General features: G+C 38.5%; 1 protein-coding gene across 3 annotated transcripts; it reads left to right on the forward strand.

The window, feature by feature from the left end:
* The first annotated feature begins 6531 nt into the window (after positions 1-6531).
* Positions 6532-117763, forward strand: olfm2a (olfactomedin 2a). Of its 3 annotated transcripts, none has more exons than XM_026945958.3 (6): positions 6532-7062; positions 94845-94994; positions 100922-101077; positions 107982-108201; positions 112808-112914; positions 116743-117763. In XM_026945958.3, exons 1-6 carry the CDS (start codon positions 7006-7008, stop codon positions 117415-117417), a joined length of 1365 nt encoding a protein of 454 aa, XP_026801759.1. In that variant the 5' UTR covers positions 6532-7005; the 3' UTR covers positions 117418-117763. The 3 variants fall into 3 exon arrangements, with proteins under 3 accessions (XP_026801759.1, XP_026801758.1, XP_026801760.1); XM_026945957.3 differs by lacking the exon at positions 6532-7062 and adding an exon at positions 69410-69924; XM_026945959.3 differs by lacking the exon at positions 6532-7062 and adding an exon at positions 74728-74791.
* Positions 117764-144179: the final 26416 nt, after the last annotated feature.

Raw genomic sequence — 144179 nt, forward strand, 5'->3', positions numbered from 1 at the left:
AAACAGTGAAAATTAATATCAATACTAGAAATAATTATAGCAAGTATAGCAGACCAGTAGCCTATAACTAATACCAACAGAAATAATGATGATAATCACAATTGCCAATGCAGGAACATTTTAATAAAATATAGGTAATGAGGTTTATTGTCCATTTGTTAAATGTGACTCAGAGGCGTAGACATGAATCTTTATCAGCTTATTAGACCTTCATTTGAGTAATAGGCACATTTGCGTACATAAAGCGCTGACCTGGATAGGGAGTGTTGAGCAGATGGGCTGGACATCTTGGAGATCATTGCCTGTCTTTTTTCACATTTTTCCTACTTTCAATGATTAAAACACACCAGCAGTTTGTTTATTTATTTTGGTTGTTTGCCTTTCAGTGTTTGATTAATTTCTTTCAGCATTTTATTTATATGAACTATTTGCTCACAATGGAAACTTGGCTTGCCCAAATTTATAAATGAGTCTTTAATTAAATCTGGATTTGGATAAGTCTGACCTTTTCATTTCCTAAAATAAATAAAAAAACACATAACTACATGCTTTATTAAAAAACAGACCGCACTTCCATAACTGTCAATATTACATCTATATGATGCCAAAAATTTCAGTAAAAACAAAAGATTGCAAAAGAGAAACTATTGCACCATTCTTTTCTTCTGCTGAAACGTGATTTATTTATTTATTTGTTTATTTATTTATTTTTACAGTGGTCTCAGACACGCGCTCCTCTAACTCAACTTCCTTCTCTATTTTTACTTCTTTCCTCCGATCTTGAATAACGATAGTCTGCTGGGTTCCTGCCTTTTATTAGCTTATTATCTCAACACCTGCATACATTATGATGTGCTTTATGTACTAGACGTATATGTGAGTAAACTGTGGCCGTGTCATACGCGTGTAATGCAAATAATTAATGGGAGGAGCTTGTTGCCATGCAGCTGAAGCTGATTCACCGTTTCGATGATGTTTTGAGTGCGACGGTGTTGACGGTGAAAGTTGGAGCTTTGGAAGCTGATGTTTTTTTTCGAAGAGCGTACAGATGAGGAGGTGAGAGAGCTAGGCAAACTAAAGGACTAAAGCGCCGCTGCATCACTCTCTGTATGTAGAGATGATTCGAAGGCTAAAGCCCACTGCATCATTATCAGCAGGTAGTCCAAAAGCATTGTGGGTAATGTAGGAAACTGTTACTCAAAGTGGAAATTGACCAACATGTTGTTGTTTAAAATAAAAAAGCAAACCATGGACACCACAAGATCAAAAGTTGTTCAGTCACACTTGTATTGTATTACACCTCACTAGTGAGTGGATAAAAGCATCTGCATATCGAATGACTATAAATATAAATGTAAATGTAAGTATGTATTGTATTGTGCTGCAATTGTCTGCAATTTATCTTGTCCTAAGCTTGTCACACTATTTGCACAATTCTGTGCCTCTGTATTGTCTTGCAGGCCTGATATTCAATGCCACTGTATAGAGGTACATGAATTGAATCACAATGAATTAGACTTGAATCATCTCAAAAGCACACACACACACACACACACACACACAGAACAAGACCAAGTGAGCAGTGGCGTCTTGCAGCACTGACTGTATAAAAGGAGAACAGACTCCACCTTTAGGGAGCTGGAGAAGAAAGAACTGATACTTCAGCTCCATGTCCTCTTCAGAGGGTGCAACCAAGTGTGCAAAAACAGAGACAGAGACAGAGACAGAGGGAGACAGGAGGGGGGGGGAGAGAGAGAGAGAGAGAGAGAGAGAGAGTAGAGCCATGCTGTTTGGCTCTGTGCCCAGAAGAATACACAATACTTTTTCTCCAGTCTTTTTTGTTCAGCGAGACTGTGCGATGAAGCAGCAGATCTAAAATATGCAGAATGAGTGAATTCAGTGTGTGTTCTCTTGTAGGCCTTGACCACTGTGCAAACGCATTTCAGAGGGTGTGGTAGATTTTGTTCCTCCTCACAGTGCAGTTTTGTAAAACACTGCAGCTAATCTTAAGGACTGAATATTTCTGAAGGCTTTCTTGTAGGTTAAATCTCTTCAGTCCACAGGTTTCCAACCCTGGTCCTGAATTACACCATGCCCTACTCATTTTTTCCTGCTCTAACACACATGATCCAATTAATCAGCTATTTACCAGCCCTTGCAGAGTTGAAGTGGGTGTGTTAGAGCAGGAAAAGAGTAAAATATGCAAGACAAGGGGTTCTCCAGGATCAGGGTTGGGAACCTTTAATCTAGTCTAATAGTAGTTCATAATTTCCTTCAGCAAGCACCTTATCTTACTCCAGGTTGGGGTGGAACCAGAGGCTATTCCAGGAATACTGGATGTAAGGCAGAAATACACACTGGATGAGGAAACAGTCCATCACAGGGCATCACAAACATCAATTTAGAGTGGCCAATCCACCTAACTGAATGTTTTTGGAAGGTGGGAGCATATTGGAGAACCTGGATGAATCCCATGAATCCCACACAGGAAGAATGTAGAGAACTCAGGACAGACAGTAATCCGAGTTCAGGCTCAAACCCTGGAGATCCAGAAATCACATCTCTGAAAGGTTTATAACCTTTTATAAGAGTTATAAACTCTTTTCAACACTTCATGTAGTTTGTGTTGGGGGTGTGGTTGCTCAGTGGTTAAGGCTTTCGGTTACCAATCAGAAGTTGTGAATTCAAATCCCAGCATCTTAACCCTCAACTGCTCAATAGTGTCCTGTCTGAAATGTAAATTGCTTTGGTGTCAGCCAGTTGTAAATCATTGTCACAATTGCATCTGTGGAATTCCATATAACAAAGGGTACTGTCAGCTGAATGCTAATTGTTTGTCACATTCTATTTCCATTCTTGATTAATTGTGGTATATAAATGTATGGGTATGTAAGGGCAGCGGCAACTCAGTGGTTAAGGCTTTTGACTACTGATCAAAAGGTTGTGATTTCAAATCCCAGAACCACCAAGCTGCCACTCTTATAATTTACATTTAGCATTTGAAAGATGCCCTTATCCAGAGTGACTTACAGAACTGCTTTGTAGTCACCGTTCAACACATATCATCATGCTAGTACAAATAAGCTATGGTCTGAGAACACCATCAAGCCAAAACCTAGCTAGAGAAGAGTCAGGACAATTCAATTCAATTTTATTTGTATAGCGCTTTTAACAATGGACATTGTCACAGAGCAGCTTTTAAAAGTATAAATTTATCCCTAATGAACAAACCAGAGGCAACAGTGGCAAAGAAAAACTCCCTGAGACTATATGAGAAAGAAATCTTGAGAGGAACCAGACTCAAAAGGGAACCCATCCTCATCTGGGTGACAACGGATAGTGCGATTATAAATAAATCCCTTCTATACCTGTGTACTACATGGACAAATAGTGCAACTGTGCAACCAGGAAATTCATTACTTTGTTCACATGAGGTTACAACAGCAAGTTGGTACATCAAGAAAAACACACAATTCAAGGTTTGTGAGCTTGGTGAGATCACAGTGCTTGAGGAAGGCGTGGGTCAGGTGACGCAGCTGTTCGGACAGCCCCGGGAAGTTCATTCCACCACCTGGGGACAGAGAGGAGTCTTGACACAGGTCTTCCTTGTACCTTGAAGGATGGTGGATCAAGTCGAGCCCTACTAGAAGCTTGAAGGGAGCGTACCTTCTGGTTGATGGGGGTTTGAAGGCAAGCATCATGGTGTGAAATGGACTTCGTTGGAGGGAAGGCAGCAACAGGATGATGCTGGAGAACTTGGGCATATTTAAAACAAGTTGTGCTGCTGCATTCTGGATCGGTTGCAGGGGCAGATCTGACAGAGGGGAGCTGCAGGCGTCCAATCTTGAGATGACAAGGGATTGAACAGTGTTAGGTCTTTTAGCTAGATCCATAATCCTCAGCTAAGTCACTTTGGATAAAAGTATTTTTTTAATGCTGTTAATGGTCATTGCTGTCTTTTTTATGCAAATCGTATGAAACAAATTACAGAAAGTGCAGTAAATTTTTCCCCCTTGTAGTGCAGTTTTGTAAAATGAATACAAAGTGAGTACTAATATCTGAACACGGCAGCTCATCTGCATACCTGAAAAAATTTTCAAAGGCTTGTAAAACTCTTCTCTTATCCAGTCCACTAATAGTAGTTCATAATTTCCTCCAGTAACCACTTTATAACTGGTTAGAGTTGGGATGGATGTGGAGCCTATACTGGGAATCCCAGGCATGAGGCAGGAATACACCCTGGATGGGATGCCAGTCCACTGCAGGAATTTTGTCGAGCTGTACTCTCATGTTTTTGATCTTGGCTCATGGTTTTCACAGTTTGGTTTTCTGGCTGTTTACTTTTGAACACTTGAAATAAAACCGGCTGTTGGATCTGATACTCCTTTTTGTCTTTATCACAGTTATTACTGTAGTGTTTTAGGTATTTTAACCACGTCCATTACGTACACCATTACAGATCAAATAAAGTAATGTCATTATCTGGCCATTCATTTTAATTAGGATTCATTAGCTGGTGCCTCACCTTAGAGTCCCTTTGCCCCATCCTTTGGCACCCCCATGTCTAAAACCCTGCACACACCACTCAGTGTATGAAATTGTCATATCTGTACACATTTTTCATGGAAGTCAGGTTCTAATCACTACAGTTTTGTTAAAAGGATGACATATTGAGCCAATAGCATGATTCCTACTTATCACATCCCTGCTTACAACTGCACTAAGGTTAAAATGGTAAGGAATGGTACTTACTACATGAGATGATATTGCCTGCTGAACGTAATTCAGCAAAACGTGCTGGGTGGACATGGGCAGCTGTTATTTTATTCAGAATGCCTACAGGTAAAAAAATATATATTCCAGACTGTAAAAAACAGGATGATCAGAGACCTACCACACACATACTCACTCTTGGTCTGCTTCTTTCTTTCTCACTCACTCTATTGCTTGCACACTCAATATTTCTCTCTTCAATATTTCTCTCTTCAGCTCTCCCTGCCTGGATTTTTTTTTTGGTGTTGGCTGAACAAATGAATGTAACAGTGCCGCAATAAAGGAGTGAGAGGAAAGTAGGGTAGCCGACGTGCAGCCATTACCAGAAGGACAGATGTCATCTTGGAATGAAAATGAATTCTCAATTACAAATAAAAAAAAAATGGTGCACTTTATTTCTTTGAAATACGACATTAGTGATGAAATTGAAAAGGGAATCAACACATCTCACAATTTGTACAACTCATCATATGTAAGGAATAAAACACACGTGGGAGTGCTGTTATAGGAAAATAATCAACAACACTCCTACACAAAGTGGAGTTCCCATTACCACTATCCAGTTATTTCTTTTCCAATAACCGCATGTCCCAAAGTGTTTTATTCCTCTTGTACCACAGATATTGGCCAATGATTACAATTGTTATTTATTAATGAACATGGTGTACATTTTATCCATTTATAGTTGTGGAAGCAAAGAAAGAACACGATGAGGCAGATTTAAATAAAGGGGAAGCACCAGAGCACTACTGTGGTCACATACGAGCCGTTAAACTGTTTAATGACAAAAAACGTAGGTGAAACATATGATACCTTTCTTTTCACATGTGATTTTTATATATGATTCATATTTATATTTATATTGACACATGATTCATTTATTTTTACATGATTTTTGCATGTGATTTCACATGTATTTTTTTTTACACATTATTCATTTATTTTCATATACGATTCATTTATTTTCATGTGAGTATTAGACATGATTCATTAATTTTCGCATGATTTTTACACGATTCATTTATGTTCACGTGATCTTTAGACAGCATTCATTTATTTTAATGTTTTTTGAATCATGTGTGCAAATCATTTCTTTATTTTCGCAATGATTTTTCCACAATTCAGTTATGTTCATGTGTGATTTTTACACATCATTCAATTATTTTTCATCATTCAGAATATTTATGAATCATATTTATGAATCATGTTTATGAGTCATATTTACATATTTACATGAGTCATTTAATTTCAACTGATTTTTTATACATCATTAATTTATTTAGATGTTTCATGAATCATGTTTATGAATCGTGTTTACACATGATTCATTTACTTTCACATGCAACTTTTACACAATTCATTTATTTCCATATATGATTTTTATCATGTTATTTTGCACATAATACATTTACTGTATATTCACATGTGATTTTTACACAAGACTGTTTACTATATATTCACATGTGATTTATTTATTACACATGATTTATTACACATGATGTGTGTGTGTGTGTGTGTGTGTGTGATTGCTGTGTAAGTGTTACTTGTGGAACAAACTGCAAGTTTGTATGTGGGACAACAATTTATTTGGATTTTCCTGATTTCCCTCCTAAGTGACAGATGAGACAATTAAGCATGAAGCTCTCACGTGTGAAGGGTCATTCATCAAAGTCATCTCTCTCTCTCTCTCTCTCTCTCTCTCTCTCGCGCTCTGTCTCTCTCTCTCTCTCTTCACGGCAGATGCTCATAAGCTCACCTCTCCTCTGCGACTCCAGCAGTCCTGTCCATCTCTCCATCTCTCTCTGTCCTCCTCTTCCTCCTCCTCCTCCTCCTCCTCTTACTCATCCTGCGCTTCTCCTTCGTCACACTTCTACTTGACCGTAAAACGGGAAGCGCCGGGAGCGCGCGCGCGCGCCAGCACTGACCTTTCCGCCGGCGGTCCTCACGTAGAAGACAGAGAGAGAGAGAGAGAGAGAGAGAGAGCGCATACGAATAGAGGAAGCATCACGCGCCGCGCTAACGAGACGGGCTACAGCCTTGCGCGCGCACCGCACCACCGGTGATGAGGATTGTCGCGCGCCGGATCGTGCAGAGAAACCGGGCTGTGTCGGAACCGGGGGCTCGCTGAGAAAAAAAACAGGGAGGAGAGGAGAGGAGAGGAGGAGAGGAAAGGAGACGAGAGGAGAGGAGAGGAGAGAAGAGGAGAGGAGAGAGCTGCCGCTTGGGGGAAGAATGAACCTCTTCAGTGCCATGTTCCTCCTGCTGATGTTAGCCTCCCTGCCGTGTGAGGTAAAACGCGCGTGCTTTCATAAAAAAGCACATTTTAATCAAGCATCCATGCTTCTGATCATTGCATACTATTAGGGGTGTTTATCTTTATTATTATTATTATGCACGAGCGCATACGGTTTCTGAGCACAGCTTGCCTTCTCCTCTGCTCCTCAAGGAGATTTGCATTATTACAGTTATTACTCTTCATTATGATACTGTGCGACATGGCTTCTCGCACGAGCTGTCCTGCAGGAAGTTACAGCAGGCTGACAGACAGAAACAGAAAGGTGCTCTGGTCTGGTCTGCTCTGGTGTGGTGTGGTGTTGAAGGTGAAAGAAGTGTGTGTGCAGAACAGTGTGGGAGAACATGGGTCTGACCTCATGCACGAGCCTTCTTGCTGTGCTGTTTAATCTTTATTTTGGCCTTCATTTGACTTGAATCGATATTTGTGGTTTTTGCCTGAAGTGCTGGAGTACTGGTATTGCATTCATTTATTCATTCATTCACTCAACCAAAAAAAAAAAAAAAAAAAAAGCCCAGTGCTAGATTTCCACACATGCTCACCCACTGGTGTTGCACACGATTCTTCATACCCAAGGCTCAGTTGATTTAAAGACATTTGCTGCATTCCAGTCTGATTAAAGGCTCCTTAAGCACTTTTTTTTTTTGAAAGAACACTCACTGTTTACCTGAAGATTTTCTCTATAGACTATGCATCAATCTGTACACTCTCAGAAAGAAATAAACAAAAAAATAAATAAACAAACTGTACTTTTCCATGCTGCTGAGGTGGAACCACCAAGGAAGGGTACATGATGAGTGTGTATCCTTCACCTGAAACCGTGAATACAGTATACCTTTAAAATGATTTAACGGACATACAGTGGGGTCCAAAAGTCTGAGAGCACTAGTGAAAATGCTTCTATTGTGCATTCTTTTCTAATTTAATACAACAGTTTTACAACAAATTACACTACTGACAACAACTTGAGGGAAAAGTAGAATCTTCAAAAGACTTACATGAATTTCAGAGTTTCTTAGTATTTGGTACGTCCTGTTTTTGCTGTAATGACAGTGTGCACTCGAGCTGGCATGGACTCCACAAGTTTGTGCAAAACCTTACGATCCACTTTAGATTAAATCCAATGGAGTGTCATCTGACCACACGCTTCACTAGAAGACATTAGACATGAGGAAAATCTGACCTTTTGTACAAAGCAGTCAACGTGGTCACACATTTGTTTACATTTAAATAGGGACCTAGAAATCGTGCAGAATCCTGAATATTAAATATTCAACATACTGAACATTTACTTTCTTTGTTGTAAATTTTTCAGAATTCTAAAGCTTCTGTTTATTTCCAATTTTAAATAAAAAAAAAAGTCTCAGACTTTTGGACCCCACTGTATTTAGACCCTAAAGGTGCAAAACGTGTTCGCTTGACGTGTGATAAGAAAAAATAAAGTACAGTTTCGTGCCTTTAATTCTGTCATACACAGAAAATAATATTTTATTGAAAATCTGCATAAACAACCCCAAGTCTAGGTCTAAGAATTTATACCACATGTATGAATTATTATTTATTATAGAAGACAGAAAATCCACACAATACTTTGCCAGCTAGGATTTGATTTGATTTGATTTGAATTGATTTGATACAGATGTTTATCTAATGGTATTGCTACTGGCTTCTGAATAACCAATGCCATTGGCACAAAACTATAAACACACCAACTCGTTAAATATTCGCACCATGCTACAACGCTATTAACAAATTTCCATCATCGACTCCAAAGCCGCATTTCATTCATTTATTCATTCACCTTCAATATCTGCTTAATTATAAAACATAAAATGCATAAATATGGACATCAGTGAAGAACTCTCACGCTTTTTTCTACACCTCTTTAGATCTGTACACATCTGTACTACTAAAGTTAAAATGTCTTATACCACAGCATTGTTGAATTCTCCATTCTGATTGGTCAGAAGGTATTGAATAGCTTTGTATAACAGCAGCTCTGACAGTAGTTCCAGCTACAAGGTTCATATTAATGCGCTCGTCCTAATACAGTACGTTATCATTTTTATAGTGACATGCCATTCACAGGAACTTGTATAGTGTACACTCCGCATAATCTAAAACTAATAATAAACAGATGAAAGACATGGCTGACACGGTGAAGTTTTCAGTAAGGAAGGAAGGAGTCTCCAGTGTCAGTGCTTTGTAACAGTCAGTACGTTTGAGAAACTCGGTCATGAGAAAATCTTCAAGACAGAGGACCTTCTGGTTTCTGGGTAATGTGACAAGCTGTGTTTTTGTCTTATAAACTTCAAGAGGAAAAAAAGAGAGAAAATAGAGGTTGGTGATAGAAAGAGTGTTTATAGCTGCTATAATGTACGTGAATACAGGAACTAACTTGTCTCACAGGCAACAAATGTAACTATAAAAGGATAAAATGTATCCATTAATAAAAATTGCAATCAGTGGCAGATTGCTGTGGTATAAGAGGAATAAACCACTTCAGGAGGTGCTGTTAAAGGAAAATAACCCACTTCGGGGTGGTAGCAGTAACTCTGCTTCATGACCTCACCCTGTCGTTGATTATTTTCATATAACAGCATGCCCTTAAGTGGCGCTAACTGTAGGAAAGCTTAATGCATTTATGCAATATTATGCACTAAAGCCATCCAATAGCTTATTTAATAAAAATGGCCACACCTGCCATGTAAAATTCAGTCTAAAAAATAGTTATAGATTTTCAAAATATATACACATATACACTAATACTTAACACTGGAACGCTGGCTCATAATTCTCCCTAACTGAAGCTTTCCTTATTTAACTGGAGTTACTGGAGTCCAGTTCTCTTCATTTCCTTCATTTCACTTCTTAACCACTTCACACAATGCTCTCAGAGTTGTCTAAACACACATTTCATGATCAACATTATATATAATTTGGATTTATATAAGAAAGCACAAAATGCATATGTTTATAAACAAAATTAATGAAAGACAAAAGAGCTTTACTCCATGCTTATGCATCTACTGAATGAGAAATATGAATTCAAAATGCATTTAATATAGACCTGATTTTATAACTATGAAATGAAATTCAGGATACACTGATGAATTAATGAGAGATTTTTCCATCAAGATTTTCCTTCATTATTTGGAAAGAGAGAACATTGTATACGGACTAGACAAAACAAACTGAAACGAAGTAGAAGCCAGTGAAGGTGTTTTTCTTCCAATATAAATGGATCAGTTCTAAATTTAGAGTTTTTATCTGCAGATCTGAGTCTTCCTTTATTTTTTATTCCTTTCAGTCCCTTTAATGTGCTGTACTGGCCATGTGCAGTTCCTTTTTCACCACTAAACTCATTATTTCCAGCCTGTAAGTGTAAATCCCACGCTGGTGATTTGCTCCTTGAATGAAGTTCCATTAGAAAGTGCATTTCTATTTAGTGAGAGTCCTTGAAAGCATTTCCTTAAATAAACCTGCGAAATTTGTGCACAACCACGTTAAACATCGCAGTTTTTTTCACTCTCATTGTACAAAAGTTCATCAACCAACTGAATATTATCGTTTCAATAAGCTCTTTTAGCAGTTTAAAGTAAAAAAAACACTTTATATATTGTACTAATCTCCAGGGACGGCTGGTAATTTCTTCTTTGATTGAACAATGTGTGCTCAGTCTAGGCTTGCGTGATATAACAATATTATCGTCCCTACACAATATTACACTGCCACAATATCCAGTGACATTTACTCTGACTATGTTACAAGACCTGACAAGCATTATGCATTTGGCAGAGGAGCTCCACATCAGGGTATGCTAGTATGAGCTACACTATATGGCCAGCAGTATGTGGACACCTGAGCATCACACCCATAAGTTCTTCAAACTGTTACCATGAAGTTGGAAGCACACAGTTGTATAGGATGTCTCTGTATACTGTAGAATCATAATTTTCCTTCACTGGAACTAAGAGGCCCAAACCTGTTCCAGCATGACAATGCCCCTGTGCACAAAGCGAGCTCTATGAAGACATGGTGTGTGAAGGTTGGAGTGGAAGAACTCGAGTGTCCTGCACTGAGCCCTGACCTCAACCGCACTGAACACCTTTGGGATGAACTGGAACACTGACTCCACCCAGACCTCCTCACCAACATCAGTCCCTGACCTCACTAATGCTCTTGTGGCTAAATGATCACAAATCCCCACAGCCACACTCCAAAATCTAGAGGAAAGCCTTCCCAGAAGAGTGGAGCTTATTATAACAGCAAAGGGGGAACAACTCTATATAAATAGCCATGGTTTTGGAATCATCAGGTGTCCACATACTTTTGGCCATATAGTGTATCACACAATATAAAAGGGAGATGAGACACAAATGAGTTGCACAGGTGTTTCACATCCTCCAATATTAACCGACGCTTCTTGAAAACCCTACCACATGCTGTCTACTTGTGCATTTTGAGTTTATCAGTGTGAAATAAAACCTATCACTGTATAGCTAACTTTAGACAAGTATATATTTAACATCAGCTTAAGTTAAGTTTAAGAGTAAATAATCCACCTTGTTCATGCTCATTACATCAGCGACTGTAGTACACATTCGCATTACATTCGTATTAAAGTACTTAGCCAATGAAACTTGTTGAATAATACTGGAAGAATAATGTGACTGTATTGCACATGCGTATTACATATTAAAATACTTGGCTAAGGAAATGGCTTGAATAATTCTGCCTTCCATTATTCTCCAAAACAAAGTTTTCTACATCATCCGTTAATAATGTTCTTTAAAGGTGCAGTCTGTATTTTTGCTGTCTTCCTACACCTATGCTAGTCATTGAATTTACACTCGAAAAAGTGAATAGAGCCTTATGTAGCTTTCATATCGTGTCATTATATCCATGTTACTACAAAAAAAAAATTTTCGTAAATGTACGTATTTCTATTTACTGACTTTGACTTTCGGGTTTCTGTGCGTTTGTTTATATGGCCATGTGCGTTTGTTTTGGTTCATGTTTTGTCTGCACCCCTGTCTTGTCATTGGTTTTCTCCCTAATATGTCATGATTACTTTCACCTGTTTTCAGCTCTTCCCTTGATTAGTTTGTGCATTTATTTCCTTCTGTATCTTTGTTCCAGTGTGAAGTAATGCTCAGTGGCTACGTTTACATGCACATCAACTTCTGTTTAAGGTCTACATTCGGGATGCAGCCAGATTCCGAATACGATGTTTATATGCGTATTGGCATCAGAATATTTGTGTATACATGGTTGCTGTAAGTATGCCTGAGTTGCCATTCCTAAATATCTAGCTTACAGCTAAGCATCTGTGAGCACCCACAATTCCTTGTTGACTGACCATGCGCATATGTCTCCTTTCAGTGGACTTTCTGAATAAGGTGTTTACATGCAACAAATTTCCAGTTAATACAGACATATTCCAGGGGTGGGAATCGGAATTTGGGGAAATCAGAATATTGCCTTAATCTGAATCAGATTGCGGTGTTTACATGACTCAATACTAATTAGAATATTGCCAAATATCGGATTATTGATGTGCACGTAAACGTAGCCAGTGTATCATTACCAAGCCTTTATCATCGTTCTAGCTATTTTGATTTCGACTTCGTTTGCTCTCTGGTTTCACGAGCTCGGATTTTGCCTAGTGTATGTTGTTTGCTGATCATCTGAACGTCTGCCTGTTTTGACCTTTCTTCATGTTTTGGATTGAAATCAAAATAAACCTCACCTGCAAATGCAATCATTTCTGCCGCCTGACACTGCCCTCAATTTAAATACGCTGATCTTAGATTTTTTTTTCAGTGTAGACATCTGGCTATTTTCTTTGTTTTGTTTGTTTTTATTATTTTTTTACTTGTTGTTTGCATTTTTCGAAACACAGAAATAAACTTTGTCTTTTAAGGAAAAAAAGGGACGAAGAGGGCACATAGCATCTCTGACTATATAGCTAACAGAATATGGTTTTAGACATATGATATAACAGAAACTATTATATAAAATCGTAGTTTTTATTATGTTAATGTGTATTTTCTAGTGTTATTGAACTACCTAGCTCGATAGCTTCTGTGGTTACGCTGTGTTCTTGGTCAATGCTTTCTTTTGTTCATTGTTAAACATCAAACATCTGGCTTCCAATCATCCGCATACTGATAGCATGGGAACGTATGATGAAAGAGGAGGTCACGTTGCCAGATCTGTGTGAAAAAAGCAGCCCAAACTCAAAACAAGACCAGCAATGTCCCTTCTAATCCCAGTACACTGTTTTTAAAATCATGACTATCATTGCTGAATGTTTTGTCATATTCTCAGTGAAATATTGTACATTTTCCATGCCAGTGTGCGTGATAATTAGTATACGATGTAGGACTCGAGGTCATCGTCATGTGACTTGGACATAACCTTATGTAGACTCAGACTTTGACTTAATGATGCATACTCTGTCTTGTAGACGTTAATAATAATTTCTTCAACAGTATATAATGTTACACGACTACAGTCTAGTGCAGTTCATTAAGTTCGCTTTTATTTTGGAAAGAGGCCAGTGAGGACTTGACTTGGATGTGTGAGCGAGATGATTTAGCCAAGACTTAGACTTTAAACTAAAAGAATTGTCTACGGTGCAGTCTTGGGGTCAGTTTGTTCTGGGATTTAGGGATAATTTATTGTTTCATTTGAATGTAGATTTTAATATAAACACAGCAGTGATTTGAAAGTAGAAATGAACCATGGAACTGGTAACACTAAATGGAGTGCTGAAGACTTTAGTAGGCGGAACTGTATCGCAGTTTTCAGTAATATATACAATATCTTTTGTAAGAGGATTGCACCTTTGGTGTCAAATGTTCTCCCATGTCCATATGGTTTAACTCTGGGTCCTCTGGTTTCCTCCAAAATCCCAGAAACATTTGCTGTGCTAAATTGTCCCAAGGTGTTTGTTGGTGCCCTGCAATGGACTGGCGACCCATCCAGGGTGTATTCCTACCTCACTCCCAGTGGCGTTCCCAGAATAGGCTCCAAATCCACCATGAGCTGGAGAAAGTGATACTGTAGATGATCAAATGTTTGTTAAACATCAGTATTTCCAGCATAGGATATTTGCAGTGTAAATTTTGATTTTGACAAAAAGTCTTTTGACAAACATTCCTAATATTTTAGACATTTGGTTATTGTTTATTTGAGTCTAGATTTAGTTGATGAAAAACCACAGCAATTTTGGTAAATTAAAACTGAAAGGTTTTAGTCAATGAAATGTCTATTTTTCAATCCTTTTTTTAAATGGAACACCAGGGGCCTCATTTATCAACCGTGCATATGCATAGTTTTGTTGTTTTTTTTTTTTTGCGTAAACTGTTTTGCGTTGAATGGGATTTATCAGAATGTGCGTATATTTCCGCACACTCCTGACCATGCTGCTTATGCAAAAATCCCTAGTGGTAGAAAAGTGTAATAGCAGGTAAACTGACTACGCAGAGCTTCTACATCACGTACTGTCTATCATATAAGCATAACTGAGAGAGTAATTAGATTTCAGTGCAGACAGATGACAGACAGAATGTAAAGTAAAATCATATAAAAACGTTCTAAAGCTTGTTTTAAAGATCGTTTGAGATTATGCTTCATCAGTCGATTTAGTTTCCCCAGTCTAGTTTAGTTTACCAGTGGGCCTTTAGCTATGAGTACATTTAACAGAGAAAGGCTATGAGCAGGCTCCTATGCTTTTTAAAAGGATTTGTTTACCATATATGGCAATTTGAGGGCGTTTCTTTATGCAAATGAGTGTCTCTGTGCGACATCAATTTTGTATGTGTGGGAATTATCAATAGCCATTGTGTGTGATAAATGCCAATTTTCTTGTGTGTACTGGCGGCTCTTAAGAATAAATTTAGCACTTGTTTTACACATGCTTTGATAAATGAGACCCTAGATCATTTAACAAATACAGTTTGCCATTACAGGCTTAGTAAAAACTCCTGAAACACTCATGGTTACGCAGCAGCTCCTTCACTGGGAAGTGGATCCATTAAATAGCGTCACTCTAGTGAGCACACGTATTACACTGCACACACCTAAATTAATTCAGATAATAACACAGTATTAAGGATCAAGTGTACGTAAACTTTTGAACTGGGTCATTTGTGTAAATTCAGTTGTTATGTCTTGTGGACTATATGTAAACATCTGTTATATGAAATAGCTTATTCAGAGCAGTATTAAATAAAAAACAAAATGCGATTTTTATGATTCCTCCTATTTTTTTTTAATTATTAACAGTTTGCAGATTCAAGGCGTATGTAAACTTAGAGCCCAACTGTATATTTGTGAGTAAAAGTGTGGATTATTAATTGGTTGTCATTTCACGTTCATGATCACTGATTAACAGTTTTCGTCCGTGAAATTAACACTGCATATTTGAGTTGGAACAAACATCTTTTTTTCACTATGTAGAGTGATATATCAGAGATCACTCATTAGGCTGTACAGGCACTATCTAGGGTCCCTCTGTGGCGCCCTTTGAAAAATCTTATTGCTTTTATCCTTATTGCTTAAAAATGTGCACCATTGAAAAAGGCTAAGTCAACAAGATAAAAGGTTAGCTAATATTACACAAGTTGATCAAAATATTAGAGATAGATTATATATAACATCTCCTTGATGCACACATGGCCACATTAAGTCTTTGCACAAGCCAAGCCACACACAAACACACACACATGCAGACACACACACACACACACACACACACACTCAAACACGCACATGCACTGGCCCCAGCCTCTGCACAGGTCACTATGAAATATTCAACACGCTTTAACTAGACAGATGCACTCACTCGTTCCTGACGTGTGTTTGTTAAGTACCCACAATGCCCTGAGGTCCTGGCAGCCAGGGATACACACGGGCACATGCTCGACCTTGGCACACGTCTCTGCTAATGGGGCTGCATCGCATCACGCACCACGCGGCACATATCATCCTTCCTGAAATAGGGTTGTTTGTGTGCGTAATAGGGAATAAGCAATCCCAGATGTGCCTTAAACTTTGATTATTATTAGAAGTCTATTAAAAGAGGATAAGTGAAGGATACACTCACAATTAAGCGCCCGAAAAACAGCAGGGAGAAATAATCGACAGTAATTATGCTCGGCGAGAACGAAGAGATTAAAGCGAAACGCAGGCTAGCGACAGTAACCGCTCCAGAAATTAAAAGCTTGTTTTAATTGAAAACTCATGGCATTGAACTAATCACTGTGGTGTACGCTTAGGATATACGTTAAATATATTCATGATTTCATTGTATGTTAATACCGTAGTGATATTCTCGATTCTGATTGGTCAGAAATATCATGTTGATTAATTTTCAATTTTCACGTTTTAATACGTTATCGTTTCTATAGTAACAGCTAAGGATTTTTTTTTTTAAAAGTGTGTAATTGTTGATATGGTGGGGAAATGTTTATTTAACGTTTATTTATTTCTTTTTTGACTTATTAACTTCAAATGTAACAGAGAGGCTGATGACGGAGCAACTGTTTATAGCTGCTATAACATAAGCAATAATAGGAACTAGCTTGTCTCATGGACGTTCCACAATATTAAATGTAACTATAAGCGGATAAAAAGTATGATGTTCTGTAATATAGAGAAAATTGTTGCAAATAAGAGGATAAAACACTTGTGGTTATCGGAAAATAATCAACTTCAGGTTGGAGAGAGTGTCATTGTTTGAATATTTTCCTGTAACAGCATGCCCTGAAGTGTTTTATTCTTTACTTGTGTAATGGACACACATTAACTGTAGGCATACCGATAAAATGCGACATTTCCTCTATTAGCTCTGACGAGCCTCTTGATCGATTATCCGTAGAAGCAGTTGTGTGTTATTAGTGCTGTGATGAAGTGGCAGATTGTCTCGGCGTCTCGGCGTGTATTGCGAAAGGTGTTTCACGAGAGCGTGTTTCAATGCCTTCATCAAATCTGCTGCTAATGATCGGGATTGGCAAGCAGTCAAAGATGCATGCGTGCTCACGCTAAACAGATACACAACAAGAGACATTAATCTGAGCTGACACTGTCGGAAACAATGCCAAACGTCAAACGGAAATCTGTGTCTAATCACCAGCTCCGTCAACGCAATTAGACACCATGTTGGCGGCAAACTCGCAAAACACAGCGTGGGGTGGTTGTGATGGGGGTGGGGAAGGGGGGTTTGTTGAATAAGATGCGTAAGTTCGCTTCATCCGTCTTGTCACAGCCAAGCCGATCCGTCAGCCCAGGAAGTGGAGCGTCTCCTTGGCACTTCCTGCTCGTTCAGATGGTCGAGGGTTCTGATTCAAAGTGCACTCACATTCAGTTTCCTTTTCACTGCCATATTTGGCTCACAGAGGGTGTACGAAACCGACCAGGATGCCGCAGAAGCGTAATGAAGACGCGCTGTCTGGTTTCCAGCACTTGTGAAGAAAAAGGTCGTGCTGTTTACAAAGTCTTTACATTTATTAATCCAACCTTGTGTGTGCTGGAGGTGCTAATTGGTTGTCAGCATGAATACAAAACCTCGTAAGTAAAAAAAAAAAATAATAATAAAAAACTCCCTCTTCCTCTTAGCAGACTTGTAAGTGGGTTGAAAATTAAGTGGCTTAAAAAGCTGTGTTTAATGAGGATGGTTAGGGCTCATAATAAAGAACAAGGACAGCAAGGATGTGGGCTTCGCTATAGACCTCGCTGTTCAGGACAAGGTCACAGCGGTCCTTAAGAATTCACTTAAATGCCCCCAGTACAAGAGTATAACCTCAAGCCAAAATGATCGCAATGAATTGACAGAAAGGGAAACGTGTAAAATGATTGAAACGAGGAAATTATTTTCTTTTGTGTGCACCGAGAGCTAGGTTAAAGAGTGATTTATGATAAATTCAGTAGCAATCTCTCAGATCGAATTTAATCAACACCCTCATTCATGCACTCATGCTACGCTGGTTCACTGCTGGTCATTAGTGACTGTTCGTCTTCTATACTAAAGTCTGTGACATTGGTGATGTTTTAGTTAAAGTTTCTGTTAACATCGGAAGTAGTAAACGAATAAACAAAGTTAACACAGTATTTTACAGTTATAAACCTTAATTAATAAAAGTTTTATTCCAGTTATAAATATAAAAATGAGGTTGTATGATGGGTGCCAATATTTACAGAGAGTTCAGTTGATCAACATAGAAACATGCTCTAATTTAATTTATATCGGCTTATTTATGGTGCATTATGTTGAAGTTTATGGTTTGTCAGAATGTTAGTTATACCACAGCACAGCTGAATTCTCGAATCTGATTGGTCGGAATGTGTTAATTATTTTTGTATAACAGCACAGCTCGGAAAGTAGTTTCGGCTGTAACGTAAACGATATATAGGTTTATATTATATCAATGCGCTTGTTCTAATATTTTATTGTTTCCAATATGTTATGCGGATGCTCCACATAATCCATGACTAATAATAAATGGATAAAAAAGATGTATGTATAATCGTTGATGTGGTTGAGGTGGAGGTTGTTTGTTAGAAGACCTTTATTTAACATTTATGGAAGGAGTCTCCAGTGTCAGCGCTTTGTAAGTTTGCCAGCACGGGAAAGTGTTCAGGACAGAGGAGTTTACGCTTTCCGGTTCCTCTGGGCTGGATGGCAGGCAGATCCACAGGGTTCTCTGCTTCTCTGGATCTCTGGATCTCCCACCCGAGAGTAAAAATCAGACTTAGTCTCTGGAATGATTCAGAAATTTGACGATCCACAAATTTTACCCACTTAAAGAGCTTGTTAGTGGGCTACAAAAGAGAAAGAGTGGAATACAGAAAGCAACCCAGATCCTCCTCAGTCAGATTTTGGTGGTAACAAGGTGACCTGAGAGTCTTTGCACACGGGACACACGGTATATAGAAGGCCAGTGCTATTAGGAGGCGTGTCTCTAGAGCGGACATTCAAGTACAACTAGTGAGGTTGTTTTAATTCATTGCTAGACACATTATAATTTCCCCTTCAGAAGAAAGTACAGACGAAGCCCTCGCTTGGCTGTGAAAGTGGTATACAGTAAGCTCTGCCCATTCTGAGCCTGAGAAATATTACAGCCATTTGGATGCCAGTCAGATCAGACCCATGGCGCACGACTCCTCTGCTAACTCGGACATCAAGGACGCAGCGAGTCCGGCTGCACGGAGCATATTCAGCCACTCGCCGGCTCTCACTTCCAAACAGGAAATTAGAGAAGTGAAAAGGTGCAGGACTGAAGGCGTAAATCTCACCATCAGGGCTCAGAGCACGCACCGGAGCTGTCAGACCCACTGCTGTGCCTCAGCTCTCGCTAAAATACTCTGACCTTCCCTTTAGCTTGGGAATGAGTGGATGAGAGAGACTCTTTTCGTAGAAGTGGTGCAGAACACTTTGTTGTTCTCCCAGAAAAAAAAATTGCATATTCTGTGTAGGAGAAAGAACTATTAGCTCAATCTTTGTGTTAGTTGCATAAGCATAATAGGAGAAAAAAATGACTAGGAAATGACTTAACAGCTAAAAATCTTCCTAAAAATAGAGAAAAATAATTTTAGTTAACAAGAATTATAAACTCAAATCCCCACCCCACTCCCCAGTTTAGTTTCTATTTAACTTTTCACAAAATTCAAGCAGATGAAATTATGTAAAATTGTGAAAATACAACAAAATATCTTAAACAATGAATTTGATTAAAAAATCGAATAAAAAGTGGATTTATATACTCTCTCAATGGTTTGGTACTTTTTACCCCTAGTATAACTTCTAAAATTAAAAAAAAAAAAAAACAGTAGTATTTTTGAAAAGTTTTCCTTTCTATTTTTTTTTTTACTTATTTTAACATAAGGCAAAAAATAACCACCTACATTTTCATGTTAGTTACATAGTAAATTACAGCGAAATTGTAAATAACTGTAATTGTAATAATTGTAAATAACTCAAACCATCCCTAGAAATAGAGGGAAATAATAATTACAGATTATAAGAATGACTGATTATAATGTGTGTTCTACAAGTAAGATATTTATCATAATTTTTTAAATTTTTTTAGAAAATCTAAATATAGCAAGAAGTTTATTTTAAAAAGTTACATACAAGACCATCATTTATTTTATTATTTATTTATTTAAAAAGCTATGACTTGAATGTTGTGTATGTTATTGTATCACTGTATGAATGTAAATTTGGCTAATATGTCTAAAAAGCAGCTTGCTTTTTATATTAATTTTATATATATATATATATATATATATTAGTTTTATATATATATATATATATATATATATATATATATATATATATATATATATATATATATATATATATATATATATATATAAACTCATAATAGCGACACAATAAATCATAAAGAAATGACTCAAGTGGCAAAACCATCTCCAAAAATAGAGAAAAATCATGTTTAATAAGATGTTTTAAGAATTCAAATTAATAAGAATTCAAAATCTTTGGAAGGAGTCTCCAGTGTCAGTGCTTTGTAACAGTCAGAGATAAAGCTGTTACTTTAAGTTTTCCGCTACGGGAAAATCTTCAAGATGGAAGACATTGAGGTTTACAGAAACAAACTCAGAAACAAGCTGCATTTTTTCATCTTCTTTACTTCGAGAGAAAGCGACTGAGGAAACGACTGTTTGTAGCTGCTATAATGTAAAGTAAGTATTTAAACGTATTTAAAATTTTTAGATTATAATATTTTTTGTTTTTACAAAATCTAAATAAAGCAAGAAGTTGAAGTTATGACCATCATTGTTAATTTATTTTTTAGTTATTTAAAATAATTAACTCAGGACTAGGATGCGGTTTATGTGTTGCATCACGGAATGAATTATAAATGAATTAATTGGAAATTTTAAATTTGCTCATAAATTTTCAACATAAAATCAAGACAGTAAAAACCATCCCTAACAATAGAGAAAATTAACTTTAGTTAATAAAAATAAAAAATTCCTTTTGTTATCCTTTTATTCTTCTTTTCCCCTTTTTTCTGTTTGAAATTATATAAAATTTTGAAAACACAAATATAATAATGATTACAATCAATGTATTATAATGTTATATAATATTATAATGAATGTCTATCACAAAGATAAAATAATTTCAAGTATAAAAGAATAAAAATTTGCACTTGTGAAGAATGACCCATGCGCGCACACACACACACACACACACACACACACACACACACACACACATACACACACATTCACTCACACACAATTAAGCTCACATACCCTCGAACTTACCCATAAAGACACCCACATTAACCCAAGCACACACTCCAGAATTGGACAGTGAACACTGATGAGCTCGTAACGCAATTATGCAGATTTTTCCAGGTTGAGAACATGGACGGGAGCGCGAGTGCGGCCAGCCAGCGGAATGAAAACGCAGTTGACATTGTAATCATGTCACTGGCAGCATATGAGACAGAATAACGAGCAGCGAGAGGCGACTTAGCTCCAGTCGCACTCCCACAGTTCAGGTGTGCCCATTACCATAGAGGCGTAATGCATTCCAATCAATGCGAGGGTAATAAGATGCTTAGATCTATGGCTCGACGATCACAGTGAAAAGCGCAGCATGCGTGGAGAGGAGGCTGATTAGAGCCAGCTGATTGGCCTGTATTGTGTGTGTCATGCTAGAGATGGAGATAGGTGTGCTTATGAAGGGAGATTGGGGCTAGTCATAGCCACTGTTTTACATATGTATGTGTGTATATGTGTGTGTAGGTGTGTGTGTGTGTGTGTGTGTGTGTAGTCGAAAGTCTCACAAGCCTTCTAACACAACCAAATGACTTTCTTTGCTGGTACATGGAGATTTTATGGAAATTGAATGGAAAACGTTTCTCTGTGAGAGTTAGCTTTAGGTGAAGGGTTAGCATTTAGGAGGGGAGTTAAAGAAAAACTCCACCCTCTAAAACATGAAATATATTTATATTGAAATATTTTTGGTGCTAATTTGTTGCTCAGTGCTGTAATTTCATTATTCCTGTGAGAAGTTAGTGGTGGTGTGATGTGCCAGTGTCACAGCAGGACACTTATTGCTAGCAGAGTTATAATGACGTTTAATAAGAGACAAAAAAATGGAATCATGTCCAACATATGAAATAAGAGTCAAGTTTCGCTGTTAGCTCTTTAAAAACACAAGAGCAAGAGCTTGCTTCTTTGCTCACCAGCGATGTTCAACATCATGTTAATGAGAAATCCAGTGTAGAAGTAGCGGAGACGTCGATGCAAACGTTCCAGAATGTAATGCAGATTCTCTGTGTTACATTAGCTAAGGCTAACTACTTAGCTTTATTCTAAATCTCTCAAATGTCAGCTAGCATGATAACAACTCTGCCAATGCAAACTAGCTAAATGCTGATCGCTAACTCTTGCAGTACAAACACAAATGCTGCATTCCTGGTGCCTTGTAAGTGGTAATCGGCAAGTTGTTATAACGTCATTTCCTACCTCGGGACTTTCGACGTGCGTGGAGAAAAAAGACATGGATGTTTTGACGAAAGCTTGTCTGTTGTTTGTTCTGTCAGAGCATGTAAAGCTCATAAAAAGCTACTTTAAAGTTCTACTATAGTGAACTTTAAATTTTCCTATAATATTTTGGACTGAAATTGCAGTACAGCAACAAAAGCAATTAGCGATAACAACAGGCTAGCCAGCAGACAATAGCGTGTAGCATTTGCAACAGGATAGCCAGCAGAAAATAGCGAGTAGTTTTAGCAACAAGCTAGTGAGCAGACAATAGTGAGTAGTTTTAGCAATAAGCTAGCTGGCTACATTAGTGATAACTCTAATGTTGATGATTACTTTCTCAAAACAGTAATTAGTATGACCAGTGTTATGGATTTAACCAAAAACTGTGTCTGTATATTAACTGATCTAAAGCCAATACTGCTTTAAACTCATTTAAAAGTACAGAAGGGGTACTTTACACTGTTCTCAGTGTGAGCGGCCATGTTGATTTGACATCACTCCATAAACAGGAAATTAACTGGTATTTGAAAAGACGACCCTAAGTTGACGAGTTGAAATTTCAAGCTAGGGGCGTTTTCTGTTTTTTTTTCCTTTTGTAGGCAGGAAATTACAAGTTGAAACTTTGCCACAAATGCAAGCTTTTGCAGAGTCTGGTGATGGTTGCATGGATACTCTGACACCTTCTCCCAGATGGTTGGAGGATGAAGTGACCATGAGAGGGCTGTGAGGGATCTGGCATGATGCTGGTGGCCTTGTAGATGCAGTGATGATTGTAGGAGGTGTCGGTGGTGGGCAGAGAGATCCTGATGATCTTCTGAGCTGTTCTCACACGCCGCTGTGTGGTCTTGTGTTCTGAAATGGTGCTGTTCCTATAGAAGACAGTGAGATGGCAGGTCAGGATGCTCTTTAATGTCCCACTGTAGAAGGTGGTGGAGAAAGAAGGAGGGAGGGTTGAAGTGAAGTACAGTTCAATAACAAAGCAATTGTACTTTATTACTTTCCAACCCTGCTGGTGTATGCATTCATTTGCAGAAAGTTGAGCCAAATTATTTGATTAGTACATTATTAAAAGGATTATTATCCACCACCATATCTTCCTCAGTCAGTTGGCACTATTCTGACTGAAGTGTATGCTCTTTTTTTGTAATTGAGCTGTCAGTCAGATAATTACTAGATTATTAGGCTAAATGTGGACATATAGCTAATACATTTGTGTTTGCTCTAAATTAGAATAAATCACACCAACTGGAGAAAAGAAAATACAAAGAAAAATAAAGCTTGGAAGGAAGTACCAGAGATTGTTGGAGTGTTTGTAGCTAGTACACATAGCTTGCTCTGCTAACCTGCTAATTGCTAATATGACGCATATACAGCGTGCACAAAAAATAAACAATTTTCTCACTCATTAGTGCGTTATTTAAGTTGTGTTTAAGTATTTAAGTAGATCTACTATAGGCATATGGTGGTGCCTCTGATGAGTGTATGGAGCTAGTACAGTTAGCTTGCACTGCTAATCAGCTAACAAAGCTAATACAATGCCTGGGATGTAATGTACATCAAACAATCAATTTTCACCCTTTTCACACAATTTTCACTTTATTAAAGTATTAGAATACAAGTAAACCATGTGATGTAGGCTACACATTTTTGATACTACCCTTTCTCATCAACTAAAAACACTGGAAGGAAGCTACACACCCACAAGCGACAGCAGTAGCTCTTGCTCCATGCTAAACTAAGCAACACGAGCAGCTCCTCACTCGCTAGCATGAAAGCAGGGTAAGAATGCCATCAAGCTAAAACCCTATCCATGGAGGTTAGTACAACATGACAGAAAACACAAGACAAGGAATTTTTAACGTTTGACTTGTTGATGTGTCTACTTGATGAGTCTACTTACTATTTCATGTAATGTGTCCCGTTATCTAAAATGAGTTTGACACCCCTCATCTAGTCCATCTTAGACTGTCTATCACATCTCTGCTGCCTGACTGGCATTATACCAGACTATTGCAGGTGGTTAGCCCACAAGATGATGGCTCCATGATGCCATTTTGGCCTGAGCCCCTGGTCAGCTCCTACTAGAGCTGTATCAAGTACGTCCCACTGGATGGAGACCCCAGGGACAAACCCAGGACCTGCTGGAAGGATTATACTGTATATCTCCCAGTTGGCTTGGGAACCTATGGTGATCTGTGGCTGGGGATAAAGACTTCAGGCTCTGATCTTCTTGGCATGTTGTCACTGCAACCCCCATCAGCAAAACTGGAAGGAAAAAGGATGAAAAAAAAAAAACCCTAACTGGATAGAAGCCATGGTCATCGATTATTTCACTCACTCTCACCAATAACTAGCCGCAATAAATGCTGAGATCACTTTGTGCCGAGTTTAAACGTTAAGTGTTATAGACAATATTATTAGAATTTATGCAGTGAACCTTGTTTTATTTCTTGCTGCTGTAGATCTTTAAATTGAAACAGACTCTAAATTGCAAAGCAACCATTTTAAAGGTTTCTATTTTCCCCTGCCAGTGCAGTGTGTGTGTGTGTGTGTGTGATAGTAATATGGAAAATTGGAGGGTATGCTGAGATCATAAATGCAAATACAGTATTAGAGAGCTTGATTGAAGATGATCGTACATATTGACTTACATATTGGTTCTCTATTTCTGGGCTGTAAAATGATTGCACATAATTTAAACTAAAAAACTTAAATTAAAAGAATTTTTAAAAACTTTTTAAAACATTTTTGTGCAAGTATCTGAGTAAAAGTTTTATTTCATTGCTTAAACGTTTCATTAGCTGTTATGGGTCATTTGTGCTCTAAAACTTAACATAAAAAGTTTACAGCTTACTTTAATTAGTAGAGAAGAAATATTTGAGTCTTTTTAATGACTCGAGTCATTTGATCCTGTTCAGTTAAATGACTCCATCAGATTTGTTCAGTTGCAGGATCATGTCTAAGTCAGACAACAATCAGCTTAAACAGTGTGAAGAAGCGCATAATCGTTGCTATTTTGTGTTTTGTGTTAAGTGCTTGTTTGTCTGTGTTTAGAAGAATTATTTTTCACGCTCAGCCTAACACTATGAAGGACATTCTGTGCTCGATTGAAAAGCAATCACACTGGGGGAAAATGTAAAATATAATACACAGAGAGTAGGGGAGAATTGTAACACGCTTGTTTTCTTGCTTGTTTTGCAACTGTGACTTCATTATGTGCATATACTGTAGACGTTCTCTAAAAGTCTACTTCATGTCTGTTTGGGGAAAAAAACCCAGTGTGATTTGTCCACTCTTGCTGGGGGCATTTGTGAAAAAAAAAAAGCATTTTATGCCAGGTAGGTAAACAAAAAAAAAAAAAAAAGAAAAAAAAAGGAAGTGTTTTTCCAATATTATTTTTTCTTGTGTGTTCAAAAACTGAAATCTGTGCAAATGTGTACACTTATCTCTACACTAACTGTAGTATATTTTTCAGTTTCTCTTATCATTATACTTAGTTACCATAGTAACCATAAATCAAAACCAGCATCAAAGAAGTATAATAATCTTTATGAGCTCTGTATCATCAATCAATTACAATACGTTTCTGCATGTCCATAATAGACATCTAATAATCTACTGTAATCACTTAACATTTTCCAAGCTACCCTCAAAGGTATATCACACAAGTAACAGAGTAATGAATGTACGATTGTATAATTTAATTTTTCCTCATGTACATGTTTAGACCTTTTTCTGAATAGTGTTACAAGTGAAATTTTTGGTTTCAGTACTCAGGTAAACTTACGCTCATAAAGGAAGCAAACCTATGCATGCATAATGGAATGTAAAAGTCTGTAATTTAAATGGCTGAGTAATTTAACTCAACCAAAAAATAAATAAATAAATGTTATAAGTGTGCCAGCTCTCCCTTATTTTCAGTCCTCCTCCCTGCTGAAAGCAAGTCTAAGAAAAGTGGTAATGCTTAAGTCCTGCTGTGAGCTGTGCGCTTTTTAGTCATATGAACACTTTTATCATGTTTTAGTAATAATTCTAAAAAGCTCACCGATTAAGGGTTCAGTGCAGTAGGAATAAAGAAACAATGAGCCATTTATAACCTTTAAATAGTACTCCTTTACATAAACTATAATGCTTCCTAGAGAATAATGTTTTCAGGTGCTTCTCCCCATCTCCAAGTACAGCCATCCCTCTGAGTATGGTTTAGGGCTGTGCTTGGACAGTGATTGCATTTCAGTGTGACACGGCTGCAACACAGTGATGACGGTGAAATGCAATGCAACAAGGAATTGCATTAACTTCTGATGCACAGTCAGTGTTTAATTCTTAAATAGCAATCTCCTCCTAATTGTTTTTCACTGAAACAAATAATACGACCCAATGCAATGAAGGTTTTGCTTTTCAGTGTGGCCTGTTATCCTCATGTCACTAATTAAAAACGATACCAACTGTATATTGTATTTTACATTTATCCTTGATGCGATTCCTTTTTTTTTTAATCTTTCATTGAATCTTCTCCACATAATGCAGATTACTACTGCGGCACTAGAAATCTCCAGCTGACCTTCAGCAGGCCTGTTTGTTATAGTCCTGCTTTTTTGCCTGACTGCTCATTCTACTAGATCTGTAAGCATTGCATCATCAAGATATGGACACAGTTAAGGATTTGCGATTCAAAATTTGTGTTTATCTTCTTGATTATGCTAAGCAAAGTGCATTACATTAAAGCAATCAGCATCTTTGTTTTTTTTTTTTCCCCACAACATGTTACGCTGTCACAACGTACCTAAGTACTGAATGTTTATGTGTTGAACCCATGAGTTTGTCACAACACAATAAGTTACTGTCACTAATTACAGGTTACTGTCCCACTTCATGTTGCATCATGTGCTTCTGTTTTTGTCCTGTCTTCACCCCCTGTCCTGTAATGGGTTTCTTCCTTGACTGTGTTCATTGTTTATTTATATCCTGGTATTTCTATGTCTTCTTGCGAAGTCTTGCCAATTGTTATTGTACCTTTCTGAGCCTGTTGTTTCTGTGTTTCTAGTTTCTCTTTGATTGGACCTGTGATTGCTCATTTGACTTTTGATTACATTGTCTGCCTGTGCTCTGACCTTTGTTTTGACCTCTGAGTATGATTCCTGGATTCCTATTAACAAAACACACACTGAATTTGTGCAATTTAAATAATGTGTAACCAATTCCTCATTTTTTTATAAATACTTGACTACAAACTTATTCAAAATACCATGAGTGTCGCTAATATATTTATGGCTAAGATTCCTATTTGCAGTATTAGCATCTTCTCCAATGTCATGGCTACACATTAGAAAATGTATTTTTAATAGTTAATGTTAGAATATTTACCTCAAATTCCCATAAAAAATTAAAAATTACTCACATATGTTAGATTACCAGGATTTGACAGTAATCTGTTGGAACCTGAAGTGTTTTTTATAGGTTTTTTTTTTTTTTTTTAATACAGTGAGCTCTGGATTTATCCAGTCCGCAGAATATTGCTAATGTGTTCACCTGGAAGCTACTTTGACCTGAGCTGACATCATGCACACACACACACACACACACAGACATAGCACAGTGTAACTTCTAATACTCACTAACCCCATGGAAGTGTATCTGTCCTGGCCAGCCATACAAAGCTGTTAGTGACCATCAGAGCTGTGTATGTCCATGTGTGTTTTGCCTAAAGGCACCCTAACAGGCTTGCTATCCTCAGCTGACTGTCTCTAAAGATGGTGTTATGTGGCTGTGAGCAGTTTTTTAGTGTCCAGTGTGTTACATCAGAACAGCACTGCTCGGTATCACACTCCAATCTTGTCCCGCGAGACCCAGTGAGTCGAGTCTCTTTCCCTCTCTACACACTCGACATTATTGCACAAATGATTACCAGAAATGTGAGCAGATGATGAGTCGTACTTCACCGGATTCTGTCTCTGATTTCCCAAACCAAGATTTAACAGAGCGTCATGTTCAGCCAGCGTGTCCTCCATCACTCTCACTCTTTTACTTGATCTTTCTCTACCGCTTTCCTCTTTCCTTATCCTCTCTCAGTGGGCCTCATTTATCAGTCATTTAGTAAAGTTGTGTGGTTTTTTTTGTAAGCCACACTGAACTAAACATTCCCACCAGAGTTACAAACGCTGATTTTCTTCATCTGTTTGTAATGTCAATCAGCCATAAATTACCAAGAGCATTTCCAACCCAGCTGAATTACATTTAGACACACCCACAAAACTCCATAAAAGGTAAAACTCCCAGAAAGCTGAAAACAACAAAATGACAACTAAATGGTGAAAGAGCGCTTCCTAAGTGTGTGTGCACTAAATCTTCCAGTAATTACAACCATGCCTCTGAGTATGGCTTAGGGCTCAGAGGCATAGAGGTGTTGAGGATTCAACTCTTTTCTCGTTAATCTGTTTGTATAAACACCTTGAGAACCCTACGACCCATGCAAGATTATTATTTATTGATTTCTCTTCTGCTTTTACACAATTGAGCCACATTTGTTGGTAGAGAAACTTATTTCTCTTTTTAATTTGGATTTGAATATCTCTGGGTGGATATTAGATTTTTTTTTTAACAGAATGGACTCAGTTTGTTAGATTCAATGGTGTATATTCAAAATTTTTATATTCTCCTACTGGTTCAGCTTAGGGTTGCCGTCTCTCGCCCCTTCTTTTCATTGTGTATACCAATGATTGTCGGATCATTGTCAGTGTGAGAACAGACACATTATTAAGTTTGCTGATGACTGTGATTGTAAGTCTTCTCCAGGGTCAGGAACTGGAGCATGGTCCCGTGGTGATGATTTTGTATCATGCTGCAGTCAATTCTTTCTTCAGTTAAATGTTACAAAAACAAAGAACATGGTGATTGACTTAAGGAGGTCACCACCTAACCCTCTGATGACTACAATAAAAGGCTCGGCATTGAATTGGTTGATAGTTATATATATTTAGGAGCGGTGATTGACAGCAAATTGAGTTTTGAATCCAATGTTAATTTGTAAAATGGTTCAACAAAGATAGTATTTCTTAAGGAAGTTAAACACATTCAAGGCTTGTTCCACTATGATGACCCTGGTTTATAAAAGTTTTATTGAATCTGTATTTTCTTTTCGTATTGTGGCATGCTATGGGACTCTTACCTTGTCAAACAAAAATAGATTAACCAGCCTTGTAAAAGTGGCTTGGAAAATAATTGGAGATGAACAGACCTGTCATACTGACACATTTTATATGCATTTTATGCACTGAGTATCAGATGTTGCCCTCAGATCATCGCTTTAGAGTACAAGAGGTAAGACTAAAAGAATTAAAGACTCCTTTGTGGCCACTGAGTTATTGAATTCTACTTGCTCTGAAGACAGATAATTTCTTTGTATAAACTTGGTGATCTTATGTAACTTGCAATTTTATATTGCATGGATTATGTCTTTGTATTTGTACTGTATTTGTTTTTATTAATACTAAAATTTTCTATTAAATATGTCAGTATTTAATTGTTTTTTTAATACTCAAGACATTGAGTGATGTAAGAGTGATGCAATGAAGGTTTTGCTTTTCAGTGTGGCACGTTGCCCTTATGTGACTCATGAAATACAGTATGATACACTGTCTTCGTATTGTATTCGGCATTTTTCCACTGGTTCAAAAGCCAATCACCTGCAAATTACCAAGCGAGTTCTCTGCACACCTGATTTGTATTTAGCGATGCCCACAAAACTCCATAAAATGGCAAAATGACAACAGTGAAAGAGCAGCTCAGCCGTAGCAGCATATCAGCTACCACAGACAAGCCAACTCATCCTACTTTTATTGGTCGTAACTGAATTACTTAGTGGTCTTAATTTATGGGTTTAGTTTGGATTGCTTTTACTAAATTGGTGTGTGTAATTAAAATAAATGTGATTTTAAATTGACAGTGTAATCAGAATATATTAAATTACAGTAACTCAGCCACAGTTCTACAATTCTGAAGCCGATCAATCGAGGTTCACATTAGTGATTTCTAAATTTGCAGAAATTTAGGAGTTCTTGTAGAACAAAAGTTTTTCCTAACTAGATTTTTATGAACTCCACATTTCTTGTTAAAACGCTCCTGCGAATTATTTACGAATAAATTAGTTCACATACAGCTTAATAAATGAGCCGGAGTGTTTGCTAGTCTTTGTGTGTCTTTTCCCATCACTACATCACACGTGTGTGTGTGTGTGTGTGTGTGTGTGGCTGGTGGCCTGAATAACAGCCCTACCGTATCAGATTGTCTCGCTGTCTTGCTGCAGGCTGCTGGGGTTCCCCGCTCTGACTCTGAATGCTGGTGACAGTCGTCTGCCCTGCTGTATGATCCGTGACCTCCTCTGCTCCATTAACGCTTCAACACAGATACACAGGGCAGATGGCACAGAGGGCATTCACAGCCCACTCCAATTCCCCTTAAATGGATTATTGTGCTTTCTCCCAGCAACTCGAAGTTTTTAACATTAGCTTTGTGCCTATTATTTTTCCTCTTTTACCTCAGCGCTGTTGAATTCTGGATTCTGATTGGTCAGAAGGTGTTGATTCCATTTCTATAACAACAGCTTTGGCAGTAATTCTGGCTGCCATTCAAATCACAGGTTTATGGTAATATGTTTATATCAAGATACGTCATCTTTCTATAGTAACATCAACATCTTGCACTGGGACTTGTGGGGCAGATGCTCAATATAAACATATTAAAAATGTGTGTAATGTGAGGACATGCTTCTTTAAGAGTTTTGGAAGGAGTCTCCAGTTCCAACACAGGACAGAGGACGTTCTGGTTTCTTGCTAACATTTTTGCTGCAAGCTGCAATTTTTGTGTTATTGATTTCACGAGAGAGCAAAAAAGAGAGTCTGGTGAGGGAACTGGTAGCTTGTGTTTTATTCCTCAACACTGAGAAAAACAAATGCCAAAGATGTGACTACAAATTGGAACATCTCTACTTCAAAAGTGCCAGGATCTATGACTAACCATGAAGATTCAATTTGGAAAGGCCCCCATCCTCCCACTATCACTGTTACTTAGCTGGCTAGCTGACTGATAGTAAACTAGCTTGCAATTGGCTGGCTATATTTGAATTCATTTGAGTTCAGTTCAGTAATTTATCATTTTTATTGATCCTATTAATCAATTATCAAATGTTCCTGATCATTATCTTTTGTTTAAGCTACACTTGGTAGTCACATAGACCTTTGTCAGCTGTGTGTGTGTGTGTGTGTGTGTGTGTGTGCTAGTAACAGTAGTTAATAGTGTAGCATGATCATCTGGCTGTTTTCTAGAAAAATGAACATAAGGAAATGGTTGCATGGTGCTTATTCAAGACCTACACCATCTACAGCATTTTCCTCTAATGTAAAAGGAGAAGGAGAAGAAAAGGAGCTTGTCAGTTCTTTGGAAGACACTTTTGGTATTCAGCAGCTACACACCAACAACTGCAATGCTACACAACTGCTAGTATAGAATCTCTGTGTACTGAAGGTGATAATGCAGTTTGTATGAACAGCAGGCTGTGTCTCTGCTTAAAGCCAAATGCCCCACATATGAATTGTTCTGAAACCTACACTGAAGCTACACATAAGCTCTTCTATCTCCCGTATTACCATAACCATGAATAACAAACAGCCATTACTTCCCTAGTGTATGGGGTAGGAAACCTCTGACATGCAGTATTTACACAAGTTCCTGCACTGTACACAGAGAAAATAATCACAGTGATCATTATGAACACTATGAAGCTAGAGCACAGTGAGCAATGGTGAATGCAATTGTGGGAACTGTTCTGAAAAGAACTTAAAAGGTAAAAAAAAATCATATACAGTACTGTGCAAAAATCTTAGGCACCCTATTTTTTTAGTACAAACTTTGTTATAGATTTTTATTTTATGACTTCTACATTATTGATTCAGTACAAAAACTTTTTAGATTTCCAAACATTAGTTATCCAGCACATAATTAAATGTTACAGAAAAATAAGAAGCAAGTGTGACAGTCAAAGTCTCCAGAAGAACTGTGGCTGCTTCTGCAAGATGCTCAGTACAGCATCGTCACACCAAATATTGACTTTGTTTCATTTATTACTGTTTACTGCTCTTTATAGTATTTTTTTAATGTAGAAACATTTAATTTCATTATTTTTGAAGGCATCTTTGCTCTACAGTATTTCTTTGCATGTGCCTAAGACTTTTGCACAGAACTGTAGCTGCAAGACAAATCACAGATTTACGTTATAGGTTTATAGTGTTATCATTTCTATAGTCATCGCTAATTTTGTTACTTAACAAAGATCAATCATTGTTATAGTTTTCTGCAAGGAAATGTTTATTTAACATTTGTGGAAGGAGTCTCCAGTGTCAGCGCTTTGTAAAGTCAGTAGGTTTTCCACCACAAGAAAGTCTTCAGGACAGAGGAGTTCACGCTTTGACATTTCGCTGTAACAAGCTATATGACAAGCTACCTTTTTTTTCATATTATTAACTTTTTAAGAGAGAGAAAAAAAACATTGCCTCATGTTTCCATTGTTTGTGAATTCACACTAAAAATCATCTAGATGAATTCTGTACTAAATGAAATGAACTGCAACCAGAAATTCCTTGTGTTCCTGCTTTCTCCATTTCATTGACATTCAAACAAACAAATTTATTTCATTCGCATTCAGTCTGAACATTGCAGTTGGATCGTTTTTTTTTTTTATTATTGTTGGAGAACTGTACTAACTGAGTTCATTAGAAATTCTGGTGGACAATTATAAACAGAAGTAACTTTGCTGACAATCTGGTTTTGGTTTAGGACAGACTTCTATTGCTTGTAGTGGAAGCAACATTAGCATATGCTGCTTGATTGATTATATTGCAGGTATTTGAAAAATACTATTTCTTCAAGTGCTTCCACAATTTTATGACTTGGTGAGGGGGGACACTTTCATTTTATGACCATAGTGGTGCACATGACCGCAGTATGATCACTGAATAATGAGTATAGTAAGGGGGTGATGGAGGGGTCATGGAGGGGTGAGAGGGAGTTTCTGGCAAGATTGCGATATAACTATGGTCTGTCTGTCTGATATGTTATTTCAGAATACACCTCCTGCCTGGTTTTCTGCACGACCTTGCATTTCTCAGCTGGATAAATCTTTTATGAGCTCAGAAAAGTGTGCTTTCTGCGGAGGAGATTGGAATGTAAATATGGCAGAAGAGCATACAGCCCTGATCCTCTCCCAGTGGCACTAAACATATGTAAAATGTCTACAGGCCAAACATTGTTCAGGGATACTACTGGTATGGATCCAAATGTGTCTCTAACTGCAAGCCTGACACCACACACTCAAGTCTTTATTACTAGTGTTTATTATTCAGAAACATTATCAAATACGTTCTTAGAAGAAAAAAGAAGGAGGACAAATCTACAAACCTATTTGTATTGTCTTGGCACAACAGAAAAGCATTCTCCCTATTGTCAGAAGATCACAAGTTTTAATTCGAATGATGCCACAGCCATCCATGGGTCGGAGTCCAGCAAGCAAAATTAGCAGTCTCTCTGAATGGGAAGGATGACATACTCACTCTTCTGTGTCAATCACAATAAAGCTAGCCAATCATGGACTGCTATGAGCTCGGGTATGTGGAAGAGGGCAGATAGCACTTTCTAGAAAAAAAAATATAAGCAGTTGTCCTTCTGGAGGAACCCTAAGTTCAATTTGGGGCCCTAAAACAGTGTATTTCCCACCAGAAAGGATTCCAAATTAGAGGATAAGAACCCTTAAATATACGGAAAACCTATAGAACCCTTGAAGAACCATTTTAAGAGGCTTGGAACATTTAACTATATAGAACCCTTTTTCAAAGAGTGTAATGGAGGCATGTGCACGCAATTCCTAGTGAGAGGATGTTGCCTCTATGACTGTCAGGCTAATTGAACGAGGCATGGCCAGTAAAGGAGGTGTGGCCAAAGCATTTTATCCCAGTAAAGGAGACATGCCTTACATGCTCTCAGTCCCACTCATGTCAGTTTCAAGCTAGAGGGCATGGCCTTTGTGCTTACCAGTCCCCATAAAAGAGGGGTGACCTATGTGCATGTGAGCCCTAATAAGGGGTGTGGCCTCTGTGCCTGTCAATCTGAGAGAAGGGGGCATGGCCTTTGTTTCAACCAGTCCCAATAAAGCAGGCCTGGTCTATGTGCATGAAGGTACTAATAAGGGGTGTGGCCTCTGTGCCCATTCATCCCAGTAAAAAAGGTGTGACCTCTGTGCTTGTCAGTTTCAGGGAAGGAGGTGTGGCCTCTGTGCCTGTCAGACCCAGTAGACAAAGCATGTCCACTCTTTCCATCAGTCGTAGTGACAGAATCGTGGCTACTGCGTCTGTCAGGGCCTTGTGCCTTATTATCAGTTACAGTGCAATAGACCGTTTCAATTACTTGCTCTTTCGTGAAACTTTTGTCGAGATCCTCGTGCTAGCCATCCGAGACTAAGTACTTCTGCTTTTACTTTAATGTAAAATGACTAATTCGATCCTCTGAAAAAGAACCACAAACCCGTCCCTTTGAAAATGTATCCCCATCTCTGAAAGCACTTAAATTACAAATAACTTCTGACAAAAAAAATATCAAAATGTCATACAAAAAAAAACCATTCAACAAATGGCCTTCGACTCTTATTATAAAGTGAGATGAGTTTTTGAGTAAACAGGTTTCCTGTTTGTTTCTCTGCACAGGAAATATGTCAAAATTCTTGTCCATGATAATTGCACATCCTGTCGGCTACAGATGCAGGAACGTTGCCATATTTCTTTAACGTCTACCAGATGAAATATTGCAATCAAAGCCACTGAGGGTTCACACATTAGCCTTTAAACTAACAGTCTTTTTGACAATCTCTTACTAATGTCAGAGCGCATTACGTGGCCCACTGCGAATAAACACGGCCATCTGTTGGTGATGAGGTGCGAGCTGTAGCGCTCTCAACAGATCGAGTGTGCTGACAGTAAATGAGACAGTCCGCTATTCTGACACGCGGCAAATCGAAAGCGAGCTCCGAGGTTATAGGCTGCACCAGAACATGGGCACTTAGATTTCCACCTCTCCTTTTTTCTCTCCTTTTATATCCACCCTTCATCTTCTCACCCCCTGTTTCTTATTTCCTGCAGGATATTTTCCCCCCAAGGAGGTTCAAGTGTGACTACGGTCCCTCCCCTGCAGGAAAGATAACTCTGGCGAGTGTATTTATTACGCGACTCACGGATAGAGAGGGAGAAAATGCAGAAAAAAAGAAAGGGTTATACAAAAAGATGTGTGAGGAAAGAGAGAAAAACAGTGAAGGAAGAAAGAAAGAGGTAGAAGAGAGAGATACATGTATTATTGATATATGTGTGCTGTTGTATTTTGTGGCGTTTGCGTGTGTGTATGTGGTGGAAAGGCAGCTATGGGGGATGTTACAGTCCCTTAGACAGGTCATTGATGAGTCTCTCTCTCTCTCTCTCTCTCTCTCTCTCTCTCTCTCTGGGTAGCATTCAAAAACAGCAGGCTGAAAGAAGTGTGAAGAGCCTCACAGCAGTGCATATCAAGCAAGCTCGCTCTGGGAATGTCATTTAAAAGGCAAATAGGTGCACTGTCAGTACCAACTGATATACTCTGAGATAACAAGCTGATTATATTTTTATTGGGAACATACACCCTGTCCCCAATGCTACAGTAAACATACGCTATACTCCAATCAACTACATAGATACAGACGCTTCTGAGATAAAGCCTGTCAAATTTGAAAAGCAGCTTCCCTCTGAGGTGGGCCTGAGTGATTTATGGTCATTATTAAAATATATATATATATATATATATTTTATATCAATAACTTTTGAGTTTTTTTTTTTTTTTAACAAATTGATTATGCTGTTTCTGTCCTTCAATGTAGTAACAGCAACATCTCTATTTTGGTCCAAACCCTATGGTGCTTGGACCCCTAATAAGAGCTCCGCTCCCCCCTGCCCAAAATCAAACATTTTTTTGATCTCACTAAATAACTTTTCTTCTCCAAGGTGTATTCCAGCTCCATGCCCAGTGTTGACTGAATAGGCTTCGTATTCACCGTGAGCCTGAGCAGGATAAAGCAATTACTGAAAATGGATGAATGAATGAATGAATGAATGAATGAATGGAAGGATGAATGGAAGGATGAATGAATGAATGAATGAAAGATCACGCTGTTCTGTCCTTCAATCTGGTAGCAGTGACATCTCTATTTCAGTACAAAACCTACAGCGAGGTGACCCCTAATAAGACTTAGCAAAATCTATTTTTTTCCCCAATATTGATAATTAAGTTTTGAGACTTTTTTTTTTTTTTTTTTTAATGATCACACTGTCCTGTCCTTCAGTCTGGCAGCATTGACACGTCTGTTTTGTACCAAACCTATGGTGCTTTGACCCCTAACCATAATGACCAGAATCAAATGTTTTTGTATTTTTTTCCTAATCTTGACGATTAACTTTTGAGATTGTAGCAATGAAATCCCAATTTTGGTAAAAAACCTACAGTGCTTGGACTCTTAATAAAAACTACCTCAATTAATTTTTTTATAGATAATTAATTTTTGATATTTTTAATCAAATGATCAAGCTATTCTTTACCTTAATCTGGTATTAGTGGCATTTCTGCTTTGTTACAAAACCTACGGTGCTTGGACCCCTAACAAGAATAAAAAGAATGAGGAATAGCAATACAATGCTTAACTTGCAAGTGCTATGGTTAGTCTATGTGTGCAAAACATCCAACCTCCAACCTGCAGACAAGAAAATAACCTGAGGCAGCAAACAAAAGTATTGCAATCCTGTCTGTCAATCAGTCACGTTCATTTCACTTCACTGTCACTCGATTACTTTTCACACTATTACTTAAAACTGGGTTGCTGCCTGGAGTACACAGACATAAACAGTTATGAGTTATATTGCATAAGGGACAAATGAACTCTCATAAGAGCAATTATATCAGACATGTTTGAGATATGCCCACTAAACAATTTCTCCTATATTGCTTATACACACACTTGCATACACTATGCTTCTTCTCTGTGTGCTGGTGAGCAGAAAGAATTAATCAGTGTCATGAGTAGGTCCGGGGTGAAATGATGAAACCACAAATCACGGGTTGTAAGCGGTTATTTCTAAGACTAATGGTAATTTATATAGAAAAATATAAAGCTGGCTACATGCAGTTACACCAGTGTACTGCCGATGTGTAGTTTCCAATTGTGATAAGGAACGTTACAATATCTGTGGTGTGAATGAAATATACTGCGAGAGAGAGAGAGAGACAGAGAGAGAGATATTGTTATTGTACCTATCACTGTATCATACTAATGAAGAATGGATGAATAAGAGGAGCTCTATTGCTATATCACTTTCATTTACCTCTCTTTAATGCATGGATGAAAGTTCTCCATCATCGCATTGAATTTCCATTACATTCGTCTTGGCGATTTTTAACATTATTTGAAAGAGGATTTTCTTTGGCAGTGGGATTGGTGGTGCTGATGTTGGAGGTGTGTCAAGCCAGGAGTTTTCCAGTTAGCAAACAAGCTGCATGTTATGTCATTGAGACCCAGTTTGCACCCGTTTTGTTGGCGTGGGCTAATTGTGTATGTGATATGTGTATTATATTCAAAGGGTGGTATGGCACAAATGTGAAAGTTCAAGAGTTCAAATGCATGATACTCTATAAGCCAATCTCTGACCAGTATCAGATCATTAGGTGTGTCTGTTTTTGGTAAAGTGCATATTTACAGACCCATCATGAAAAACAGAATTATAGCAACAGGTCAGCTATGTTAACTATCCACAATCCCTTACATGTGACCTCTGTATTTTGTGATGTGTGTTGAACCTTCATGTTTGAGTTTATTTCTTCTAGCTTCTTCTCAGTTTCAATGTCTTATGGGCCAGTTTGGAGTACATGATTGTATTGATGCTCACATTATCTGTACTAAGGGACTAGAACTAGCGCTTTAGAGATACAAACACATGTACTGTTTCTCTGCTATGGCTGAACATGGAAACTTAACAGATTTTTACAAGCATGCCACCGGGTCCATAAGTATTTGGACAGTGATGCAATCTTTGTAATTTTGCCTCTGTACACCACCACAATGGATTTGAAATGAAGCAATCAAGATGTGATTGAAGTGTAGACTTTCAGCTATAATTCAAGGGGTTTAACAAAAAAATATTGCATTAACCGTTTAGGAATTACAGACTTTTTTTAAACTTAGATCCTACATTTACTGTAAGGCTGTCTGTTCCAATACTTTTGCTAACCAAAAAATCGGGTGGTCTGCCACCGAAGGTTAACACATCTAGATGTAAATATCAGGAAATGAAAGCTGAAATTCTGATCTATCGTCTCATAGTCATCTTTTGATCTCAAACCCAAATGTCTTCAGTGTATAGCAAAAACAAAAGACTTGGCCGTGCCGTTCCAATACTTTCGGAAGAGATTGTAGTAGTGATAGCTTGGTCATGACTTTTTATACAAAAGTTAGTTCCAGTTCACTAATCTGATTGAATGAGCAGCGTTTCAAGAGTGCTTATATTTAGGATAGCGACACTGGGACATTTCACTGTTTATATCACTCCGCTTATCTGTGTTAAATTCGCAAAATTCCACTTCGCACAACAGTTAACTGAAATCGTTACTATAGTAGGGTTAGCGACGTCATCAGCAGACATGGCCAATGATACACTTTTCATGAATATAACTTTTGACTTAAAATATGAAAGCTTGTCAGATGAAGATGAAAAGGAAGAAATAAAGCCAATTTCACCAGATGCACCTTTAACGGGGACGTAGGCCCAACGAGCAGCAAGCTAGCCTGCTAGCGACTTCTTCGGGATCTATTTCCATTAGTGGAGCAAAAAGTAAACAAATTATTTGGCCATATCGTGTCTGAAATGTCAGTTACTCAATATTAACTCAGTCTTGTTTATAGAACTGTTGTATAAAATTAATATCACACTCGCAATTGGGCGCTTATCACACGGGCTGTGATTAGTTATGGCTGTGATTAGTTATGGCTGTGATTAGCTATGGCTGTGATTAGTTATGGCTGTGATTAGCTATGACTGCGATTAGTTATGGCTGCGATTAGCTATGGCTGTGCTTAGTTATGGCTGTGATTAGCTATGGTTGTGATTAGCAGCCGAATCACAGCCACGATGATATTGTTGCATATGACAGTGCATTCCCAGTGCTGGTCCTAAGCCTGGATAAAATTGGGGAGGGTCGCATCAGGAGGGGCATCTAAAACAATGATCCTCTGTGGCGACCCCTAATGGGAGCAGCTGAAAGAAGAAGAACAACAGAGTTATTAAATTGTGATTTGCTCTATTGCCATGCAACTAATCTGGCTAGCTTCTTTGTTTTAGACTTTAGTTATTTTTTTTTTTCTGGCCCTGAAATTAGCTCCACTCACAGCTGAAACAGAGCTATGGAACAGATGTTCCTCTTTTTTTTTCTTCTAAAACTAAAGCTATCCAGGCAAATATAATTTAAGCATGTGGGGGCAATTGTCAATATTTTTTATTGTAATTACTCTACAAAAAATTACAAACAGCTCCTTTAACTTAAGGCAGAAACTTCCCAATATTTTTCAAAGGGTGGCTCAAGGACACCTCCTTACTTCTGCAATCCACTTATTTTTTTACTTTAATGCTTTAATGCTTTTACTTTAATGCCACATCACTGAATTAGTAGGGCCATAGCAGTAGCCAAACAAATAATGAGAATCTGGAGAATAACATGAGAATCTGTTTTGTTGCTGTAGGTGATGTAACGGCCAAACATTGAGAGAGGAGCAACTGAGAGAACAGGTCTCCATCTGTGTGCATGTGTGTGTGTGTGTGTGTGTGTGTGTGAGACACAGAGAGGTAGAGAGAGATAGAGAGAGGCGGAGGTAAGGATGAGTGACGAGACTGTGATCCAAGCTGACATTTTTTCCGAGATGGCACTTTGCCTGCATTCTGAACTCAGTCCTCTGTGGCATGTGCCTCTGTAAATATGTTGCAGAGAAGCACAGCGGCCAGGTGAAGGATGGAGCGAGTCCTGAGAGAGAGAGAGAGAGAGAGAGAGAGAGAGAGAGTTAGAACAAGGGTAAATATTGGCTTTAAACAACTATGCTAACACTGCTGAATATAAACAAAAGACATTATGGAGCGTTTTGTGTTTTGCAGATGAGACTGATGAGCTCTGTGGTAGCTTTCAGTCATTGTTACACGCATCAGCATAATGGATGATGCGTCATTAGAAGTAAATTAATAAAAATGGCCAAGGCAATATGCTGTGCTTTGGATCTGGGATGAATTCAGCCTGGGAAACAATACAAATGCACAGTCAGCCACTGAACAGCTACTGTGCCTACTGTGCGGCATCTGTGAAGATTTTAGCTAGCATTTTGGGAACTCAACCTTCCATATTTCTGTGCTAGCAGGGGTGCCAAAACATACAACCAGCAAAAAGACCTAGAGAGAAGACGATCAGGGGTTACTCCTCACCATATTTAAAGGAATACTCCAACAATTTCTTCCAACCTAATCTCTATCCAATCTGCTTATGTACTGTATGTATGAGCAGCACAATCATTTTAATATATTTTGTTTCACTGAGAAAAAACTGAGGTTAATAGCTGCTGAAGTCTCGATTGGTCAGAAAGTGTTGATTAATTTTCTATAACAGCAGCTCTGACAGTAGTGTAGCTGCAAATCCCAGGTTTATATTAATGCACTTGTTCTAATACATTATTGTTTTTATAGTAGCAGCTCATCCACATGGATATGTATAATTATTGATATGGAGAAGTTTACTGTGAGGAGATGATTATTGAGCATTTATGGAAGGAGTCTCCAGCGTCAGCACTTTGTAACAGTCAGAGATAAAGCTGTAACTTTTTCAACAAGTCTTCATGACAGAGAAGTTTGTAATTTCTCGGTAACGTCACAAGCTTCATTGCTGATGATATAGAATAAACAACTGTTTACACAGCTTTACACCACAGTATAGTTGAATACTCAAATCTGATTGGTCAGATAGTCTGCATTGCTTTTGGATAACCTCACAACTCGGACACAGTAGTTCCGGCTGTAACACGAACGTCCGGTTTATATCAATGCGCTCCTTCTAATACGTTACTGTTTCTATAGTAGCCGCTTATACATAGGGGTGATCCACATAATCTAAGAATAACAATAAACAGATTTAAAAAATGTGCAGTTTTTTTTTAAAAAAAGAAAGAATGTACTGTATAATTGTTGACGTGGTGTTGTTTTAGTTAAGAGGTGTTTATTTAACATTTATGGAAGGAGTCCCTAGTGTCAGTGCTTTGTAACATTCCCAGCACAGGAAAGCCTTCAGGACAGAGGAGTTCATGCTTTTTATGCTGGTTTCTCGGTAACATTACAAGAGTGAGAGAATGAGAGAGAGAGAGAGAGAGAGAGAGAGAGAGAGAGAGAGAAGGAGATGCTAGTGAGGGAAGGACTGTTTATCGTAGCTATATAACGTAAGTGATAACAGGAACTAACTTGTCTTGTGAACATTAGTCTACAAATCATAAATAAAAACTATAAATATATAAATAAATAACATTAAATAACATTAAATCTAACTATAAACTAAAATGTGCAGCGTGTTGTTCATTACTAAATTAAACACTGTAACTGTTAACAAATCGCTGTGGTATAACACACTCCAGACCTTGCTGTCATATGAAAATTGAATTTTTTTTCCGCACAACAGTACAGTCTGTCATGTTTAATCCCTTACATGGTTCAGCGTGGATCTGCACTGTAATGGTGTGAGCTGAAACAGTAGTGACCGATGTGGATCACCTGAGCCTTGTTTCCTGTTCCTGATTTATGTTCTCTAACCCGTGCTACTGCTACTGCTACTGCTACATCCTCCATAATGCAAAAACACAAAGCTTAATGGATTTCTATTAGGGCTGTTAGAATGAATTTCACTGTCCAAATGCTCATAATTTACAAAATACAAAACCTTTGGGAAAACATCTCTAACTGGAACTACTTTCACTGCTTCAGTGTTGGAAATTTGGCTAAACTCTATAGGAACAGCTTTGATGAGACTTTCCCTAATATTTCATCTTAACATCTTTGTAACAGTTGTATATATTTATGATATACTGTATAGTAGCATATATTAAAAGTTGTAAATATGTAAAGAATATAACACTAAATGTAAAGTGGAGTTAAAGAGTTACCGCTAAGTAGTGGATTATTTTTGCAATAACTGCTTGTTATACTATAGCAATTGTCCAATGATGACATTTTTAATTCATTAATTAATTACATACTTTTTTAATCCAGTTATAGTTTCATTTAATGTCATGGAACGTCTGTGAAACAATTAGTTTCTGTTATCAATTATGTTATAGCACCTATAAACAGTCATTTCTTCACCAGGCTTTTTCTTCTATCTCTTGAAGTTGAGAAGCTTCACATCTGACTGTTACAATGCGCTGACAGTGGAGACTCCTTCCCCAATCCTAAATAAACAAACACATCTCCAAACAGAAATCTGTACCATCAATGATTACAACTTTTTTTTTTAAACAACACAGGTTTTTTTAAACCCGTTAATTATTAGTCTTAGATCGTGTTGCAAACAGCATACAAAGCTGTGTGTTAGTTGTTGCTACAGAAGCAATAACGTATTAGAACAAGTGCATTAATATAAATCTGTCAGAGCTGCTGTTAAAGAAAATTAATCAACACCTTCTGACCTGTCCGAATCAAATTCAAGAGTATTGTCATGCCATTTAACAACTGCCCTTAGATTTCTATTATACTGGCTTTTCTTTTGTCTTGTCAGTGCAGAGAAACGTGTCAGATGTTTTTGTCTGTGGTAATCACACACACACACACACACACACTAGAGATGCGGTTGACAGAGATAAGATTAGAAAAGGTTGGAGTATTCCTTTAACCTGCTGTTGAGGAGAGACATGTGATAGCGAGATAACGCGGAGGATTTTATGGAAAGCAGAGAGATAGAGAGGAAATGAGAGCAAAGGAGAGGTTGAGGAAAGATACGTGTGATAGTGAGGAGAGGAGAGAAGAAGATGTGAGAGGTGATAGTGATCAGGAATGATAGGGAGGAGAGAGAAAGAGAAAGAGAGAGAGAGAGAGAAGAATGAGGATGAGAGAGGCTGACAGAATGTGAGAAACTGAGCTGCTCGCAGACGGAGAGGATGAATAACTCACGCTTGTCAGACATGTTTTTCTACTTGGCTTGCTGAGGATCGATTGCAGCGCTCGGCCCGGTATCTGTGTTGATCGCACTGAGACAGCTCCGAACAAGGCTTTATGGGAAGTGAGTGACACAAACAAACCGATGTACTGCCTCCAAGACAGAGCTCAGAAGCTTCTCATGAACTGTATATGGTTTGAGAACCTAGGGAAAATTTATACATATGTATAACATAAACATATATCGAAGGGTTGATTACATCACACCACAGTGCTGTTGAATTCTCAAATCTGATTGGTCAGAAAATGCTGATTTACTTTCCATAACGCTAGTTCTGGCTGTTAGTCAAATCACTTGTTTTACACACACACACACACACACACACATATATATATGTGTGTGTATATATATATATATATATATATATATATATATATATATATATATATATATATATATATATATATGTATGTGTGTGTGTGTGTGTGTGTGTGTGTATTAATGCACTTGTTTGTAATACATTATTATTTCTATAGTAACAGCTCACATTTCACAGGGACTTGGTGAATGCTCCACATAATCTAAGACTAATAATAAATAAAATTTATTTAAAATGTGTGTTTTTTTTAACAAAGGGAAATGTCTAATCATTGATACGGTGAACTTTTTCTATTAGGTGAAATATGTTTATTTAACATGTATGGAAGCAGTCTCCAGTGTCAGTGCTTAGTAACTTTCTTTTGCTTTGTAACAGTAAGTTTTCCGCCACTTTAGAGAAAAAAGTAGAGACTTGTGAAGAAATGACTGTTTATAGCTGCTATAATAATGATAAAAGTGTTCATTCATTAATTAATTTAAAAAATGTATATGTGAATGTGGATATTGCCAATTTCACTAACCATGAATCAGTATAGTGGCTTAAATTTCTATGTACACTTAGAGGAAACAAAGGTTCTTCAAGGATTCTTCGAGGGTTTAGATAATTAAGCATTCTTAGCTTTGGATAAAAATGGTTCTACTTGGATTCCTCTCTGATTGGTTAAGTCTTTAGTTGTCCCTCTTGGGAACTCTTAATAGCTTCTCATCCATAAAGATGCACCTATTCTGCAGCAGGAACTAAAAAAGTTCCTGGAACTATGGCCTAGGGGAACCTTTTTTGTCAGCTGAACCTTTCGACCTAAATGATTTACCTCAAGTACCTCCTGGACAAGTTGAGCAGTGTTGAAAAACTTTGTTTTACTCATTCACAACTTTTGTTGCAGTTTTAATCTACGCAACTTTGCCTTGTTTGGTTTTATGTTTTGTTTCCAATTTTTTTTAAGAAAGCTGACTTTATACTTTCATTAAAAGCTGCTTTAAATATCACACACTTGTTAAAGGGTTTGGCCTTGTCACCATCCATGCACGTAATTCCAAATTTTAAATATTCCTACTGTACTTACAGAACTTTTCTGCTTTGGAGCTTTTTTTGTCTAACTTGTGCTTGAATGTTCTTCTCTTGTGAATTTCTTTTACTCTAAATGTATCTGTCAACTTAAAGTGTTTTTGAGGAGTTCTAAAAATGAAGACACTTTTAGCCATGAAGAATGGTTTAGCTCTTTAAATGATTTAGAAGAGTGATTTAGCTAACTAGCTTTTTTACTTCCAAGGTTACAATACAATTCTACCATATCCATGGTTTTAATTATTTTAGTTTTTAACTGGTAAAGAATGTACATACATTATTAATGTGTCATTGACATTTACATCACAGTCTCACAAACCCCCTTTATCAAGTGCAGACCTTTTTATCTGCCCTGTGAATTTACATGCCCCATAATCACTGCAGTATATGTACCCCCGGATGCTCATGCTAAGCAAGCCATGAAAGAACTTGATTCTTTATTAGCAAGCTGGAAACATCACATCCAGATGGAGCTTTTGTCATTGCTGATGATTTTAATCACACTAATTTGATGATGGCTCCCCAAATTCTATCAAAAAGTCTCTTGCCCTACAAGAGGAGACAACGTTCTTGATCATGTTTACACAAACATTATTGAGGCCCCATGTTGGACAGTCAGATCACATATCCCTGTTCCTACTCCCAAATATACCCCATCATCAAACGTATGAAACCCACAGTGAGGACTGTAAAAGTGTGGCTAGAAGGAGCAGACGCTTTACTACAGCAACAGTTCCAGGACACAGACTGGAATGCATTTGCTTCTCAGACCACACTCGATTCCCACATGGACATTAATATTTACACGAGTTCTGTTCTGGATCACATCAACAAGTGTGTTGACATAGTAACCACCCATATCATAATTAAAACATACCCCAACCAGAAGCCTTGGATGAATAAGGATGTTCGACTCCTACTGAATGCATGAGACATTGCTTTCAGATCTGGCGATCGGGAAGCCTACAACTTATCCAGGGCCAATCTGAAGAAGGGGGATTAAAGCAGCTAAACACAACTATAAACTTTGGATAGAGGACAACTTCAACAACCAAGACCTCTGACGCCTGTGGGCAGGCATCCTTGCCCTCACAGAATATAAACCAACCAACAACACTCCCTCAATCAGTGATGTCACCCTTCCAGGTGATCTTAATACCTTCTATGCTTGCTTCGATCGTGGAAACACAGAACCACCAAACAAAGCTGAACTCCCCCTGAGCGGGGTAAATGCACATAAAGCTGCTGGCCCTGATGGCATTCCAGGCCAAGTGCTCAGGGCCTGTGCAGAGCTGAGGTCTTCATGGACATTTTCAACTTGTCCTTGGCCCAGTCAGTCCCCACCTGCTTCAAGACAGTCACCATTGTACCAGTGCTGCTGCAATGACCTTCAACGACTTCCACCCTTACTCCCATCATTGCAATGTGTTTTGAGAGGCTGGTCCTGCCCCCAACACTGGACCCATATCAGTTCGCCTACAGACCCAACAGATCAACTGAGGACGCCATCACCTCAGCTCTCCACTCCGCCCTGACGCACCTGGACAATAGCAACACCTATGTCAGGATGTTATTTATTGATTTCTGTTCTGCCTTCAATACTCTCATCCCATCCAAGCTGATCTCCAAGCTCAGTGATCTTGGCATCAGCACCTCCCTCTGCAGTTGGACCTTGGACTTTCTTACTAACAGACCACAGTCTGTTACGCTTCACAACCACAACTCCTCCACCTTGATTCTGAACACTGGCGTACCACAGGGCTGTGTGCAGAGCCCAATCCTCTACTCCCTCTTCACCCATGACAGCATACCTGTGTATGGCTCTTAACTCCACAATCAAGTTTGCAGATGACACCATGGTGGTAGGCCTGATCTGTGGCGACGATGAGATGGCCTACAGGGAGGGGCCATACACACACATCCATCCACATTGATGGGGTTGAGGTGGAGCGTGTGACCAGCTTCAAGTTCCTGGGTGTCTATATCACTGAGGATCTTTCCTGGGCACTCAACACCTCCACCAAACTGCCCAATACATCACTTTCCATCAAGGACAAGCTTCACAAACTCTGCCTACGGAGGGTGAGAAGTATAATCAAAGACACCTCTCACTCCAACCATGGTCTGTTTACTTCTCTACCATCTGGGAAACACTACAGGAGTCTTCGCTGTCAACTAGCAGACTCAGGAACAGTTTTTTTCCCATCAGCTGTCAGCCTTCTGAATTCTGAACTCAGGCACCGAAGTGTATACAACCATTATGACCTCATCCTGAACTTAGACACTGAATTGTACATCCCAATTCTGACCCATGTAAAAAAAAAAAAGTACTGTACAATATTAATGCTGTTTGCACTCTTAAATACCATTTGTCTCTTGTCATTTGCACTACCATGGTAACTTGGTAGGTTCTTACAGGTCCTTACACCTCATTCTCAGCTTGCCTCCTTGCTCATCTTATCTTATAAAATCTTATCTTATATAATCTTATATTTTTCTGCCATATTATTTAGTGCAGTAGTATGTGCTTTCAAACATAACCAAACTAGCCTAGACACATGGATAAACAAAGGTTCCTCATGGGTTCTTTGTATCGTTAAGTGTTCTTACTGTAGCTTGCTGAATGGGATCTACTGTGAACACTGTTTAAAAGGGAAACTCTTTGTTGGAGGGTTTCCCCAGAGTACCAAATAATGAAGGGCTCTAGAATGAAACTTTTTCCCAACAGTGTAGCCTAGCTACCATTTTAAAGCCACTGTGAGGAGGCATGAGGTGCACCATTTATGTCTCAGCAACATCACATACAGCTTGTTTGCTAATTGGGAAGACGCTGGAGCAATGATTTTTGGTTATCTGCTACTTCCAGCCATCAAGTATAATGTGTAATGTGTTAAAGCTGTCTGTGTTGTGAGACAGCGCCCCTTGCTGGTGAGGATTCATTATTCATTATATCTCAAAACTCTGCGATAAGCAGATTCAGCTCGAATTCTCTTCAGACAGCTTTCCTCACATGATTAATCAGCATAACCTTTTTTGTGGAATTATTACTGACTATCATGAGCAACTGAATAAATATTTCAACTTGTCTAACTCTATATAAAAAATGGGACCGAAACCAATAATGATGTTGCGTCAACATCTTCCATCAACAATGTCATTGAAATACAGGGTAGAAACTATATACTGGTGTTCAACAGCCATCTTCGTGTCTCATCTGACGACTCTCCAGCATGCCTCGATGCCCTTTTAGTAAGTCAGGCACATTAATTGAAGAAATATGTCCATCATTGTTAGAGATCAGTGCCCTGATATTGCTCATCCCATTAGAGGCCTGGAAAAATCCATTTTCATGTTGGTTAGGAAAGATCCGAGCCGTGCACACCGTTAGCTCACTGATACGACACGTAACAGGGCCCACGCTGCCATTAAATCTGCACGGCCATTAAGAGAACGAGCTGAGGACTGCCCATGAGATGGCCTGCTGACAGCGATGTCTTAATGAGGCGAAGTGAAGCGAATACTTGTGTTCTCTGCTGTATTAATGGAGGGAGCACTTCCTTCAGGGAGGAATCATTTCTTATTTCTCCCCCCATGCCCTGGTGAACGGAATCGTAATGCGCTGACGTGCTTCTGAACGTAGCATCTTGAACCTCCAGAGCTGAAGAAGAAGCTCATTGATATGGATTGTGCTGCTCCACGCTGACTGAGTTTCTAACAAAGAAGAGACGGTTAAATTCGTGTCCTTACAAGCAGTTGGTCTTCTCATTGGTTCATCCTTGTATGTATACACACTGACTTGTGTGTGTCCTTGAGCACAAGAAGAAGACAAAAGGACCGAACAGGACAGAACAGACTGTGTGATTGTGAAAGTATTATTATTATTATTATTATTATTATTATTACAACAGCTCTTTTGTTTCAGCAACCCAAAACTCATTTTCTTCCAAGTGTTCCTTTTGTTCCTTTTGTTTCTTGCATTTTTCTTTCTTCCTTTTTTTTGTATAATCACTGGAGGGCTCGTGGCTGAGCTCAGGCTTGAACAAAAGTATTTGATCAGTAAAAGAACAGAGGGCTGAAGGGTGAAGGTGGATGTCTTCAATACCTCCTTATTCACATTCTCAGATATCTCATGCAGGTATTTCTTCAAGGAGACCATTCTTCTTATAGCACGTCCACTTTTTGAAAGAATTTCCGGTTAATGTTTTCTGAATGTTCTCCTTCTTCTTTTAGGAACTGTCTAATCTGTGAGGTTTTCTCAGCATTCTGAGAATGTTCTTATATAACATTGGTAAACTGCTACAACATTGCTGCAACATTTTTGCTTGTAGAAACATTATCACTAATGTATTCAACAAACTAATGATCCGTAGTGTGGATCTGTGTGAGGTATATAAGGACTTAAACCATTTAAAGGTGTTCTGTTATAGGAAAATAATCAACAACTGGATGGTGTGATGCATCCAGACATGCCCTAAAGTTGATTATTTTCCTATAACAGCACATTCTGGAATGTTTTATTCCTTTTATATCACAGAAAATTGCTTGATTATGTTTTTCATTTAATAAAGAACAAAACAGCATGTTTTTTTTATCCATTTATACTTACATTTAATGTAAGTTAAGTCAAGTTAGTTCCTATTATCACTTGTGTTATAGTAGCTATAAACATTCATTTCCTCACCAGCTTCTCTTTTTTTCTCTCAGAAATAAAAACCAGCTTGTCATAGTGCTGAGAAACCAGAAAGCGCAAATTCCTCTCGTCCTGAAGACTTTCCCATGTCTGAAAACACCTCCATAAATGCTAAATAAACGTCTCCTTGCAGAAAACCTTGCCATATCAAGAATTATACATCTGTTTAGTATTAGCCTTAGATTATGTGGATCGTCTGTCATACAAGTCCCAGTGTTACTATAGCAACGGTAACATATTAGCTTGAGCATTAATATAAACCTGTGATTTGCCTTGCGCTATTGTCAGAGCTGCGGGTAAAGAAATTTAACACCTTCAGTAAGATCAGGAAGATCAGTAAGAACTGAATGTTTACAGCCATATGTCAAGATTAACCCGGATGTTCAGATGTCACCTAGATGCACAAGTATAGCGTTTAAATTCAGCACATGTAATAAATAGTCATATATTTCGAAGATGCTCTAGTTATGTCTGACAGTCTCATGACATTTTATTTGTCTGGATTTAATCGAATTATGTCTGCACGCATACTTTTATCTAGTTTGTGCTTAGCCTGGGGAAAGCCACAGCTCAGTCTCAGTAGGATTTTGTCTTGCATAAACAAGTGTAAAATGAAAAAAATAAAGGAATAAAAATACCCTTACAGCATGTAATCTTATGTCTCTGCATTTCCAGCTAGCGGAGAATATTACTGTAATCAAAATATAATTCTCTCTCCAACATCCTGCTCAACATTACAAGCCCATCTTAATACCAGACCAAATTTTGCATGGGTAAGAATAAATTAACGTAGCCTCCAGATCCATTTCTCATACAGAATGTACAGAAGGTTACCGCAGTCTGCATGCGAGGTGACGAGTTCAATGCCGCATCCATTTTTCCCCCCCTACAAGCAAATTTCCCATTAAGTAGCCACTCTGAGGATGTGTTGTGATTTATCCCTTCCCGAGCCATGCGAGTAATTATAGCAACCCCGCATTAAATTATACAGCCTGCATTCACATTCATAACCTGCACAAAAGGAGGCAGGGAAAGAAACTCGACAAGAAAGACAGAGAGCTCGCTTAGAGAAACGTGTCGGCGAGCACAGCTGTCTTCACGTTAGCATCACGTGCCTTCAGGAGTGCCTTTGTGCATCCTGACAATTCAGAATCATAACAAAAGAGCGTTAATTAAAAAGGCTTTCTCTTTCTTTTTTTATACGCACGAGGAAATGTAGTCGTAACTCATTCTTCCTGTGTCTGCCACATTCGTTTTCCAAGCCTCTCTCCATGACTATCTAATAAATGTAATAATAAAATCACACCGTTATTAAAAATTAAAATGATTAAAAATGGCTTTCAGCGATCTTTAAATTTTCATGATGGGGATCTAAGGTAGGATGAGACATATTTCACTTTTTCATTATATTCTTCAGTTAAATTTTCTTGATAAAAAACGTGTGAAAGTATGAGAAAATTTGTCTTTCTGTTTCATTTAGGAGAAAACAGTGTGAATAATTAATCATGTTGTAAGGATTTTGGTACGCCATTTGTATAATGCATTCAATATCTTTTTGTTAAGATTTTCTATTTCATGTCATGCATTAGATGCACCATTTTATAAAGATTACAATACTATTTTGTGGCTTTCATGAGGACTATGATATTTTGTGTTTTGAAATAAATCTTTTCACAGGATTGAATATGTTTGGATTAAATTGGATTGAATTCATTTCTGTTTGTTTCACTTTGCAGCTTATCTTACCCTATTCTCCCACCTCTGTGATGTTTGTACCCCATTTAAGTAAGAAATAAAACACTTGGGGGCATGCTGTCATAGGAAAATAATCAACAACATGGTGGTGATGCAGGGTGACATAAAGCACACTGACTGTTTCCACCCAAAAGTTGATTATTTTCCTCTAACACCATGTCCTGAAGTGTTTTATTCCTCTTATACCACAGCAGTTGCTTTGTCAATGCTTTGTTTTATCCATTCATAGTTACATTTAATGTTCTGGAATATCCATGAAAGAAGTTTTTGTTCTCAGTTATGTTATAGCAGCTATAAACAGTCGATCCCTCACCACAAGCACAAGCTCTGACTGTTACAAAGCACTAACACTGGAGACTCCTTCCCAAAATGCTGAATAAACGCCTCCTCACTGAAAACTTCACCATATCATTGATGACACTAGTTTTTTAAAATCAGTTTATGTGGAGCGTCTGCTTGTGTAAGATGTTATTACAGAAACAATAGCATAGTAGGTTAAGTGCATTAATATAAACCATGTGATTTGCCTTATAGCTGGAACTACTGTCAGACCTGCTCTTATAGAAAATTTATCAACACCTAATGACCAATCAGAATTGAGATTTCATCAGGGCATAAAGAAATCAAAATAGTCATTTTTTGTGCTTATTTATTTATTTTTTAGATGATTTTTGTCCATATCATGTTCCTCACTGTGCTATTTCTGCCCTGTTTGTCCCTTTAGGCGGACCATTTTCCTTATATGGTTATGCTTCCTGTTCTTGTTAGCTGATTAGTCACACCTGTTGCTTGTTACCTGTCGCTAGTGTCTATTTAAATATTATTTTTTTAAATCTTTTTTTTGCTTTGCAATTTTGAGTTTTAATTTTGTGTAAGTCTTGGTTTCCTGATGTGTGGTTATTGATTATTGTACTTTAACACCGTCTGCGTGTGTTTTTAGCTATGCAATAGACTGTGGCTGCAGTTCTTCAATTCATTTTAATGTCTATTAGTCCTGTTGATTGTGTATGAACACAGATATTCTGTGTAGCGTTTTGTGGGAATGAGACTGGAACAAAACAAGTGAGGCAAATATAAAAAGTGAAAAGATTGATATCACAGTTGTTTTATGTGCCAGGGTTTTTGTGATTGATCACTTTGACTGTTAAGTCTCACTCTTAAATCACTGCTCTGCAGAATTAGAGAAACAAACAGCAGCTTGGTAGAAACTGTCCTCCAAAAAACATGATTAAAGTACCGCAATGACCTCTAAAAAAAAAAGAGAATAACTACACCGGTTTAATTTATTCCCCACTCATAACCCGAGTGGCAGATAAATACATCAGTTATGAAAAAAAATCTGCAAACATTTAATGACATGAGTACAGTTGAAATGTAAATATGTTTAAGAAGCATGAACAGCTATACCTAGAAGCTTCAGCCAGCATAACCTACAACTCCATATGCACTTTACTCCTAAAAGGTAAACTGGCTTGCTTTTTAGCAACACACTACCTAAAGCTATCTGCTGTTTCACATCACTGCAATACAAACGTATAGCAAGCGTGTGGCTGAGAGGGATGTGATAGTGCTTTGATTAACACTCATTTGATTCAAAATCAAAACCAACAATGTAGCCATATTAGTGTCATGTGCTTGTGCTGTTTTATGCTGTGTGAAAATAATTTGTACCAGATTAATTTTTATACATAGTTCAATTAAAATTCACATCACTCTTTCCTGCATAATTTTTCAAAAGATTTGCAGATGTTTTATATTACTTCAAATTGCTTAGTTAATGACCTTTTCTAAATATCACTTAATTAAAAAGTCCATGTGTATGAATACCATGAGTAAAAAAAAAAACATTATACCAGAAATTAATATCAATTTTCTTGACAAAATTCCCACAGTTTAAGACTTTTGTATGATGCAGCTGATTTATAGCCAACAAAAGAGAAAAACTAGTTTTAAAAAAGCTAAGTGTTTATTGGAGTCTGAAACATTTTTTGTGTTCAAAATTTTTTTTTTGTAATTTAATTTTGAATTTTGTGTAGAAAGATGGTAAAGATATACCAGAGACATTGAGAATGGCAAAGAGAAATCAGGATAATGGTTTATGTTTAATTATATTAATGGTTTACATTAAATGACATTAATTATTTAAATTGCATTATGTTAAATTACATTAATTACAAATGAGATTTGGAGATTGTTTACATACTATTCTCTGAAAACAAAAATTCCTTCTGAATTTACTCACTTAATGCTTTGGTTTTAAAAAAAAATTCTATTAAATTTTTTTCTATTTTAGTGGAGCTTTAGAATATTGGCGTATATACTGAATTTTAAGTTCATCTCTTTTGACCTAGAAAATGAAAAGACAAGAAGACTTCTTCTATCTTAGAAATGGCAGTAAGTTGATAAATGACGTAAATTTATCATTGTGCAGCAGCGGCTCTTGAACATAAATTTTTTTTGGGGCAACATGGGAATAATATGTGGCTCTGATCTTACATATATGTAAACAGACGGGACGAAAAATCTGATCAAATCATCAGACTTGTGCATTAAGGCCAGCAGTGTAAATGCAGCCAGTGTAGCATATAGCATCAGCGTGTTTTAACCACGTACTATTGCCATGGTTCGCCATGTGGCTTTAGCTAACTGCACTTTTAAAGTAGCGTGTTTAACATTAGCTTCAGATTGCAAGAGCACCAGATCTTCTTGCAAGATTAGTGACATGTTCACAAACGACTGTGAAAGTGAGTATGAGTTTAATGTGTGTCTCATCCAAGGAGTATTCCCAGGGTACAAAAGCATACCGTGTTTTCTTGAAGAGGGTATCTCAGGACCTAACAATTAGCCACTTAAACAGCAGCTTACCATGGCATTAAAATTACAGAAAATAGCTTTGTGCTACTTTCACAGGCACAGATTACCTCTCCTGCAGGACTAAACGACTGTAACTAGTGCTCACGTCTAATTGTACGTCTACACGCTGGGTCTGAATGGAGGTTCCCAGTAGACAGCGCCGTTAAACCCACGGAGGTTGTGGTGTGAAGCCGGATTTAATAGGTAGCAGTTCATAGAGTTCAGTGTGACTCTGTATAATATTTTCTGGTAATTATCTGAATATAGTCCACATGAAAAGGTTTTTTTTTTTTTAATTATTTGAAGACATTATTAGGAAATGGACAGGAGACTCTTCTCTATTTTTTATATGCATTTGAGGAAGCTACTGCTCCTCTTCATATGCCTTGTGACCTCAAGCTGGTTTTAGACTATGCGATTACAATGGCCTTTTAAGATGCCTTTGTACAAGATGATCTCAATAAAATCTTGAATGAAGATCCTCTGACAGAGCTGCGATTAAAGAGAATGACTACGTTCTGCTTACGCCATCAGTCTGGGCTCGTGATTTTTGTTGTACAACGTACCCCTGGCTTATCCTGATTGGTCTATTCAGCCTGCATCGCTCCATGAGGATTATTTAATGAATAAACATAGTCTAACCGTTATCTAAAGAGTTCTTATAGGCTGAATGAGCCTCATGCAGATGATGCGATAAACACGTGGTCAAACACATGCATGACTTCTTTGACTTCAATGACTTCATCTACTCCTTCCTCTCCAGTCTTTCTCTCACTTCATACAGTCTAAAGTAAGTGCTCAGTGTTTTATACAATATAGGTTTAAGATCAGCTTGGGCCTCCTTTCTCTCCTCTGAAACTCTGGGGGTTTACCATATAATATCTTTCCTCTGGGTCAGCAAGTTCTTTTTGGCCTTGGTGTGTGTGTGTGTGTGTGTGTGAATCCAGCACCTGGATTCTTATCTTTTCTTTGCTTATTGGCTTTTTCTCCACATTATCTCTCAGCCAACTTACTGAAGCACTGCTTTAATAGGTCATGAAGCATCTGTTCTGTACAGCATTCCAAGGTCCTTCACATTATATATATATGTATATATAATGTATATGTAAAGCATGTGTTAGTCTTCACCCTCCCATTTTGGTAGCTGGTGTTCAATAGTCACAGTTTAGACTTCATATGAATTAATGAACTAGATATTTTGTCCATGTATTATTGCTTGGACATTTTGCATACATTATAGTCATTATATCAATGTTTTGCAAGTCAAATTATTAACCTGGAGCATTTTTAAATGCAAATAGCGAATGCATGGTCTATTGCATATGTATGTGGGATGTGGTTATGATTAAAATGTAACACATTAGCAGGTGAAATGGTGCATCAGTATAAATGAAAGATATTGTAATTAAAATAAATGCATTAACATAGTAGACTACTTTATAATTAAACGTGGTGTGTGTGTGTGTGTGTGTGTGTGTGTGTGTGTGTGTGTGTGTGAATTGGTAGCTGGTGTACAAAAAGTGGTAAAATCAGGAGAGAATGGGGTAAAATAAATTTTATATAATAAGGAAATTATATATGTAATCATATACATTTTGAGGAAAAAATTTTTTAAAACCCTTCAAGAATCTATGACAGTGTTTCTTTATCTGCCAAATAAAAATTACTTAAATTGTCCAAAGAAACCCTTGAGGAACCATGTTTGTAAAAGTAAGCATGGAGGGATCATGCGAACTAAAATATTATTTTGTGCTTTGTAAATACTGCATGTTAGAATTTCCAGGAGTCGAAATGGTTTTGAGTCATCCTTTTAGAGCTTTAAAACCGTTAACAGATGGATGAGATATGATGCACAAGATGGTGTTTCATAACAGCTGTTTCATCCTTGGGAAAAAAAAAAGTGTTTACACTCAGCATAATTACATAATAATCTTATTACATGTTACTCTGAGCTTATAGCTGTGATTTACACCTCACTCACACCAGCTTTCACACTTTCTCACTAATAACACAATGTGGGGTTCATTTTCTGCTATTCATGGGCCAGCTCTAATTCATGGTTAAGCTAAATGGAATATAAAAGTACACCACATGAAGGAGTACACAACGCTGTATGCGCTGTGGTGCGAGCGTAAACGTTTACAAATAGAGGCTTCATTTCATCAGCGTGTGGGATTTACAATGTAGCTGGATTTTTAAAAGATCCAAAGCTGCCGCAGCTCATAGCTTTCGCTCCGGTTTGAACAGAGGAGATAATTATTCCCAAAAAATATTGACGAGCCCAAATCTAGGAGCGGAGCAGGAGTCGAGTCGTGTCTGGGAAAACCAATTAACCAAATGGATTTCTCTCACATCCGCTTCTCACTCAGGCTGAAGACACTCACTTTGCTGTCTGAAGCTGGACTAAAGTGAGGGGGTGTTTTTTTCCTTTCAACACGGAAAAAAACCCTGTTTTATCAAGAAGATTTGGAGAGGTCACCAGTGTCACTATTGAATTAGTTGGGGATGTAATTAGGTGGTCAAGGTACATAGGTGATCACAGTAATAATAAGTGGTGAGATGAATGCGAGTGCAGTAATTAGTTTCGTGGCAGGGGGTCGGTGTGGATTTGACTATCTTCACACCTTCAGAAAAAACACAGAAAAACAGGCTGAGGTCTGAAAATGTAGCAGGCCTCGCAAGTGTGAGCCAAAACAAGTATGCAATGATAACACAATTCTTTGTTCACAATATTCCATTAAACATTATTCTGATACTCAGACCACTGAGGGGGGAAAAACGCACCTTGCCTCAGTTCATAATCTCACCTGGATACTGGAGCTCTGTACATAAGAACTGCTGCTGTAATCATAAAGACTGTCCTATGCTCATCCCAGGACTCTTATTCACAATCGGCTCATACTGAACATCCAGTAAACACACTTATCTTTATAGTACACAGTTGTAGAATAGCATTCTTACTGCTCGACGGTTATGCTGCATTCGAGGCGAAGTTGTAACTTGTAATTTCCACCTACAACCTGTAAAAACCACCGAAAAAAAAAATCTTCCATAATTGGTGGGGTATTTTGGTGGGGTGACGGGGTTATTAAGTGTCCTTTTGTTTCTTGTTATTTATTCAAGATTTCAAACTATAACACTCCTTTTCTGTATCGCACTATCACCCAGAAGAGAATGGGTTCCACTCCTGAGTCTGTTTCTTCTCCCGGTTTCTTCCTTGTGGAGGTTTGCCTCTGTCACCTCTGATTTGTTTATTAGGGATCTAAATCTTCTGGATTTCTGTAACGCTGCTTTCTGACAATATCTTTTCTTAAAAGCCATATTCAAAAAATTTAAGTTGGGTTGAAATGCAAGTTGACCTGGCTGTACAGTATTAGCCAGGGTTGCCAGGTCTGTGGTTTTCAGTTCAGTTCAATGTTATTTGTATAGCAGTTTTCACAAAAATTGCGTGAACATTTTTTTGTCCGTGGGCTGGAGACTTCATGTTTTGCATACATTTGATTTATTATGTTGACGTTTTGAAAGTCAGTTTATTAACCTTGAGCTTTATTCATGCAAATAATAAAATGGTTAAAAAAAGTAATACTCCTTTGTTTAAATATACTATATGGTGTGGTTTTTCAGTTTCAGTCTGTGTTGCTTAGTTTTCAATGAGCATTGGGTTTTTTTTATGTCATGTTTCCTGTTAGTGTTTTCCTGAAAAATTAGCAGAATACCTTTACTGATGATGTTTAAGTTTTATGTCTTTCAAATGTCTTTGCAGGTTTCAAACAGTATGTAACTCCAGACACCATCAGCTTATGTAATACGGAGTCAATTTAAGACCGTATTCTTTGTAATACAAATTAATACAAATCATTTATAATAATAATTTGGCCCTGGCCCTTAGCGATGTAGGAAGAACAAAAGCCACTGCGACTATCAGCATTGTTCCCGATGAGAGATATGATAAATTTGAAGGGAAAACACCAAGCCGATGCTGAAATATTGCATCACTTCCTGTTTTCAGTAGCCTTCCCAAGTTGCAAATGAACTCAAAAATTGTTTCTTAACATTAAGTCATTCTGATAAACATATGTGGCAAATTTGGTGTCAATATATAAAAGCATTGCCCTCATTTCCTGTTGGGTGACAAAATCTGTAGGAGAAATAAAAAAAAAAACAGTTTAAAAATAATAGTATATTAAGAATAATAAGAAAACATATAAGCAACTATTTGTGAAACAAATTCAGTGCTTGGCCCCCTGATAATAATAATAATAATAATAATAATAATAATATACGATTTATAAACATACATTATTTGGGGGAACTTTTCATAGTATTTGTATGTTCCATGTGTAGATATTTAGATCTCAGTTATGTGGTTTTCTCAGTCAAAAAAAAAAAAATGCTTGAACTTTGCTCCTGTTTCGACATGAGGGCGTGATCCTGTTTATGGATTCTACTTTTTGATTCCCAAAACATTTGGCGTTAAATCAATGTCATTATGTGGTGCTCTCTCCCAGTCCATGCTACTGGTTTCGGTGTATTTATACCAGTGAATCTCTGGTCCAGCCTTGGGGAACTAGTACAGTACTGCTAACACATCAAGAAGAGAATAATTAGCTACTTGGCAAGATGAATCAGTTTTGATAAAAAATACACAACAATGAATAATGCATGGACTGGGATCTAATAGCATGGGCTCCATATATGCAATATGGCTGATCATTGATACAATATCTAGTGACTTTATACTATAGCTCTGTTGAATTCTCGAATATGATTGGTCAGAAGGTGTTGATTCATTTTCTATATGTTAGCGTTGGCAAATTGCTGTGGTGACATGCTGTTATTGGAAATTAATCAACTTCAGGGTGGAAGCAGTGACTCCGCTCTTACGTCAGGCCACATCACACAACCCTGCTGTTGATTTGATTATTTTTCTAGAACAGCACACCTCCAAGTGTTTTCATCCTCACATATGACACACAGAAATCCCTGCAGCTGCTTTGCTCGTGTGACGGTGCTTGAACTGCATTGTGGGTGAGCCGTATTGTGCTTACATCTGGAATATCGAGTAGCAGCTGTGTGCTGAGAGGACTGTTTTTATCAAGAGCAGCAGTCTGCAGAAATCACTGGCTAAGTGCTGGTGTTAAGATAGCAGTGTGTGAGAGAGATGAAGCATCCACTACTGTTCATTGTACTTTATATCTTAAAAGCTAACTTTCCTAACAATGAATGAAAGCTCTCAGGATGAGTCAGTGATTCATGCTAGCTCGGATTCTTGCTAGCTTTTCTTTGTCAGCAAGGTTAGCATGTGTGACATGCTACAGTGGCTGTGTTCCTACAGATAAATTCACACAAATTCAATTCCAAGGGTCCCAAAACAGACTGTCCAGGGTTTACTGAAAGATTCTTAATAATAATTACAAACTAATAAAAATAATAAACAAAGCTTTTTTTTTTTTAAAAAAAACTGTAACACAAACAGCAAAGCATTTCAGCAATTCTGCCAACACTCCAGTAGCTGCACTGCATGTAAGCATTCAGTGTTTAACTCGGTCACACAGTCTACTCCAGAATTATTGGCACCCTTCAAGAGTCAAATGATACAATATTATTGTTGGGTGCCAATAATTTTTAAGAATTTTCAGAAAATGCACTACTCAAGGAAAGTTTATTTCAAGAAATCTTTATTTATGGGTTACTCTCTGTGCGGAGTTTCACATGTACTCCCTGTGTCCATGTGGGCTTTCTCTGGGTTCTCCGGTTTCCTTCCACCTCACGTGCCCGGTGTTCCTGGGATAGGCTCCAGATCTGGGATAGGCTACCGTGACAAGGAATGCAGTACTTTAGAAAATGAATTTAAAAATATATATTTACATACCTGTGTATTTCAAAATATAACTCATTGTGCATGTTATTCATTTTATATATGATTCTTCATGTTATTTTCACTTTATTGCCTATAATTCCGCAGTTCATAATGAAATCTGTGTCCTTGCAAAGTTATCCAAATAAAACTGCTGTAAACCAAGCACAAGTCTTGCTTTAAAAAAAAAAGAAAGAAAGAAAAATGTGAAAAAGAAAGCGACCAAAGGCCAAAACAAGCACGTTTGTTTTACAGCTGTGAAAGCGAGTTGTCAGGACATATCTGAGCTGTTAGGAAGGAAACCTACTGTTGTACCTGCAGTCGTCAAATTGAAGATGATGGAGATGTCAAAACAAAACCCAAGGACTTATCCCATATTTTGAGTCTCAGGTTTACAATTTAAAGAGTTTTTTTTCCTTTCTCTGGCTGCTAGCTGGAAGAAAAGGGGAAAAAATAAGTGCTGTTGACTGTTATACCAGCGCCTTGCAGAGCTGATTGCAAAAAAACAAATGACGGCCCAAACACAATCTGCTTGTCCTGAATGCGCCGACTATTGATTTATCCAACCCTCTCGCCATTGGTCCATAAGTTTGCAAGGAAAAATATTCATGTACGCATGTTTTTTTGAGGTTTTAGCAGCTTGGAATGACATGTATATCACATATTAGACAAAACAAACTGATTAGCAAATTTCGGGAATCAATGCTATTAAGAAAAAATAAATGCTACAATTATAGTCAGTTATTGGAGGGTCCCTGGAAGACTAGTAGTTAGGCTTCAGCGCTAACACCACTGCGCCCGGGCTTGATTCCCGGCCAGGGAACTGACCCCAGCCGCTGATGTTGTGTGCAACAGTGCCGGTCCCAAGCCCGGATAAAACCGGGGCTAGGGTTGCATCAGGAAGTGCATCCGGCGTAAAAACTGTGCCAAATCATATATGCAGTCCAGTGACCCCTAACAGGAGCAGCCGAAAGAAGAACAACATAGTCAGTTATTGGAATTGTGCTATCGTAGTCATAATCAAAGTCTGCTGACATGGAAAGTGACAGCGCTATAAGCAACATTTCACTTTAGATTTGCTCAGTTATGTGCAGATTAGGAATGAAGCCATAAAGAGACAAATCTAAACAATCAGATGATTCCCCAAAGCAATCTAACACTGTCGGAAATATTGTAATAACAAGGTGAGCGCCATCACAATGTCGTATTTACTTTTTAACATTCTTAATATTTTTCTGCGAGCCCCAACTTTCCTTTGTGGAAGTGTGAATAAGAAAAAGTCATGGCGCCCACCAAAACCAACGTGATGCCTGCAGCAGATGATAAGATTTAAGTGATAACTGTTCAGTTCTTCATTTTCTGTCAGTAAGGCTAAGTAAACCTTTTTGTCTTTGATGATACAAAAAAAAAAAAAAAAAGAGTGCTAATTTCTGGGCCAGAAAAATGCAAACAGAAGCCTTAAAAGGAAAAACAAAGCCAGATCCATTGCATAGCGCTAATCTAAATGTGTGTTTTGGTGTGGTATCTTTTGAAATTACAGAGCTAGAGACATGTTTAAAAATTACAGACTGCACCTTTAATTCTAATACAATATCAATATGAATCAGGGTTATCTGAGTAGCACCATGAAAGTATTTTCATTGCTTTAGCAGTATAGGTGAATGTGGGTAACAGAGAAGGTGTGTATTGTAACTCTGTCCTTAATGAGCACACGTCCATATTTGTTTGTTTTGGAATAGCGTTACTCTTTGCTGCCACCCAGATGTCATTGTCTGCATTGCGCTCTCAGGTCGGCTGAAGTTCACCCAATAGGAACTGATTAAAAATGCTTTTTAAAGCTAAAGCCCTGCAGGCTTATACCACCACAGAATTTTTAATAGATGCTTCTGATTAAGTGGATGAGCGCTCGATAAGACGGAACGTTTGAACAGATGTGTGCTTGTGCATTTTTGGCCTAAAACTGTACTTGGATCTATGTGTGTATGTTAGAATCAGCATGTGAGGAAATGAGCAAATTATTAAATGAAGATGCGATGGCTGTGGCCTGAAATAGCAGAGTGAGGGGCCTGCAGGGTGTGTGTGTTTGTGTGTGTGTGTGTGTGAGACACAATCTGCCATTTTGCCATGGCTACAGCTCACACAGCCGAGCTGAGCTGAGTGCGGTGGAGCACACAGCCGTGGAGCTGCATACAGATGTGACTACAACACAACCACCATGTGACTCCTCCATCCACCCTCTAGCACACACTCCACCGCTTAATGAAGTATAGACAGCTATAATTACACCCCGTTCTCTCAGAACTGGGGCAATTATTTTACGAATGCGTATTTGATCCGTGCTGAGACTGATCATGATTACAGACTGTAAGCTTTTCCATAAGGGTGTGTGAGGTGTAGGGTGTATTTGCTGCACATGAGTGCCCTCTGGTGGCCAGAGAATGAACAGCTGCTTTACAATGTGGAACCTTATTACCTTTAAACAGCCTCGTGAAATAAATTCAGCACAAAAGTGAATAAGTTTTACTGCCATTTCATGAGTTATTCTAAATGTTGTTTTCTTCTCGTAAAATAGTAGATGATCGATAAATGTGTGGGAACACTGAATACAGTAACACTGTCAGGGTTACAAACACAATTAAGTGCTTAAACCTGTTTCAGGGATTAGTAATGATTTATTTATCATTTTGTTTTGTTCTGAACTTTTGTACATTCCTGCTCCAGCTTTTCACTCCTCCTCCTTTATCTGGAATCCGGTTAAAATGAAATAAAATAACAGTTAATAGCGTTTTTTTAATATATATATATATGACAGCCTACACTGATTATAGGAAGCCAGGAGTATAAATAAAACCAAATACTGCATTTAACCAGAAACATGCATTTATTTTTAGCATCCTTCTACTTTGCAGTGTCATTTGTTGCTTGCAGAATTGTAGGAGAAACACTTGCTACGCAGATTTTCCTGCCCTCTCCGGCTATCTAACATTATATATTCTTGTAAAGAGGCATTCAGGAAGTGATGAATTCTGGACAGGAATTTAGACCTGTTGGGGAAACTGCTTTGTGTTAGGCTATACTTTCTTCAAATAACCTTAATAACGTTTTCACTCGAAAAGAATTGAGTGATTTTGTTTGAGTGATATTCAGTGAAAAACATTGTGCGTTTTCGCTTTGCGTTTTCATTCCCTGTCATATTTCTAATCAACATTTCAAGACATAAATATAATAATGCAATTTTAAAAATATCTTGCATTATCCTCTTGGATCTTCTGTTATATGTTTTTCTGGCCCTGAAATTTACTCTTCCCCCAGCATGAAGACTGCTGCTTTGCTCTGATTCTTTTCCTTATCTTTCACATGGCATACACTGTTTTTTTTTAGTAAAAAAGGTCAGGTCTGTTTTTTTTTTTTTTTTTTTTTTTTTTTTTTAATGCAGTTCACTTCCCAGTCATCAGAGGGCTATAAAAATTACACACTGCACCTTTAAAAGAAAGTATGTAACATCTAACAACAAGGGGTCTATGATTTTTTTTTTTTTTTTGGTAGAAATCACAAAGTTATTGTATTTATTATTTACTTCTTATTGTTATTCTATTTAACTGGCCTCATGAATTGAATTACTAATTTAAATCTAATAATTTAATAACACGCTGGTCTATAATAAATATAAATAACTTGAATGTATAGTTTGAATCTATTAGGATTTTTGGATCATTGCACAGTTTGTGATATGACACTGTAGTAATGTTATTTTGCTATTTAAACCGTCATAAAGCTTTATCATAGTGCAGTTGTAGATTGGAAAAATGTCACCTGGTCTCTTTCCAATTTTCAGCTGTCCAGTTTGGGTGAGTCTCTGCCCATCTGTAGCACAGCTCACATTCCTGTTCTTGGCTGACAGGAGTGGAACCTGATGTGTGTTGTGCATTCTGAGATGCGTTTCTGCTCACTACGGTTATAAAAAGTGCTTATTTGAGTTACCGGAGCCTTTATGTCTGCTCAAACTAGTCTGACAGTTCTCCTCTGGTCTCTCTCATCAACACGGCATTTCCGCCCACAGGACTGCCGACTGGTGTGTGTGAAAATCCCAGGAGATCAGCAGTTTCTGAAATTCTCAAACCAGCCTGTCTGGCCCCCACATCCATGCCATGGTTAAAGTCACAGAGATCACTATTTTCCCCCATTCTGATGTTTGATGTGAACATTAACTGAAGCTCTTGATCTGTATCTGCATGATTTAATGCCTTGTGCTGCTTCCACATGATTGGCTCATTGAATAATTACTGAAAATGAGATTTTTTTTTCTCTTCTTCTTGACAACATAAATATATTTGATCAAAATGGTGTGGAAATGTTCATATTTAGGTTTGTTTCTAACTTTGCCATGACTTTCTGCAAAGATCATGTTGGATAAAGAGCCAGTTTAACAATCACAGACTTAAATACTGATTAAAGATGCCTAAAACCTCGCTAGCTAAGTCTGATTTCCTCACAATTTGATCAGGTTTCTGGGTAGCTACATGCCTGAGGGAAATGAATGTAAGTTTGTTAGAAGATAGCGGCTGCCAAAATGTCTGCTATCCTCCTGCGCAGTCGCATCATCATCATCATCATCATCAAAACAGAGAAGAGCGCTTATGCACTCTGTACAGATGACAATGGACAAACTTTTAACATGTTTAAATGACTGAATAAAAAGAAGTTAATAACAAGAAAGTTAGCCAACAGAACAGAGGTGAGTGAACAACCCAGCGATTATCTCCTTGGGGCTCGTGATTGACTTTTACCTCAGGTGATGAGATCGAGACAAAACATGGAAGATGCTGATAATCAAAGTGAGAACTTGTTTCCTGTTCTAATCTTGTAATTCTTTACCATTTGCCAGTAGTGTTTTTTATTTTTTTTCCAAAAGTAGATTAGCTATTATATTATGGTGCAATCTTATCCTCACATGTGGCTCCTGGTTGTTTTGAAAGCAAATCTCCATCCACACTAACCCTTTGTGAATAAGTTTAGACACCCCTTATGTATAGATTCACATGTAGCTTCTTAATCTGCATTGCTATACAAGTCCATGAGGTCTCCAGATCATTTCTGATGTATATGTTTTAGTAGTTTTTTTTTAGCAGAGATATTGTTTACTCTTCAGAATGAGAGATGCTTGGCTATGTAATGGTGCTTACATTGCTGTGATGCTTTTAGAAATCCTGTTTGCTGCCAAGCAACAGTTGCTGAGACAAACCACGAGGAGGATATCTGTTGGTAGCAGTACTGCATTCTTGCCACCGGATGGCAATGTCGCTCTAGATCAATGAGGAAAACAGGTGAACTAATCACTCTAATCCACAAGACTCCGGCTCTGCTCCTGGAAAAAGCTGGAGTCCAGTACAGCACGTTTTTCCCATCTTGTCCTTCGGGATTAGAGTATTATAAGACTGGCTGTCTAGCAGTTGTCAGTTTTGATTTCATCTCGATTGCAAAAGATGTGTCCCCGCGAAGCACGTCCCGCTGTCCACAAGTGAAATCATAAAAGAGATTCATCACTCGATGAGAATAATAACTGGCAAAGACAAAGCCCTTTATTTTAGGCTTAAAAATGCCCAAGAGCACAAGAAAATTAGATCTGTTCGGGCATTGATTAATAATTCACTGTTGTGCATCACATCAGCATGCCAAGAGAGCTAGAACTAATGTTGATGTGCCAAAAAAAAATTATCAGCTCATTATGTAGCAGCAAAAATGCTTCAAAAAATCAAATTTAATTATATTTACCAAGTTGCTGAACTTCATTTTTAGAACTTTGCAATATGAAAGTTCTGCCATTTGAGTCAATACCTTAAAAACCTGCAACAATTTTATAACAAAGTACTTGAAATAGGTGATACTCTGATGGTGGTTATAGTTTGGTTCATTATTGTATTTGTTTATCTTCTTACTGTTTACGTGAGATGTCCTTGATTGGACATGTCAACGTTAGCATTGTTTAAAATGATGAAAAAGCTGTAAGGACATTGTGTAATTCATACAATAAAGACAAAAAAGAAATACGTACTGTATTTTTAACGAAGAAATGAAGGTGGACGTGTTTTCTGTTAGATTGTTGCTCTGATTGGATGATGTTTCCGAGAGCTCCTATTTGGTTGGAATGAAAAGCTGAAGCCGTGCTAATAATCAGAAAGACCAGTTGATTAAACGAGTGGAAACAGGTGCAGCTTCTGATTGGTTGGAGTTAAAACAAAGACGTGGCTGATCAGCTCTGAATAAAATGTGCAGTGTTTTGCCTGGAATATCTACAGTGCTCTTGTGACTTTGTTGGTGTTTACTTTTGTTTTTTGCTCCACCAGTACCAATGGAATACATTTTAAGTTTGTTTCGGGGTTTTTTTCACCATCACGCCATAAGAAAGTAATTAATTCATTTATTCATGCTTGTTCAGTAAGCTCTTTATCCTGATCGCGCTCCAGATTTGACGCCAGGGTACTCTTCACACACTCATTCACACCTTGGGGAAAGTAGCCAGTTTGGGATTTTGGAGGAAACCTGCACATGTGCAGGCAGAACATGTAAAACTCTTCACAGAGAGTAACCTGAGCTCAGGATCGAACCCTGGCACCGTGAGCCAGCAACACATTGGTTCATTGGATCTTCCTAATTTGTGTGATATCTCAATTTAATTGTGTTATTGTCAGACTAACTCAACTACGTCACATACTAATAGGATTTTCTACAGCCTTTAAAGGTATATTAAGTTAAAGCAATTTAATATTCAAGCCTAATGGAATACAGAGGCAGCACTCTGTTCAGATCTAGTGGACTCTAGTGCTGCTTCTGTAATACTTCTAATACTCTTCAGCTAATACTCTTCAGCTAATATTCTTCAGCTAATATTCTTCAGCTAATATTCTTCAGCTAATATTCTTCAGTTATCTCCTTTTGTCAAATTCATATGTATAAACTTATAGGTCCAAAGTCAAGTGTATTGGCTAGCCGCGCCACGCTTATGACAATGACTCGGTGTGTTAGTCATGCTTTAAAAAGAATCGCCTAATTTTTAGTGCCTATGTGTGAGCAGGTACTTGTGGAATAAAATGCTAGTGACTCAATTAATACGTTTATCTCCTTGATCAGGGCGATGAGGTGCGAGCACCTGACGAACAGTTATACTAGAAGAGATGTTTAATCAATTTCAATTCCCCACAATCCATTAACATTGTCTGGTGTAATCATTTAAGTGTAGTGACTGTCAACTCCGCCCACTTGGAAGACACGTGGTTGCTCTCCTTCTTGATATGGAAACAGTCGGAAATCTGTGAATCTGCAGAATATCCCTGTTGTAATCATCAGCTTTATTAGAAAGGCACCAGTTGTTGGGGGCGGGGCTTCCCATAAAAGTATTATAAGAAGAAATGTGTCATTAGCATTAGCTACCTAGTTATGAGGAGATATGGCTCTTTGGTTCGTGGGGTTTACTTATTAGGAAGATAATTTGAGGCAGCAAAACTATGATGTACAAGTACAGAAACCCTGAACTGCAAGTTGTTTTAAAAAAATAAATAAAAATTGAAGTACTGTGTTTTTTCATTATTTCAAATTATTCACTGCCAATTTTCAGATGTCACCTTGTTAATACAGTTATTTCTTTGTTACAAGTTAGTAGCACTTTATTTTGTTATTTTGTTCTTTTTCTTGTTATTACAAGTTATTGTCTTGCTTTCACAAGTTGCTAACTGTTACTACGAGTTATTAGCTTGTTGTTGCAAGTTATCTTGCGAACAGAAATTATTATCATGTCATTACGAGTTAGTTCATTAATACAAATTATCTTGTTATTTCAAGTTATTATGTGATTACGATGAGTAATTAGCAAATTATTACAAGTGATTATCTGTTATTATGAGTTATTGTCTCATTATTAGCATGTTGTTATGAGTTATCAGCTGTTATTATGAGTTATTAGCGCATTATTACAAGTTATTCTCGAACTATTTGAAGTTAAACCTTTTTTAATGCTTTACATGCCACTTCCAAGACAAATGATCACTGGAAAAGTAATTTCTATAATAAAACAAATGCATAGAGACTAAAATGTTGACTATACCATGATTTTTGCTAATACAATGGGATTTATACTTGTTTGACTGCTGGCTATATTGGTCAGTTGTGCTTAACTAGCTAAGCCCCGCCCCCTGGACACGCCCCTATTAGATGATTGCTGGAAACCTAAGCTTGTAGTCCTTTATGACTTTTTGTTAAAGCATGTACGTGTATTCAATGTAGTAAATACAATTACTGCTTAATTGAGCTACGTTAAGTATTCCGGTGTTTTATTCGTCATGCTCGGTTCCATTTAAATGAACACGTCTGGAGTCACTCATGCAAGCGTGACAGCCTGTTTCCTGTGAGAGAGTGACCTGAGTGTGTGAGTCAGATCAGATGAGAGAGAGGAGAAGAGGGCAGGATGCTCGTGCCAGACTCCTGCACTGCACTGCTTTTCCGTATTACGGAATAATTACGGAGTTGTCAGGTGGAGTATATGATTGATGAACTGTCCAGAAGGAGAGAAGCGCACACATTTCTTCTTCATTAATACTCAAGCAGCTATCTATCTACTGTCCCTACTCTTCTCTTGGACTCTGCCACACACACACACACACGTTGCTCATGATGAGCTTAATATAGCAGTAGCTTTAATCCCAATGTGTACAGCTGTGAGTGAGACTTATCCAGGCTTAAAACAGGCCTAATTGTTGCAGAAGATCCGAGAGGCGCGTTACTCCCTTAGCCTCCTGCTGTTCATTTGCTCACAAAAAAAGCAGAATGAGATGAGTAAAGGATGTGTGCGTGAAGCGGCTGGGGAGGCGAGGAGAGAGCAGGGAAAGAAGGGAGGGAGGGGATGAGAGTGAGGGAGCGAGATAGGGAGGCAGCCAATGCGCAGCTCTGCATCTTGAAAGAGAGAGAGAGAGAGAGAGAGAAAGGGTGGAGGAGAGAGAGAGAGCGGGAGAGAGAGAAAGAGAGAGAGAGTGAATGTGTGTGTGTGAGGCGCTGGCATTCGCTCTTAGACATCAGGAGCCGGGTGGACTGACGGAGTGTGATGCCACTGGATCCCGCTCCTGCTTTCGCTGCTGCATTTGTGCGTCCAGCCTGCTGTTGAGAGGCTACCGCAAGTGTGCGAGTGTATTGTGCGCAAGGCTCGAGTCGCTCACGTGAGTGTGTGTGTGTGTGTGAGAGTGTGTGGGCCCCCGGTGAGGGGCTCAGCAGGTTGGGCTGGGGGGCGGTAAGGCCAGGTGGCTGTGAGCACCATGAGCGTGCCACTGCTGAAGATCGGAGCGGTGCTCAGCACCATGGCCATGGTCACCAACTGGATGTCTCAGACGCTGCCCTCGCTCGTGGGGCTCAACGGCACCACCGTGTCCCGCGCCGGAACCTCAGAGAGGATCGTCAGCGTGCGTAACCTTTCCTCACACACTTCACACACCTCCTCTCCATCTGTTGAGCCTGAGCTAAGTGTTTTAGAGACTGGGGATGATTAGAGAGGTATAATTTTTGCTTATGTGTAGCTTATGGCTGTCTATAGGAGAGATTGTAAGCTCTGAGGCCAGGGCTGGTTAGATGGAGATCGTCATGGCTGATTTTCAGTGATGCACAAGTGGAGATGATGGAGGGCGAACAGATGCCACAAACCTCTGGAGAGCTGAGAGGAGAACCTAATGCTTTGTTAATAGAGATGTGTCATATAGGCTTGTGCGGTTTCCTGCACGATCTTACACTGCCACGATGTCTTGTGACATTTACACTGATTGTATTAAATGAATAATATTAATGCAAGCTCACCTTTTTATTTATTGAATTTACACTTTTTTAAACTGTTTGCCTTTAATCCTTAAATTTACTCTTTGTAAATGGTAAAAAAATGTACGAGATGTTACTCACGGTTTGTTTTTCTTCTTCATTTACAATGATACGGCTTTTATTGTTTTTAAACATGCCCCACGAGGTCATTATAAAACCATCGGTTGTGTAATTGCTAGCCGCTCTTTGCAAAACCATGGTTAATCTAGATGCACGTAAAATTTAGGGGCGTGGCTTAGAGACACTTAGTAGTAGTGATGAATGCTGAAAACAGAGAAACTAAGCAAGGAGAAAATGGCCGACTTTGTGCAGAAGAAAACTTGTCATGCTCCAGTCTGGCTTTTTTTTTGGATTCAAGTCAGATTATAAGGCTTGACCACTCAATCCAAATCAAGTGTTGTGCAAAGTCTGTAACACTCAAGTCGTCACAAATGATAGTAACACTACGAATCTTCAGAATTGTCTAAAACTCTCAGTGACAGCGTGAGACGCACTACAGAAACTTTCTGCCATGGTGATGTCCGAGTAGTTTACATGTAAACCTAATCAGACGCAACAGCGCCACCCCATGGCTTTAGGTGGCTTTAGGTTTTATTTTTTGTGTAATTTTTTTATCTTTTCTGAACAATTACATCATTAATTGAGATTTTCACAATCAGGGGAAAATAAATATAGAACCTATGTATATCAGTGAACCTGAAAATGTGCCCATACCCTCGCCTGTGTTTCTATCCATCTCTGTATTTAGTTGTAGCCTCAATATGGTGCCTTTAAAGAAAAAAAAAGAAGGAGAATAGTGTCCTGGGGTTAGTCAGGCTGACTGGCATCGCCCAGTCAGCCTCAATCAAATTAAAGAAGGAAGCTGCAGTGCTTGAAATGTAAGCAAATTTTCTGAGAGCTCAGAATATCCTAAAAGGTTCTTAAGTGGATGCTGGCGGCAATCTCACCAACGCAAAGTGCACAAGCGTGTAGAAGTGTGTGTACGAGTTTGTGAGAGAGACACACACAGTGTGAAGTCAGTGTGAGGGAGGTGAATGCCTTTGACATTTCCAGGATCATTAAAGGTGAGTCATAGTGTTTGGTGTCTATGGTGAAGAGTGCTTTCTCTGAGCATCTGCCCCTCTCTAAATGCCCCTCGCAGCTCATGAGCAGAGCAGCTGGATGGGGGAAATTGACTATTAATCTATGAGTCCATCACAGCCCATTTCCCATTCTTATCCGTCTGGGAGAGATTTAAAGGAATACTGTCGTATTTTTTAACCTAATCACTAACCGCTGCAAGATAGAGCCATGGATTTCAATGCTCATTTATTATGGAAGTGAATGAGTTATGGCTATAAACAAAATATGCAAATAACTCAAACTGAATTCTTGAAACTGATTGGTCAGAATATGTTGAGATGTTTATTAAGCATTTATGGAAGGAGTCGCCAGTGTCAGCACTTAGTAACAGCTGTCATTTAAAATTTTCAGAACAGATCAGTTTATGTTTTTTATTATTAACTTCAAGAGGAAAAAAAAACTGAGGTTGATGAGTTAATGACTGTTTATAGCTGCTATAACGTAAGGTATAACAGGAACTAACTTGTTTTGCAGATGTTCCAACTGATTTTTAGCACTTGCAAATTGTTGTGGTATAAGAGGAATAAAACACTTCAGGACATACCGTTATGCAAAAATAATCAACTTCGCGACGGTAAAAGTAACTCCACTTTGCGTCAGTCTGCATCACACCACATCAGCGTTGCTTGTTTTCCTATAACAGCACATCTGCATGTGGTTTATTGCCTTACTCAAAAGCAACCATTACAGTCAAACCCACCAGTTCACACTAGCATGTGACAAAGCAATAGGTGGCAGTTCGTTTTCTGTGTGTGACTCAGAGCTATGATTCCGGTATCAGCTGTAAACAACAGCGAGACACAACAAGTGACATTTGGATTAAGATTTTTTTCAATGATATGTAAATTAGGAGTGATAAAACAAATGATAACGCAACAAATCCAAACTATTAGCTCCAGTTAATTTCCCAGACTAATCCTACAACGTCGGTCGTTCATCATCCCCGGAAATATCTACTCTCACAACTTTAGTTCCTACCTGTGTTTAGCTGGCACATTAGCCAACACACAAGGTGACACACTGATATATTTATTTTACAGTACAGTGTACAGTTACAGAGATGCACTGGACCACACATACATATAGTTATTTTTGTTTGTTCATGTCCAGTGAACCTAGTTAGTCCTGTATCCCAAATATATAAACAAATGAGTAATTTAAACCACAACAGTTCTAACCAGGACAAAGTACCTACAAAGGATGAATGAATGAACATGGTAAACGTATCACACAGTATGCTTCATTGATAAAAAAGTGGCTTTTTTTATCCAAGCTTCATACCTGACCATCTGCTCCAGCGACTTTTGTTCATTCCCAATGCACACCTCTAGCATACATCTCATATCAGATCTTAAAAAAGGCAGACAGGCCACGTCCATAAGCTACAACATTAACAGTCACCAACACACGCTCACAAGAGATTGCTTGATAGTAGGTTGAAAAGTCTTACTAACAAGACAGATATGAGAGAAAGTCCTACCAAAATATCTACAAGATACCTAATGTTCAGACTCCATTGCACTGCCACATCTCACTCTTACACTATATATATATATATATATATATAGAGAGAGAGAGAGAGAGAGAGAGAGAGCTTAAGAGTGATATATATATATGTAATTTTTTTGGCTCATTTATAATGTTAAATTATTTTAGTATACTTCTATCTCTCTGTGCTGCTATAATTTCCCTCTGAGATGAATCTATCTATCTATCTATCTATCTATCTATCTGTCAAATCTGGAGTTTTATGTAACGGTATGGTTACGTAAGGCAGTACTTCTGCTTTCCTGAGAGGGTTTGCAACTTTACTTTGAGCTATATTGACTACGTACATAACGCATAAAAACAAATTCTTCCCACTAAAATAGTCCTGTCTCTGAAAGTCTGTCTCTAAATTCTACAAAAATATACTTTTCTATACTTTTATTGACTGCCTTAAAAAGTGCCTTTACGAAGCATTCATAATGCACCGAATCAAAGCTCCTTCTTGTTTCTTCTTCTATTTTAGCCACTTTGGGGTCGCTAAAAAGCAAGCAAATATAAGTGTCCACAGAGTAAAGTGCATGCAGACGCACAAGCAAAACACAGCTTGAAATAATCTGAAATAATAGCTTTGGAATATCTATCTTTGTGTCTCTAAATAATAATAATAATAATAATAATAATAATAATAATAATCGCCAACCAATGTGCTTATGTCCTGCAGAATGTTCGTAAACATTTATATCTCCCACTTGTTGAATGTTAAATAAATTACATCTTAAACCAGCGTAGTTAGTAAAAGCAAATTCCACTGTGCTGTTTTAATCATGGATTGTACATCTATATTTAGTGGTATAGCTGCTACGTTGCTCTTGTGTCTGTCTCTGACACTCACAGTGGCGTGGCCGTGGGTACGACTCATGACGAGAATCTGATCCGCTGATATTCATTTTTCGTTCGCATAAACTTCTCAACTTTCAAAATTCTCAACTTTTTGCGTTGCTCTTGCTACCACAGTTTTTTTGTTGCCACACAGGATTTTCACCTGTTCAAACAGAAAATGCAAAATTTTTCACATCTCTGCAGTGTGAACACACCATCAGACTTCAATTATAAGTGAATTTTGATTAAACAGGTTGTTTTCGCTTCAGTACCTGGAAATGTGTTGAAGTTCTTCTGTGTTGTAATCGCACATACTAGGGGTGTAACATAATGACACTATCTGCTTCTCTTTAATGCTCCAAATATCTATATTTGTATCTGTATTTGGATTTAAACCTGAAGTGGGTGTGGCCTAAACCAGAAAGGGCTTTTTTTCTTTCTTTCTTTCTTTCTTTTTTTTTTTTTAAATATGAACCCTACCACTATGCAGCCAAAAACACTGGGAAATAAAAACAGGGGTAATGTCCGCAGTGTCAGTGTGGATTCTGGCAGTTCATCAATCTCAGCTACATCCCTTGAGTTCCAAATTGGTCTCAGTTAGATATATATGCATCACGGTTTCTTTTTTTAAAATCAGGCTTGTGCAGATATTGTTATTTTTCCCCCCTGCTGCTACAAAAGCTACTACCTGGGGAGGGTGAAGACTAACACTTCTGAAACATGTGAATCCAGCCAACTGCATCTTATCAAACTGCTGTTCATATTGCGTAACACACTCAGAGGAAAGTGCTATCCACCCTCTTCTGCATACATGAGCTCACAGATGCATATGATTGGCTAGTGTCACTGTGATTGACAGGGGAGACAGAGCATGTCATCCCTCCCACCGAGAGATGAACAGTTTTGCTCTGTTGGACTCCATTGTTACTGTGGGATTCTAAGGATTTGAACTTACGACCTCCAAACGACAAGGTGAACGCTTTTCTGTTGTGCCACTCAGGAGCCCCTTGTGGTCATTATTTTTGTTTGCACCTGATATTTTCTGACAAATTTCATTTTTTCTATTACCCAAAAGATAAACATACTACTCTACTAGCCTAACTTAAACTAAGGGTGAATAAATGACACTGTAAATGCATTGTGCACTGCTGGTCTTTCTTTTTCCAGCAAGCTTCATATCTGACTGCTCACTTGTACCCATATAAAAGTAAAAAAAACTCGTGCTTGCACTGAAAAAAGGAATATGGTTTGTCAGATTTAAGAAAAAAAAATGGTACACATAGTTTACATAAATATATTCATTTTCTGATCAAAATGTGATTTCATTACTTATACTAAACCTAATTTTGTTTTATTAAATTAAGTTTTAAATGAAGTTTAATAGATTGACTTTTGTAAAGTGAGCATGATCAATTCACCTAGTATTAACGTAAGCCAATTACATTATGAACGCTTGCAAGGACATTGGCACTGACGGGAATAAATAACAGTGGTAATGTGGCTGTTGCTACACACCAGAGACCTGGGTTCAATCCTCAGCTCAGGTCAGAGTGCAAAGTTTGATTTTATTCAGGGTTTTGAAAATACATGATGAAATAATGTTATATGAAATCAAACTGTGTTAACATTAACTCAGTTTAGTCACATGGAACCAATGTATGCGTTGGAATTAAGTAAATTCAACGAGCTTTTTTTTTCAGTGTATACAGCTTTTTTGTCAAGTTCTGCAGGATCATAGTCACGATGTGCACGTCTACCAGATGAACCTTTCTGCCAAGCTTTCTAAAAAAACATACTGCACCTTTTATTTGTATCCGTATTCATATTTGTTTAGAACGCTTTACTCTCAAATTATATCCCATATATTCCTATTCTTAGTAATCTACTGTACATGTGTTATGCATGGGCTAAGTAACATGTAACATTAGTCATAAACATTGTCATGTTCCTTTAAGAGCCTTCTGGACTGAGCTCCTTTTACAGCTTCCTCTAGCACTTTCACACCCTCCTCCAGGAGGTGCTACTACTGCTCACTGCTCCCAGCACTGCACTTTATCCAGGGACACTCCTTTTCTTTTGTACTTGTATCATGCAGCTTTTTTTTCACTGATTACAATTTTCAGAACATTCAGCAGCCCACCAAGCCTACACGGTCTGTGATTATTCATGAGACTGGAGCCACACGTGGGTCATTTCCAAGCACAGGTTTACTCGGTATGGCCAGACATATCTCGGTGAAGTAATATCACTCAATCTGTTCAAACAGCACAAGCCAAATAGCGTCTTCTGTCTAGGGATAAAAAAATCATGACTGTAGAGCTGTTCAGTTTAATTTGCTAATCCCTAAAATGTCGATTGTCCAGATCTAAAAGTGTTTACTAGAGCAAAAGTTACTCTTCCCCATGGTTGTGCAATGGAGAAGTGTACTTTCCATTTATTTTTGCTATTCTTTACAAACAAATGATGTCCCAAGATTTAAAAATGAAATATGGCTGTATCCTGAAACAAGACAATAATGCAAAATCTAAAAAAAAAAAAAAAATGCAATAGACAAATAGGCAAAATCAAGAGAAAAATATTTTTGCTTATTTTTTTCTTCTCAGTCTCTGGACCTGATCTGACATTGTGGCAGTGTTTAACATCTAGAAGTGTAAGAAAGTAAATATTAGGACAAATGTGTGGGTGGTGTGGTACAAGGGGTCTGAATGTTACAACTGAGAGGATCTAAAAAACTGCTCTGAGGATACTAAAGAGATGGGAAGTGTAATGAAGGCACATTGTGTACACATCATTAGAGGAAATTTATATCATATCAGAAAAAGGGATGCAAACTTTTGAACTAATATCGTTTTATTAACAATAATCTTAATATACACAACAATAATGAGGGACAACAAGAGCAGTGACTATTGTCATATCAGCACCAGAATCGGGGATAGACTCCATTTCCCATGCTGCACCACAGCCTACAAACATGGCTGCTCCAGACTACAACTCCCACCTGACACACTCCAGCTCCCCTGACTTCTGATTGTACACACCTGAGCCCAATCAGCACCCATGCTATAAAACTGGACTCCAAACTCCCACTCATTGTGAAGTATTGTTCGGTTTGCTTTTTCTTGATGCAGCAAGCTGTTATTGTTGCGGCAGTGGCGGTTTTATTATTCTCGTGGTTTTGATTTTTTAATTGTCTGTTGGTTTTTGTGATTCTGGGTTTCCTAGTTGGTTCTTTTTGCTAATTGCTGGAATTCCTGCCTTTGCCTAATGTTACTTGGACCTGTTTGCCACTGATCTGCAGCATGACAACTATACTGAGTGGAAGGGGGGGCAATTAATGATTTTACTTATATTTATGGAAATGATTTGATTGCTACTAAAACTGAGTAGTGTTTGGAACAGGTGTCTATGAAATCACAAAATGTGGCCAAACGAAAAACCCTGAACATGGCTATAATACTAAAGGAATACACTCCTATAAAAATACTGTCCAGTCTGTGTTAAGACAATTACTAGCTCCTCTCCTGGATATGAGCATAGTTGTATGTTGCTTCTTTGATGATGGAATGTCTCTGAAATATTGTAACACCTACAAATCATACAAATTTAATATCAATTTTGGGGTGTTTTGGGAAAATGGTATGTTCACTATAAGAGAGTTTACTTTGGCTCAATTTTGAATATGAACTGACATTATGGAAAAAATCATAATTGTGCAACAAACCTTGTCCTGAGGGTGTGTAAACTTTTGCACTTAACTGTACTGCACTGTTTTGGGAGTTTTACCATCTTGTAATGGTGTGATGCAGTAGGTGAGTATCCAAATGATACAAACTAGCAGGTACTGAGTACCCATAATGCACTTTGGTGTTTGTAGGTAATAGGGATACCCACTGTTTTGGACACAGATGATGCACACCAGAGCAGTGATGCTAGACTATCAAAGAAATGGGCTTTTGAGCTCAATATTCTATCAGCATTTTCCTAACATATAAAACCCTGTGATATAAATCAGAAATTAATAGCATTCTGGTTTCAGTTGCAGTTGAAATGTTTACAATTCAACTCAATCCATTTTAATCTGATCCAATTCAATAAACTGCAATTTGCACCTTGAATTGAAGTTTCAATCTGTGAAATGGGACTCGAAAAGCTGCGAGAATGTCAACAACCTGCTTATGGGGTGGGAAAAAAAATGAACATAAATATTAAAAAAATCAAGCAGAGCATTTTAATGAGGGTTTTTTTTTTTTTTTTTTTTTTTTAAATAAAATCTCGAATCAGGGATTGCTGGGGCATCATGACAGCCACCTCAGGAAAACTTCCCAGCAAGGAGAAGAGTAAAAATGTGGATCTTTTTAAAGTTTTATATGGTGCAGATTTAGTGGTTTTCAGCACTGAAAGTCCTCTCTAGGGAGTCCTAATTGAGTTTCTAATGCTTCAGGTTCAGAGGAGCTGGCAGGTAGATGAGGATGGATAGCGATTGCAGAAATGATGCTAGAGTAATTATATTGTCCTGCTATGAAAAGCATAACTTATTTATAAAATCCTCACCATTTTTAACTGATATATGGGAGAGCAGTACAGTAAGTGAAGAATAAACCATGGAGTGTACTACTGCAGGAAAATAATCATTGACTGGGTGGAACTTTACTATTAAAGTTGATTATTTTCCAATACGAGCATGTTATGAAGTGTTTTATTCTTCTTACAACATGGTAATTTAGCGATGATTGCAATTTTTATTTATTAAAGAATAACACCTTGAATGTTTTTTCAATTAACAGTTACATTTAATGTTGTGGAACATCCATGAAATGTCCTATTACTGTCCGTTAATGTTAAATGACCAGCCTTACTTCTCTCTCTCGGTTTAGTCTCTTAATCGGACAGAAAAAACAGCTTACATTGTAACAGAGAAACTGAAAAAAGTCCTGAAGACTGTCTGTTTTGGGAAAACTTAGTGGCAGCTTTACTGACCCTGGAAACTCCTTCCCAAAAAAAAAAAAAAAAAAATTAAGTAAGCTTTTTCTGAATCCACATTTTTTCGAATACGTTTATGTGGAGCATCCGCCATAAGTGTAAGTTATTACTACAGAAACGTTAAAATATTAGAACAAGTGCATTAATATAACCCTGTGATGTGCCTTGCAACAGGAACTATTGCCAGAGCTGCTGGTGTAGAAAATTAATCAACACCTTCTAACCAATCAGAATCAAGTATTCAGCAGAGCGAATTTATTGCAGTTGTATTGCACTATATTGCACTTATTTTATTGGATCATATGAATGCTGTGATTCATCAAAATGCCCACATTTTGAGCATGTAACATTATCTGCCTCACTCACTCACAGGACACAATAGAAAATTTAGGGATTTTCAAGGGTTTGCATATCACAGCCTCCTACAGTAACAATTACCAAATGATATATTGTGCAGCTCTAATTTGTATATTGTGCAGATTCAGTACTGGAGAAAATCCTGCAAATATTGGCTGCTTGGCATTATCTTTTGATATGCTGTAATGGGAAATGTGCCTCAGCAAATGAGCTTCAAGCATGCTGCTTAGAAACGAAGCTATTTCCGAGAACATTTATTTTTTTTGTGCAAGTTTACCGCACTGTTTGCTTGTATCAGACATTCTCTCTTTTCACCCTGATGTTCCTGTGCTAAAAACTAGCTTAAGAGCTCTTGTTGGCAGCTAGTCACAGAGGAGTGCAGTGGAAGGTGTTATTTATGTGTGAACTAAAAGAAGAAAAAATACAATTTTGCTGCAAGACAGACAGCTGAAGTGAGGAATCATGATTATGAGCAAGAGGGCAAGAAAAGCTTTGAGCATTTCAACAGCTATTCAAGCTTTAATATTCAAGTTCTCCACAAGGCTTGGAGCTTTTATGGGAAATGTCAATCTGACCTTGACGGCTGGATTGTTAAAGCTACTCTTAAAAATAATGTCCAAAATAAGTCAAAACCCCTCTTCAATGCTGGTAAATAACATAGTCTCAGACTCTGGGCCCTGGCAGAAGTTGTACGCTTTTCTGGCAACAAGCTTTCAGAATCTTGAAGGTTACAGTCTGATTGGTTAATGCACTTCACTGTATATGCACATACTAGGGGTTGCGTACAAAAATTGCATAGACTAGCCATCTAATACATTCCACTACTTGTTCAATAATTGGGACGGTGGAGGGGAAAAAAACAGCGAGGCTAACAGTAAAGAAGTCGGTCTAAATATGATTTGTTAGCATGAAAATATTTAAAAAATTTTAGACTAGACCATTATCACTTGGATCATCAATATAGGTCTACAGGACTGTTTTATTTTTTAATCAAACCCCTGCATTTTTGTTGTTCTTTAAAGCTAAATTGCAAAAGCCCTTGAAAGAGCACTTTCAGAGCCACGGGTTGCACATCACTAACCAGTTCCACTCAGCTAATTTAGAGTCCTATCCAAACTCATTACAGAGGCCAGAACATGGCAGTTCAACTCCATTAGCCTGGAAAAACCTCCCAGACATGCTATAGTCATTGAGCTATAAGTAGCACTCTAGCTTGAAGTTTATGGACATGAGCTTCCATGCTGTGCAGTCTCGGTTCCAGAATCAACGATTTCAGCTGAGCTGCTTCCTTAAATAGTGTAATATAATCCACATGTATTATTTTGTACATTTATTGAACAAATACAGTATATTTTCTGTGTTACCAGTGTGGAATTTTATCTTGCAGCTGGTATGCGGCTGTTAACTTTGTTAATTAAACTGAACTGAAGTTTGCAGTTTGACCTATTTATGTTGTTTAGCATTTAGCTGTGCTAATAAAACAACGTAAAATAGTGATGTCATGAATACTTCTTTGAGATATTGGTTGACTACACTGTAAAAAAATGATACCTTAGCAAGGGAAAATATTTTAAATATCAAAGTATATTTCTTATTTTGACATTATCAATTATAATTATTATACATTAAAAGGCTGAATAAGCTAATATTTCCTCATTTTATTCTACACATTTTGCTGATAATTTCTTTCCAGAAATAAATGCTTAAAATTAGAAAATGATCTGCCAATAGAACAAGATTATTTCAAGCTTGGAATTAGTCAAAATGTCTACAAATAGGTTCATTAATTGTGTGTATGTATATAATTATATTTATATATATAATATATAATTATATAATATGGTTTATTTTGATCTTATAATAGGAAATACTAGACAAATATGACTATATTTAAGATATCACTTGGCATTTTTGGTAGTGTAGCAAATAGCCCCTATTACCTACCTGCACAGGAACCAGCAGGAACACGGTGATGCAACAAGTTTTTCTAAGATATAGTCACTAAAGTTCAGCATCACTCCTTTAAAAGTTCTTCCAGCGTTTTGTTTGAAGAACATACATGTGATTCAGCCAGAAGAGGATTGGTTTCATCTCAAGGTTTCTTGCTCATATCATCTCGGGTTGCTTTTTCTTGCCACTGTCGCCTCTGGCTTGTTCAATAGGCAGGAACAGCTGGATTTCTGTAAAGCTGCTTTGTGACAACGTCTGTTGCTAACATCTCTACACAAATAAAATGTAACTGAATACTCTTGAGTTTTCAAGCTCTGTCTATTAGTTTTGTTAGATTTAATTTGAGATGGTAGAAGATAAAATCCTGATCAAGCTTAGGGCAAAAAAAAGCAGGTCCATCCAATTGCCAATTTTAATAAAGTAACATAAATAATAGCATCAAATCAAAAGCTGACTAAAATCTGATTTCCTGTGCTTTTAATTAAATGACCTGAATATTATCACGACTCTATAGGAGGTCGCGTATTCGAACGGATGTACTGATAATATCTCCTAGGGAAAAAAAAAAAGTATGGACTTGAAGTCTTTTGGTTAATAAAGTGTGAAGTATCTCACAGATGAATGCATATCTTTTATTCATCTAAAAGCTTTACTTATGTTGTTTTTTTTAAAGGGAATTACAAGTATATTTTGTGTCCCTGAAACAGCTATTCATTTATTCTGGTTTCGCAGCCACAAGAGGAAACTTTTGGTCTGATCTTTTTAGTTTGGTCAAAACTTGTAAGTTAATTTTAAATTTTTTTTATTTTTAAATATATACATTCAAACTTATGAAATCTTATTTTCCTAGTAGCTAATTATCATATTGCAAGTGCAATATTTATTATATAATCACCAGTGTACTACCAGAAAGGTGATGATTATTATTATTATTATTTTTTTTTTTTGGTTCCATCTTCCCACACACACACAGTACACTATATAGCCAAAAGTTTGCAGACACCCGGCCATCACACCCATATGTGGTTCTTCCCCAAACTGGTGCCACAAATTTGGAAGCGCACAGTTGTATAAAATGTCTTTGTAGGCTATAACATTACAATTTCCCTTCACTGGAACTAAGGGGCACAAACCTGTTCCAGTGTGACAATGCCCCTGTGCACATCATCATTATCATATGAAGACATGGTGTGTGAAGGTTGGAGTGGAAGAACTCGAGTGGCCTGTACAGAGCCCTGACCTCAACCCCACTGAACACCTTTGGGATGAACTGGAACACCGACTGAACCCCAGACCTCCTCACCCAACATCATTGCCTGACCTCACTAATGTTCTTGTGGCTCAGTGGGCAAATCCCCACAGCCACACTCCAAAATCTAGTAGAAAGCCTTCTCAGAAGAGTGGAGGATAACCGCAAATTGGGACTAAATCTGGAATGGGATGTTCAACAAGCACATGTTGTATGAACTTTATGGGCAGGTGTCCACAAACTTTTGGCCACATAGTGTATATCTAATAATATCCTTTATATGTTTTCAATATTTATGTTTCCTAAGTAGTTTATTTATTATATTTATGGGTGTATATTTTATTTTAGTCATCTAAAGTTGCTCTGGAGGAAAAAATAATAATTTTATATATATATATATATATAAAAATTATATACACATAATTTTTTTTTACTAGCTTGCAGCCTTAGTATTGGTTTACTAAAATATGTTTCTGTATTTGTTTCTGTTCCTAAAAGTATTCAAGTAGGATTGCACTTACCATTCTTATTCGAGATCATTATTTAGATTTAACATTGACCTTCTGAGGCTTTTGCTTCTCCGCTTATGTTGCTCATAAATCAATAACTATAATGAAATAATTAATGAACACTTAGTGAATTATTTGCTCTAATTATAAATCATTTCCTCTATTTTGGCTTGGTTATGGCCTACTCAAAGCAGAGTATGTATGTGTGTATGTTTTTTTATATATATATATATATATATATATATATATATATATATATATAAATATACTCTATTTGAGTAGACTATAACCAAGCCAAAAATAGAGGAAATGATTTATTCATGCTAATATTGTTAATATTCAACATTTGACATTTTGAGAAAAAAAAAAAAAAAAGTGTCGTATGCAATTTTTGAAAAAGTTGCTCTTTCCTTGCTCTCATTTTGCCTTCTACATTGTCAGAGTTGCCTAAACATGGCGTACCTGGTACATGTGAGCCTCAATTACTACAGCTTCACTTGAATTAGTGGGGAAATGTTGCACCTGGGTTTTATTAGTGTGTCCACTGAGCCTCGAGTCACCTGTCTGTCTACTTTAAGCAAGCCGTTTTCTCTGCGTTGTCAGAGAAAGGACTGAGGTGAAACGGTAACAACAACCTCTGACTGACTGTGTGCACTTGTACTGAAAGACACATCGGCCCTGCCACTAGCTTGGGTGTGTGTGTGTGTGGGTGGGTGGATGCTGGGTGTGTGTTGCTGGTTCAAAGGCCAACACCGAGGCACGCTGTCTCTTTGATTCTAGTCTAATAAGAGAGCAACGAGGCAGAAGCCTGAGGAGAATATGCGTCTGCTTCAAAAGAGCAAGCCAAACAAAGGCTGAACCCTTATGCACCCCAGCAGCACGGCCTCATTAGACCCAGAGACTGAGCGTTAATATCATGTGTGTGGACTGATCCAGTGCCTTAGGGAGAAGATTATGGCGCCAAACATGGAGAAATTAATATGAGAAATTCCCATTACTGGCTAAACTAGCGGCTCAGTGGGAATTGGAGCCATGCTGTTGTGGAGATGTTTGCGATCTGCCTGTAAAGAGAGCACCATATGGCCAGAACACAAGCTGGGGTGAGTCAAAGCCTGCAGTCTGCTCAGCAGGGACCTCAGCATGGGACGGAGCCAGAGCCAGAAGCACCGCCTGCGCAAAACCCACCAACGCACCAAACTCCGCAGCACACTGACACGCCAACACATAAACATGCTAATGTGCCAGTGCACAAGCATGAACTTGTTTAGAGAGTGGTTCTGGTCATAAAGTAATGTTAGACTGGCTAATGAACATGCTAACACGTGAGAATACCAACACGCATCAGAGGAAGGCATGCAGTAAACGCACTGATACGCCAGTACTCCAGCATGCCATTTAAACAGTTCATTAGGAAGGAAATAAAACACAACCGGCTATTCTTTTATAGAAAAGTAATCAATGAGATGCTGGAGTTACTATTAGCACTCCAATTTTTTCCAGTAATTTCCAATAACAGCATGTCTTGAAGTGTTTTATTCATTTTATTCCTATACCACAGCAACAGTTAGTTTTTTTTTGTTTGTTTTTTTTTTTTTTAGTTAAAGCATTGCACGTTGTACTTTAAGTGTAACTATAAACATATATAATGTTGTGGAATGTCCAAGAAACAATCTTATTCTAGTTATCACTTACATTTTAGCAACTATAAACAGTTGTTTCCTCCCTTTTCCTCCCTAGCCTCTCGTTTTCTCTTTCTCGAAGTTAATATGTTAATGTTTTAGATATATTAAAAATCATATATTATCTTTGTCTGAAACAATGTAGTAAACTGCACACTGAAGCTAGAATTACAACATGGGGCTGTTATTAGAGTATGTTAGCCAAGCATAAATGGCTAGCTTGCTAACAGTGTGATTAAAATAAGGTATTAAAATAACAAAGCTAGCCTGTTAGCATTACACGTCACTGATTAGACCAATGGAATGTCATTAGAGTTAGCTGGAAAGATAAGCCTGACTAGCTACATTTAAATAGCAAGCTAGCTCTATAGGTAGCTATTAAGTAATAAACACAATAGCATATTAAGTAAGCAGGGAAGAGGTCTTGGGGAAGGACAGGACAGGAGAGCAAAGAAATGGAGAGTGTGTGACAGATTTTCCTGCTGCCCTTAGGCTGGTGCACTGCAATCAGTATGTGACTGTGTGAAAGGCATCATGATGGAAGAGAGAGCAAGAGAGATGGAGAGATCATGAATAGAATATAACACCTAAGACCTGGAGCTAAGGGGAAAAGTTTGAGATACAGTCTCCTCTGAAAGTATTTGAACATCAAGGCCAATTCTGTTGTTTTCTGCTATACACTGAAGGCATCTGCGTTTACGAGACGATAGATCGGAATTTCAGCTTTCATTTCCTGATATTTACAATTAATTAATGTTTGGTTGCATATCCCTTACTTGCAATAACTGCATCGAGCCAGTGACTCATTGACATCACCAAACTATTGCATTCTTCTTTTGTGATGATTTTCCAGGCTTATTCTGCAGCTTCTTTCAGTTGTTGTTTGTTTTCAGGGGTTTATTCCTTCAGTCTCCTCTTCAGGAAGTGAAATGCTTGCTCAACTGGGTTAAGGTCTGGTGATTGACGTGGACAGTCTAAAACCTTCCACTTTTTTTCCTCCTGATGAAGTCCTGTGTCGTGTTGGCGGTGTGTTTTTGGTCATTGTCTTGCTGCATGATGACGTTCCTCCCAATTAGACTGGATGCGTTTCTCTGTAAACTGGCAGACTGAATGTTTCTGTAGACTTCTGAATTCATTCTGCTGCTACTGTCATGAGTTACATCATCAATAAAGATTAGTGAGCCTGTTCTAGAAGCAGCCATGAAGCCCAAGCCATGACACTGCTTCCACCATGCTTGATTAATGAGCTCATGTGCTTTGGATCATGAACAGATCCTTTCTTTCTCCACACTTTTGCCATTCCATTGCTTTGGTAGAGATTATTCTTGGTTCCAGAACTTTTGTGGCTCATTTCTGTATTTCTTTATGAATTTGAATTCTTACTTCTGATGAATGGTTTGCATATTGTGGTATGGCCACTACATTTCTGCTCTTATAGTCTTGTTTGCATGTTGGATTGTGATATCTTCACCCCTGCCCTGTGGAGATTGTTGGTGATGTCTAACAATGTTTATAATCAACTGCTGTTGTTATCCTTGGCCAACCTGTTTGATATCTAGTTGTTGGTACACCAGTGGTTTCTTTCTTTTTCAGGACATTCCAAACTGTTGTCCTGGCTAAGCCCAATGCTTGTGAAATGGCTCTGATAGATTTTCTGTCTTTTCTCAGCTTAAAAATGGCTTCCTTTTCTCCCATAGACAGCTCTCTGGCCTTCATGTTGGTTTATCCTTTTTAACAACAAATGCAGTCTTCATAGATGAAACCCAAGGCTCAAACCAGGAGTAGACATTCAGAGCTATTCATTGTTTAAACAATCCATCTAACAAGGGCACACCTTGGCAACAAGCAACACCTGTCAGTCACATGTTCCATTATTTCTGATCACTTGAAAAATGGGTGGGTTCTAACAAAAGGTGCCATGTTCTAAGTTCTTTAATACATCTAGATATAAATATCAGAAAATGAAAGTGGAAATTGTGATCTGTCCTCTCATATTCATCTTTTCATCTCAACCCCAATTGTCTTCAGTGTATACCATACACCATAAAATTGACCTTGCTGTTCCAATACATTCAGAGGAGACTGTATATCCCCCTATTTTTTTCCATCTCCTGTCTGCCCTAGCTTTCTGAAAGTTCTAATAGACTTCCCGTCATGCTCGTAAACTTTGGCACAGCCGATTTACGACCTCGTTTTATCCCCTTGACTTTACAGTCACAAGCCCTTAGGGTCGGCCTAATGAAATGAGCTCGCGACTCAATCCTGCCTCCAGCTCGCACACGTCTCTAATTGGTTAATCTCGCCCTCGCTTCGCTGGAAACCGAGAGCTGGCATGAGCACCAGGTCACCCTGAATTGTAGCTTTCTGTGCTATCGAGCCACACATTGATTGCTCAAATGAATGCCGATATGCTGATTGACTCAGGAGAGAGAGAGAGAGAGAGAGAGAGAGAGAGCAGGTGGGAGGATGGTGGTGGAATAGGAGATGGGGGGGCACATGTGGAGTTTGCCGGCTGGGTAGAACAAAGAGACGTGATTGCAGAAGGAGGACTAGTAAAGGTCATTCACAGAGAGAGATTGAAAGGATGCGAGTACACGAGTGAGGGAAGGGATATTTGTTTTATATGGAGTGTCGAATCTGTTATTGTAATGTTGATGCTTTCTGGGTTGGCAGTACCGTGCTGATGGAAGCACGCTTGTTGAACTTGCAATGAGAGCCTGAGTGAAAGAGCGGGGAAAAGACAGACAGAGTGCAGCAGCAGGTCCTCATGGGTAATGGCTGTAATAGAGATGGTGTCACTGTTTGGCAGAGGATGGGCTGAGTGTGAGAGAAAGTGCCAAGCGCCCCTTGAAATCAGAGCTTGCCATCACCCCTCTGCAGCTCTCTACTTTCATTCTGCCTCCTGTCAGTCTCTCTTCTCGTTCTTGCTCTGATTCTCTCAGCTTGCTATGCTAACACTGCGTTCTTTCTACTGCTCAATTTCTTTCTCTCGACCTCCCAGGCTTCCCCCACTACTCTCCACTTCTTTTCTGTCTTGTTCTGCTTGATAAAGCCGTTAGTGTGTCCTTTTTTTTCTACCTTTAGCCTGACATTTCTGTTTGTCGGAAGACAGAGGTGCAGCGTATTAGGCATCATGCTAACCAGGTGTGTGGGATAAAACATACTACTCCTGACACACAATACAGAAATCCACTCTTTCTCTCCATTTCAAGAATATTGTCACTTCCTCTGAATTTTCCTTCTTGCCCATTGTTTCCTTAATGCCTCAGCTCTACACTCTGCTATTATGCATGTGAAATCTATTCATCTTCTAAATAACATGTTTGTACACAACCTGTAGTCAGTGAGTCTGTGGTGAAGCTGCTGTAATGCTTTTATTGACAGGATTGTGAGTCCAGGTCCTTATCTAGCTCCAGTGCTCAATAATGTCTATAATGTGTTTCTAACACCACTGGCCTGTTTCACACACCCACCTGTCAGCTTTGTGCTTCACATTCACTGGGTTTACATACACGCAGGATTTGAAATTAGCACCCGCCCACTCGGCAAAGGAGAGTAAAATTATTGACACTGATGGGTAACTCTGCTTATTTATCAGCTTCTTATTTTAAAAAGGCTGTGTATAATTGAGTCTGTGTTACTCCTCATTTAGTACACTTTCTGCAGCTTTTCCTAGTAGCTTCATTTTATAACCTGATGCAGGATTTCTAGCGCATGGCATTTCAAGGCGCTCATTTCTGGAAAATTATGGGAAAAGTATAGACACTTTTAGCTTTATATCCATTGTCTTGAGCAGGCTTTTATTTTCTGTTCTAGCACAGATTCTCTACTACACATCATATGTTTTATATTTTTTTGTTATACATTTAATGACACATAGCAGAAAATCTGAACCTATAAGTTTGGAAAAGTGTTGCACAGGTTTGGAATTGTTTCTTGGTGAAAAGGCAAGAACTCCTAAGATGGAAATTTTCCTATTCCTCATCTTGCAGAGGCTTCTCGAGACCAATCTTGGTGACCAGGATGAGAAGAAAGTATGGAATAAAACCAGATGAGGCTTGCTGTTATAAGAAAATAATCAACACCATTGTGGCATGATGCCTCAAGTTTTTCTATAACAGCACGTCCCACTTATACCACAGCAATTTGCCAGTGCTAACAATTTCTTCTTAATTATAGAATAACTATTTATATATTTTTTATCTATTTATAGTTACCTCTAACATTATGGAATATCCATAAAACATTAGTTTCTGTGGCGTTTTTTGTTCCATATGCGTCATATCTAACTGTCCGCTCCTACGTACATGAAAGTGACTTTTTCTTGACAGTAGATGGAGCGTATTGGTGGCTTGTATAAGTGCTAGAGTGGGCTAGTAAAAAAGGAGTTATTCACATATATACTGCATTTAGTCCATTTGAATCTATCCCTGGTGAGTTCAGCTGCTCTATGCATTTCTTTTGGGCAAGTGAGAACACAGCAATCACATTTGGGTGAGACCAGAATAAAAAAAAAAAAAGAAAAATAATGGTCTGAGATGGCCTGAGAGAAGTGGTCTCATTCCACATCCAAGCAAACTCAACATTGTATGAAACTAAACCAATCTAAATATGGAACCAAACCAAAAGCATGAATTTCACTCTAATTCAGAGTGACAAATCATAAGAGGTAGGTCTATAGACCTTTGTGTAAGGAATTTAAGTACTGGACAGACAGAACAGGGAAATTTCCACCATTTCAAGCTCATGAGATCTCTCATGGTCAGATCTCTGAGAAGGACATGCCTGGTGCCCTGGAAAACCTGAGTCAGTGTGCAGTTGCGTAGATGCAAATACACACACACACACACGCACACAGTGAAACCCCATGAGATTTGGATCTGAGACTTATTCAGCACTTCTTCTTTACCCTACTGTCTTGTGTGTGCATAAATAACTGTAATGTTCTTCAACATAGCTGCACACACACTGATCAGAAACCTACGCACAGTGGACCGGAGAAGCAGCGCCTGAATTAAAATGAGTCATTCCTGTGCATGCAGGTGTTTAAACCTGCATATGCTACCAATTAGGGATGAAACTGAATATGAATACATTATTGGGATTGAACAGATAATGTGTTCTAAATAAATACAAATATGAACAGGAGGCACAGTATTTTTTATTTATTTATTCATTTATTAATTATTTTTAACATGAACGTATGCCAGTTCTTACTAACTGCTTCGTCTGGGTAAGTGGTTTAAATTAGTTTGTATATATTTTGGGAAAAAGAGCCAATTAAATTTGTGAGAAAATATCACAGGCATATACAAACAAATAATAATTAAAAAAAGTTCCACACACATCCCTAGTTGAGCCTAATTATGAATTTGAGTGATGGAGAACGGTAAAACAGAGCCAGAATTAACAGACCACCCTGATAATCTGGCATTCCTGACCGGTCGGGTTAGGCCACGCCCACTTCAGATTTTAATCTGAATGCAGAAATGGATATTTGGAGCACTAAACAGAGATATATATATAATTATACACACATACATACAAAGTGCCATTCCATTATATCCTTACTGCCTAGGCACCTTGCTTTCTTCTCCCTCATTTGCAGCAGTAGTGGAGTGTTTTCAGCAAAAGTAATAGCTCAATAGGTGGAAATGATTCAAAGGGACTCCCTGCTGGCTGCAGCTCCTATCTTCCTCTCTCCCATAGCTATCACGTGCAGCGCTGTTCGCTGCCATGTGTGATGAACGCATGCTGCTCAGGTGACTGATGGGACACGATATTGCACCGAGAGGCTCCAGGCTGCTCGGGGCTATGGACGAAACCCCAAATCTGGAGCTAAAATGTATCTGACAGGAAGCTGAAGGAGCAGCAGGGTAAGACGAAACAGAGTTAAAGGCTGCAGTGCTCTGGGCCAGGCTAGGAGAATTGGAGAAGATAAGATTAGATGTGCTCATGGGCTGAAGGGAGATGTGTTTTGGCTCGTCTGAAGATAGCTCACAAATATCCCAGTAATAAAGAAGCAGCCGCAGCTAAGCTCAGATGTCTGGTTTGTCTGGATAGATCACTCAAAGGACAATAGGCTTGTGTATGGTATTGTCAGGTACTGATGTACAAACTGCCTAGGACTTTCAACTGAGTCTGGCTGTCTGCAACCTTTCTAATTCATATCATATTCTGTATCTTTTCCCTTTTAGTGATGAAAAATAGCAGAAAATTTTTTGGTTTTAAATATTGCATTTCATGATGAAAGAGCAAGAATTTGTGATTTCTCCTCAAGGACAAATGATGGGACGTACATACAGCAAGCAAGTAATAAAACACAACCTGGCATGCTGTTATAGGAAAATAATCAATGATGGCTGAAGTTGATTATCCTGAAGTGTTTTATTCATCCTATACCACAGCAATTTTCCAGATTTGCTAATGGTAATCACATCGTACTGTTAAATATTCGCTGGTTCATTGCAGAAGCAGCTTTCTCAATGAACAATTTGATCTTTGCAGAAGTCTTTAAGGCTTTTTTTTTTTTCCTCCTTGCTCAAAAGGTCTTTTTGCCATACACCTAGGTCTACTTTGACCTTCTGAATCTACATCATCTTTTATGATATCTGGTATTATATTCTATGTATATTCTTATAATTATACTCACTTTGTTTTCCATGCGTGTGGAATTCTTGATGTGGACATGATGTAGGAATACACCCTGGATGGGATGGCAGTCAACTGCACGGCACCATGCACACAAAAATTCACACATACCCAGGGGCTATTAACAGTAGCCAATCCACTTATTGGCATGTCTTTGGGAGGTTAGAGGAAACCGGAGGAAACCCACATGGACAACTCTACATTAACCCAAGCTCAGGATTGACGCAGAGACTCTGAAGCTATGAGGCGGCAACGTTACCCTCTGCATCACCATGTCTGTAATTCAATTAGTTTTTTGAATTGCACTCTTGGTAATGTTAGCTTTGTGTTTCTTTAACATTTCTGTGTGTAAAATCCTTCCTAAAACTACAACCTACTTAGCAGTTGAGATTACAGTCATTAAGACCTGTTGATGAAACTGACCTCTAGTGGTGGAGGCAGAAAACCTCCATCCATCCATCCATCCATCCTCTGTACTGCTTATCCTACACAGGGTTGTGGGGTAACCTGGAGCCTATCCCAGGGAGCTCAGGGCAAAAGGCAGGGGACATCCTGGACAGGGTCCCAACCCATCACAGGGCACAATTGCGCGCACACTACAGACAATTTGGAAATGCCTACAATCAGCCTACAATGCATGTCTTTGGAAACCCCTGAAGCACGGGGAGAACATGCAAACCTAATGCACACAGAGCAGAGGAGGGATTTGAAACCCACAACCCCAGAGGTGCGCGGCCACAGTGCTAACCACTAACCACCGTGTCCCCTGGGAGTAGAAAAACATAAATCTAGTGAGACAGAGAGGCATAGAGAGGGCTTTTTTCAGTTCTGAGGCTACTTGTGCCTTAAGGATGAAATAGAGGGATGAGTATGAGTACTGGTATAAGGCACTCTCCTCTTTCAAAATAAAAGGATGTCTTTTGGATGATGGTATCTCAGGTTCTCTGAACTTAATCTATGGTTTAGGTTTCAAATCTCAGCTGATAGGATCCAGACTGGCACAACTGTCTAAGGCTTAGTCCTAGTGGCTTGTCATAAGACTGAGTTTGGCTATCTATGGATAGCAAGGAGACCTTTATTGGTTGGAAGGATGACCTGATTATCGTCTGTCAATTAGTATGACGCTAGCTAATTGTGGATGTGTGTTAGCTCATGTGTACAGCATATTTGTGTAAAGCTGCTGTGTCGTATTGCAGGAATAAGAGTAGTGGCTGGGTTCGTGTGTTAGCTCTAACCTTGCCTGGTTGGTAGTTATCATGTGACAAGAAGAGATCTAGATACTGTGGTGGAAATTGGCAACAACTCACATAAGTAGAATTAGTTGAAATTTGGGTAAAAATGTCCCAGCTCATGCATGCCACTACCTCTGCTCCCCTTGAACAAGGCCATCATCCAAATGGCTGCAGCAGAGACCCTGCTTACAGCTGGGCTTTGGACAAAAGCATCAGTTAAATGAGAAAATGTTTGGCTGGTGCAGTGCATCAAGTGCATAATATCTATTCCTGTTACATTATTGTATAATTGTTCATATGAATCTTAAGTGTGCACACAGGAAATGAAGACTGCGGTGCTGAATTCAAAAGACACAAAAGTATAATAGTTCTAAAGGAGTCTATAGGGGCATGTCCAAGGTGACAAAGGGGGCAGGGATAAGAGCACACTAACTGGTGACCGAACTGGATTACTTATGGGATGATGTTTCATTTGCAGAGTATCTGGTTTGATCCTTGGTGCAAAATATGCAAGGAATAAAACACTTGGGGGGTGTGATGAAGAGTTACTGTTACTACCCCAAAGTTGATCATTTTTCTATAACATGTAACAAAATGTTTTATTCCTCTTATACCAATAAGTTTTTTTTTTTTTTTTTTTTTTTTTACTTGACATGTCATACTTTTTATCCATTTACAGTTACATTTACTGTTGTAGAACATCACAAAACAAGTTAGCTCCTCTTATCACTTACGTTATAACGGCTACAAACATTCGTTCCCTCACGGTTTCTATTTTCTCTCATTTGAAGACAAAAACACAGCTTGTCCTTTTACTGAGCAACCACAAAGCATAAACTCCTACATCAGAAAAAAAAAGTTAGTTACAGCTTTACCTCTGACTGCTACAAAGCACTGACACTGGAGACTCCTTCCATAAATATTACATAAATATCTCGGCAGAGAAAACTTATCATATCAACAATTACACATTTTGAAAATCGTTTTTGTGGAGCGTCCCCCATACAAGTCCCTATTTAAGTTGTTACTATAGAAATGATGACATTACCACAACTGCGCTAATATAAACCCGAACTATTGACAGAGCTGTTATAGAAAATTAACGTCAACATCATCTGCTCTATAGTTCCTAACACACTGTTGAGAAAACGGTTCCTCAAGGTTTCATTGGAAATTTACAGTTTCCTTGCTTCCTGAAGCACTTCTACTTTTTCAGATAGGGAAAACCTGTCTGTTCTTTTCTAGATATAACCTTTAAAGGTTCCTCCAGAGGGACAAAAGGTTCTGAAGTTAATATTTAAGTGTATTTAAGGAATTTGGTCAAAATATCTACAATGCTACAATGATGATTTACATCAGCATTAGCTAAATATGATTCATTAAGGCTGCATGGGCTGGTAGTTGGTGTGGCAAGGCTTGTTTCAAGGGTGGCAGCTGGTACCCTGTGCCCTCCCACATGGCCACACCCAGGGGAGTCTGGAAATAAAGAATCAAAGAGAAAGTGTCTAGCATAGCCTCAAGCACTGCAAGAACCACAAACAGGAAAAGATAAATAGTCGTATAAGTGTGTGTGTGTGTGTGTGTGTGGAGTCTAGTAGGACACTGAACACCCTTGCACTGTATTTTTAGATTGTTAAGCTTTAGTGTCATTTTAGGTGAAGTTTATTTTGGGGGTGGAGAACTTGGTGCTGAAAATAGGGATCCCGGAGTGCACAGATGAAAATGCTCTTGAATAGATGAGTAGGGTAAAGCCACAGGGGAGGGAAATGGAGACAGAATAAAGATAGCAAGGGGCAGAAGAGGACACACAGATAATAAACGATAGCAGAAATGGAAGGTGAAAATGGATGGAGGTGAAAGAAAGGGAAACTGATGGGGAGAGAGAGAGAGAGAAGGGGGACAGATGAAGAAGATGGTTGTGGGGTCAGTGGTGGTAATAAGATGTGACAGAAAGCTTTGCTAGCACATAGGGAGGTAGCTAGTTTACACCCTTATCACATAGCATCCTGTCCACCAAGACATTTTAATCCAATGTGGGGAGAATGAGTGGGGGTGAGCGAGGTAGACCTTCTGAGTAGAGAGAGAGAGAGTAAGAGAGAGTCTGATGCTTCCTTTCAATCTGTTTTATTCCCATCTTCCCATCGCCTTTCTATGTCATGTATAGCTGTGATTGTGTGTGTTTGCTGGCAAGCATTTCTAATAGGGCTAAAAGAGATGCATCTATTCTCACACACTCCCCGTGCAGAGAGCAGCTCTATCGATTCCAAGCATCTCCTGTTCCACTGAGTGTCCAAACTGATTAGGAACTACGCCACTCACAAACAGATGCATCCTTACTTCGTCCCTTCCCCTCTCTCACCGTTTCCCCTGGTGTTTCTGATTACATTCTCTCTCCGTCTCTCTCTCTCTCTCTAGGCCTTGTACCCGAGCCCGGAGGAAGGCTGGCAGATCTACAGCTCCGCGCAGGATGCAGATGGGAAGTGTATCTGCACGGTGGTGGCTCCGGCCCAGAACATGTGTAATCGAGACCCACGCAGCCGCCAGCTCCGCCAGCTCATGGAGAAGGTGTGTGTTGTCTAACACACTACAAAGCCAGCCACTTACACGCGCTGAATCAACAGACTGCACATATACACATACAGATGGACTGTTAGTGTTATGATCCAATACTACAACAAATCTGTAGGAAAATGTAGGTACTGCAAACATATCAAAGTTAGAACAAATCTAACCTTGGCTTACCACTGGGGAGCAAAGATGTAAGGAATAAAACACTCAGAGGCTCGCAGTTATAGGAAACGAATCAACGACAGAGTGGTGTGGGGTGGCCTGACAAGAAGGTACTGTTACTACCATGGAGTTGATTATTTTCCAATAACAGCATGTTTTGTTCCACTTATACTACAGCAATTTGCCAATAAGTAATTTTTTTTATTTATAATAGAACACCACAATGTACGTTTTATTAGTTTAGTGTTACATGTTATGGAGCATAGTTACATGTTATGCTGTGTTTCCTAAAAGCATCACATCACCACAATCATTGCTAAGTGGTAGAGTGATTATTATTTTAATCTCTCTCTCTCTCTCTCTCTCTCTCTCCGTCTGCAGTTAAGACATTTATAACTTTTCAAAACTGGGACAAGATCTGGGAAACTACAAACAGATAAAAAGTATGACATCCTGTTTTTTTTTGTTTTTTTTTAATTACAGAAAACAAAAGTAATCACTGGCAAATTGCTGTGGTATAAAAGGAAGAAAAAGGAAGAAAAAGCTGTTACCTCCACAGGAACCACGTTGATTATTTTCCTATGACCACATTTCCTTCATGTTTTATTCCTTTATTACAGGTGTGTAGTGTAAATCTACATTTGTCATTGTGTCACAGGACAAATCCTTAAATCTTCCATCCTGTAACTTTCATTAACTTATGTAAAACAGCTTTTAACACACACAGATGCAGATAATGTATTTTAATCCATAACACAGCTCACCTACACACCTACACATAGTCATTACTCGAACAGGCCAAACGATTAGTTCTCCATTAATTCTGGTGTTCTCCATTAGAGAAAGTTTGTGAGAGAACATGAGGTAGGCATGCTTCTAAAAGAGGGCATGTCCTAAATACTGCCGTGAAATTGGATTTATTTAGTCTTCCCCTTGAATTCTTTTCCCTTTGTCCCCATCTGACTAAGATTAGGAGAGAAACATAATAAAAAAAGTTAAAAATAATCCAAAAAGCAGGAAATGGAACACGCACACACACACACACACACACACGCGCGCACAATGTCACACAGTCTTTCTACCTCTGTGAGAACACACACATTATCACAAATGTCTTACTTGCTGGTGAAAACACAAGCTTAAGTCTATAAAGTAATGAGAACACTGTTGCTAAGCAACAGGAAAATATGGACGCTGCACAGGAAAGAGAACTAATGACAGAGCCTTATGATTTCGCTAGCTAGCACGTAGCGGTGAAGTCTTACGTTATAAGGGGCAATGTAAAGGATAAGTGACAGTGGAAACAAGACCAAATTGTTAAGAATATCAACATTTCTCTCAGATGTGCTGATAAATTACTAAAAATAAGGCTTTATGACTAAATTTCACTGTAGTGGACTTTTTAGCATCTTAGCATCAAAGATGGAAACTAGCTATTGTTTTGCAAATAACAAGTGGAACCAAGACAAAATTGTCAAGAATATCAACATTTCCCTCAGATGTGCTGTTAAATTACTTTTAAAAAAGACTGTACAACTAAAATCTCACTGTAGCGTACTTGTTAGCATGTTAGCATCAGAGACGGAAATAAGTTACTGACTTGCAAATAACAAGCAGAAATGACAAATTGTCAAAAACATCCACATTTTTCACCTATGTGTGTTGTTAAATTGCTTTAAAAAAGAATCCATGACTAAAATTTCACTATAATAGGCTTCCTAGCATCAGAGATGGAAAGTTATTGTTTTGCAAATAACAAGTCTAAGTGTTGACACTCATGTTCACTATGCATGAAATTAAATATAAATGTGGAGAACATAAATGGATTTTTGACCAAATTATTTTGATCAGTGGATGTCACTAAAAAAAAAAAAGGAAAGACACCTATTCAGTTAAATAGTACGCTGTGCCACTGCATCACAACATAAGCTATCAGAAAATCTTGTGAACAGGGTTTAGGTGGAATCTGATAAACAGGTGAGCATGACATAATTTTTAAGCAGTAAATACAGTGGAACAAAATATCAAGTCTCCATTATCTCTCTACAGTAGGAATGTAACTGAATATGAATACATTATTCAGATTGAACAGATAATGCAACCTAAATAAACATATGAACAGTAGGTGCAGTATTCCGGGTTTTTTCTGAGTTTTTGGTTTTGTTTTTAGAAAACTTGCCAGAAGGCTACAGAAAAGGTGTGTGCGTCAGGACTATGATCCCACAGGATGAAACAAAAAAAAGTCGCAAGGTTTTTACTTTTATATGGAACATTAAATGACAACTTGTGGAAGTTTGTAGGGAGGGTTGCCAGGGTTCAGCAAAATTCCCACCCCAACTACAACTCAAAAACCGAAAAGGGTTTTTCCGTTGTTTCTCAGTCTTTTCATAAGAAACAAATTAAGTGTGGTACACATTTCAGATTTGCAGTATATATCTGCAATACATGGCAATTATATGCTGAACCTGGCAACCTTGCTCTCAGAACAAAGACTGCATTCATTAATGTGATACTAAAAGGGGAAGCACTATTAGTTTTTTTTTTTTTTTCCTTCAACAGTGCTTTGCTCCAGTAACCTGACCTAGCCGGTGCCTTAGTGAGCTCCGAAATAAAACCATATTTCTACCCTATATCTGCCCAAACAATAGGAATATGCTTTCATCATATACTGAGCCACAGCTCCATTAAAAGCACTAAACAGATACAGATAATGGCATTGCATTACATCCCTAATATACAGAGGTTTTCATTAATCTAAATGGTGGACTGGCTAGCTGATTACTGTTGGAAAAAAAATTACAGCTTAAGTTTAGATGAATTTATCTAATACTTCTTATGAGGAGATTAATATAAAAACATACCATTAATTAAACCTATATCTAGACATTTAACTAATTTTAGTCTTGAAGTGTTTGGGGCCTCATGGTGGTGCAGTGACTAGCATTGCTCTCTCATATCTCCAGGGCTCCTGGTTCAATCTTGAGCTCAGGTTACTGTCTTTGAGGCATGTTCTTTCCATGTTCACTTTCCATATTCATTTTTTTCCACCTCAAAAAAAACGTGGTGGATTGGCAACTCTAAATTAAACCTAGGTGTGCATGTCCGTGTGCTGCTGTGTGATGGACTGGCATCCCATATCACTTCCAGTCTTCCCAGGATAGGCTCTGGATCCACAGTGACCCAGACCAGGATAAAGAGCTTACTGAATGAATCTGCACAATCTCTTAAGTCTTATATTTGTTTTATGATAATCTCATAATAGAGAAAATATTAGATCAATTTGCTTATATTAAGATGTTTTTACATGCAAAGATATATTTTTTGCAGTGTACCATATGTCGTCTTCATGTAAACTTTTTTTTTTTTTTTGTTAAATATCTCTCTCACTCACACACACACACACACAGATTGCATCGAAGGACAATAGTGTACTGACCATTACAGTGAATCTCAACACTAATGAGGACACGATGGCGTTTGTGCTGAGGGAAAGGAATCTATATGGCAGTATCGCCCAAGGCTGCTTATTATGTGCCATGCAAGGAGACCTGAGATAGCATAAGGAGAAAAAGAGGAGAGTGTGAAATCGGAGGGATAGAGAAAAAGAAAGAAGAGAGGTGATGCTATGGAGGAGGCGTGTTGTTGATTCAACAGACCTGCAGTTTAATCAATGGGGTGCCTCTGTGAATGAATATTAACCTCTGCTCCTGTTATCTCCTAATCCATCTCTCTCCTGCCTCGCCTATCTGATTTTCTACTTCATCAACATTTTCGTCTTCTCTGCTTTATCTCTCCATCTCCAAGTCTATATTTCTCTCCATGTAGCCCGATTGTGGTCACACACTTCCTCTCCAAACTGCTGCCATTAAAATTCCACACATGCCGCAAATACGTCATGTGAAAGCTTGCCATAATACAGCTGACCAACTCTTCAGACTGACAGGAAAAGAGAAAAAGGCAGAGGGTGTCCAGGGTATCTAGACATTGATGTCATGTTCAGGTGGAATGGCTATACCCTGGGAGCTGAAATGAGACGGTAAATAGAAGAGGGAGTCTGAAGAAATCGATGAGCACCTGAATCCACCTCTTTTTTTTTTTTTTAGACTGGTAGCCATTTACTATACACACATAGTCACTCTCTGTCAGCCAATAAATACCTGTCTAGCACATGCTCAATGAGATTCCCTGAAACCTGCCAACCCAGTTGTGTAGTGCCAAAGGCCATAAATGTTAATGTAAAATGAGAATAATGAGTAGTAACGGAAAGAGGGCGTAAAGTAAAACATGTACACAGAAAAAAAAATTAGAACAATAAAACCATGCATATTGGATATATTGCTGATTTTTGATCACCAGTACTGACACTTGTTTCCACGTAGCTGACATTTTCTTTTTTTGATCAGCTGCTTCTCAACCAAACAGTGTCTTTAAGCACTTTCTAAATTACATTAGCAATATATGTTTTGTAAAGCATAGTGTAGATTGTACTGTAGGCCTACTGAATCTTTTTTCATTCATGCGTCTTCAGTAATCACTCTGTCCTAGTCAGGGTCACGGTGGACCTGGAGCCTATCTTGGGAACACTGGGCGTGAGGCAGGAATACACCCTGGATGGGACACCAGTCTGTCACAGAGCACTGTACAAACACACTCACACCTAGAGGCAATTTAGAACATACAAGTAAACCTACCAGCATGTTTTTGGTAGGTGGGAGGAAACCAGAGAACCCAGAGAAAACCCACATGAACATGGGGATCACACGTGAACCTTTGCTGTTACCCGAGCTCAGAATCAAACCAGGACCCTGGAACTGGACCTAATAATGTGAAATACTACATAAATTTGCCTTTATTCTATATTCCACTGTAATCAGCTAACCACCCATTCTGTCTCTATGTAATCTTTTTCTGTCCATATTTTCAGCCGCTTTTCTCTTGTATCCGAACAGCTGAAAGAGAAAATTTTTCACTGGTATCTCTAATAAATACATTTAACTAATGATAACTATATACATGTCTAATGTTGGCTAAGTCAAACCTACATTTATAGATGTGATTTCACATTAATCAACTCAAAACATTCTCCATTTACCTTGACAGAAAGCGAGTGTGCCACATGAGAGCATGTGTCAAACGGGAATGTCGAGTCGAGATAAGAGCACCAGCTGTAAGATTACTAATATGATATGGGGAGAAGGGGATGGGGCAAGTTAATGTAGGAGAGTTCAGAACGCCTACGCAATCAGTCCAGATTCATGTCGATTGGCTGATCTATAGTTTTTATTAGGGGGGAACAAAAGACATTTTTGACTTATTTAAGAGTGATGACTTCAGTGTTAAAGTGTAGAGCCCCTACACCAAATGTGTGAATGTTGGCAGGACAGGAAGCTCATACACACACACACACACACACACACTATGAAATCGGATAAAGTGTGTAGGGAGCTCAGGCAGCAGCTGTGAGGCTCGAACACCTCTGTCTTATGAAACACACACTAATGAGGACACCTGGGGTCAGTCCCTCTCAGCACGAGATCTCAAGGATGCCTTCAGAATATAACAGCTTCTACTGGCTCCTTTTATAATAACACTCTATACTGTGTGTGTGTGTGTGTGTGTGTGTGTGTGGAGCTGATGTCTCTACATCTTCTAGCGCTGAAAGCTCTTGAGGCCACATGATCCTTTCAGACCCAAACAAACTCGAAGGCTTAACTCACAGTGACCTCACTGTGTATGTGTGTGTACTTGTGTATGATTGACAGGTCCAGAACATTACCCAGTCTATGGAGGTGCTGGATTTAAGGACATACCGGGATTTACAGTACGTCAGGGACACGGAGAACCTAATGAAAACAGTGGATGGCAAATTGAAGACGGCTTCGGAGAACCCACGCAGCCTCAACCCCAAGAGCTTTCAGGTATCAAGTCCATATTTATTGTAATTGCATTCATATAAACACTGAGAAACCATATCCATATCTATATTTACAGTGAGATGAAATATTGAGCCTCCAGTATAATAGGTTTTACCTGAGTTGAAATAAGATGGAAGTCTGGCAAGGAAAATCCAGACGACAACAAATTGTTATATAATATATATATATATATATATATATATATATATATATATATATATATATATATATATATATATATATATATATATATAAAACTGCAACCTACTGGTACAGTGTTATTTTTTGGTACAGTATTATTTTTATAAAATATTGGTACAGTATTATTTTTTGTGTATTAAAAATACAGAAATACACTTTGTACAGCAGATGAGTAGAGCCAGCTAATAAAGTTAAGATTTGCGTTCTGGTGGATGAAATCTAATGCTATTTCATTCGTTTACCCTCAGTATCCATTTTTTCCACTAGAGATTATTCAGAAATGACATTGGTGTCCTGAAACAAATCACACAGGGTTGATTATACTTTCATTTCTAAACTGTTTCTGACCCATGAATGTTAATCGGCTATAAGATATTTCTCCTGTGTGTTGGTAAGAGGTTAACAAAGCTATGATCATAGCAGTTTTGCCCGCTAGCTAGCATTGAACTCATCATTCACCACAGCACTACCTTTATGAATTGAAGTTGCACAACTGATCCAATATGTCACTTATTGTCCTTTATGTACAAAGTGTGTTTCTATATTTTCAAAAACTAGCATCCAGCTCACTAAATAGTATAACTTGTTAGCTAAAAAAAACCACAGTCATGACTAATAAAGAACATTATGGACCCTCCAGTAATAACATATGTTTTATTTTTAATATAAACATACCAAAAACAGAAATGTCACTCAGGTGTTTGGAAGCTGCTCTAAAATCCACCAGACTCGCAATAGCATGATACAATGAAACTAATGCATTTTGATAACAAATGACATACTGATATCTTTCTAGAACCATCAAATGCACAGAAATATAGCAACGTAGTGGTTCAAATGTCAGAAATACTACCCATACCTGCCTACAACATGTTGTGTAATTGTATCTCATCTGTTTTCATTTTTAACTTTAAATCTTTCAGGACCTGTCAGTGAGTCTAGACTTGCATTCATCTTACAGACCTTTCCTTATAACTGTACTATAGTTACTCCATACTGTGCTTTAGGATTAATAACCAATGTGAATAACAAACCAGGACTTTAAGAGGTTGAAAAACTATGGGTCGTATTCAGAGTCAATGAATTTTTCCATTCAGATTAAACAGATAACCTGTGCATAGTTCACATCTTCGAGGTTGTCAGATGTTTCCTGAGTAGAAGCGTCTGAGATGGGGTTTTCACAACACGCTGCCACTCTTACAATCGTCAAATATTTTATAGAGGAATACGCCTCATAGATTAAAAAAAAAAAAAACAGTATAGCAGTAGAGGTGTATGTGCATGGACTCCAATTTTAGGAGAATAACAGCACACTGAATACATGGGACAGTAAAAAGAAATTAAAAACAGAATAACAGGAGCAGCATCATGATAAACTGGGTGCCATAAATACTGTATGCAAAGCTGTGCAATCTTACTGTGCAAATGACATTAGATTGTAAATCATTTTACCAAGAACAGCTCAGTATCTCTCCCATCCTAAAGAACCTTAGAACCTGAACCTGAAAACATCCCTGATTAAGCTCATGTAAAGTTTGGTGACCAGCTGAAATGTTGAAACTGGTGAGTCCCTATGCTGTATACACAGCTCTTTGGAGAGATACATCAGAAATAGCAGAGACGCACAAACACTAAAGACCCACACAACTGATTACTGTGTTTAATCAAGCCCTTTAGCACTGCTCCTTAGAGGGATTTCAAAGGCATTTAAATGAGGACCTAAAGCAAGATTTAGAGTTTCTTTCTTCAATAAGCAAGCATACATGCGTGAGTCTGTGTTTGTGTGGATAAAAGCCTTTCTCTGCTTCTGCATCCTTTTTAGTGATAAGCCACAAATATTAACAGTTATGCCCCACTTATCTCCCAAAGACTAAGAAGGGCCTGTGATTAGTGCATTTTTTCATCTTCTTAAAACCATGTCGTATTCGGTGACCCACTCATCCTCCAGGATCCGAGATTAGCCTGAGCTCTAGTGCGTGTGCTAAAGCAGGCTTTAATATTCTGACCAAGTCCTTCTTGCCTAATGATAGGAGGAGAGCCTGGGATAGTGTGTCTGCCTCAGGGGTCCCGTCATCTATGAGCCTAAACTCAGTCATGTCAGTCCACCTCTCTCACCATCATTCCAAAGAGAATTATTCAAAACATGTCCTCAAAATCGCAGTTCATCTGTCAATAAATTTTCAATGAATAAAGAATAAAAGTCAGTTTTTGAGGGAAGTCTTGCTGTGGTGCTGTGCGATGGTTCAAAGGGCCAGTCTGCAGAAGGCAGGCTTTATTGTACCACGAGCAACTGATGAATGTGGGGAGCTCAAAGTTGCCTGTGGCAGGCCAGCAGATTAATGAGACCAAATTTTCATGACTCAAAATGGGAAAATGAGATTTATGATGCAGCGCCGCTGGTCTGAGAGGCGCTCCATCACCAGATTTACAACAAACCTTAACAAGGAAGAAGCAGCCACACCTCCGCTGGCTACCAATAGTATCGATACACACCTGATTCCTCATTCCCCTTTAGATCCCTAATCCTGTTCATGATGTGTACATGACCTTGTACAGTGGAGTGGCTATGTTAGACCCAATAACTTTATTTGGGTGGCAAAATACTAATCCGTATCTATAGAAAATGACTCAATGTGGCTCCCCCTATCTGTGTGTGGCCTGAGTAGGAGTCCTGTTGTCATCTAGCAAACTGCTAAAAAGGCATAGTGAACATAACATTAGGCTAAATCTTATGAAGTATGCTAGCATTATGAAGTCAATATCATTAGCTAACTGTAGCTAATATAATATGGTGTGGTCAGTGGGGCCAGAGAATAGTTTCACTTCTGTTATCTAGCTACATGAGCTTGTCCCTTTGGGACATTACACTTGTTGACAATGCTCACCATTGGACAATGAAATGAACTTTGATATTTCCCAGATACATTGTAGTGGGCATTCCAAATTTACCAAGTCCTTTAGTTTCACATCATATGACATTGGTAACCACAACAACAACTACAACAACAACAATAATAGTAGTGTCTGAGGTGACCATGCTTTATGCTACAATGGCACTGGCCACCCCTTAGTGATGCCCATGATGGTGCTCCACAATTCCCTTTCTTACACCCCAACTGAAAGAGCTGATGGAGCTTGAAATGAAGAGACCAGTCCTGGCACTTTAAAAGAGGAATACTGTTCAGCTGAGTTAGCAGACACATTCTGATCAAAAGAGGTCAAATCAGAGGTTCATTGGAGATCACTTCTGCAAGGCTGGCACCACTCTGAATTGGAGAGGAAAGAGGGATTTTGAGTGAAGTGAAAAGCTGAGGAGGGAAAGTGATCATCTTGAGTTCACTGAGTGCCAGTAATCACTGATTAGAGAAATCATCAAGCCCACTGATGCACTCCACTTATTTCTTCAACATGCCGAATAATTGCGTACATTTGGAAAAGCGTCCTCAGATGGTATCATACTTGTATTTTTTCCCACATGCAATTTAGTATGTTTGATCAGTGTTAAAGCTGTTTTTGAACCCAGGTGTGGACCAGGAAACTGATCTGTTGTCCTTCTAAAACCAGAGGTGCAGACTCAGGTACAGCTTGAACCACATGTGATGGCATTACACTTACAGATCAGGGAGTCAAATGATATATATGGTTCAATTTGCTATGTTATTTCCTGTTTTAGTCAGCACAGTGGTGCAGCAGGTAGTGTTGCAACCTCACAGCTCCAGGTTTGCCAGGGTCACTCGTTTCTGAGCTCGGGTTACTGTCTGTGTAGTGTTTCACATGTTCTCCCAGTGTCCACGTGGGTTTTCTTGGAGTTCTCCAGTTTCCTCCATCCTCTCCTCATTCCAGTAGGTGGATTGTCTATGATAAACTGCCCTGCAATGGACTGGTGTCCAATTCAGGGTGTATTCCCACCTTGAGCCAAGTGTTCCCAGGATAGGCTCCGGATCTGCCACATCCCTGACCAGGATAAGGCAGTTAGTGGAGATAAATGAATGTTAAGTTTGACAGTGGCTGGGAAAAGGGATGGCACAAGATGGGATGTCTTGTCTGTCAAAATATGGATACATGGATCAAAGAAGGCATTCAATTGCAAATGACAACAACTCAAAGAATTTTTGTACAGTTTGAACTTGAACTGTTGGCCACTGGTGAGCAAAAGTAAAGAAACGTTGAATGGTATAAACTTGATTCTCAGTTGGTAAGATGTTGCAATGATTAAACCATGCACCAATCTACCCAGAATTGATCTTGCATAGAGACCTGAGCATGGACTCGAGTGACAGATTTGACAGAAGCATTTAACAGCCATGGGTTGTAACACCAGGCAGAAGAAACACAATCTAGAATGAAAATGCTGGACCTTGACATGTTCATGTTGTTGTGCCAGGAGCTCTGCCACACTATCCAGTCAAATGGCCTAAGGCATACACAGTCCCCTCTCTCCCAAAGCATGCCTTCGCTGACTGCATGCTGTTTTGTACATTCATATTTGTTTTTAATTATTAATGCTATCTAGTGCTCCATCTGGTCCCAAGTCCTTTCTCAAAGTCACAGATGCCACAAGTGGATTTTTCCACAAGGGCTTACTAACTACGAACATTTTTCTACCAAGACAGAAACCAAATAAGTCTGTAGTGAGGACATCTTTTCAACAGCTGTGCGAAATCTGCACGGATGGTCATCAATCTGAAACGAGTCGGCATTGTGATGGCTCATGCCTCAGTGCGCAGTGAAGTCATAACAATATGCAGTGACATGATACTAAAAGCAGAAACTGAACCATGAGCCTTCATGACACTTTTTTTAATAAATCCACAGCAGACAGTTCAACTTGACTGTAGACTGATTGTTGATTGTAGCTTAGTGCAAATGTAATTTTCTGCTAGGCTCAAGTTTACAAACTACTCATTTTACATAGTTCCAAATAGCATATAACTTAACTAGGGGTTTAATGCAGTGCCACTATCTGTATCTGTATCTGTTTATTGCTGCAAATAATCAGAGCTGAATCTGTATTCGGATTTAAACCTAAAGTTTGTGTGCCATTTTCTAACAAATTCATATTTGTATCTGTTAATTATGAATAATGTATTCGTATTTGGTTACATCACTACATTACACGTCCCCATGGTAGTTGTAAAGTCATCACCATGTACTGCTACTTTTGTCTGCTGATCACACTGCTGTGCTAAATTTCTGTTCACAGTGCACAAGAACCCCAAATTGAACACTTCCAACCCAAGAACCTTGAATAGCTTTACACAATTTATTACAAAGCACAATCCATTTCATTTGTTTATTTATCTACTGTTGAACTATGACCAATCCTCACGGTCCTCAGCCTCACATTCTGGAGTACGATCCTGATTTTGGATTACTATCTGTGTGGAATTTCCAATGATCTTCCTGCATCCACATCGGTTTCCATCGGGTTCTGCCAAAAAAAAAAACAAAAAAAAAATGCTGGTGTATATGTGGAGATGAAGTCACTTGCCATCCAGGGTGTTGCACCCAGTATTCTGGATAAACTGCAACCATGACCATGGGAAAGTGCTGAACTTCAGATACTTTACTGCATGTAACAATAATGGATGTAGTGTTTCCTGTTGATACTGGATTGGTATACTGGATACTGGAGTGTAGTCATAAGAAATTGCAAAAGTCTTAACCTAAACCTAAGACCAAAGATGAAGTCTGTGATGGTTTTACTTACTACTGGCTATGATACAACCAGAATTCTATACACCCCCAGTTTTAAACCGAACTCTCAACATATAGATTAGGACAGACTTCAAGTTAAACCCTAAACCTTTGAGTTAAAGTGCTTTGAGTTAAATGGCTTCTTAGCTGTGATTTGAGTCTGTATGTTGATGTATTTCCTTCTGAAACAGAAAGTCAGAGTGACATCATGTTGAAAGGCCACATCCCTGCGAAATCTACACAAACCTGTGAGTAGCTTAGTTGAGCTAGCTACAGTAAACATGCAGAACAATGAAGTGATTAACGAGAGCCATTTACTTGCAGTTCCTGATGAAACTCGATAGTGTATAAAGACGGAATCACATTCTTGCTCAGTCTAAGGAAGCAACATATTCCAGCATTCCAACAGCCCCAAGTTGGATAATATAACAAATTCCTTCCTCTTCCAAAAGAATAAACTCCAACCATATTTTTCCTTAATCAAGAGATTGTTGGAATTGGGTATAGTGTGTGGAAAGTTGCACAGCAAAAAACCACACAGATGAACCTTATCTGCTGCTAACACACTGCTACTGTAGAGCAAGCTCCACCTCCGGGGGTATGACATATGGTTCTGTTTTTGTTTCCACATATAGTATAATACTGGTGTCCATAAGACTAAGGGACGGGTACAAAAAGTTCTGAAACACCAATTTAGATTAAAGGGGCACTTTAAAGACATTCAAATTTACTTCTTTCAGTTGAACCTGATATTGTAGCATATAGCATATTGGAAATGGAATCAGATGTACACTTTAGTCTTGAATAGCTGTTCCTTGTTTTGCTTCACTGAAGGTGATATTGAGGAGTGTGCATATCTTCCCTACCCTTTCTAGGCTGCATGGGATTGGACATAACCAGTGAACTGCAGCCAATTTTCCGTTTGGTTTCTTATCTTCCGAAGAACTGAACCAATAATAGAAATGAAATGAGATGAAGCCTAACTGTTTCTTCTCTATCTATCTACTAGGACCTAAAGGACAAGGTGACCCAGCTACTCCCCCTGTTGCCGGTGCTGGAGCAGTATAAGACGGATGCGCAGATGATCCTGCGGCTCAGAGACGAGGTGAGGAACCTGTCACTGGTGCTCATGGCCATCCAGGAGGAGATGGGAGCCTACGACTACGAGGAGCTCCGGCAGAGAGTCCTGTTGCTGGAGACACGCCTTCACTCCTGCATGCAGAAACTGGGTGAGAACGAGGGAGAGTGTTTTGTGTGGGTGCGGAGTGAGTGTCATCACGTTATTAACACTCATATTCACACTGATAACTGTGAGGAAAGCCCTAATGCCAAATAGAGAACCGATTATCTTCAAATTATGAACTGATTATCTTCAACTTTGAAGCTTTTCATATGACTATAATTACCTAAAGATGAACATTAACTTTTGCGTCAATTGCCTCGCAGTGTTAATCCAAGCCATTTGCCGTTGTCTCATTAGTCTCTAGGTGCAGAACTTCACAGCTTTAATCAATGGAAAAAATTATATAAGGAACATATAACTCTATATATTCCCTTCCATTGCTAAATGAGTCCATTTCCTATTCTCCTTTATTGCCTAACAACATGGGCCAAGTGTGAGAAGCCTGTGACAGCTTTTTAAATCTTTTTTGGACACTGACATGTTTTCAGTTTGTTCCTAAAGGTTCTGTGGGACACAACAAATGGTACACCTCCTCCTGGTAACCCTAACCCTAACCTCCCAAAAGAACCCTTGAGGAACCCTTTGTTTTGCTAGCATAAAGTTCACTGGCTCCATGTTATAACAAAACTCAAGCTCAAAGCTTTTTGTCCTAGTATGGGTTCTGCAACATGCTGTCCATGTTCCTTGGTTTAGAACTACACCCAAATGCCACTTTTAGGGTACCTGGTGTGTCCTCTCCTGAGATCTAACCATACAAAATCTCTCTGCTTCAATATCCTCCATGGCAGTTTCTCCTTCAGTCAGAACAGCTCTCTCACAAAAATCTAAATAACAACTTATTCAGACAAGATCTAAAATGACATTTCTTTGTATTTCACAGCCCTGACATTTAACATTTATAGATTTTCTCAAGTTGGAATTCGTCCCTTTAAGTTACTGACTAGACAGCTCTTGCACTTGTTCGAACCAGCACTAATCTGTAATCACATTTTCTAGTTACCCTGGATTAGGGCCTCTGCTAAAAGATTAGACAGGGCTAAGCCCATCTCCCTGTTTTTCAAAGACAAAAATACATCAAAATAAGGTTTCATTTTTGGTATCATTTGGATTTTTTTTAAAAATTTTTTTATTTATTTATTTATTTAGCTGTTAACAAATGCCTTGGATTATTTTGGATTTTTGTGGAACTGAGCACTACAGCACCACCAGTGGTTGTAGCAAAAATAAACAAAATGGACTGAAGAAGTAAGAAGCGAGGCCTTGACTGATTTCTTTCTAACCCAGTCAGTGCATTCATGCAGCCTATTAGTGACAATCGTGTCAGACTAATATTTTTGAGACACATCTCTAACACGTTATCAGTGATTGAGAGTGATTCAGTGATTGAGATTGAGGTGCATGTGAAATACGTTCATGTGTGTAATTAATGTGAACGAGGTGGTTTATTTACATTATTTACATTTATCATTTTTTCCCCAAAATGCTTTTGGAAGAGAAAGTAAAACTAGATAGACTAAGCAAACGTTGTCAAGCACAGATAACAGAACTGTAAGTCTAGCGCTTTTTTTGGTTTGAATGAAAGTCTTACCACTTTTCTGTTTAACATGTTTTGTGTTCATTATGGACGCTGGGCATGAATTAGAAATCATAAATGCAGCCGCCTAAATGTTTTTAAGTGTGCTTTTATAATAGTTTGCCTCACATCATTCTTGTCAAGGCATCAATGAGACCTCGTGATATAATGCATTGCTCAAACTTAATAGCTTCACTTTCAAGATATTGATGGATATTAGATTTTAGCCCTCACATCTAATATCATGACCAGCCATCACTGCAATAGGATTCTTAGGTTTGAAGGAGTAAGTGACCTTTGAAATATTTGACAACCAAGCAAAAATGGCATAGTGTGAGTCACCAGACTGGATATTCTTACAGACATTTGCTGCTGATAGAGTCCAAACAGAAAACTTGCACTATGTTATAAGTGCTGTCTTTGGCAGCGTAGCTTCCGCTGCTTCAGCAGAAGTCCATCAAGCCACCCAGAAGTCTTCAATTAATGAACAGCACTGAGGTTAAATCAAACTGAAATGTACATATGTGTAGTTAGGAATGATAGACGGTGACCTAGACTTTGTTTTATGCAAACTGCACCTATACAATTAGAATTATGCAAATCCAAGCTAGCACATTTAGAATTATGCAGATTACCACATATAATTAGTGCTTACTCGCATTTGTATTCTAATCAGCCATTTAGCTTGCTTATTACTTCCAGGTTTCTTTTAATGACCAATAAAACTTTTTCATAAATCAATTACAGACATATACAAACACAAACACTGAGTCATCGTAGCTCAGCTAATCGCTTCAGAACTGGCTTTCCGAAACTCGCACTGGCATGTGACAAATTGTGTTGGTATATTTTTATCACAAACGCCATGCGCGTACAGATCATCTGAGAAAAGGTAATTTGTCCTCACTCAGGCATAAATAAGCTTGTATTATCAGCAACAGTCGCTGATTCTGGATGCAGGAGCTGCATACCTTTCATGTCATTTAATCTAATTTGGATATTTCATTGTTTAACCCTGTCAGACCTGCCGTCATGCTCTCATGTTGTCTTCAGAGCACGACAACATTGTGATTTCTTTCAGTGAGAGTGTTGCAGTTATTTTTCTGTGTAACTGAAGAAATCGGGCTAACTAGCAAGCACCATATGGTCAACATTTTCTATTGTCTATAATTATCTGAAAGAACTCAAACAAACCATTACAGGCTTCTGTTGGGTTGGAAATGGTTATGAACAGTATCTTATAAAGGGTGTAACAGGTGATCCTGGAGTACTTCTGGACACATTAATGGGATTTAAAGTTATCCAGCCACAATCTGATGGGTGCTTTGTGATAATAAACTGAGCTTTATTGGTCCTTCCATAGACCTAATGGCTGTGTGCAAGGAAACAAGAAAGCACTATCAGTAGCATTCATTTTTTTATCTAGATATAACTGGCAAATATTCCATCAAGATACAACAGTTCAGTTTATTACACACTGAACATATTCTCAATGTGTATACCCAGTGTACAGTGCAGTGTACTATTCATGTTAAAGCAGTTATTGAAGATGACTGAATGAATAAGTTATTATATTCTGGAACTGTATTCAAATCAAAAGTATTGGAAACCATTAAATTCATTAGATATTTGATGGAAATCTCTGCTGTAACATTCGTTCCGAGGCAGGAAGCAAGTGTGTAAACGCTTTACTAAGGCTTTAAAATAATCCTCATAATCCATGGCATTGGTCAAAACACAGGTAGGCAACATCAAATAAGGAAAATTTATAATCATAAACAAGAAAACAGGGATATGGTCAAAATCAGAAGACATGAAACATGAGAAATTGTAACACATAAACAATGAACAAAATTCCGCAATTAGACAAAGACACAGGAAGATATAAATAGACAAATTAATCGAAATCTAGAACAGAACAACTCGACACAATCTGGTATCATGCAAATGGCAGGGATGGAGACAATACATAAAAAGTACAATAAAAGTACATGCAGTGCACGTCATGCTGGGACAAGCACTCTAAAACCATATTTATTTATTTTATTTTTACATATTTATGAATTTATTTAATTTGTGCTTCTGGTGAAACCCCTAAGCTTCTAGATTGAACCTTTTTTAGAGACTCTAGTGGTTTCTGTAAAACACTTGTGTGGTGGCCTGGGAAATCCCTTCACCTGGTCAAATTTTGGCTTTTTCTTTAATATATAGTTCTGAAAACTACAGGCTTGCCTGAACTGAAATGTGTTTCTGTTTTGCAAATAAAGTTCTAACATTTTAAACTCAGTTTAAAGAGTGAAAAGGGAGAAAAAGATTTCATTCCGACTGGGGCTCAGGAGCATCGCAGTCACTTTGACAGCCAGAATATGATTACAAACTGAACTTATTTGACTTATGTCCATTTCACTTCAGCATATAACTATCAAAGCCTGCCATTTCTTAAAGTTGAGGTGTCTAAGAATGCTGTAGGCTTTTTTAATCTGATTTTTTTTATCTTTTTTTTTTTTTTTTTTTTTTTTTTTTTTTTTAATTCAAGATCAGGTTTCCCCATTAGAGAGGGTTTTAAATATAACACTTTAAGGAAGCTAAGAACATTTAACTGTTCAGAGAACACTTTATATAAGAAAGTGGGCCATTAAACAGTGAAACACAATATGCAATTCAATTCAGTTTTATTTGTACAGTGCTTTTAACAATGGACATTTTCACAATGCAGCTTTACAGAAATAAATGGATTCAAAAAGATATATTGTAAATATGTGAATTTATCCCTATTTATTGTAAATTTATATGAATATTCCTTTTTATTTTTTTTTTAGTTCCTATTACCTTGCATAGTACTTCCCCGTGTTGTATATTGTTCACCCTTTTTTATTTCACACGTACACTGTAGAGTGATAATTTACACATTTTTTGATCATGTGCCTCTGGGAAATAGCCAGTAAGGCTTTGTAGTATAATCTGTTATAATGTACAGTATATCAGTGTTTATTAATGCTGTTATAAATAGTAAGTGAAAAGCAGAAAGGGTTAACATTTTGTGTGTGTGTGTGTGTGTGTGTGTGTGTTACAAATCCAGGCTGTGGGAAGCTGACGGGTGTCAGTAACCCCATCACCATCCGCGCCTCAGGCTCTAGGTTTGGTTCCTGGATGACAGACACCATGATTCCCAGCTCTGATAACAGGGTAAGAGAGACTAAGCCATCAACTGTCCTGCAAATCACATGACCACTGCACTGAATCTCTGGAGATGGGAGAGCACTTACATGCACGTGTGCTTACACACACACACACACACACACACACACACACACACGCACATGCCCACATACGCTCTTACTCACACACACTCACACACATAATGAGTCTCCCACAGAGTCTGAGTCACGGACGCTGGAAAGCTGTTCTCCCGCATGGAGAGAGCTGAGTCACTGATAGATCACCATCTCTCCTCCTCTCCTCCTCTTCTCCACTCACGCCATCTCTTCCTCCATCTCTCACCTTTTTACACCCCCCTCTTCCCCCGTTCTCTCCATAGCCCCTCCTGTCCGAGCCTGATTAATCGTTCCATCACTGAGCTGGATATTAACAACTTGTTTAGGCTAAAGTTTGCCATAATTAGCAGCAGCTCCACAGCAGCCTGACACAGCACTTCAAGAAGATGATGTAGTAAAGCTTTTCCCTACCGGGTACCGCACATAACAAACAACCCAAAATAACTTCTGCAGGGGGAGACGAGAACAAAGACCGGGGGTAATAGATGAGGGGAAAATAGGAGCGAGAGAAGAGAAAAACAGGGCAGGAAAATAAAAAGGAGAGTGAGGAGAGGAACAAAGAGATACTGTGTTAAAGACATAAAAGCTTGGCTGAATAGGAACCTTTTTCTCCTAAATTATGATTTAATAAAATAAAATCCTGATGTTGGGTACTAAATCTGCCCAGAATTAAAATAGTGCAGCTGTTTTGTGAAAGAAAAAGCTACACTAGGATCTTGGTTTAACCCTATACACTAGTCTATCATCTCGATTCTCTAAAACATCATATTGTTATTTGAGAAAATATCCGAAATAAGAATAATCATACATGAAGCTACAGTACTACATGCTACCCTGACCTTGAGACTGGACTATTAGGACATAAATCCATAGCCAGGGAGAAATAACTGGGGTTAAATGTTCTCTTCTGTCACATATCAATCTAAGACCTAAGTCTAGGCTTAGTAGACTGACATTATTGATCATTACGAATCAGCTCATAACACACTTCTTGTGTTTTGGTCATCAAAATTCAAGATGTTGTGTGTTTTTCAATTCATCTAACATGCTAACTCAGTCTATCATGCACTATATTATGTTGTAAATATTGGGAGGCATTTTGGTTTTGAAAGACAGATGTATTTATGCTTGCATAACATAACATGAGATTGAAATCTGTTTTTATCCAGATAATCCCTATCCAGATACAATCTTGGCACTCAAGATGCATGAAACAGGCAGCTGTAGAGAGGAGGAGGAGGAAGTGTAGGGAAACTATAGCATTATTTATCCTCTGCCATGGTCTAAATCAGGGGCTGTGGATCCTGGCAAGGTATTTCAGCAGACCCAACCAAAAAAGGTTTCTAAACATGAACAACCTCGCCTTCTGTAGAAGATCCTCTGCTTCGATTTATCCAATCACATGCATTTATAAATTATTTAGCCGAAGGCAACTCATCAGACCAGAGACTAGTTACAAATATTAGCTAGAAACGGAAGAGTTTTCACAGCCATTCATAGATTTCTGATTTATTTACTCTCTCTGGTTTGATTAGGGAACTGACAACATATTTAAAATAAAGTTGAAAACTAAAACAATGTTTAAAGATGATTGGACAGAAAAGTGTGTGTTTATTCTCTGCATGTCACTGCATTTCAAAACCAAACTCAAAAGTAACACTATGAAGCAGAACAACCACTTCGAATTATGTTTTACAGCCATAAACTAATTATTAATGTATTAAAAGCCATTCGTTCATGATAGTCGATTATCTGGTAAGCAAGAATTTTTACATAACTGGACCTTTAGCTGGATGATGTGATGGATAATGTGAACAGCAAAGATCCCATGATCAGGTCTTTTGTCTCTGGACGGCATTTAATGACGGCATCAGTCAATGAAAACACATTAGCCCTTGTATCAAATACATTAATCACTTTAGTCAACATACAGTATAAATCAAGGAATTGCTAATAGCAGTATTGATCATACCAATCACACTGTCATCAAGTACATGGTGTCACCTGCCACAACAAAGAGTAACAGATGGTCATCTCCAGCTCAGAAGGCCACGGATGAGACCGCAGGCTGACCACAGGGCTCAAAAAAAAAAAAACCTCATTCAGGCTCAAACACGATGCTTAATGCAGCGTAATCCTGTCATACAACACATCACACCATGCCATCTCAAACATACATGAGCACTGGTAGAAGTGTGGAAATATGATGCTCACTCTCTGACTGGGAGATTAAAAAAAAAAGGGGGATTAGAAATGGAGAAGGGAGAAAAGGAGCAACCAAGGGAAATGGAAAATAGAGAGATGAAAAGAGTGGGCGATTTCTCAGTGGGACCTCATTATAGTGTGAAGGACGAATATGAGCGGCAAACAGTAGCCGTATCTGTCATCTTGCTCCGAAAGCTCCGTCACAGACAGCGTGAATATGAAAAGATGGAGATCTGTGCTGTGCAGTCTGTGGGATGCTTGGGTCGTGCAGAGAGAGAGAGAGAGAGAGAGAGAGAGAGAGAGAGAGTGACGGAGAGAGACAGATAGAGAGAGAGAGAGACAGAGAGAGTAGGAAGCATGGAGCGTGAGGAAGAGAGTGATGCTAACAGGATTGATTTGCTGCTGTGCGCTGGTAAAGGTCATGGTGCAACAGCAGCAGTGGAGTGCAGAGCACAGGAATATACGTACACAGAGAGAGAAAAAAAGATCTGTGGATGTGCCAACACACACACACACACACACACACACACACACACACACACACACACTGCACAGTTAGAGTCACCACAGGTGATAGGCTACACTTCTATTAAAATCAGAAGATGGTATCTGCACTTTTTTTTAACCCTCTGTCATTTTTATTTTTTCTCCAATCCTGCTTGCTTCTGCTTTATTTTCTAGACTTAAAGCAGAATACAGCTAGCAAACATTAACACAAAACACTGAAGTAAAGGACGTCCATATTAAAGACAGTTTGAAATATATATGAATGGTTAACAGAGGGCTGGTCGATATGACAATATCATATCAGTATTGTGTTAATTTACATCACAACACACTTTCATAACACTGACCAACTCAACAGTCATGGAAACATGCAGATAATTGGATGTTAACATCTAAGTTTTCCTTTTTTTTTTCATGTAAAATTTTTCAACATATCAACAATATCCCATGTCTTTAATGTGTTTCTGGAGAACATCCACCATACAAGTCCCTGAATTAGCTGTTAGTATACAAACAACAACGTATTAGAGCAAGTGGATTGATATAAATCTTCTGATTCGCCTTGCAGTCAGAGCTGCTGTTATAGAAAACTAATCAAAACCTTCTGACCAATCAGAATAGAGAGTTCAACAGACGGGCCACCCTTTGTTGCTGTTAACCTCCCTCTTATATTATTTGAATGGCGCCATTGTCCTTCTGCTGACTGTGTTGAATCCATATATCTTTCTGGATATCTAAACCACACAGAGACAAAGATAAAATGCATGTCTGAGTTCATCATTATGACTGCTGAAACCTTTTTTCCCAGCTAATCAACCTAATGACAGTTTTATTGAAACTGTCTGGGCCACAGAGGAGCAAATAAAAATTTGAACTCCATTTCATTTTCCGCTCTCCCTGCTATAAGATAACTCTGCCCTTCCATTCATTTTCCATCCTCATTCATTTTAATATCTCCATCTCTGGTTTTACTGTTGTCCTTCCCTCCGCTCACGGCTCTTCTCCGTCTCTTTCTTGCTTTCTCAAGGTGTGGTCAATGGACGGCTACTTCAAAGGGCGGCGTGTGCTTGAGTACCGCACCCTGAGCGACTTCATGAAGGGTCAGAACTTCGTTCAGCACCTCCTGCCTCACCCCTGGGCCGGGACGGGTCACGTGGTCTACAACGGCTCCCTCTACTACAACAAGTACCAGAGCAACATCCTGATCAAGTACCACTTTCGTTCACGCAGCGTCCTGGTGCAGCGCAGTCTGAGCGGTGCCGGCTACAATAACACCTTCCCGTACTCGTGGGGCGGCTCGTCTGATATTGACCTGATGGCCGACGAGAGCGGACTGTGGGTCGTTTACACCACCATCGCCAATGCGGGCAACATCGTCATCAGCCGCCTGCAGCCTGAGAGCCTGGAAATCCTGCAGACGTGGGACACGGGTTTCCCCAAGCGCAGTGCTGGCGAGTCCTTCATGATCTGCGGTACGCTCTACGTCACCAACTCGCATCTCGCCGGTGCCAAGATCTACTTCGCCTACTACACCAACACGTCCACCTATGAGTACACGGACATCCCATTCCATAACCAGTACTCACACATCTCCATGATGGACTACAACCCACGTGAGCGTGTGCTCTACACCTGGAACAACGGCCACCAGGTGCTCTACAACGTCACGCTGTTCCAGGTCATCAAGACCTCCGGGGACTGAGGCTGTCACTTATACATACACACAAAACACACCTGTGCATTACATATTTACCATACAAGTGTGTGTATATACATATAAACCCACAAACTGACAAGAAGGACATGACCATGACTGGAGCTTAGACTTTTCTTTTTTTCTTTCTTTCTTTTTTTTTTTTTACATTTCAATCTTCATAGAGTGCTATTATTCACATAATGTACTGAGAAAAGCCCACGGGCAGCAAGGTCGATGCCGATATACGAACTGAGCTTTTGTTTTTTTGTTTTTTTTTTCTTTTCTGTGACAAGTGAGCATGACACGTTTTTGATTTGTGGCCAAAAAAAAGAATAAACGTCTACCTTTAACATTTCAAAGAGCGTGTCTTTCATTTCACTTTGTTGAGGGAAAGGGTGAGAGGCACTGTGTGTGTTTTTGTTTTTCTTTCTTTTTTTTTTTTTTTTGTAGAATTGAGTTGAGGCATCCCACTTTTTCCTCTACAGCACCGGTTCCCCTGGTTTTCTGTGGCTCCTGCAAAAACTGTAGTAACGAAACGGCTCCATATAAGACCAGCCACTGCGAATGTACCTGACGAGGCTTCCTGACGAAAGTGTCAGTGTTTTGGGGGACTTTATGGCCCATGAAGGGCAGAGTGGAGAGGTGCTAAATGAGGACAGACGGAGAGATGGAGAGGGAAGAATAGAGGAATGATGATGAAGGCATTAAAATGCAGCTGTAGTGATGAGGTCAGGGACTATGCCAATACCCGCTGCTATAGCTGTGTTTGCTGCAAACTGTGTTTTTTTATTTTTTTTTTTTGTTAAAGGGAGTGGCCTCATTCTTTTGTTTAAAGCAGAAATGTAACTGAATATGAATATATTATCCAGATTGAACAAATAATGTGTCCTAAATGGATAAAAATACAGATACAAATAGGAGGTGGACTATTTGTTTATTTATTTATTTATTTATTTATTTTAGAAAGCATGCCAGTAAAGTTCCACATCTGGTTTGGACTACACATGTGCATTGATCCCGCAGGTTCTTAGTAACTGCCTAATGAGTGACATGGTGGTTTAAATCAGGCTATAGTTTGTCTAATTTTTTGAGAAACAGCTAACAAAATTTGTTAGCGGGCAGGTACAAAAATAATAACCCTGAGAGCAAGATTATAAAACAGCGTAGTTCATCACAGTCCATCACAATCTCTTGAGTGAGGTTGAGGAACTATCAGAGCCAGAATTCACACACTATGCTGACACTGCTGACATTTCTACCTCTGTTTTTTCTAGTGTTTCCAGAGGCGCAGTGGTATAGTTCATATTTCATACATTTAAAAAAAAAAAAGAAATACTTCTGTCTAGGCCACATCCACTTCAGGTTTAAATCCAAATACAGATACAGATACAGATAATTTGGAGCTAAACAGATCCAGATAGCAATAGTGTCATTGTGTTACACCACTAGCTGAAAGACTGCTTTCATTAATGACTACACTACAGAATTTTGCCCATTTTGAGGAGCCTGAGATCAGACTGTTCTTAAATAATTATCTTCCCAAATTATCCTGTGGCCTGGGGAGTGTACAAGCTAATCTTCACCCTTCCAACTAGTACTAACTTTTTGCTGCACAACAGGCACGCATTTACATTTTTAATCATTTAGAAGACACGTTTATCCACAGCAACTTACACTTAAGCTGAGCATATGAAGGTTAAGGGTCTTGATCAAGGGCCCAATAATGACAGCTTGGCAATGCCAGAATGGATTTGAATTCACAACCATCTGAGTAGTAGCTCAAAGTCTTAACCATTGAGCCACCACTTCATCCTGCAGCACCTGGTATACTCAGGCAGTCCTCCATCCAACTACTAACCAGACCCAAGAAAGGCTTAGCCATTGTCTGCTCTGTTTGGATCTAAAGTCCTCTTTGTTTATGAGAAACTCTGTGAGTTACCAGACTTTGAGTTGAGAAAAAAAATGTGCTGCTTCATTCTGTCAAATTCTTGTTGTGTAGCAGCTTTGAGGAATATAGGACAACTAAGGACCAAAAAAAAAAAAACAAAAACAAAAACATTAAAAGCTGTCATTATGTATAGCTTATGCATTTTTTGTAAAGGTCACCAAAACAGACAAATTACACATAAAAAAAAAAAAAAATCCCTGACACTTAAAAAGTGCTGACACTGGGGACTCCTTTCATAAATGTTAAATAAATGTCTCCTTGCTAAAAACTTCACCAAATCTCACACACATTTTTTTGTAATCCAATTATGTAGAGCAGCCACCATACAAGTCCCCTACAAGCTGTTACTATAGAAGCAGTACTGTATTGGAAAGAGCACATTAATATATCTGTGATTGGATGTACACTATCATCAGGGGCTGCTGTTATAGAAAAATAATCAACAACTTCTGACCAATCAGAATTGAGAATTCAACAACTCTGTGGTATAAATAATACTAATTAAAATGCACAGAGCCCTGATTGACTGGACTGGTAGCAAGGTGACAGAAAAAAAAAAAAAAAACTGAGACATGAACTTGGTGACACAAGTAAATTTATGAATAAAAATATAAGGACAAAATGAGACCTTAATAAAAAGGTATATGTAAAAATGTAAGGACTAATTGAGTAGGAGTAAGAGTACATAAAAAGTATTACAAATACAAGTACTTTTCACTTCTGCTTAAATCAGACACTGGGTTTGTTGGCCCTAATCTTGTATATTCTAGCCAGCTGTTTCTGTGCTCTTCCTGCAATTTTACTGATCTTTTTTACAATTTATAAAGGCAATATTCTGCTGAAGGTCTCATAAAAGAGAGCAACCGAGACTAGGAGGAGGGAAGTAACAATAAAACAGGTGGAAAGGCAAGCGAATGACTTCACACTTAATCACGACGTGCCTTCAGGCGCTGTAAAAAATGACTTGAGGAAAAAAATCAGAAATGACCCGTGGCGTGTCTGTCCACCAGATATCTGCCTCACGAAAAGGTCCACCTAATTGTTGCTTCATTGCTGTTTAAGTGTGCTGTGATTTAAGAGCTTTGATTCAGCAAAGGCACATGAAATGAGCCGGAAATTGGAGTGAGCGGCGCTGGGAAAAAATCTGCACACACTACCTCGGAGTTAAAATATTCCTCCTCATTTCACTGCAACATGCACAGCCAGGATTCAGGAAGCTACAAATCGACTGGATAACATTTGCTTCTCTGTGTGTCTAAAAGAGGCTCTAAAATCAGCAGGTATCTGTGTTGAATAAAAGATGAGCCTGTAACAGCCTCTGTTGCTCCATATTGTCTCTTTGTCTTATGTGCATTAATGTAGGCTGACTCTCAGAAAGAGAGAGAGAGCGAGAGAGAGAGACATTTCAGTGGTATAAGCAAAAGTGTCTCTTTAACAAGTATCTATTCATTCAGAGCTGTCCTTATGCAAACCTGTTATAGACAGCTATGTGTGTGTGTGTGTATGTGTGTGTGTGGGTGAGACAGAGTGAGAGTTTACTGAAAACAATTTAATGTGTTTTAGAAAATAACATTTAATATTAATTCACATTGATTAAGATTTTTTTTTATTTGAAAAATATATATGCTATATATAAAATAAAATACATATAAAATAAATATAATAAATATATGTATATAAATATAACTTTTTATATATAAATAAATATATATATAAAAAATATCTATATAAATATATATGCAAAAAATATATATGTTCAGTCTGAACACTTCCTGAGATTGGGGGGCAGAGACAGATCCTCCACATTAAAAAAATAAATAAAGCTCCATGGCTGCTGTGTGAGCGTGCAACCAGCCCGGCATGCGACGGCGTTTAATTAAGACTTACAGCCAAGCAGCCAATCTGACAGCTGCTTCATATGCAGCCAATTAAAGGGAGCAGCAGCCCTCCCTTCCACTGCAGCTAGACCTGTAACAACAACAACAACATCTATTATCGTAACACAGGTCCATGTTCTGCACTTGTCCCCTACGTCTCCTTCTCACAGGAGCGCACAGCTCACCCAACACTCTCTAGAACTCACGATATGACTGAGCACTCAACTGCTCTGCGAAGTCTGCATATTCATACCACAGCACTGCTGAATACTCGAATCTGATTGGTCAGAAGGTGTTCGATAATCTTCTGTAACTGAAAGTAGTTCCAGCTGCAAGGCAAATGACAGGGTTATATTAACACACTAGTACTTATACATTATAGTTTCTATAGTAACAGCTCATTCACAGGGACTTGCATGACAGATTCTCTAATGCAAACTTATACTAACAATGAACGGATAAAAAAGGGCAGGGTTATTTAGCAAAGAAAAGTGTACACTATAATCATTGATATCATGAAGTTTTCTGTAAGATGCTTGTTTAACATTTTATGGAAAGAGTCTCCAATGTCAGCACTTCAGTACAGAGGAGTTTGCACTTTCTGGAGTTTCTGTACCATGCTGTGTTTCTTCATCTGATTAACTTCAAGAGAAAGAAAACATGAGAGGTTGGTGAGGGAACAACTGTTTAGAGCTGCTATAAATAAGTGATAACAGAAACTAAGTCGTTTCATGGACAGTCCACAAAATTAAATGCAACTATGTTGTTTAAAAATACACTGTGTCAATCTTGGCAAATTGCTGTAATATAAGAGGAATAAAACACTTCAGGACATGCTGTTATAGGAAAATAATCAACTTTAGGGCGGCAAAAGTAAGCCAGGTTCACAATGGGCCACATCTTGTTGTTTATTATTTTCTTATTTTTATTATTTTATTACTTACTTATTGAACATTCATTCAGTGATCATCATCTAATTGATGAATACAACAAAGCGTCCTCTGATACACCATTTATAAATGAAAACAGCACTCCCACCTGGTTTTAACTGGAGCGTAACACAGACGCCAGCTTATTCAAACTGGGACAACTATCCCTGAACAAACGGGAAGGTCTGTGACACCACCTATTCTTGTCTCATGCCAAAAACAATTACAAATAGCCTATTTGTCCACAAACTGCTCTCTCTCCCTAGTGTTTTCCACCAGCATTTTGTACAGACTGTCTACAGCACCTAAGCTGATGCACAGGATTATGGGATATGTACAGCAAAGGATGTAGAGTATGTACACCGATCAGCCATAACATTAAAACCACTGACAGGTGACATTATCATTATTATTAATAACATTATCTCAAATTATCTCGTTACACTGGCACCTGTCACAGGGTGGGATATATTAGGCAGCAAGTGAACAGTCAGTTCTTGAAGTTGATGTGTTGGAAACAGGAAAAATGGGAAAGCGTTAGGATCTGAGTGACTTTGACAAGGGCCAAATTGTGATAGCTAGAAGACTGAGTCAGAGCATCTCCAAAACGGCAGGTCTCGGACAAACAAGTCCGATGCCACAGCACACCTTCAGAGGTCTTGTGGAGTAGGTCAGAGCTGTTTTGGTGGCACAAGGGGGACCTACACACTATTAGGCAGGTGGATTTAATGTTATGGCTGATCAGTGTATGCTGAGGTTAAAAAAACATGGAAATGAAAGAGTCTCTGAAAAAATGTTCTATGCAAACAAGTGGTCTTTTTAAGCAAGACATATAAAGTGTTTCCTTTTTGTTTAATAAATTTCAATTAGATTAATGGCTTTAAGAGCTCTTAAAACCATAAACTACAGGTCACATGACACTACAGTCTAACACTGACATTTAAGATACAATAGTTTGTATAACAAGGTTTTAATAAAGTGTTTAATGCACCAATTAATAGTGGAATTATCAGTTATTTTCACATAACAGCTCTCCACTTATGTAGCAATACAGCTATTTATGAATAAAGACTTGTACATAGTGAGGAAACCATATCTAATTTGAGTTTTATTAAAGAAAGACCTTAATTAACCCCTTACTGTACATGTGTTCCTTAAAATAAACCAAACTTTTGAGTCAGAGGTCAAGACTCGATTCCTTCCTGCCTCTGAATACAGGCAGGGAGAGTTGATTAGGTCAGAAATTTACCAATCCAATTAAAAGTGGTCCAGTTAAATCATGTTTGAATTAAAATGACCTGAGCGAGCCTGAGCTTTACAAACTTCTTGTAGAAATTAATTAATTAAGATCGTAACAAATTTGTTAGAATTAAGAGAGAGTCTACAAAGTCTGCATTAGGGCAGTACAGCACACGCATCACATTCATTAATGAGGACTTCAGTATGCAAAAGTGAAGAAAGAAAGAAAGAAAGAAGCAAACAAACAAAAGAGAAAGACAGAGAAAGAGGTAAAGGAATGAAGAAAGAAAAAGGGATGAAGGAAAGGAGAAAAAGAAAGAAGAGAAGAGAAGAGAAAATGAGAGAGAATGAGAGATAAAGGAAGAAAGAATAGAAAGAAAGAAAGAAAGAAAGAAAGAAAGAGCGGATAGTGTACTCTCACCCGGAAACAGAAGAGTATAGAATATGTGATGAAACTACACCTGTGCCACAGACACATTATAAAACTACACATTTTCAACTCTGCATTCTTCCACAATGAAATTCTTCTCATTCCACCTGTAATAACTAGCACTCCCTCTATTTTCTTTTCACTCTAAATCCTCTGTTTTCTCCATTCCTGCCATTACGCCCATGTCCTCTGACACTGCAGCTCATCTTAGGCCTGGGATGTCTCGTAGCGAGAGATAAAGGTGTGTGGAACAGAGAGAGGCAGAGCTTCATTACGTTTTCCCTTCTCTCATTATGTCAGTGGAAATGAGGCACAGTAAATGGCTCTTTAATTATGTTTCTTAAACTCATGTTGATTTGGTTCCCCCACACTAAGCTTATTAAGCCCCTGATTTGTGAAGGACGGTAAGAAATGAAATCTCTGGCCGAGGGTCATTTGCTTTCATGACAGCACCATCCTGACGTACACACCACGTCCACGGAGCATGGCTGATCTCACACACTCGATGAGGTCTTAATACGGTAAAGGTTCATTACACTGAATGCGTTTACACACATATTAATATCGTTAATGCACGTATATGATTTTGGCTGGTGCCAGATTATTCAAGTGGTCATATAAACAACATGCTATAACATGCTAAATGAGATTAAAGGTGATTTCTTGTCCCTGAAGCCTTTATCCCTTCATTCTTCAGTAACAATTTTATCTTAATCAGGGTTGTGCTGGATCCAGAGTCTATCCTGGTAACACTGGGATACACTGGGAATATTGAGTCTATTGAGTCACTGATCTAAGTACCAGCATGTTTTTGTGAAGTGGGAGGAAACCAGGAAACCCGGAGGAACCCACACAGACACGGGAAGAACATGCAAAACTCAGCACAGACAGTAATCCAAGCTCAAGATCATACCAGGGACACTGAAGCTGTGGATAAATGTGATAAATGATCCTAAATGTGGATATATAATTACTTCATTAAGAAAAAATAATGAATTATTAGTAAATCATAGTTTTAAAAGATAATAGCTTAAAAATATAAAACATACAGTACATATGAATGAAAAAAAAATGTTTTTAAATCCCTCCCCAAATCATCGTAAAATCTTTTTTTTAAAGCAACAATAGGAACTTTGCAGCAAAATAATTTTTTTTTTTTTATTTGCCTATTATTTATTGGGAATTTAATACTCGGTCTAAACTGTTCTCCCTTAAGTGTTTACGTGATGGACAAAAAAAATCCTATTATGACAATGCTAAATAAACACATACTTTTTCACACCAAATCCAAAAGATTTGTCAGGCATTTTTTCCCATTTTCTCCCCAATATGGTCTCCTGCCAATTCCCACCCACCAGCCAGCTCTGTCCTATCACACGACAGCTGCCAAGCGGGGAGGGTGACGGCTAACACCTGCTTCCTCTTTGACACATGAAGCCAGCAAACTGTATATTTTCAAACTGCTGCTTTTTCTGCGTCACAGAGCAGCATAACCCACTCAGAGGAAAGCGCTATCTACCCTCTTCCGCATACATGAGCTCACAGACACCAACGAATGGCTAGTGTCACTGTGATTGACAGGGGAGACAGAGTATGCCCCTCCCACCCAGAGAAAGCGGCAGATTTTGCACTCTTGGAATCCAGGGCACAGACATTTGTGGCATCGCTAGAATTCAAACTCGCAATCTTCTGATGATTAGGTGACACGTTTTTGTTGCATCCTGCCATTTTTTTTAACATAAGTTTTTTTTTTTCCTGAATTTTGTTTCAGATGCATTAAAAACTGACTGACCAATCAGAAAACTAGAAAAAAGTTCTAATTATATGATCCTGACTTAATGTTGTCATCTTTCTATATAATGTCCTTGTAGTTGTGGATCATGTGGTGTACCATCATTCAGCAATGACTCACATTACATTATTTCAATACCTCAGCACACAGGTCACGTTCTAGCATAAAAACAGCTGAGAAGTCATCTTCGGACCTGCCACTCGACATTCACAGGGATCCGTGATGTAAAATGATTATTCTTTTACCATGACAAATTATTATTATTGTTGTTTTCTGCATGACTGACATACCATATCATATGGTATCAGCATGTGTGAAACAGAATCATTTTGTCAGTCACTCTCTGGCAGTGAATAAAAGTCTGCCATCAGGGAAAGAAGTGAGGGTGGAACTAGCATACTGACACACCGGCACGAAACGTTCATATACAGACTTTTGTCTGGTTTAGGATTAAAAAAAAATTTTTTTTAAATTGTGATTTGTTCTTAATGTAGTCAGATCAAATTTGATAAATTGTTGGAATTTAGCATAGTAATCCATTTATTCAGTGCATATATATATTTCTATCGTCAATCTGTTTTATACCACAGCTCTCTGGAATTCTCCATTCTGATTGGTCAGAAGGTATTGTTGATTTATTTCCTATTGTCTTGATTTGTTTTCTGATTTGAGCTTTGCAGTTTATCAGTAACAAAGACAGGCTGGTAAGGGAATGACTGCTTATAGCTACTATAACATAAGTGAGAACTTGTTTTGAGGATGTTCCACAACATTAAATGTAACTCTAAATTGATTTTTTTAAAAAAAGTATGTGTCATTCTTTAATAAATGAAAATTAGTCTGTGTGGGAAATTTGAATAAAACACTTCAGGATATGCTGTTATAGAAAACTAATCAACTTCGGGGTGGTGCCTCCATTTCATATTAAACATCAAGCGTTTTATTCCTTACTTAATTCATTTTTGTATAAATGTTTGTAAGTAATCAGTTATTAAGACTGACAAATAAATATTTACTGGTAAAACCACTCCATGTTTAATTTTTTTTTTTTTTTAATAAAAATAATTTGCAATTGTATCAACACAATTTTCTCCTTTGGTAGCTTTATACGTGCAATGGTCATGCATTTAGAAAGAAATCAAATGATGGATTTACTCATATGTATTCCTATTAGATGACTATAAACATACTGGATGGATTATTTCCCAAGTCTGATTTTTTTTTTTTTTTTTTTTGTAACTCACAATTTTATTATTTTGTATATAATCACATTGCCTACTGTGGCAATATCCACCAGGGAATGGAAGAACTCTCCTGGGTGGATAGAAAGGTACCTTTCTATTTACCTTTATTATAGTCTGTGCTTTTTGGTAGGAGGCCCAGTCTTAATGTAGATCTCTGTTAAGAGAAAGAAAGCCTGACAAGTAGCAATAATAAAATTTTGCCTGCTCACTCATGCGGCTCAATCGATAACATTTCAGCGAGACTTTAGCACTGTCTGGAACATTAATAATGACTATTGTGCACTCACACACACAATGACATTCAGATTCTGCTCACTACCTGCCCTGATCCTGAGGCTTAATGGTTTCAGGTTGTATTCCCCTGTCCTAATACATCTCTAACTCTCTCTCCCACTCTGTCTCTCGCTCCTCCTGCCCTCCTCTCCTGTGCTCCTGCTGGTTACGTCCCGGGAGACTGAGAGGGAAGGCAGAGAGGGAAATCTGCATTCAGACACACCGACTGCTTCACTACATCTAGGAGGTGCCATCTGTGTGTGTGTGTGTGTGTGCTGTAGGAGGAGTGTGTGGGGACTGTGCCATCACAATATATCTACCTACACAAACAGCAAATGCATTTTCTTATCTACACAGCTAATAGCATGAAATGTTGGGAAAACAAAAAGGCACGCAGAACAGCTGGAAAAATTCAGAGTGCCATTTTATATTATTTGAGAAATAAAGCACTTGGGGATGGTCCTTTAAAGGAAAATAATCAACAGTGGGGTGGGGTGATGTGGCCTGACTTGAAGCAGACTTACTGTCACCACCGTGAAGTGGAATATTTTCCAATAGATAATTGTTTTATTCCTTTTGTACCACAGCAACTTGCCAATATAAATCTTACTAATTAATTTAAAAAAAAAAAAAAACAACATGTACCTTTTATCCATTTATGGATACATTTAATGTTCTGGAATAGCTGTGAAACAAGTTCCTGTTATTGCGTTATAGCATCTATAAACAGTCGTTCCATTGCCAGCTTCTAATTTTTCTCTGTCTCTCTCAATTTTTGTCTTTCTCTGTCAAAAAACGCAGCTTATCATGTTACAGACAAACCTGAAAATGTCCGAAAACTTACTGACTTTTACAAAGCACTAACACTGGAGACTCCTTCCATAAATGCTAAATAAACATCTCCTCACAAAAACATCACTATATCAGCGATGACACATTTTTCTATGTTAAATAGCAACACTTTTTAAATTACTTTATTATTAGACTTAGATTATGTAGCGTGTCCTTCATACAAGTCCCTACGAATTAGCTGTTACTATAGAAACAATAACGTTCATATTAGAATGAGTGCATTAATATAAATGTATGATTTGTTGCAAACTGCTGTTGTAACAGTCAGGCCACATCACACTGATTGATTTTTTTTCTATAACAGCATATCCTCAAGTGTTTTATTGTTACATGAAAGACATATTATTTATTACGTCTGAATGAATTGTACAGGAATATCAGAGGTGTGACCACTCAACCCCTTGCCTTAGGCTCAGGAAACTATTACAGCTGGTTTGTGCTTGAGTCTCATGGTGAGGCTTGAAGCCATGTAATGACAGATATAAGGATTTCTTTCTACATGAGCTGCTCTGTACATTAAGAAGAGCAGTGGAGCAGAGGAGAAGAAATCTCCATTCTCACTCCAAACCAGAGATAAATGAGGACACTGTCTGAAAGGGAATGAGACACGGAGAGTTAGGCTAAAAAGCAGAGAAGGCAAGAGAGACAGAGAGAGAGAGAGAGAGAGAGAAGGAGAGGGTGGGAGAGCGAAAGACAATGTGAGAACAGAAATAAATTATGGAGAAAGAGGAGACACAGAGAAGGGTAGAAACAAGCCACATTCATACTTAGTATTGACATCCATCACATGAGTGATTTAATCCCAGGTAGACAAGTGGATATATACCAAGGCATATACCAAGGTTCTTACCTCTTCCCTTTTCCAGATTTAAACTTTCTACCCTTTCTAGGTTCCTTTTTTCCTGCTAATTTGTAAATCACATTAAGGCTGCTTTCACACTAGGAATTTTCGTCTCAATCCCCAGCACACATTTTATGGGATGCAGTCGGGTGGAATGAGGCCGTTTTTAAAAAGCGCTGATTCTGAAGATTTTGTGCCACAGTAGAGCGTACAAAGTTGAAAAAAAAAAGCAGTGACGTTATGTGCTTTTTTCTTTTCCTTTTTCTTTTTTATACCTTCCAACCAATCAGGTCACCCAATAGGGGCAAGCAAAGAAAAAAAACATGGAGGACATATTCTTACTATGACAATAAGTGCCTTGGAGACCAATTGGAGAATGCAAGGGTGTGGAGTTTTAAAAATGATTACATGAATAACCCACTAATAAAACTTCTATCAACCTTTTTCTTCTGTGGATTCATGTCACCGTGTGAAATCACTCGCTGGGTATTTTCAACAACCTGCAGAAAAAAAATAGCAGAGCAAACACTAACAAGATATTTTGACTGCTCTTAGGCTATTAGATTATCAGACTGGTTATTTACTTAAATTCAAAACTAGATTAAAAAAAAAAAGGTTGCTAGCTTAAAGGTGCAATAGTCTTTTTTTAAAATTACAAAAAACCTGGAAAAATAAATAGAACATGATTAAAAAAAATTTTTAGAAATGTACTATGTGGCTGAGAGAACCCATTTGGAAAAGTCTGGAGTGTTGGTTTGTGTTTGGATAGGCCTCATTTCAGTCATTTTATAGACACTCCAATGCTATCATGCTTATACCAGAGCTTATAGGTCCAAATATCTTATTACAAAGAAAAAGGACAGAGACAGCACTCATAACGTCCTCGTAAATCATCATGAGCTGAATTTTGCATGTTTATAGTGTTACAATTTGGCTTTCAACCAGCTGAATGAATCTTTTAGCTAGCAATGCTAACATGCTAATACCAGAGCTTAGAGCGTATAAGATATTATTACAAAGAATAAACGACAGCAATGGCACCCGTGAACAATCATTAGGAGCCAAGTTTATAGTGTTTATAATGTTAAGTTAAGTGTGCTTGAAAGTGATGTCATTACAGTCCTTGCTAATGCTACCTCTAGTTAGCATGCTAACTGTTGTTGAACCACCGTAGGCTCTGAGAGCAGAGCACTTTTGTGTACAGGGGCATGCTTAAGGGGTAAAACATCAACTCTTATTCAACTCCAACTACTTAAATATTAGAGACCTAGTCATGCCAAATTTGGGCGTATCTTGCTTAATTCACTTTTAATTAACTAAATAACTAGGCTTTTTTCCTGAGCTACATATAATACAGATTTAATCCTGGTTGAATACAGGTTTATTAAATCCATCTCTACATTAAAACCAATCTGTCGTTTGAACTCTCCTTCCCCTACTTGAACATTTTTTTCCAATTCGACTGGGTGGGTGGGGAGAGAGCGAGAGAGAGCGAGAGAGAGAGATAAGGAGGACGAAGACGCGTTGGAAAAAGCAGAGCTAATTGAGTGTTCAGAAATTGTAGATTCAAAGTGAAATCTCGAAGGACTGCTCATCTGCCGTACACAAACATCAAAGCCATTAGAATTCATACACTAGGTCTATTTCTCCCCCGACGCAATACTGCGGCATAACGCAGGCTTATTGAATACAGATTCCTCTTTCAATTCTCCTTAAATCTTCATTTAGTTTCTGGAGTTGGGATATTAATTCACCATACAGACATTATAAATCAAGACTATGGTTTATAGACAAGCTCAAAATGCCCGCAGAATCATTTAACTGTTAAAAAGAAACACACTCGCCTGCAACCAGTTAGTGGCAAAAACCTGCCAGTCGTTTGCTTAATGGTCTCGATGTTCAGTGATGGATGTAGAAACTATTAAGTCCGATTCCATTTCATTTTGTTTGTTTAGCGTTATTAAAAAAAATTCGTTTCACAGAAATGGAGAACTGAGACAGAAACAGAGACGGGGAAGACAGCATGAGAAAGAAACTTTGAAAGGAGCCAGACTCAAAATCCTCTTCTGGGTGACAGCGGATAGTGGGATATAAATCATTACAGTACACACGTGTAGAAGATTAAAGACAAATGTGTGTTTCTAAGTGTGTTGAAATGATGTTCAGTATGAGCAGATTGTGAATCCTGGGAGTACAGGACAGTCTTTATGATTACAGCAGCAGTCGTTAGGTACAAATCTGCAGTATCCAGGTGAGATTCTCCATTGAAGCAAGGGTAAGACTTGAGCATAAATTGTTTTAGAGAAGTGTAATATTTAAGGTATCCTTGAGGGACCATCCACAGCAGCCGAAAGTGAGTCATAAGTATATAATCTCCAAGCAGAAGTAGAGCATCAGGATGAATCAGGCAGGTCTGCAGGGCGAGAGAAGCCCCAGCAGTAGAAGTCTATCAGGATCAGGCAGCAGGTGTAGCCTTGTAGCTCGAAAGAGAGAGAGCAGATTATTAGGTTTGCTCTTATCCAGTGATTTATAAGGGTGTATATTGTAATCAGAGTGCAAGCAGGGACTCCAGCAGGTCTAGCTATGACAGCAGAACTAAAAGGGAGAGCTAGAAGGTAACAGCCTTGAGGGTACCCTGGGACATAAAGTATCCAACCATTACATCATCAACAAACCTGTGAGTGACAGCATTAAAATGCCCCAGGTTACCAAAAATCTCTGAACCCATGAACCCCCAGATCTCTTTACCTCTTTAGAGAAAAGCTATTTTACAAAATGCCTGACTAAACAAATAGGTTGTCAGCCTAGACGTAAAGATAGAGACTGTGTCTGAGTGCAGAACACTAATTGAAAGGCTGTTCCATAGCAGGGAGGCTTTGTAGGAATTACACACACACACACACACACACACACAAAGAAAAAAAGATGTAACATTAGTCAGATAAAAGCTGAGCACATAACCTTGCACTTGAGTTGAAAGATAAAAGGAGTCAAGTGCAAATACTCAGGAATATTGTACCCTCTCAAGGCTAAAAACTAATCCACTGTCAGTTCAGAGCCAAAATTTAACATTAAAACTTTTAGACAAAGAACCATTAAAGTACCTTTTTTTTTTTCTAAAAGTGTACAACATGTATTAACTCAAGTGTGTGATAGATTCATTCAGTCGTTCATACATGTTTAGTAACCACAAAGTTGGGAGGAAACCGGAGAACACGGAGGAAACTCACACACGCACAGAAACTTCCAATAGACAGTAACCATGAGCTCAGGATCGAACCTGAGACCCTGGAGCTGTAAGGCAGCAACCACTGTACCACTGCACCACTGTGTATTAATATGTATTGGTAATACATGTTTGTGTATTTGCACTTTCCAGTTCATTAATGCATCTTTTCACTTGAACATGTTTGTAAATATCGAGTTCAAACCCTTTTTTGCCTCCCTAGAGTTCATACATCATGCGACTATGCTTGCGTTTGTACCATTCTCTATTTGCATATGAATATTAAGCAGAAATAATGACACCTGTACGCTCTCATACTGCCGAGGCTAATGAGAAACAAACAAACGCATGCCCACATCCTGATGAGATTCATTAACATGGAAATTGGGGCAAGGCCACGGTCATGCTGCTTCACTGATATTCCTATTAAGTGAATTTGCCCAGAACAAGACAGTGCAGTTGCTGAGCTGGTCATCAGATCTCGCTCCTGTCTGGGAATATCAATGAGACCTTATCAATTTTACATTCATCACAGATAGGCAGTGACACCTGGGGGAGACCAGGATGGCCGAACCTGTACACGGCCACGATCCCACTGCCACACACACACACTGCCATTCATCAACACACTGACATCCGGCTACACAGGACCCCCAGGAAAAGCCACCAGTCTGAAACACCAGAGAAATGTTAAACACACAAACACACACACAAACACACTCACATACAGGTATGTACTATCCTTGTGAGGACCTTCCACTGACATACGTATTAATGCAGCTAATTAATGCTATGCATACACCTAAAGCTAAACCTAACAGTAACCTTCATACATTTTGGCTGTTTTATTTATTAAAATAAAAGCTGCAGTTTTTGTAAACAAATACAAAAAAAACAAACAAAAAAAAAGATATCCCTAACCCTATCCTAAAGCATTAAGCACAGCAAGTATATACATACAGAGAGAGCGAGAAAGAAGTTCTGTGGATGTGCCAGCACACACACACACACACACACACACACACATATATATAGACATGACAACTTTGTTGTTCAACTAGCACAGCAAAAAGACAGGCAAGCTCATTCGTACCTTTGAAGACTCATTTCCAGGGCTCTATTACTTCAGTGGTGATGTATAAAAAGCCTGTCAGAGCAAGCAGCGACTAACAGAGAGTCAGATCAAACACTAGAACCCATTTAAAGCAACAGGGACTGAAATGGGTTCTGCATGTACACCAGATTTTTAACACGATGCTATACACTACATTCCATTATCAGCGGATGATGAGGCCACTTCAAAGAGCACATTACTATGCAGATCCCTGAGCTTAATAATGATATTCATGTTGCTACAAGAGACAGGATGGATCTTAGTCATTGGCCATGCCACTGGAATACGTCTCCTGTATGTAGATCAGTTTATACTGTAGCTTCTTGGGTTTTTTGTTTGTTTTTGTTTTTACCTTTAACCCATGTTTCTCCCAAATTTAATCATTGCTAATTCACACTCACTAGCTAGCACTACCTCATCATACACCAACTGGGACAGCGAGGGCTAACGTTCTTCCCCTGAGACATGTGAGGTTCTGCCACCATTGGTTGCTCGTGGTATGTCACGGGACAGCGTAACACGCTTCTAACCTCTTCCACATACATGAGCTCACAGATACCCATGATTTGTTAGTGTTGCTCTGACTGACAAGGTAGAGAGCAATGCCATCCATCCCACCCAGAGAGCATAACTAATTTTGCTCTCTTGGTCTCCCAGCAATGGATGGCTGTGACCTTATCAGGATTCGAATGCTTTACGGTTGCCACACTCAGGATTGCACAAGCACCAGGGGAGGATTTCTGCGTGGGTTTCCTCTGGGTTCTCTGGTTTTCATCCCACCTCCCAAAAACATGCCAGATGGTGGATTGCCAACTCTTCATTTCCCCTTTACATGTGAATGAGTGTGTCAGTGTGTGTGTGCCTGGTGCCCTGTGATTGACTATCGGCCCATCCAGGGTGTATACCCAGGCCCAGTGTTCCTGGGATGGACTCCGGAACCACAGTAACCCTGACCAAGATAAAGTGCTTACTAAAGATGAATCAAATTCTTGCCTATTACAATGGCAGTTTTTTGTCTTTCCTTTGCTGGAAATTCTTTCACTGGAATTCTGCATGTGCATGTAAACAGAACAATTATATGGATTTTTGCCATTTTATGACTTGAAAATTTGTACTGAATAGTTTGGTAAGCTTAGGTCAAAGTCAGACTTACACTGTATGATGAGTGACGTATAACCACTTACAGTACAACCCTGCATGACTCGAGCTCTGAGCCATTCTGAGCAACCTGAGCAACCACTCTTTATATCAGTGGTAAGCAGAAAAGCATCTCAGAATGCACAACATGTCAAACCTTAGGCAGACAGGCTACAACAGCAAGAGATCACATCTAGTTCCATTATTGTCAGTCAAGAACAGGAACACAGACTCACCCAAACTGGCTGGATGAAGACCTGAAAAGCAGCGTCTGGACATGTCCACTCCCCCTTCACATGTCCTCGTTGTAATTCATAACAGTGCTTGCTAATAAAACTGGAGCATCATTATAATTGAAAGCGGTTGTCAATTTTAACACACTGATGAAGTCTGTATATTGGGTTTTGGAATCAATCAGCTTTTGCTAGGGCAATATGTATATTTATACTATTTATGTTGCCTAAGGAAATGAGGTTACACTTCAGACAACTGGTGGGATAGCCAATAAATTATCCACCCCTGTATGTTGGGTCTTATCTCTTAGCTGAAAATGGAAATGCATATGAGCTCTAATGCATGCTGGACATATTCCAAGATAGAATAGTCTGGATGGTTTGCGAAGTGTAGGACTGGTCCATAGTGTACCATTAATAAGGTATTATTTAAACACTCTGGCTTTTGTTCTTGTATTATTGTCTTGGCATAATTTCATTGCTTTTGTGCATGCCTATCTCCCATGAAACCCATTTGTAGCCGAGGTTGGCAGTGTGGGGACATCAGAGCAACTGTTGTGACTGTTAAAGTAATTAGGAAGCAAACAGAAGGCCACTGGGAGCAATTAACCCACACACCCTCCGTGTTTAGTTTTGGCTGCACTGGAACACTGGAGTCGATGAGAGGAGGTGATGAGTGGAAGTGAAATGTCATGTCCATGGACCACAGAAGGAGAGAGAAGCAGGGTGAAGGAGAGAGGAGGGGGGAAGAAGGAGGCAGAAGAGGAAGAAGGAGGCAGAAAAGGGAGAAGGAGGGAGAAGGAGAGGACAGGCATAGAGAATGAGGGAGAAGCAGGGAAGGGATTGAAAAGAAGGAAAAGGAGGAAGAATCAGGGACAAGGAGGGCAAAGGTGGGAGAAGCCTGCAAAAGGAGGAAGAATCAGGGAGAAGGAGGGCGAAGGAGGGAGAAGCCTGGAAAAGGAGGAAGAATCAGGGAGAAGGAGGGCAAAGGAGGGAGGGAGAAGGAGGAAGAAGCAGGGAAAAAGAGGAAGAAGAAAGCAGAATGATGGAGAAAGAGGAGAAGGTTGGAGAAAAAAGATGATAAGTAGGGAGAAATGGGGAGAAGGAGGCAAAAAGGAAGGAGAAAGAAAGAAGTGGGAAGGAGATGCTGGGAAAAACAACAAGAAATAGGGAGAAGAAGGGGGAAAGAGGGAAAAGGATGCAGAAGTAGAGAGAAGGATGAGAAGCAGGAAGGAGTAGGGAAATATGCGGGTGTAAAGGTTGCAGCAGATTTGTCAGCATGTTTAGTACAGAATCAGCTGGAGATAAAAGGAGAAAAGAGGAGGATGAATCGAAACAGAGAGACATGAAAAAGTTCAGCAGCACAGCTTCACCCAGAGTAATGCCTCATATCTCAAACATATTTCACATGAGGCCTGGAATCCAAACAGCTGGCTTTCCCCCTACGGCTCTGCTGTCAGACACAGTGAGTCAGCGACAGTCAAAATGAGAAAGAGCTACGCAAACTGGCTAAATCTACCACTTCATCACTGCAGTCGCATATCTCAAATCACTAAATTGCCCCCTCAATCCTGCCCTCTTCTCTCACATGGGGTGGGGTGGGGGTGGGGGGGTTGAAGGGGAGTGGCTTAATTGAGGGATTAGCAATAGCCTGTAAAAATATCTTCATTCTCTGATTATACATTCACATCTCCTTGAGAGAGTAAAGAGAGAAACATGCTGGGAACGGTGCCGTCATGGTTACTGCAATATATTGGCAAAGCAAATAAAAAATCCACAGAGGAGAGATGCAAAATATCGGTCTGTCCAGTGGCATTTCCCCATTTGTTACAGTTAAGATGATTCTCACACATTATCCCAGCATGCATTAAGGAAAAGCCCTGAGAAAGTAAAGGTGGGAGATGAGGGAAGACAGAGATAAATAAAAAGAGCATTATTCAGAGCATGCTGTGGTCAACAGCTTTGGCTGAACCATGTATAAAGCCTGCTGTGCCGTACCTCTAATGACTGAAATTGAGTCTCTCTCACACATACACACACACAGAGGGAGAGAGAGAAAGAGAGAGAGAGAGAGAGAGAGAGAGAGAGAGAGAGTATTAAAGGGATACTTCAGGATTTTGCAACCTATCCAGTACTTAGCATATTGTACACGCGACCGGAAACAATACATTCAACATGTTTCCATGTACTGAGAAAAGGGCAGAAAAAACCTTTTACTCAAAACTAAAGGTAGCTGTTGGCATGTCAGGAAGTGTTTATGTGAAAAACATATTTTTGTTGAATTTTCTGAATTTCTCAAGAAAAAGGATTTGTGAATTAAATTCTAAAACATTAGAGAATGACCTTCTAGATGCATTAAAAACACTGAAAAATGAAGTGGCGGCTGCTTTTTAATACAAGCAGCACAGCTGTCTGCTATTGAAGTGTGTATCTGTGTGTGTTCAGTTTTATCTGCTTCATCTCAACTCAAACATCTGGCCTGACCTCCTATTTAATTCTCAGTCTCTCCTCATATGTAAGTTATTTTCCAAAATCCATAAGACTTTTCCAAAATCAGGTCGACACCATTAGCAATGATTGCCATGTCGTGATAAAAAGCAGTTAAGCTGCTAACTACACTGTGGCCAAAAGTATGTGGACACCTGAGTACTGAAAATCCCATTCCAAAACCATGGGAATTAATATGAAGTTGTTTCCCCTTTGCGGTTATAATAACCTCCACTCTTTCCACAGGCTCTTTTTTATAGTGTGGCTGTGTGGATTTGTGTTCATTCAGCCATAAGAGTGCATGAGGTCAGGCACTGACGTCAGAAAAGAAGGCCTGGTGCGCAGTCATTATCATCCCAAATGTGTTCAGTGCAGATGAGATCGAGACTCTGTGCCTTAATCTCAACAGGGGTCTTCATAAGGTCTTCACGGAGCTCATTTTGCATACAGGGGCATTGCCATGCTGGAAGAGGTTTGGGACCCTTAGTTCCAGTGAAAGGAAATCTTAATGCTACAGCATAGACATTCAATATAATTGTGTGCTTCCAACTTCATGGTAATAGTTTGGGGAAGAACCACATATGGGTGTGATGGTCAGGTCAACGGACCTTTGGTCATGTAGTGTAGCTAGCTAAATTTCACAGAGGAAGCTATAAATAAAAAAAATCTGGAACAAATGCAAATAATCAAACATAACTTTATACTTACAATTTATTTACAAATTACAAAGAATAAAATAACAAGTTATATTAGTCATGTGAAACTGTTATGAATTAGGCTACTCAACTGACTGACTACTGCAGCTCCGAGAATTCTGCAAGTCTGCAGTTCACTAACCGGCACTGAATATTTATTATATATTTATGTTTGAAATGCTTTCTGTCATGTCCGTTATCAATAGAGATTTCATGTTTTAATGATTGGCAGTTGGGTATGAGGTTCAGCCCCTTTGAGAAACCTCTCAGTCATCGTATGGAGAAGCCGTGTGTCCAGCAGGGACAAAACTGCATTTGAGAAGACAATTTTTTCTATGCAAAACCCACATGTGAAGCACTCACTGACTCAGAGTCAAGCCATGCGTCCTGACGGGACCCAAAATGATGTAAAGCCTGTTGTCCAAAGAACGTTAAAACAAAGTGTACTTGAATCTGTAGGATCTCATTGAAGCCTGCATCAATCAGTTGGTGTCTACAGGGTTCTGGACTTTTTCACACTGCGATACTGCAGTGAGATATATGATATTTCATTTAGCTAAAATGTTGAATTTCATCAAGACTTAAATGAAATTTTAGGGGACACCAGGCTTATTCTTAAAGAAACTGCCTGTGGTGTGAACCGTTGGACATTTTTTTGCACTAAGCACTTGTTTGTTTTTGTTAAATGCCAAATGCAATGAGCAAGAAGGCCACTACACCAGACATGAAAGATCTTTAAACCAGACATTTTTGTGTTATGAAATGGCTGTTTTTTTTTTAATCTGTGGAGACTTCTCTGCTGAAGATCAGACTCCATTTAATGTGAAATGTTAGTATTTGATTTGAGACAGGCGTACACACACAAAAAGAAGAAAAAAATGTCGAAAAAAGTACTGCTGAACAATATTTCCAGCTGCACGGTAAATCACAGGTTTATATTAATGCTCTATTCTAACATATTAGTGTTTCTATAGTAACAGCTAATTCACAGGGACTTGTATGGCAAACACTACATACAACATGTTTTTAATTAATTTATATGTTGTTGGTTAGGTTTTCTGTGAGGAAATATTTATCCAACATTTTTTTCTAACATGGCAAGGTTCTATTTTTTTTTTTAAATTAACTTCAAGAGAGAGAAAAAAGAGAGACTGGTGAAAGAACATTATAGCTTCTATAACATAAGTGATAATAGTACCAATGTTGTGGTATAAGAAGAATAAAACACTTTGGGAACTGCTTTTGTTGGAAAATAAATCAGAGTGGAAACAGTAGTACTGCATTGGGCAGATGATTTATTTTATGGTTGAAAATGATCAAGACAAGGACAAAGTGAGATCCGGTGGCTACACATCACACAGAAACCAGCAGAAAGATTTAGCCTGGCCTTCTTGCAGCTAAACATCCTGCCATTACCTCGTTGTTCTCGCGGCTTCCAGTTCAATCTTTAATGCAGGCATATGGACACATTAAATGAGCTCCATCCTTCTCTGCCTGATCCTCAAACATGACTCCTGGCTGTTAGAAGGTATCTCAGTTTCCACTGATTGAATACAAATCAGATAGAAGTCCATTAGAGTATGGCAGAGGGAAAAACGACATCTCTGGCTATGAGGTTATAAAGACTGGAGCAGCCGCACGAGCCAAAAATCGCAGCAGGGCTGCTGAAGGCTGGATCTTATCATGCGGAGCTCTGACAGGTCAGCGAGCACAGCACTGATATATCCGATATTCAGAGATTTTATGTGTATGTGAGCATGGAGCATAGTTTTGCCCAAAAGAGGGTACCTTACTGGAAGCTCTGACAGAGTGGCAGTGTGTGTGTGTGTGTGTGTGTGTGTGGTGTGTGTGGATATGTGTGCATGCTAAAAAAAAAAAAGAAGATAGGCAGTGATATGAGGGGGACATTCTGTCCCTGACAGCCAGAATCCACTACAATCTGGTTTCTTTGGACAGCAAACTGCATCGGTGTATCTCATAAATAGAGAATAAATCACTTGGGGTGTGCTGTTATAGGAAAACAGTCAACAATTGGGTGCGTGAAGTGGCCAGACATGAAGCAGAGTTACTCTTACCGTCCCGAAGCTCTTTGTTTTTCAAAAAAAGGAATTCACAAAGTGTTTTATTCCTCTTCTACCACAACAATTTGTCACTGAATTAATGAATGCCACCATATTTTATCCGTTTATAATTACATTTAATGTGCAGCTATAAACAGTCATTCCCTCACCAGCCTCTCTCTTTTTCACTCTCTTGAAGTTCATAAGATAAAATGACACTCAGGACACTCGTTTATCCTGAAAGCTTAAAGGTACAGCTTTTCCTCTGGCCGTTATGAAGTTCTGACACTGGAGACTCCTTCCAAAATTGTTAAATAAACATCTCCTTACAGAAAATGTCACCATATCAATCCTTCCATTACACACATTTTAATTTGTTTGTGTGGAACGAATCGGAGTCAAGAATTCAACAAATTATCATACATAATTTAGCATATTTCAAGTCTATATTGTATATCCATTGTAGACATAAAATTATATAGCAAGCTGACATACAATCAACTAGTAGTAATAATTAAGAGGAATCATAGCTATAAACATGCAGTGGCTAAAACACATCAGGGACTGAATGATCATTATTTTTAATAAGCTGTCAGTGTAATGAGGGTATTACTCAGACAAACAGTAGGCCTTGTTTATCAATCATTTAGTAAAGATGTGTGTAAATGTACTCATAGCCCAAACAGAAATCAAATCTGTTAGCAGATTTGCAAAAGGTTTGGTAACCCAGATTTTCTTATACTTACATGTGTATGTTAAAGAACCAATCAGCTGTAAAGTACCAAGTCTGTTTACATCACAGCTGATTTACATTGTTGATTCACAAAATGCCATAAAAGGCAAAGCTCACAGAGAGCTGAAAACAACAAAATGACAACTAAATGGTGAAATGGCTTACTCTAAATCTTCCAGTAATGCAGCTCAGCCACTGCAGCGCATCATCAGACAGACACTAATTCTTGCTTCTATTATCGAGTGCCATTACTTTTTTCCTAATTTAATAGCCTGTGTTATTTACAGATGTGTTTAAGTTTCACAAAATGTTCATTAAATTTACGTGTAATTGAAATAAATAAGTGATTTAATTCTAACAGTGTAATCTGTATATTAAATCACCGTAACTCATCACCAATTGTACAATTTTGCAGGTTCACATTAGTGAGGCTTTTTTCCCCATAAATAAATTTACACAATCTCAGGAACGAAAGTGGAACACAAAGGATTTTCTGAACTAACTGAATTTTCATGAATACCACATTTCTTGTGTAAATGCTCCTGTGAGTGATTTATGAATAAACGTCTTCATTTTCAGCTTGATAAATGGGGCCCAAATTAATGCCAGGTTTTCAAACTACAGAAGCAAACTTTGGACACCAAACACAAAACTTTGCAAAGCAATTACACAAACGATGATAAAAGGAGAAAATGGTGTACAGTTAATTCCTGACTGAAGACTTCCTTTAAATTTATTTTCCGCAGTGTGTGAAGTGTGAAGATAAAAAAACAACAGAAATCTGAGTTTTTGCCGAAAATGCCATGTTTGCTTTGATACTTGCATTGATTACACAGTTTGCTTTTTCATTCCTCCATGTTTATTTGTCTGCTCATTGTCAGCTAATGAATAAAATGCGTGCAGCTGCACGTCTTTGCATAATCCTCACTCGAGGAGGCAAAAAAAACAAACAAAAAAGCAATTGATAAGGGCGAACATGATTCAGATTAGAACAAACTCAAGAGTGGAGGGGTGTAAAGGGGAGGAGGAAAGGAGAAAAAGATGCCACATCCTTCCATTACGTCTCTCTTGCTGGCACTACGGAGCGAGTAAGGGGTGATGAGGGGTCTCGCAGAGAAGAGCAGCTGATGAAATGATTGCAGGACACAGAAGGAGAGTGAGAGAGAAAGGGATCAGATGGAGGAGAGTTCGAGGCTGTCCACAGCACGGACGAGTGTGTAATTATCTCACAGCTCTCATTTCCTCTCATTCACTGCTGTTTTTCTTTCACATAGAGTGTATCAACACAATACACACACACACTCACACACAAATACATGCACAAATATACATACTCATACATACATGCAGACACATACACACACTTACATATACACAGACACCAATCAGCCATAACATTAAAACCACCTACCTAATATTGTGTAGGTCTCCCTTGTGCCACCAAAACAGCTCTGATCCGTTGATTCATGGACTCCACAAGACCTCTGAAGGGGTGCTGTGGTATCTGGCACCAAGACGTTAGCAGCAGATCCATTATGGCCTGTGTGGATCTGATTTGTTTGTCCAGCACATCCCACAGGTGCTCGATTGGATTGAGATCTGGGGAATTTGGAGGCCAAGTCAACACCGTGAACTCTTTGTCACGTTCCTCAAACCATTCCTGAACAATTTTGTGTAGCAGGGCACATTATCCTGCTGGCCACTGCCATTAGGGAATACCATTGCCATGAAGGGGTGTACTTGATCTATAGCAATGTATAGGTAGGTGTTACGTGTCAAAGTAACATCCATAACATCTTCTTCCCATAGTGCATCCTGGTGCCATCTCTTCCCCGGGTAAGCAATGCACACGCGCCCGGCCGTCCACTTGATGTAAAAGAAAACATAATTAATCAGACCAGACCACCTTCTACCGTTGCTCCCTGGTCCAGTTCTGATCCTCACGTGCCCATTGTAGGAGCTTTCAGGGGGAAGACCGGGGTAATCATGGGCACTCTGACCGGTCTGCAGCTACACAGCCCCCAAACACAGCAAGCATTAACTTTTTCAGCAGTTTGTGCTACAGTATCTCTTCTGTGGGATCAGACCAGACAGATTAGCCTTAGCATTAGTGAGCCTTGGGCTTCCATGACCCTGTTGCCGGTTCACCAGTTGTCCTTCCTTGGACCTCTTTTGGTAGGTACCAACCACTGCATACCGCGAACATCCCACAAGACCTGCCGTTTTGGAGATGCACTGACCCAGTCGTCTAGCTATCACAATTTGGCCCTCAAAGTCACTCAGATCCTTACACTTGCCCATTTTTCCTGCTTCCAACACATCAACTTCAAGACCTGACTGTTCACTTGCTGCCTAATATATCCCACCCCTTGCCAGGTGCCATTGTAACGAGATAATCAAAATTATTCACTTCTCCTGTCGGTGGTTTTAATGTTATGGCTGATTGGTGTATATGCACCACACACACACACACACACTTAAACGCTTATATATATATATATATATATATATATATATATATATATATATATATATATATATATATATGCCCTTCATTGGTTTTAAAATAAAAGAAATTTACACAGGCTTTATAATGAAATGCCTCTTAAAGGACCCCCATTTTGACTTGCAGCAGCACGTCTAGTGCATCTCTGCTTCTTAAAACATTCTGATCAGGTGTCCAGTGAACTTTTCTAATCCTTTTAGAAAATAACAAACCCAGAAACTAAAGGAAATCTGATAAAATAATATTGCATGGCTAAAAACACCTATAAACAGCAGTTCCCTTATTGGGGAATGACATCGCTGATTTAAACATAGCTCCTTGCTTATTCAGTCACATAGATAGAAAGTTTTCCAGAAAGTTCCTCAGGACATCAGGTAGAGATCGATTATGAGCATGAGTGATGTAGCTGAGGTTGAGTACCTGTACAATTTCAGGAGCTGAATAAAGTTATGTTCTGCAAAGTGATATTTATGAATAAACTTGTGAATGATAAATGACTTCTTTTTCCAGAAGACCCTTCCAATTTAGGCCACACCCACTTCCAATTTAAAGCCGAATCCATATACAGATACTGATACACCCAGTGGCATTGTGTGACACTTCTAATAGCTACACACACATACAAACACACACAAAGACACAAGCATACACATAATTTAGATACACACATACACTATGTATCTGTATCTGTTTAGTGCTCCAAATATCCGTATCTGTATTCGAATTTAAATGACAAGTCACTAAAAAGTTTAAAAGTTAGTAGTAGTAATTAAATATGAATCCTACCTCTATGCGTCCGGAAGACTCTGGAAAACACAGAAAAAAAAAACAGCAAAAAAAAAAAAAACTGCTGGAAAAAAAGTCATTATTCATTAACTCAGTATATAACTTATTAATTTTTTATTAGGAAGGTTTTCCTTTTAGTAACAATAAAGAATCATGTGCAATGAATGTACTAGTTTATTTTATATATATTTTAAAATAATTAAATACAGTGACCCCAGAAAAGGTCCGCTGCCCTGTACACAGCACAGGATCTGTGTGGGCTATACGGAGCGTCTGCTGAGAATTGTCAGGGGGACGTTTCAAAAAAGGAAGTGTTATACTGAAATCATACTTACACAAGTGCTACACAAAGTGAGGACATCTCAC

This window comes from Pangasianodon hypophthalmus, chromosome 23, assembly GCF_027358585.1.
Source record: "Pangasianodon hypophthalmus isolate fPanHyp1 chromosome 23, fPanHyp1.pri, whole genome shotgun sequence".
In the NCBI taxonomy this organism is placed as follows: Eukaryota; Metazoa; Chordata; class Actinopteri; order Siluriformes; family Pangasiidae; genus Pangasianodon; species Pangasianodon hypophthalmus.

Bases quoted from the DNA above. Each gene is read 5' to 3' on its own strand.
- olfm2a (XM_026945957.3), top strand. From the start codon at position 69,781: ATGAGCGTGCCACTGCTGAAGATCGGAGCGGTGCTCAGCACCATGGCC. The intron at 69,925-94,844 runs GTGCGTAACCTT...CTCTCTCTCTAG, and splicing joins CCTCAGAGAGGATCGTCAGC to GCCTTGTACCCGAGCCCGGA. The intron at 108,202-112,807 runs GTGAGAACGAGG...TTACAAATCCAG, and splicing joins CTCCTGCATGCAGAAACTGG to GCTGTGGGAAGCTGACGGGT.